At 39.7% G+C, this 137,979-nt stretch overlaps 4 protein-coding genes across 5 annotated transcripts; 1 reads left to right on the top strand and 3 right to left on the bottom strand.

Annotated features, from left to right (window-relative positions):
• Window positions 1-16,367: 16,367 nt before the first annotated feature.
• LOC113098990 (cadherin EGF LAG seven-pass G-type receptor 1-like) lies at window positions 16,368-106,478 on the bottom strand. The gene is made up of 5 exons (XM_026264041.1): window positions 106,475-106,478; window positions 102,913-106,083; window positions 18,789-19,427; window positions 17,424-17,646; window positions 16,368-16,629 (listed from the first exon to the last, which is right to left on the bottom strand). The coding sequence occupies exons 1-5, from the start codon at window positions 106,476-106,478 to the stop codon at window positions 16,467-16,469; spliced, it is 4,200 nt and encodes a 1,399-aa protein (XP_026119826.1). The 3' UTR covers window positions 16,368-16,466.
• A 7,256-nt stretch (window positions 106,479-113,734) lies between these two features.
• LOC113098989 (mitochondrial tRNA-specific 2-thiouridylase 1) lies at window positions 113,735-119,908 on the bottom strand. Of its 2 annotated transcripts, none has more exons than XM_026264039.1 (11): window positions 119,695-119,908; window positions 118,967-119,132; window positions 118,761-118,867; window positions 118,466-118,588; window positions 117,906-118,078; window positions 117,675-117,728; window positions 117,030-117,096; window positions 116,843-116,943; window positions 116,606-116,750; window positions 114,465-114,547; window positions 113,735-114,177 (listed from the first exon to the last, which is right to left on the bottom strand). In XM_026264039.1, the coding sequence occupies exons 1-11, from the start codon at window positions 119,774-119,776 to the stop codon at window positions 114,025-114,027; spliced, it is 1,254 nt and encodes a 417-aa protein (XP_026119824.1). In that variant the 5' UTR covers window positions 119,777-119,908; the 3' UTR covers window positions 113,735-114,024. The 2 variants fall into 2 exon arrangements, with proteins under 2 accessions (XP_026119824.1, XP_026119825.1); XM_026264040.1 differs by having other exon boundaries at window positions 118,967-119,164; window positions 119,695-119,849.
• A 1,997-nt stretch (window positions 119,909-121,905) lies between these two features.
• LOC113098991 (EKC/KEOPS complex subunit TPRKB) lies at window positions 121,906-123,135 on the bottom strand. The gene is made up of 4 exons (XM_026264042.1): window positions 122,892-123,135; window positions 122,409-122,531; window positions 122,152-122,328; window positions 121,906-122,046 (listed from the first exon to the last, which is right to left on the bottom strand). Exons 1-4 carry the CDS (start codon window positions 123,030-123,032, stop codon window positions 121,960-121,962), a joined length of 528 nt encoding a protein of 175 aa, XP_026119827.1. The 5' UTR covers window positions 123,033-123,135; the 3' UTR covers window positions 121,906-121,959.
• Window positions 123,136-123,677: 542 nt separating this feature from the next.
• Window positions 123,678-127,692, top strand: LOC113098992 (dol-P-Glc:Glc(2)Man(9)GlcNAc(2)-PP-Dol alpha-1,2-glucosyltransferase-like). Its single transcript, XM_026264044.1, has 3 exons — window positions 123,678-124,065; window positions 124,145-124,342; window positions 125,532-127,692. The coding sequence occupies exons 1-3, from the start codon at window positions 123,901-123,903 to the stop codon at window positions 126,588-126,590; spliced, it is 1,422 nt and encodes a 473-aa protein (XP_026119829.1). The 5' UTR covers window positions 123,678-123,900; the 3' UTR covers window positions 126,591-127,692.
• The last annotated feature ends 10,287 nt before the right edge of the window (window positions 127,693-137,979 follow it).

The raw sequence follows: 137,979 nt of genomic DNA, 5'->3' as shown, positions 1-137,979 counted from the left end.
AGGCTCAGTCCACCATTTTTTTTTATTGTCATCAAAGTGCCCCATACATATGCGTGTTCAATTTTTGGTGGAAAATATATCTCAATTCACTTCAGAGTTATAGACATTTACATGAAAAAACACATAAAAATTGACTGACTCTTGACTTTGATTGAATATTACTACCCTTACTATCAATATTTTTGCATTAGAGCATTGGTGTATAGCTATCGACCTATGTTTCCTTCTTCTGACGGTGGTTTCGTCTCGATCAGACAAGCGGTTTCGAAGATATAGCCAAATGTTTTTTAAGCGCTAAATCACAACGCTACACAAACCGTAAGGCGAAACCTAGCATGTTTGGTATCGTAGGACTCGGTAGGTTTCAAGAGTCTAATTTGATGAGTCTCGTGAAAATAAGTCGACCACACCCAGAGTTATAAGCATTTAAAAAAGAAGATCACCACTAGGTGGCGCTGTTTCGAAACTTCTCACACTCCTTCAGGACATTGTGCTGATGACCCATACCAAGTTTCGTAACAATCCGTTGATGCGTTCTTAAAATACAGCATTTTAGCACAAAATTCAAATATGGCCGACAGTCAAAATGGCCGAGATGGTAAAATTGGATATCAGTCGACTCGGCATGTTGCCCTGAATCTAACAAGACCAATTTTATGATTTTTGGACAAAACTGTTTAGAAGTTATGAGCAAAATAGCAATTTTTCATATCTCCGGACCAGTAGGTGGCACTGGGCCGAAACGCCAAGCAAGTAGCCTCAGGTCATGCTTGTTATGACATGTACCAAGTTTGTCTGAATACGATAAATCGTTGCAGAGATACAGCCTTACGACTGTTTTTGTAAGCTTACGTAAAATTTGTTTGAGCGTTTATCGAAAACAGTTTGACGAATCAATTTGATTTGCATAACTTTTGGTCAGCACTGCCTGAAGATGATCTGGTTCAATTTTCGTGTGAATCGGACAAACCGTCTAGGACGAGTTCGAAAAAGTAGGTTTTTTAAAAAATTCAAAATGGCGGCCATAATTTCTATGACAGAAAATGACGTCAATAGGATGCAATCGAATCGGCATGAGCTTCAGAAATCAGAGGAAAAAAGATTTTTGTTGATTGGCCTTAGGGTTAAAAAGTTATTAACAAAATAAAAGTGAAAGTTTGGACAGTTGGTGGCGCTAGAGGCAATGTATTAGACCCACCAAAATTGGTGTACTTAATGTTGGCACTGTCCTCTATCAGAATGTCAAACCATTACAACTTTCCCGCATTTGGTTCTATGGGCTGCCATAGACTCCCAGTCGGAAGAATAATAATAATAATAATAAATATAGCTGCAAGCAGCAATAACGGGGCCAAGCACTACAGAAGCAAGCTTCAGACGAACCGGCAGGGAATGAGTAATTAAGACAGTTTTAAGATTATTTTAGGCAAAATGGCTTGAAAACAATAAACACAACAACTAGTAATAGGATTTATTGGCTTATCACGTGTAACCAATAGGTGGCGCTGTTACCCAAATTAGTTTGAAATGGTCAGTGTGAGGTGACGATGACACATACAAGTTTTTTGCAATATGTCAAAGCTTTGCAGAGATACAGCCTCAAATGCATTTTGGAACCCTTCCAGCTGATTCGTTGATTGCGCTAAATGAGAACCGTTTCGTATATTGACACGAAATCCATAAACATTTTGCCAGAATGGTCTGAAGATGATCCATGTCAAATTTGGTGAAAATCGGACTAACGGTCTAGGAGGAGTTCGAAAAAGTAGGTTTTCAACATTAATCAAAATGGCGGACAGGAAGTTCAGCCAAATAAGGAAAACTTGGTATCTATGTTCTCGGCCTGACCCAAGGAATCTATTAAGATCAGCGTCATGTCAATAGCCAGATCTTTTCAAAAGTTATTAGCCTTTATGTAAATTGAGTTATAACTTGACCACTAGGTGTTTCAAAATATTTTGAGTACCTTCAGGGGATGTTGTTGTTGGCACATTCTGAGTTTCGTAATATTACACAAATGCATTTGTTTAGTATAGCATTTTATTTCACAAAACTGTATTGAAGTCAATGGGAATTTCATGTTTTGTTCTATTATAGCGCCACCAAGAGGCTCAGTCCAACCATTTGTTTTATGTGTCCTCAGAGTGAGCCCATACATATGTGTGTCAATTTTGGTGAAAATATCTCAATTTCACTTCAGAGTTATAGACATTTACATGAAAAAGCATGTAAAAAATGACTGACTCTTGACTTTGATTGAATATTACTACCCCTTACTATCAATATTTTGGCATTTGGGCATTGGCGTATAGCTATCGACCTATGTTTCCGAACTTCTGATGGTGGTTTCGTCTCGATCAGACAAGCGGTTTCGAAGATATAGCCAAATGTTTTTTAAGCGCTAAATCACAACGCTACACAAACCGTAAGGCGAAACCTAGCATGTTTGGTATCGTAGGACTCGGTAAGGTTTCAGGAGTCCAATTTAATGAGTCTGGTGAAAATAAGTCGACCACACCCAAAGTTATAAGCATTTAAAAAAAGAAGATCACCACTAGGTGGCGCTGTTTCGAAACTTCTCACGCTCCTTCAGGACATTGTGCTGATGACCCATACCAAGTTTCGTAACAATCCGTTGATGTGTTCTTAAAATACAGCATTTTAGCACAAAATTCAAAATGGCCGACAGTCAAAATGGCCAAAATGGTAAAATTGGATATCAGTCGACTTGGCATGTAGCCCTGAATCTAACAAGACAAATGTTATGATTTTTGGACAAACTGTTCAAAAGTTATAAGCAAAAATAGCAATTTTTCATATCTCTGGACCAGTAGGTGGCGCTGCGCCGAAACACAGCATGTAGCCTCAGGTCATGCTTGTTATGACATGTACCAAGTTTGGTCAGAATAGAATAAATCGTTGCATAGATACAGCCTTACGACTGTTTTTGCAAGCGTTACGTAAAATTTGTTTGAGCGTTTATCGAAAACGGTTTGACGAATCAATTTGATTTGCATAACTTTTGGTCAGCACTGACTGAAGATGATCTGGTTCAATTTTCGTGTGAATCGGACAAACCGTCTAGGACGAGTTCGAAAAAGTAGGTTTTTAAAAAAATTCAAAATGGCGGCCACATTTCTATGACGGAAAATGATTTGCTATGGTGCAATCGAATCGGCATGAGCTCAGAAATCAGATGAAAAAAGAATTTTGATGATTGGCCTTACGGTCAAAAAGTTATTAACAAAATTAAAGTGAAATTTTGGACAGTTGGTGGCGCTAGAGGGAATGTCTTAGACACACCAAAATTGGTGTACTTAATGTTGGCACTGTCCTCTATAAGAATGTCAAACCATTACAACTTTCCCGCATTCGGTTCTATGGGCTGCCATAGACCCCCAGTCGGAAGAATAATAATAAGAACGCCAACAAAAACAGGAGGGTCCTACGCACCTTCGGTGCTTGGCCCCTAATAATAAGAACGCCAACAAAAACAATAGGTGCCTCGCACCTTCGGTGCTTGGCCCCTAATAACGCCAACGAAAACAATAGGTGCCTACGCACCTTCGGTGCTTGGCCCCTAAATATAGCTGCAAGCAGCAATTACGGGGCCAAGCACTCCAACGGCAAATGTAGGAGCTAAACATCACATGAAGCATCACACCAAATACATTAATGAGCAATAACAGCAATTTTGGAATTATTGTAATTGAAATGGTTAAACAAAAATCATAATACCACCTCTAGTAGCATGATTAGTTGGCTTATCAAGTTTGACCAATAGGTGGCACTGTTATAAAATCAATTTGGTGTACTCTGTGTGACTTTTCAATGACACACACAAAGTTTGGTGTCAATATGCCAAAGCATTCCAGGGATACAGCCTCAAGTGTCATTTTCTCATTGTGCCTCAAATTCGTCGATGTGGTACGCGAAAACGGTTTTTTCTATCGACTCAAAATCCATAACTTTGAGTCAGCATAGTCTGAAGATCATTTGATTCGAATTTGGTGAAAATCGGACATACGGTTGATGAGGAGTTCGAAAAAGTATGTTTTCAACATAAATCAAAATGGCGGACCGTAAGTTCAGTTTACTATGGCATATTTGGTATCTATGTTATCGGAATAAGCCAGGGAATATTTTGAGCCCAGTTCCATTCAAATAGGCTAATGCAATAAAAAGTTATTAGCATTTTTATAAGTGCAATTATTCATGGTTAATGAATGGTTTATTACTCTTGACCAATAGGTGGCGCTGTTACCAAGTTTCTGTGGCATGGTCAGTGTGAGGTGTTGTTGACACATACAAAGTTTGGTGCAAATATGTCAAAGCGTTGCAGAGATACAGCCTCAAATGCATTTTGGCACCCTTCCAGCAAATCCGTTGATGTGCTAAATGAGAATCGTTTCGTATATCGACACCAAATCCATAACTTTTTGCCAGCATGGTCTGAAGATGATTCACGTCAAATTTGGTGAAAATCGGACTAACGGTCTAGGAGGAGTTCGAAAAAGTAGGTTTTCAACATTAATCAAAATGGCGGACAGGAAGTATGGCCAATTTTCGCATAATCGGTATCTATGTTCTCGGCATGACCCATAGAATACGGGGAGACCATTTGCATTTCAATTGTCTAATTTACTCAAAAGTTATTAGCATTTATGTGATATTTCATTATAACTATTGACCACAAGGTGGCGCTGCCACCCAACTTTTTGAGTACCTTCAGGGCATGGAGCCGAATATTTTTGTAATTATTTGCGAAACGATACGATGCTGCGTTCAAAAAATACAGCATTTTAAAACATAATTCAAAATGGCCGACGCCTAAAATGGCCGACACTGGAAAATTGGATATCATTCGACTCGCCATGACGCACTGAATCTAAAGAGACCAGTTTTGTGATTTTTGACCAAACCATTCAGAAGTTATAAGCCAAAATATGTATTTTTCATATCTCCTGACCACTAGGTGGCGCTGTTTCGAAACACTGCAGGTAGTCTCAGGTCATGGTTATTATAAAACACACCAAGTTTGGTCTCAATATGCCAAACCGTTGCCGAGATATAGCCTCACGTGCATTTTTGCGTGCTTTTCGTCAAATTTGTTCACATGTCATTCGACAACGGTTGGACGAATCAACTTGAATTCCATAACTTTTAGCCAACATGGTCTGACGATGATCTGAGCCAATTTTCGTGAAAATCGGACAAACCGTCTAGGACGAGTTCGAAAAAGTAGGTTTTTCGAAAAATTGAAAATAGCGAAAAAACTAAACCTTGCGATTTTTGAATTTCGGGATTCATTCGACTTGGCTTGAGCCAAGGATTCAAAGGAAAAAAGAATTTCCATTTTCTTGCTTACGGTTCAAAAGTTATTAGCATACAAACATTGAAAGTTTGGACAAGTGGTGGCGCTAGAGAGTTGGAGTTAGAGACTTAAAATTTGCTATAGTTAATGTTGGGACTGTCCTCTATCAGTGTGCCAAATTATACAACTTTCCCGCAATCGGTTCTATGGGCTGCCATAGACTTGCGGCGGAAGAAGAAGAAGAAGAAGAAGAAGAAGCAGAATAATAATAACGCCAACGATTACAATAGGTGCCTACGCACCTTCGGTGCTTGGCCCCTAATAATAATAATAATAACGCCAACGAACACAATAGGTGCCTTCGCACCTTCGGTGCTTGGCCCCTAATAATAAATATAGCTGCAAGCAGCAATCACGGGGCCAAGCATTCCAGCGGCAACATCAGGAGCTAAGCATATGTAGCATCAGACCAAATGCAACAATGAATAATGAAATTAATAATTGCATGATTGTAATTGAAATGGCTGAAAATCGTTAATAAAAGTTCCACAGCGAGGAGCTAAGCATGGCATGGAGCATCAGACCAAATGCAACGAGTAAGAAAAGCAATTATTGGAAGAGTGTAATTGAAACAGCCAGTAAAACTCCAGTAAAATGATGCATTATCATTTTTGGAAAATAGTTGGCGCTGTAATCAAATTGCTTTGTTGTGTTCTGTGGGAGGTGACAATGTTGTGGGCAATTTCTTTCAACATACTTACAGACCTTTAGGGCAATGAGTCGAACATGCCCACCGAGTTTCGTTCCGATCGACTTCCATTAACCTTGTCAAATAGGTGCTTAAAGTTGTTTGGCCAATGGCGGCCATATTTTTTAAGATAAGTGAAATTCCTCATAGACACTTATGCCACATTGGGCCATACCAATTTTCAAGTTGATTGGATCAGCGGTTGCTTAGTTATAGCCATTTTAGTTTTTTTTTCATCCTGTAGTGCCACCAAGTGGCAGATATGGAAAAAAATAATAATTTGACTAAAGTTTTTGTTCATGCATATGAGTTCTGAGTTTGGTGAAGATATCTCATTTTGTTCCCGAGTTATAGCCTTTTTCATAAAATTGGTCCACGAATTTGAATCTTTTGGGTCACATGGTTTTTTGTTCAGTCTTGATCAAACCACTGCAATAATATTCTCAGGACTCTCTAGATCAATAACTTTGAAAAAATATGTTGTATTTTGTCCTTTGGTTAGATAACATTTAAACAGGCCTAAAAAACAAAAGATTTCTGTTGTGAATGGCATTAAACTGCAAAAAAAAAAGGGGTAATATAATCACACATGCATTAGATCTGTATTTTTTCTAAACAATCATGCAAAATTTAACAGAGATTAGGTAAAAAAGAACACTGTAATATTTATAAAGCTTCAAAACCCAGTGTTGAATAAAAAATTGCAATTATAACCACTAGATGTCACCGGAAGACCACTAATGAGCTCAGTAAAGACTAAAACATTACAGTTTATGGGCTTGTTGAGGGATTCATCTAGAAAAAATTTATATTACTATTATTTAATATTACTGTTCAAGCATTTCAGATCACATTGAGTCAAAGTTTACCAATTTATTCATACAGATATATCTAATGTTTATAATTATGCCAGATTATGATTGCAATGAAACCTGAAAAATGACATAGAAGCCCATAAAAACAGAAGACTTGCAATAGGTTTTATCACCCATCATTTATTTTAATTATCTATATATATAACAAAATGTGTGCATCTGTGTGTGGGTTTAAGCATGGTTATTGAGTATTAATATAGTAGTTTAAACATTTCATGTTTGTGTGTGTCTGTAATTCTGTTCTATTCTTTTACTGTCAGCCATATCTAGGTTATTTAAAATCAGTGCAGTACTATTATCTAGACTGTGAAATTATACATAAATTGCGTATGCTTCTTTGGAATTAAATTAAGACAACATATAACAGTTATAAAGGTTAAAGAGACAGTGTTGTATGATAAATTGCATTTACGACCACTAGATGTCACTGGAAGACCACTAATGGGCTCACTAAAGACTAAAACATTACAGTTCATTGTCTCGATGATTGATTCATCTAGAAAAATATATATTACTATTATTTAATATTACTGTCCAAGCATTTAAGATCACATTGAGTGAAAGTTCAACAATTTATTCATACATGTATATCAAATGTTTACTATTATGTCAGAATATGAATGCAATGAAACCTGACATAGAAATGTAAGAAAAGAAGTCTTTCTGTGAGTTGTGTGTCACCTATAATTTATTTCAAATATCTACATACAACAAAATGTGTGGGCATGTACTTCTCTCTGTGTCTGTGTGTGTGTGTGTGTGTGTGTGTGTGTGTGTGTAATCATGCTTATTGATTATTCATATAATAGTTGAACCATTTCATTTCTGTGTGTGAGTGTCTGTGAGCCTATTCTCCATGTTAGACAATGGCACACACAAGTTTGGCTTAATTACAACAAAGCTTTGCAGAGATATAGCCTCAGACTCATTTTGTGAAGATGCCTGACATCTGAAGCAGCGCTGTACAAAAACGGTTTCGTCTATTGACACGAAATCCATAACTTTTTGTCAGCACGGTCTGAAGATGATCTGATTCAATTTTGGTGAAAATCAGACAAACGGTTGAGGATGAGTTTAAAAAAAAAGGTTTTCAACATGAATCAAAATGGCGGACAGGAAGTTTTGCTTAATATGACATAATTGGTATGTATGTTGTCGGCATGTCCCAAGGAACATTTTGAGACATGTTTCATGATAATAGGCTAATGCAATCAAAAGTTATTAGCATTATTGGAAATGTAATAATTAGCGGTTATTGATTGGTTTATTACTCTTGACCAATAGGTGGCGCTGTGACCAAAATGATGTGGCGTGGTCAATGTGATGTGACAATGTCACATATTAAGTTTTGTGTAAATATCTCCAACCTTTGCAGAGATACAGCCTCAGATGCAGTTTGGCATCTTTCCAGCAAATTCGTTGGTACGCGAATTGAAAACGGTTACGTGTATCGACACAAATTCCATAACTTTTTGCCAGCATGGTCTGAAGATGATCCAAATCAAATTTGGTGAAAATCTGAGCAACGGTCTAGGAGGAGTTCGAAAAAGTAGGTATTCAACATGAATCAAAATGGCGGACAGGAAATTTTGCCAAAATTGACAAATGGGGTATCGGTGTTCTCGGCATGACCCAAGGAATCTATCAAAATCAGTTTTGTTACAATAGGCTAATGTATGCAAAAGTTATTAGCATTTTTCGAAAAACCGTTATAACTATTGACCACAAGGTGGCGCTGCCCCCAATTTTTTTGTGTACATTCAGGGCATGGAGCCGGACATTTTTGTAATTATTTGCGAAACGATACGGAACTTCATTCTTAAGATACAGCAATTTACAACTAAATTCAAAATGGCCGACGCCCAAAATGGCCGAATTGGGAAAATTCGGTATCATTCGACTCGGAATGATGCACTGAATCTAAAGACACCACTTTTGTGATTTTTGGCAAAACCGTTCAGAAGTTATGAGCAAAAACATGCATTTTTCATATCTCCTGACCACTAGGGGGCACAGCGCCGAAACACTGCAGGTAGTCCCAGGGAATGGTTGTTATAAGACCCACCAAGATTGGTCTCAATAGGCCAAACCGTTGCGGAGATATAGCCTCACGTTCACGTTTGCGTGCTTTTCGAAGAATTCGTTCATGAGCTATTCGGAAACGGTTTGAGAAATCAACTTGAATTCCATAACTTTTGCCAGCATGGTCTGAAGATTATCTGATTCAATTTTCGTGACAATCGGTGCAACGGCCTAGGACGAGTTCGAAAAAGTAGGTTTTACGAACAATTGACGATAGCGAAAAAACTAAGCCTTGCGATTTTTGAATTTCGGCGTCCATTCGACTCGGCATGAGCCAAGGAATCACAGGAAAAAAGAATTTTCATTTTGTGGCTTACGGTTCAAGAGTTATTAGCATCAAGTTTTTGAAAGTTTAGACAATTGGTGGCGCTAGAGAGTTTGAGTTAGAGACTTCAAATTTGCTACGGTTAATGATCAGACAGTCCTCTATTAGTGTGCCAAATTATACAACTTTCCCGCAATCGGTTCTATGGGCTACCATAGACTTGGGGTGGAAGAAGAAGAGGAAGAATAATAACGCCAACAAACACAATAGGTGCCTTCGCACCTTCGGTGCTTGGCCCCTAAATATAGCTGCAAGCAGCAATCACGGGGCCAAGCATTCCAGCGGCAACATCAGGAGCTAAGCATATGTAGCATCAGACCAAATGCAACAATGAATAATGAAATTAATAATTGCATGATTGTAATTGAAATGGCTGAAATCGTTAATAAAAGTTCCACAGCGAGGAGCTAAGCATGGCATGGAGCATCAGACCAAATGCAACGAGTAAGAAAAGCAATTATTGGAAGAGTGTAATTGAAACAGCCAGTAAAACTCCAGTAAAATGATGCATTATCATTTTTGGAAAATAGTTGACGCTGTAATCAAATCGCTTTGTTGTGTTCTGTGGGAGGTGACAATGTTGTGGGCAATTTCTTTCAAAATACTTACAGACCTTTAGGGCAATGAGTCGAACATGCCCACCGAGTTTCGTTCCGATCGACTTCCATTAACCTTGTCAAATAGGTGCTTAAAGTTGTTTGGCCAATGGCGGCCATGTTTTTTAAGATAAGTGAAATTCCTCATAGAGCACTTGTGCCACATTGGGCCATATCAATTTTCAAGTTGATTGGATCAACGGTTGCTTAGTTATAGCCATTTGATTTTTTTTCATCCTGTAGCGCCACTAAGTGGCAGATATGGAAAAAAAATAATAATTTGACTAAAGTTTTTGTTCATGCATATGAGTTCTGAGTTTGGTGAAGATATCTCATTTTGTTCCCGAGTTATAGCCTTTTTCATAAAATTGGTCCACGAATTTGAATGTTTTGGGTCACCTGGTTTTTTGTTCAGTCTTGATCAAACCACTGCAGTAATATTTTCAGGACTCTCTAGATCAATAACTTTGAAAAAATATGTTGTATTTTGTCCTTTGGTTAGATATCATTTAAACAGGCCTAAAAAACAAAAGATTTCTGTTGTGAATGGCATTAAACTGCAAAAAAAAAGGGGGTAATATAATCACACATGCATTAGATCTGTATTTTTTCTAAACAATCATGCAAAATTTAACAGAGATTAGGTAAAAAAGAACACTGTAATATTTATAAAGCTTCAAAACCCAGTGTTGAATAAAAAATTGCAATTATTACCACTAGATGTCACCGGAAGACCACTAATGAGCTCACTAAAGACTAAAACATTACAGTTTATGGGCTTGTTGAGGGATTCATCTAGAAAAAAATTATATTACTATTATTTAATATTACTGTTCAAGCATTTCAGATCACACTGAGTCAAAGTTTACCAATTTATTCATACAGATATATCTAATGTTTATAATTATGCCAGATTATGATTGCAATGAAACCTGAAAAATGACATAGAAGCCCATAAAAACAGAAGACTTGCAATAGGTTTTATCACCCATCATTTATTTTAATTATCTATATATATAACAAAATGTGTGCATCTGTGTGTGGGTTTAAGCATGCTTATTGAGTATTAATATAGTAGTTTAAACATTTCATGTTTGTGTGTGTCTGTAATTCTGTTCTATTCTTTTACTGTCAGCCATATCTAGGTTATTTAAAATCAGTGCAGTACTATTATCTAGACTGTGAAATTATACATAAATTGCGTATGCTTCTTTGGAATGAAATTAAGACAACATATAACAGTTATAAAGGTTAAAGAGACAGTGTTGTATGATAAATTGCATTTACGACCACTAGATGTCACCGGAAGACCACTAATGGGCTCACTAAAGACTAAAACATTACAGTTCATTGTCTCGATGATTGATTCATCTAGAAAAATATATATTACTATTATTTAATATTACTGTTCAAGCATTTAAGATCACATTGACTGAAAGTTCAACAATTTATTCATACATGTATATCAAATGTTTACTATTATGTCAGAATATGAATGCAATGAAACCTGACATAGAAATGTAAGAAAAGAAGTCTTTCTGTGAGTTGTGTGTCACCTATAATTTATTTCAAATATCTACATACAACAAAATGTATGGGCATGTACTTCTCTGTGTGTGTGTGTGTGTGTGTGTGTGTGTGTGTGTACTCATGCTTATTGATTATTCATATAATAGTTGAACCATTTCATTTCTGTGTGTGAGTGTCTGTGAGCCTATTCTCCATGTTAGACAATGGCACACACAAGTTTGGCTTAATTACAACAAAGCTTTGCAGAGATATAGCCTCAGACTCATTTTGTGAAGATGCCTGACATCTGAAGCAGCGCTGTACAAAAACGGTTTCGTCTATTGACACGAAATCCATAACTTTTTGTCAGCACGGTCTGAAGATGATCTGATTCAATTTTGGTGAAAATCAGACAAACGGTTGAGGATGAGTTAAAAAAAAAAGGTTTTCAACATGAATCAAAATGGCGGACAGGAAGTTTTGCTTAATATGACATAATTGGTATGTATGTTGTCGGCATGTCCCAAGGAACATTTTGAGACATGTTTCATGATAATAGGCTAATGCAATCAAAAGTTATTAGCATTATTGGAAATGTAATAATTAGCGGTTATTGATTGGTTTATTACTCTTGACCAATAGGTGGCGCTGTGACCAAAATGATGTGGCGTGGTCAATGTGATGTGACAATGTCACATATTAAGTTTTGTGTAAATATCTCCAACCTTTGCAGAGATACAGCCTCAGATGCAGTTTGGCATCTTTCCAGCAAATTCGTTGGTACGCTAATTGAAAACGGTTACGTGTATCGACACAAATTCCATAACTTTTTGCCAGCATGGTCTGAAGATGATCCAAATCAAATTTGGTGAAAATCTGAGCAACGGTCTAGGAGGAGTTCGAAAAAGTAGGTTTTCAACATGAATCAAAATGGCGGACAGGAAATTTTGCCAAAATTGACAAATGGGGTATCGGTGTTCTCGGCATGACCCAAGGAATCTATCAACATCAGTTTTGTTACAATAGGCTAATGTATGCAAAAGTTATTAGCATTTTTCGAAAAATCGTTATAACTATTGACCACAAGGTGGCGCTGCCCCCAATTTTTTTGTGTACATTCAGGGCATGGAGCCGGACATTTTTGTAATTATTTGCGAAACGATACAGAACTTCATTCTTAAGATACAGCAATTTACAACTAAATTCAAAATGGCCGACGCCCAAAATGGCCGAATTGGGAAAATTCGGTATCATTCGACTCGGAATGATGCACTGAATCTAAAGACACCACTTTTGTGATTTTTGGCAAAACCGTTCAGAAGTTATGAGCAAAAACATGCATTTTTCATATCTCCTGACCACTAGGGGGCACAGCGCCGAAACACTGCAGGTAGTCCCAGGGAATGGTTGTTATAAGACCCACCAAGATTGGTCTCAATAGGCCAAACCGTTGCGGAGATATAGCCTCACGTTCACGTTTGCGTGCTTTTCGAAGAATTCGTTCATGAGCTATTCGGAAACGGTTTGAGAAATCAACTTGAATTCCATAACTTTTGCCAGCATGGTCTGAAGATTATCTGATTCAATTTTCGTGACAATCGGTGCAACGGCCTAGGACGAGTTCGAAAAAGTAGGTTTTAGGAACAATTGACGATAGCGAAAAAACTAAACCTTGCGATTTTTGAATTTCGGTGTCCATTCGACTCGGCATGAGCCAAGGAATCACAGGAAAAAAGAATTTTCATTTTGTGGCTTATGGTTCAAGAGTTATTAGCATCAAGTTTTTGAAAGTTTAGACAATTGGTGGCGCTAGAGAGTTTGAGTTAGAGACTTCAAATTTGCTACGGTTAATGTTCAGACAGTCCTCTATTAGTGTGCCAAATTATACAACTTTCCCGCAATCGGTTCTATGGGCTACCATAGACTTGGGGTGGAAGAAGAAGAATAATAACGCCAACAAACACAATAGGTGCCTTCGCACCTTCGGTGCTTGGCCCCTAATAACGCCAACGGAAACAATAGGTGCCTACGCACCTTCGGTGCTTGGCCCCTAATAATAGGAGTTCAAATTAATCTGTAATTTTTTTCAAGCTAATTTTCTGACTGAACAAATTTACTACAATACATTTAGTTTGTTTCTTACACTGCATGTTAATTATGTATAAGTTGCAAAAGTTGGTAGACACATGCAAATGTTACAAATTAAAATTAGGAGTATAACATAAAAAAAAAAAAAAACAGATATAGTTCAAAGAGTGCGTTTTGGTATCCGATGAGGGTGTTTCTTGTATAAATTGTGGCTTTGTCACCTCTGGTCCATCATAAAGTCCAGTGCAAAAGATCCGGTGAACCGTTTTCTTCAACCGGTTTATTGAATCGAACTGTCCGAAAGAAGTACTGGTGATCTGAAAAAACTGATGCAACCGGTTCTTGACTCGTAAACGAGTCAGTCTATTGATCATTATATGGCTCAACTCGGTGTTCATCTTCAGTTCTCTCTTCACAGCTGTTCAGTCAGTGTACTGTTTGAGTGCATGAATTACTCCGGGATATTGGTTTGTTTGAACTCAGAGGGAGTGTCAGCCACATTAAAAAACTTAACAGCTTTTACATTTGTGGATTAATGCGTATTGGAGACGCGTACCTTTTAAAACGATTCAGTTCGATTTGGTGAACTGGTTCAAAAAAATCCGGTTACATCGAATGATTCGTTCGCGAACCGGATATCACAAATTGCTATGTTTTGAACTCTCTCTCACAACAGACACGGAAGAGAAGACAATGCTGAATAAAGTCGTAGTTTGTGCTATTTTTGGACCAAAATGTATTTTCGTTCCTTAAAAAAATTCTAACTGACCCTCTGATGTCACATGGACTACTGTGATGATGTTTTCTTACCTTTCTGGACATGGACAGTATTACTGTTCACAAAGCTTAATGGAGGGACTGAGAGCTCTCAGACTAAATCTAAAATATCTTAAACTGTGTTTCAAAGATAAACGGAGGTCTTATGGGTTAGGAACAACATGAGGGTGAGTTATTAATGAAATAATTTTGCTATTTGGGTGAACTAACCCTTTAAGTGTGTGTGTGTGCATACGTGCATGCGTGCGTGTATGCGTGCGTGTGTGTGTGTCTTCCATGCACATGCAGGGAAATGTTGAAAAGACCATCTGGGTCACTGCATAGTCTCTAGAGCCCGACCGATATATCGGCCGGCCGATATGAGCTAATTGCATTTAAATCGGCATCGGCGTTTATAACGGCCGATGAAACATGAGAAACAGAGTCTCATGCTTCACTCATTTTATGAGTGTTGCATAGTTTGCCCACCAGAGAGCTTGCCGCTGGGTTCAGTGTTGCCCTTCAGATACAACGCGATTTGCGCTGCGCTATGGCGTAGGCTGAGTTTTAAAAACTTTTAGCGGGAGCTCTTTCATAGTCTGTTGTTCCTCCTTTCGGTCAGCAGCAAACATGTATCTGTCCCGTTGTAAGAAGCAAGCGATAGCGCTAGTCCTGCTGATGAGAATTAAGAGAGAAGCAAGGAAGAAGAGGCTACCCTCAGGTCCAGAGAACAATTTGGTGAATTCAGTATTCCGTAATCTTCCGGTAACAGTAGGCAAGACGATGTTTTGATTCAGACTGCACAAAGAAAAGAAGAGAAGATATACGGGTCCGTTGTGAATGTGTCTGTGAGAGCAAATATAGTGTAGTTACAGTAACTACAGTGGGTGCATCAGAAATGATTAAACCAGAGGGGACATGTAAATAAATGTGAGCTGAACAAACGCTTTTTTTCTTTTTTACATATTGTTTCAAAGCAGCTTTACAGACATAACAGGAAAATGTTGTAATAATATTGTTAAATATAAGTAGGTAATACCTATTGCTTGACAAATGCAAAACCAGCTTCAACTGGAAGAAAGTAAAAGTGTTAAATGTTTAAAACCAGACTGTTTTTTGATCATTAAAAATATAAATACTTTTGATGTGCAATTGTTTAGTCATTGAGACTGTAATCTAAGGCTTTTTTACATAATCCCTTCTGGAAAATGGTTTATACAGCCCACATACATAGAACAGGCAGATATTTTGCTATTGAAAGTTGTGTAAGTGCAGTTTATAGGAAATGGATCTAATATCCAGATTATTTTCAAAATCAAAATATCGGCTTATAAATGGGCTCTTTTCGAGTTAATATCGGCATCGGCCCCAAAAAATCCATATCGGTCAGGCTCTAATAGTCTGATTAAAGTTTGGAAACTTTAGAACATATAAATCCTTTGTCATAAACACATTCACCTAGAGCAATTCTCTCTCTAAGTGACACAAGGCTACAAAAACAAGCTGTTTAATGTAGCATGATGTTACCTCTGATTGTCAACACTACTGTCTGCTGTCCCAGGACTGAATCTGACATTCAGACAGAAACAAACTCTATATGAAGGCACAAGCGCATATTTGACCGCTTGACTAACGGTACTGTAAGTGCATGGTCATTTTGTACATGCTAAAATTGTGTTAGTATTGTTGTAATAAACTCCAGTACTCTAGGGGACGATAGAATTACCTTCAAACGTAAATTTAACTGACTATTATCATTCACTTAGCTAGCTGTAAAAATGTTGACAATTTAGCTAACTTTATCTAACGTGCTCTGCTAAACTCTCCTCAAATGGTTGCTCTTGCCATAACAGTAGTTGAACTGAAAAAAAAAAAAAAAAAAAAAAAAAAAACTGGCCACAGAATACATTATTGTTTGTTGTTTACATTCATGCTATAGCATTAGAATGCTGAGAATAATTTGATTTCACATATTTAAATAAAGTTCAAGTTCAAACTTGAACTTGAAATAAAGTATATTTTGGTAAGGGATTAATAAAATATCGGCACCATATTGGTTAATGGCAAAGTAATTATTGAATAGTTATTTGTTCATGCTCATTTCCCATATTTTTACGTAAAGATTATTAGTTTATCTGCCCTATGATAAAAAAATATTCAATGGCTCATCATATCAGTGACCTGGTCTTCTCAATTGTAACAGTGGCAGGAGTGTTGTACCTGCTGAGAAGGTGAGTTGAATCTGTTCCTCAATGATCTCCACAGCAATGAAGTCGTGTTTCTCATTAAATCGACCATTGTAGAGTAGGAGTGCGTTTCTCTCTCTTGTTGCAAACCTGGACAGAAAAGACACCGATTAAAACAACAAGAATAACAGGTTTTATTGAATGTTTGCACTACCCTTTCATAAATCTTTACATCTATCAAAGGCTGATTGCACTTCTCATATGTTAGAACTCAAGACTTCAATTCATTGAGATACAAGAAGTAATACAATTTTTTTAAATCAAGGAAACAGTAAAAAAATAAAATAGAAATCAGAGAGGAAGTTAATGTAAGGCTAGTGGTCCAGAAACAAGAAGTGGTTCCTCTGCCCTGGGAGGCATATCCCACCTCCATCATGCCTGGGCCGTGGCATAGAGGGCAGAGGAGTCAGAAACCAGCTGCTCTACAGGAAGAAGATACAAATAAAGAAAAACACTGATAGTGCTCTCTCAACACATAGCCCTTCCTGTGTCTACACAGAACAGGAGTCCAAATATTTCTCTAGTGACGCTGTCTCATTAGTTAATTAAATTAACTTTACAACAGTTTAAACAAATTATCCATATGTCTTTCTAGCTTTATAAATCCAACAGATAACAGGCTAAAATAAATTCTACAGAAAGGGCAAAATTGACTTGAGCTTGACATAAAGATTATCCATGTATGACCCAGAATGAGTAGAAGATAAGTACAGGCATGTTACTCAGCCAGACAGAGCTCAAGGTCTCCTTATGCTACCTCTTCAACAAATTACACTTTGAAGCATGACAAGCTTCAGGCAGATGTGTCAGTGTAACAAGAAGGTAAACAGAGGGATGTCATAGAGGTCATAAACAGTTTTCTTTTCACATAACCGAGCACTTACATGAAGGAGACAGTGAAGTGGAATCTCTGTCTCAGGCCTCGAAAGGTAACGAAGGACTGTCCAGGAAAGCTGCGTGTCATCATCTCACAGAAAGGTTTCTCATACTCTCCAGAGGGGCAACTGCATGTGAAGCCACCCACTAGCAAGTTGACACACTCACCTCCATTTTTACATACCCCGGGGACACAGCGACCAGAGCGGGCATCTATTTCACAGTTTTCACCTGTGTAGAATAATCAGAAGTAAAGTAAACTTTTAACTTGACAGGTAGATTACATTGGTACGGAATTCTGCAGGACACTGGCCCACCAGAAGCACTGCTATACTGGCCTTAAATCAAAGTTTCAACCCTGACTTAGTCTCAGCTTTCCATACGGAAGCACTTGACAATCCAAAAGTTCCTCTATGGCACCACCAATTCCCTTGCTGAGAATGGACAAGCAATTCATGCAGTGTTATATATCAGCCATTATCCAGACAAGATCTGAACAAAGGGTGTTTATGTGTGGCAGGGGAATGGGATTGCAGTCCCTCTGCCTGTAATGACCCCTGATTTCCTTCGGATAATCTTTCTCTTGGAGGGAAATGGACAGATCTGTTTCCCTCTAATGTGAGAAAGTCAGAAAGGGTTAGATGATGAGAGGCAGGCTGTCATCACTATTATAATGGATGCAGAATATCAAGTTGAACTGTGACCTTCAAAGCACCTAAGGAGATGATTAGAGGGGGTAATTGGCCTTGATAAAGAAGGGGGAGGTTGTCAACAATAGCAGAATAGCCTCCAAACTGGAGATTGATGAGATATAGTCCTCACTATGCATTTCTTTTTATGTTATACTTTGCCATTTAGTCACAAAGCTTTGTTTGACATGGCATGATCTTTGCTCAAGACTCAATATGTCATAATTCCACTTGTTTGTTCACCTGTGACAAGGACACCCTGACTTTTGCTTCGGAAGGCAGTGGCTCTGGTGGTTTCCCTATTTGTGGTTTACCCCAAATGACTGACAGTTCTACCCTGTGGTTCCTTCAGCATTCATACTGCTCCTGCCAAAACACTGCTCCCTAACCACAAACCTCCAAACCCAAACCATATTCATGCAAGTGTTCAGACTACAGTAAACACACAAATGCTGTATGCCATAAAACAGAAGCACACAATCCTGCCCCGGGAGATCTACCTAGCTGTAGAGTTCCAATTAAACCCTGATCGAACACATCCTTTTGTGATCATCAAATGCTTCTTAAGATCTTAAATGGCTGGTTTGGTTGTGTTTGATCAGGGTTGGAGCTGAACCTTACAGAAAGGTAGATCTCAAGAAACAGGATTGGGCCCCACTGCCATAAAATGTTTTGCAGACTCACCTGTAAAGTCTTCTAGACACTCACAGGTGTACCCTCCTTCTCGACTGCGGCAGCGGCCATTGTTGTGGCATGGACCTGAGTAGCACAGGTCAATCTCTGTCTCGCAGTAGTCACCGGTAAAGCCTGTCGGACAACGGCACCGCAGGCCATTAATCGGATGGATTGGTCTGAATAGAACTGTATCAGAGGCTATGAAAGGTGGAGAACTATCAAACTTTAACACAGAGACGCATTTCATGTAATTCTCGCAAGGTTCCCGCAAGCAGATGTTGTCATCAAATGGAAGGACGCTTTGGCTGGAGATTTTCTGTAACAGAGTTCGGTTCAGGTAGATTTGCTCCTGGAGTTCCTCCGAAGGGAAGTAATGATCCTGAGCTCCTCCAGGAAGCAAGGCGGAGAAGGTGACATTGAGGATGTTGCCGCTGACATCTGTGTCATTTTGGATATTGAAGATGAAAACTCCTTCTCGACTAGTTGATAGAACAGCTGCCACACCTTTGGCGAATAGAGAAAGCAATGAGGATAGGAAGCGTTCCTGGGACATGTTCTCCAGGCGGACAGTGATGCTGTTTGTTAGCATCTCGTCAGTGATGATGGTCACACGGAGAGTGCAGAAGGCCATCACTTGGTGGATACCATCTAAAAATGATCAAAACAACTGCCTGTTAATAATTCAGTTTTACATTCCATGAAAACACAACCTGCCTCCAGTCTTAGAATGCTGAAATTTTGGAATGTTTCAGCTGGAAGTCACTGGCTTCTGGAAAATAACACTGTTCTCTTTTAACACAAAGAAAGTCTACATATGGTTTTGGGTTGGAGAAGAAAGCATGTTAACAAACAGGATTACTACAGAGCTGCACCACAATTAGACAGATCATCTTGGTATCTTGCTTCAGGACACAAACTTATCTTCTCTGTTGGAACTAATGCCCTAACAATTATGATGGAGAATTGACAACCGTAAAACGCTGTAAATGCTTTCATCCTCAAAAGTACAAAAAGGATTGGAATACTTATTATTGGATTATACACAATCATAAGTACAGTTCCATACTCAATTACAATGTTTACAAGTATACACTTTCAGAATATGACAGTTGCTGATTTAATGCATACTGAATGTCACTTATGTCAGGTGGGCCAATTGCTTAGCAACAGACAACAACCCTGTGCATACCTTTGAACAACTTCAGCATAAGAGTGCAAAAAACAAAAACAAAACAAAAAAACAAGTATTTTCTTATTTTACTTACAGACATTAAACTGTACAACTGACAAACTTCCAAATCCTTAAAGGGATAGTAGCCTATTGAACATCATGTTGTTTCAAACCTGTATGACTTTCTTTTGTAAAATATAAAAAATATATTTTTAAGAACATAAAGTTTCCCCAGTGCAGAAATGCATAAATATAATTATTTACAATAATTATTATAATTAATTACAATATTGTGGGGAAGTTGTGGCCTAATGGTAAGGGAGTCAACCCAAAGGTTGCGGGTTTGAGTCTCATAACGGCAGGGTTTGTAGGTGGGGGGAGTGGATGTATAGTGCTCTCTCCAACTTCAATACCACAACTGAGGTGCCCTTGAGCAAGGCAACGAACCCCCAACTGCTCCCCGGGCACTGCAGCAAAAAATGGCTGCCCACTGCCCCCCGTGTTGTGTCTGTCTGTGTGTTCACTGCTGTGTGCGCACTTTGGATGGGATAAATGCAGATCACTAATTCTGAGTATGGGTCACTTTACATGGCCACATGTCACGTCACTTTTCATATGACACAGAATATTGAACTAATAACATTGTATTACATTACAAAGTTATGCCTGGAGCACTGCCTGTGTAGTATAGATAATACAGAAAAGGTCAGATTAAAGCATTCATACATCTGATCTGAATCTCACTATTTTCATGTGGAGAGGATGGATTTGACAGGAAGCTCCCACAAGAACCGCAATGACTGTTCCGTTTTGCTAAGGGAACAACTGCAGAACAGGTGGTATATCCAATTAATACCCCTGGCAAAACAATGTGGCTAAGGCCTTTCACATATGGAGGTGTTGTGTGTCTTTGGTTTGAATTATGTGTCTCTAAATTATATCACAGCCATAAATCACAAGAGAAGGGAGTCACCATTCCCAGTAAATGGAATACATTTCCAACTCTTGTCTGGTATGTAGTGCACTATATTTGGTTCACTGAAGTTGATGACATAAGCACATTGCATTGCATTTTTTTCACTGATAACATGCTGTTTCTAATTCAATCAGATTTGTGGCTTTTATGTTTAAAATGAGAATATGCAAAAGCTTGGTTGTGACATCTTCATTCATTACATATGAATGATAGAGCACAAAAAGCTCTAACAAAACAACTCCTTTCACAGCAACTGTGGTTGCATCCATTATACTTTCATTTGTGGCTGCTTTTCTTGCAAATTAAATCTATTAGCTGACACATAACTGTAGGCACAGATAATGCCATTTTATCAAGAAGGGAGGTTGCTGATGAAAATGTCTGTTGGCACCATGCCTAACAAAACAGGAATATCATATTTACTAGTTTTTGTGCTTTTCTGAGATGAAAGATGAATCTAACAAATAGGTATTTTCTCTCAAAATGTGGAAATGTGTTTTAAGAAAATGTATTATCATAGGTATCACCAGTAGCTCTTGTTCTGATTCCAAACTAGTCAAGTCACCTTTATTTATAAAGCGCTTTAAACAAAATAGATTACATTAAAGCAACTGAACAACATTAATTAGGAAAACAGTGTGTCAACAATATAAAATGACAGTTAAGGCAGTTCATTATTGGATTCAATGATGTCATCTCAATTCAGTTTAAATAGTATGTGTGCAATCATTTGCAATCAAGATATCGCTATAAATGAAGTGTCCCTAACTAAACAAGCCATTGACAACAGCTGCAAGGAACCAAAACACCATCGGTGACAGAATGGAGAAAAAACCTTGGGAGAAACCAGGCTCAGTCGGGGACCAGTTCCCCTCTGACCAGACGAAACCAGCAGTTCAATTCCAGGCTGTAGCAAAGTCAGACTGTGCAGAAGAATCATCTGTTTTTTGTGGTCTTGTCCCGGTGGTCCTCTGAGACAAGGGGCCCTATCATACAACCGGTACTTTTTTGTGCGCCCATGGGCGTGCTGATCTAAAAAAAGAGGTGTGTTCAGGCGCATTGCTATTGCACTTTACACTTTGCATGTAGATTGTTAAAATAGGACCCAAGGTCTTTACAGGGGATCTATATCTGGGTCTCTAGTTGTCCTGGTCTCCACTGTCTTTCAGGGTTGTAGAGGCCCACTGCTGCTTCCACCCCGCCGCCGGCGCAACCTCAGCCTGCTCGTCGCCGAGGGCGCCCCCCTGCGGCCTCCTCCACTCCCGCTCGGCCACAGCAGCAGCCTCCACCCCGGCCGCAGCGAGGAGATGGCACCAGAAGGGTGGCGCAACCCGTCTCTGCCCCTAAACCTGCCAAACGCTAGGCCAAGCGGCGTTCCTGAGACGGGCGACCTGGAGTTGGAGACGTCAGCTCATCAGGAGATGGTATCAGGACCACTCCTTCCCCCGGAGGAGGGCCGGGGGAGAATCCTTTGTTCTCGTTTTCTTTTTGTTCCGCCACTGGCCCCGCGGCCGGTGGCACCCAAACCTTCACTAAAAGAGCTGTTTCCTCTACCTCCGGGTCCCAAAAGGCCACGAAAGACAGCTGGCGACATGCTTCCTCGCCGCTCTCGTTACCCTCTCCCCTTGACAGTTTCCGTGCAAAGACGGCTCAAGAACGCTTCGCCTTCTCATGCCCTCTTTGCCACTTGGAGTCAGACGAGTGCCCGCACTCCGCCCCCGCTAAGGGACGCTATGCCTCCCATGCCGGGGCTGTCTGCTCCCACTGTGGGTTCGCCTGTAGTCCCTTTGACCCCGCTGGTTCGGTTCCTGGGAGCCTGGCTAGAGCTCCCCAGGCCTTCCCGCTGGCTCATCCAGACGCTCAGGCTCGGCTACGCGATTCAGTTCGCCCGGCGTCCCCCCAGGTTTCGGGGTGTCCACGCGACTATGGTGGGCAAAGATGCCCCTGTCATGCGCGGAGGTCGCGACCCTGCTGGCAAAGGGTGCGATAGAGCCGGTCCCTCCAGCCGACATGAAGTCCGGCTTTTACAGCCCTCACTTCATAGTACCCAAGAAGACAGGTGGGTTACGGCCAATCCTGGACCTGCGTGCCTTGAACCGAGCTCTGCACAGACTCCCGTTCAAGATGCTAACGCCCAAGCACATTTTCGAATGCATTCGTCCGATGGATTGGTTTGCAGTGATCAACCTGAAGGACGCGTACTTTCATGTCTCCATTCTTCCTCGACACAGACCGTTTCTTCGGTTTGCTTTCGAGGGGCAGGCATATCAGTACAAGGTTCTCCCATTCGGGTTGGCCCTCTCTCTCTGTGTCTTTACGAAGGTCGCGGAGGGAGCCCTGGCTCCTCTCAGGGAACAGGGTGTCCGTATCCCAACTACCTCGACGACTGGCTGATCCTAGCTCACTCTCGAGAGTGGTTGTGCGAGCACAGGGATCTGGTGCTCAGACACCTCGCCCGACTGGGACTTCAGGTCAACTGGGAAAAGAGCAAACTCTCCCCTGTGCAGAGGATCTCTTTTCTCGGTATGGAAATAGACTCGGTCGCCATGTTCGCGCAGCTTACAAATGAGCGCGCGCAGTCACTGCTGAATTGCCTGAGACAATTCGAGGGCAAGAGAGCGGTTACACTGAAACTGTTTCAGAGGCTCCTGGGGCATATGGCGTCCGCGGCGGCAGTCATACCGCTCGGGCTACTCCATATGAGACCGCTTCAGCACTGGCTTCACGACCGAGTCCCGAGATGGGCATGGCAACAGGGCACGCTCCGAGTGACCATCACTCCGGCCTGCCGCCGATACTTCACCCCGTGGTTGGACCCCTCGTTTCTACGGGCCGGCGTGCCCATAGAACCGGTGTCCAGACATGTTGTTGTATCAACATATGCCTCTGCCACGGGCTGGGGTGCCATGTGCAACGGGCATGCTGCGTCAGGCTCCTGGACAGGACCCCGACTTCAGTGGCATGTCAATTGCCTCGAGTTGCTAGCAGTACGTCTTGCTCTGCACCGCTTCAGGGCCCTGCTGAAGGACAAGCACGTTCTGGTCTGTACGGACAACACTGCGACCGTAGCGTACATCAACCGTCAGGGTGGTCTACGCTCCCGCCGCATGTCGCAACTCGCTCGCCATCTCCTCCTGTGGAGTCACAAGCATCTGAGGTCGCTTCGTGTCATTCACATTCCAGGCAGGCTCAATCGTGCAGCCGACGAGCTCTCACGACAGCAGTCTCGCCCCGGGGAATGGAGACTCCACCCCCAGTCTGTTCAGCTGATTTGGGAACACTTCGGAGACGCTCAGGGCATCGGAGGACGCTGTTTGCCTCTCCAGAAAATTCCCACTGCCAGTTGTTTTACTCCCTGACCGAGGGCACCCTCGGCACGGACGCTGCTGGCCACAAGTATGCGTTTCCCCCAGTGAGCCTTCTTGCACAGACGTTGTGCAAGATCAGGGAGGACGAGGAGCAGGTCCTCATGGTTGCGCCTTTTTGGCCTGGCCGGCCCTGGTTCCCCGAACTTGTACTCCTCGCGACAGCCCCTCCCTGGCCAATTCCTCTGAGGAGGGACCTTGCCACACCCTCTGGCACCCACGTCCCGATCTGTGGAACCTACATGTGTGGATTCTGGATGGGTCATGGAAGGTTTAGGTACCTTGCCACCACAGGTGGTAGCTACCATCACTTCAGCTAGAGCCATGTCCACCAGACATGCCTATGCTTTGAAGTGGAACCTCTTCGTTACTTGGTGTTCTTCACGGCGTGAGGACCCCTGGAAATGCCCGATTGGGTCAGTGCTTTCCTTTCTTCAGGAGGGGTTGGAACGAAGGCTGTCTCCTTCCACCCTCAAGGTCTATGTGGCTGCCATTTCGGCTCACCATGACCCTGTTGAAGGTAAGTCTCTTGGAAGGCACGATCTGATCATCAGGTTCCTGAGAGGAGCAAGGAGGCTCAATCCGCCTCGCCCTCAGCAAGTCCCCTCTTGGGACCTCGTAGTGGTTCTATCAGCACTGCAGAGAGCTCCCTTCAAACCCTTGCTCTCAGTAGAGCTAAAGTTTTTATCTTTGAAAACTGTGCTCCTGACGGCTTTGGCTTCGGTGAAGAGGGTCGGGGACCTGCAGGCATTTTCAGTTGACGAAGCGTGCCTGGAATTCGGGCCGGCTAACTCTCACGTTATCTTGAGACCCCGGCCTGGGTACGTGCCCAAAGTTCCCACCACTCCTTTTAGGGATCAGATGGTGAACTTGCAAGCGCTGCCCCTGGAGGAGGCAGGCCCAGCCCTGGTGCTGCTCTGTCCAGTACGTGCGCTCTGCACCTACGTGGACAGAACTCGGTGCCTTAGGACCTCAGACCAGCTCTTTGTCTGTTACGGAGGCCAGCAGAAGGGAAAGGCTGTCTCCAAGCAGAGGTTATCCCACTGGATAGTGGATGCTATTGTCCTGGCTTATCAGGCTCGAGACCTGCCATGCCCCCTAGGGGTGAGAACTCACTCAACTAGGAGCGTAGCTTTCTCCTGGGCGCTGGCGCATGGCGCCTCACTAGCAGACATCTGTAGAGCTGCGGGCTGGGCGACACCTAATACATTCGCGAGATTTTATAATCTCCGCGTAGAGCCTGTGTCCTCCCGGGTACTCGCCCCTTCGGGCCAGTAAGGACCTGCTCGGTGTCAATCCGCTTGCTGGGCCATTCCACTCCGTGGACTGGATGCGTGCGCTATTTCCCTCAGGTGAGTTCCTCAGTCAGAACCCTGGGTTCCTCCAGCACTGTTGATGTCCAACACTTGTGTACATGCCCTTTGGTCAGCCATGTGTGGGACTAGGTGCCTCCATGTGTCGTGATTCCCCTTCTGGGTAATCCCACGTGTGTATGTCCACAGTAAGTCTCTCCGCAGCGTGTGTCTTTCCCTTGGCAAGCCCTTGCCAGCTCCGTCGTTGAAACTTCCACCCTGCGGGCTGGGTACCTCAGAGTTCTTACGTATCACCACCTTGGTAGATACCTGCTTTCTGTAAGTCCTCCCACGGGCAGGCAGCCTGCTAGCATATGTCCAGCTGGAATATGCTACCCAGTGTATTCTGTGTGAGCTATAGGCCCTCACTCGTGCTGGCCTCACGACAGGGTGCTATCACTCACACGGGTCACTGGAAGACAGCCATGTGGCGTTTTGTAAGGGACCCCATTCGTAACGTCGAACGTGACCGACTGAAAGGGAACGTCTTGGTTACGTATGTAACCCTCGTTCCCTGAAGGAGGGAACGGAGACGTTACGTCCCCTTGCCACATCGCTGTTCCGCTGAACGGCCGGGTCACTGACTCGGCTCCTCAGCGAAGACTTGAATGCGAGTTGCTCGCGTTGCTCCTTATATACCCGCTCTGCGGGGCGGAGCTCGCGATGCAAATTCCGCAGACCAAGGTACTTTGTGTACCATTGGCTCGTTTTGTACCACTCGAAGGTGATTGGGCTCTCGGGCGAGATCCCATTCGTAACGTCTCCGTTCCCTCCTTCAGGGAACGAGGGTTACATACGTAACCAAGACGTTCTGTTTTACTTAATTAATGCAGCCTAAAAATCCTTTAACAGATTTGGATATTAGAAGCGTATTAGTGTGTTATGTGTAAGCCAGTTTTAAGAGATGGGTCTTTAATCTAGATTTAAACTGCAAGATTGTGTGTCTGCCTCCCGAACAATGTTAGGTAGGTTATTCCAGAGTTTTTTGAAATTGCCTGAGTTTTGAGAATGCAGTGGATGTGGAGGATTATAATGTAACAAGAGCTTGCAAACAACACAAAAATAATTAAAAGTCATCAGATATTTTGACTAGATTTCTTCTAAAGAAGGTTTGTCTTCTTATTTAGTTTAACCCACTTACTAAATTAAAATATCCTGTCAGTATTCACAAAATTTGTACAAAATTGTTTTCCAGATTTTTTTTCACCAAACATTGAAGTGTGGTATATATTTATTCTGTCAGCTGTTCGCTTAGTATTAATGTATAGCTCTGTTGCTGTCAATAACCAGGCAAGGCTGCTGTCTCTCAAAATGCTCTCATGTCCTCTTCATGAATAAACAATTTTTGTTATATTGTTTGTCATATAAAAAAAAGAGTACTTATTAAATAAAATGCTTAAGAATACGCTTAAACACAAATTGGATTTAATGTTTTTGGACACTTAATTGCCTGTTGATTGCAATTAGAATAACATATAAATTAAAATGCACTTAAAAGCGCTCTTTCCCCAGTAAAGTAGGACTTAAGTAACTTAAGTAACTTGTTATTTAAGCAGGACTAATATATATATATATATATATAAATATATATATATATATATATATATATATATATATATATATATATATATTGTATAATATAATTGTAGTGTGTGAGTTGGAGGCTAAGCATAAGTTTAGCACAGATATATTTTAGTCTAGATGGAAATAGGGGTCCACGCGCACCCCCCGGCTTTTTTTATGCCACCTGATTTTTTAAAATCCTTAAAGTGTCTATTTTCATAATCTGCCAGGTGCCAAGCTGAAATAATGTCCCAAAGGGTTCTTTTTTAACCCTTTGCTGCACCCGACCGGAACCCGAAAAATCTAAAAGTGAAATAGAAAGTGGCATAACATTAGAAGTAAACAACATACAGAGACAAATGAACACAATTTCCCATACAATTCTGACCCCAGGAATTTAATGGAATGGTTATTTTTGACATTTGACAACATATTGACCTTATTTCTGGACAAAAATAGCAAAAAATGGCCAAAGATTTTTTGTTTTCTCAAGCGCATAGGGTTATTTTTTTTCCACAACATATTATTTCTTTATCATTCAAGTGTCTATTATAAAATTAAATTGGGTACCAAGCTGAAATAATGTCCCAAAGGGTTCTTTTTTAACCCTTTGCACCAAACCCGAAAAATCTAAATATGATTTAAAGTGGAATAACTTTTGATGTAAACAACTCACAGAGACAAATGGACAAATTCTTCAATACAATTCTAACCCCAGAAATTGTTATTTGTCATGTTTTATAACATCTTGACCATCTGTGGTCAAAAAGAGCAAAAAAGTTCATTTGACAGTGTTTTTATTATACTCAACAGCCCAAAATTTATTCGAATTTTTACTTCACCTATCCTGAACCTGAAGATATTTCAAATAGTTTTACTTTTGAAGTTAACAAAACAAAGCAAATTAGCTTAAATAAATAAATAAAATAAATAAATAAATAAATAAATAAATAAATAAAAAACTACAGAAAAAATCCAAAATGGTCCAAAAAGTTGACTGAGCATAAACTGCAAGTTTTTGATTTTTGGGGCTTTGCAGTTGGTGGTCGTCAGTTCATACCTGCAGATCGCCATCTCCCACTGCTCTCTCTTTTGGAAAAATTTCAGTAAGTATTTGAAACTATAATTAAGATATACCTTTGTAGTCATAACTTAAAGTGATTTTTCAACAGTTTTTACTATTATCACAGGCTTTCGGAAATCGAATCTGTATTCTATACTTCATACATACTTACCAAGGGGAAAATTAAACATTGTAACACAGCTGAAGTGCCTCCAAAGAGGATTCGTTCCCTAACACGTATTTTACATGTCTCAACTCTTTCTGAGTATGGTAATGTTACCACACTCAACACATGCAGGTGGGGAGGGCAAGCGAGAAGCTATCATATCTACACAGTATATGAGATATGTACAGTATTGTTCAAAATAATAGCAGTACAATGTGACTAACCAGAATAATCAAGGTTTTTAGTATATTTTTTATTGCTACGTGGCAAACAAGTTACCAGTAGGTTCAGTAGATTGTCAGAAAACAAACAAGACCCAGCATTCATGATATGCACGCTCTTAAGGCTGTGCAATTGGGCAATTAGTTGAAAGGGGTGTGTTCAAAAAAATAGCAGTGTCTACCTTTGACTGTACAAACTCAAAACTATTTTGTACAAAATTTTTTTTTTCTGGGATTTAGCAATCCTGTGAATCAATAAACTAATATTTAGTTGTATGACCACAGTTTTTTTTAAACTGCTTGACATCTGTGTGGCATGGAGTCAACCAACTTGTGGCACCTCTCAGCTGTTATTCCACTCCATGATTCTTTAACAACATTCCACAATTCATTCACATTTCTTGGTTTTGCTTCAGAAACAGCATTTTTGATATCACCCCACAAGTTCTCAATTGGATTAAGGTCTGGAGATTGGGCTGGCCACTCCATAACATTAATTTTGTTGGTTTGGAACCAAGACTTTGTCTGTTTACTAGTTTGTTTTTAGGTCATTGTCTTGTTGAAACAACCATTTCAAGGGCATGTCCTCTTCAGCATAGGGCAACATGACCTCTTCAAGTATTTTAACATATGCAAACTGATCCATGATCCCTGGTATGCGATAAATTGGCCCAACACCATAGTAGGAGAAACATGCCCATATCATGATGCTTGCACCTCCATGCTTCACTGTCTTCAATGTGTACTGTGGCTTGAATTCAGAGTTTGGGGGTCGTCTCACAAACTGCCTGTGGCCCTTGGACCCAAAAAGAACAATTTTACTCTCATCAGTCCACAAAATGTTCCTCCATTTCTCTTTAGGCCAGTTGATGTGTTCTTTGGCAAATTGTAACCTCTTCTGCACATGCCTTTTTTTTAACAGAGGGACTTTGCGGGGGATTCTTGAAAATAGATTAGCTTCACACAGACGTCTTCTAACTGTCACAGTACTTACAGGTAACTCCAGACTGTCTTTGATCATCCTGGAGGTGATCATTGGCTGAGCCTTTGCCATTCTGGTTATTCTTCTATCTATTTTGATGGTTGTCTTCCGTTTTCTTCCACGTCTCTCTGGTTTTGCTCTCCATTTTAAGGCATTGGAGATCATTTTAGCTGAACAGCCTATCATTTTTTGCACCTCTTTATAGGTTTTCCCCTCTCTAATCAACTTTTTAATCAAAGTACGCTGTTCTTCTGAACAATGTCTTGAATGACCCATTTTCCTCAGCTTTCAAATGCATGTTCAACAAGTGTTGGCTTCATCCTTAAATAGGGGCCACCTGATTCACACCTGTTTCTTCACAAAATTGATGACCTCAGTGATTGAATGCCACACTGCTATTTTTTTGAACACACCCCTTTCAACTAATTCAACTAATTGCCCAATTGCACAGCCTTAAGAGCGTGCATATCATGAATGCTGGGTCTCATTTGTTTTCTGAGAATCTACTGAACCTACTGGTAACTTGTTTGCCACGTAGCAATAAAAAAATATACGAAAAACCTTGATTATTCTGGTTAGTCACATTGTACTGCTATTATTTTGAACAATACTGTATATGAGTATATGAGTATGAGTATATGAGACTCTGTAAAGACGTCAGTTCACCATACCACATGAGGGATATTTGTGAACAGGTTCCATTGAAATTTGAGAACTTGTCTTTGGATACAATTGACTATCACCAATACTGCTATAAAAGCTTTACAGGGAAAATACACTCACCTAAAGGATTATTAGGAACACCATACTAACACTGTGTTTGACCCCCTTACGCGTTCAGAACTGCCTTAATTATACGTGGCATTGATTCAACAAGGTGCTGAAAGCATTCTTTAGAGATGTTGGCCCATATTGATAGGATAGCATCTTGCATTTGATGGAGATTTGTGGGATGCACATCCAGGGCACGAAGCTCCCGTTCCACCACATACCAAAGATTGGGTTGAGATCTGGTGACTGTGAGGGCCATTTTAGTACAGTGAACTCATTGTCATGTTCAAGAAACCAATTTGAAATGATTCGAGCTTTGCGACATGGTGCATTATCCTGCTGGGATGGGTACATGGTGGTCATAAAGGGATGGACATGGTCTGAAACAATGCTCGGGTAGGTCGTGGCAATTAGTGTTTTCTGTGACAAAGCAAAATCCAAGTTCAAGGGCAAGACTGAAGAGCTTACAAAGCTTACAGAGTTGGAAACACAAGGAACCAGGCTGGAAAGTTATTGAACCTAGGGCACAGGAATTAAAGAAAGAGGCTCTTTATCGCAAGGTGCAGGGCAAGGACCTTTTTGCAATGGAAGCTAAGTATCATCCATCATGCAGAAACAACTTCAACACAGAGTACCAAACCCATGAGCATGGAAGGGAGAGAGTAGAAAAGGCAGCAGTCAACACTGACATCCTGCAGGCCCAGAAGATAGCAGCACATAACAAGTCATATTGTGTGGTAAAGGACTACATTCTTAGGAATGTGATTGAATGCAAAGAGGTTGTCCAGCTAAGATCCATGTGCAACTTGTACATGAAGACATTGGAAAATCAAGGTTTTCCTAATCCTGAATACCGAAATTGAAATTGGCAAGACGGTTACAGGGAGACAAAGACATCTCTCATTAACTCACATCCTCCAAGGTGCATCAACATGAGTGTATTAAGTTGAACCTCATATACAGCTCAGCATTACTGTAGATGAAGCAGTTGGATGTGCATACAAACTTGGAACAGCTGACCAACTTCAAGATTTATTTTCCCTGTAAAGCTTTTATAGCAATATTGGTGATAGCCAATTGTATCCAAAGACAAGTCCTCTAATTTCAATGGAATCTGTTCACAAATATCCCTCATGTGGTATGGTGAACTGACGTCTTCACAGAGTCTCATATCTCATATCCCCCACCCAACTAAGCTACCAACACTGCTAGTCAAGAATACAGATTCGATTTCTGAAAGCCTGTGATTATAGTAAAAACTGTTGAAAAATCACTTTAAGTTATGACTACAAAGGTATATCTTAATTATAGTTTCAAATACTTACTGAACTTTTTCCAAAAGAGAGAGCAGTGGGAGATGGCGATCTGCAGGTATGAACCGACGACCACCAACTGCAAAGCCCCAAAAATCAAAAACTTGCAGTTTATGCTCAGTCAACTTTTTGGATCTTTTGTAGTTTTTTATTTATTTATTTATTTTATTCATTTATTTAAGCTAATTTGCTTTTTTTGTTAACTTAAAAAGTAAAACTATTTGAAATATCTTCAGGTTCAGGATAGGTGAAGTAAAAGGTTCAAATAAACCCTATTTCAGGCTGTTAAGTATAATAAAAACACTGTCAAATGAACTTTTTTTGCTCTTTTTGATCACAGATGGTCAAGATGTTATAAAACATGACAAATAACAATTTCTGGGGTCAGAATTGTATTGAAAAATGTGTCCATTTGTCTCTGTGAGTTGTTTACATCAAAAGTTATGCCACTTTAAATCATATTTAGATTTTTCGGGTTTGGTGCAAAGGGTTAAAAATCAAGCATTTTGGAGATTATTTCAGCTTGGTACCCAATTTAATCTTAAAATAGACACTTGAATGATGAAGAAATAATATGTTGTGGAAAAAAAATCACCCTATGCGCTTGAGAAAACGAAAAAAGAGTTGATCCTTTACACATCTTTGGCCATTTTTTGCCATTTTTGTCCAGAAATAAGGTCAATATGTTGTCAAATGTCAAATATAACCATTCCATTAAATTCCTGGGGTGAGCAACGAATCGACGAGTCACTATAGAAACGGACGCTAAGAAAAAGCGTGCCAAGCTGTTTCTTTCTTCTTCTTTTGTTCATTAGTTGTTTACCTGCTTAGTGCATATCGCCACCTTACTGATGGCTGTGCAATCATTTAAATTTTTTTCCAATCCTTGAGAATGTAAATTGTATTATTTGTTTTATGCTAATTATACATTAAGTCATATCAAATATGTATTTTGATTTAGAATTCAGACATTATAGAAAATACCACTCCATGTGTGAGATATAACATGTAATAAATAAAATAAATATATATAAGTTAAACATTACCTTGTCATATTGTTTTATAATTTATGCATACCTCTTAATACATAATTTATAGATAACTCTTATATATGCCAATAAAAGAAATAATCATATTAGAATAATATATTACCTTATTTATTATATTAGCGCTTCCTCATTAACATATCATATATATATATATATATATATATATATATATATATATATATATATATATATATATATATAAATAAAATAGGCTATATTACATATTGTAATATTATATAATAATCTGTCACCCCATTGAAGGCTCGCTGTAGTGAACTAACCCTGGAACATAACCTGCTCCAGAGCAGGTTAAGTTTAGAGAGTGAGTTGCTATGACTACTAACATACACCACACACATCATTGTGTGGTGTGCCACCAACAACCTGGAACTAAACACCCAGAAGACAAAGGAGATCATTGTGGACTTCAGGCGGACTAGGAATCATGCACACACACCCATCTACATCAACGGAGCTGTAGTGGAGCGTGTGTCAAGTTTCAAGTTCCTTGGCATCGACATCTCAGATGACCTCACCTGGTCCCTAAACACCTCCACCCTGGTCAAAAAGGCTCAAAAGAGCCTTTACTTCTTATGGAGCCTTAAAAAAGTTCACCTCAGTCCCAGGATCCGTGCTGAATTCTACCGCTGTACCATTGAGAGCATACTCACAAACTGCATCTCAGTGTGGTACAGCAATTGCTCCGCATCTGACGCAAAGCACTCCAGCGGGTGGTGAAAACTGCTCAACGGATCACCGGCACCCAGTTAACATCCATCGAGAACATTTATCAGAAGCGCTGTCTGGGCAGGGCAAGAAACATCATCAAGGATGCCTCTCACCCTAACCATGGACTTTTCACCCTCCTTCCATCCGGCAGGCGTTACAGAAGCCTACGCTCTCGAACTAGTAGGCTCAGGAAGAGCTTCTTTCCTGAGGCTGTGACACTTCTGAATGCCGCACCACCTATCTAACCTGCACCTGCTCTTTTACTGCACTGTACACAGTACAGACTGCACATGGTTAAATCCATTACACTATAAACTGTCTAAGTGGTTACTGTACAAGCACAGTAGACTATTTCTACAAAAAATCATTGCACTACTGTTATTTTGCATATAATAGTTAGTTCAACAATACTTTGCACACTCATTCAACTGTATTTATTACCACTGTTCTCACGTTCCTGCTATTCATAATGTATATATAATCCTTCATTGCTCTGTTCATAATGTACATACAATATCTGCATTGCATTCATATTTATACTCTGTATATACTCTGCTCAATACTGTATATAGCAACTCCACTGTACATTCTGTATATCATAGCTTTACTTACTCTGCACTTTTATGTATATAAAACACTATATTCTTGCACTTCTGGTTAGATGCTAACTGCATTTCATTAGCTCTGTACTTGTACTCTGCATAATGACAATAAAGTTGAATCTAATCTAATCTAATCTAATACCCTGAAAGTTACCTCTGTTTTTGGAACGCAAAGTTGAGGTTATCCGCTTGCTTACTCTTAAACATACCCGGGTATGTCACATAACCTGCTTTCTGGAATACCCCCCTGGGGTCAGAATTGTATGGGAAAATGTGTTCATTTGTCTCTGTATGTTGTTTACTTCTAATGTTATGCCACTTTCTATTTCACTTTTAGATTTTTCGGGTTCCGGTCGGGTGCAGCAAAAGGTTAAAAAGAACCCTTTGGGACATTATTTTAGCTTGGTACCGAATTTAATCGAATTGAATGATAAAGAAATAATATGTTGTGGAAAAAAAAATCACCCTATGCGCTTGAGAAAACGAAAAAATAGTTGATCCTCTACACATCTTTGGCCATTTTTTGCTATTTTTGTCCAGAAATAAGGTCAATATGTTGTATGTTGTCATTATTTCAGCTTGGCACCTGGCAGATTATGAAAATAGACACTTTAAGGATTTTAAAAAGTCAGGTGGCATGTGAAGGTGCACAAATCGCCGTCGCTTTCTCTCACACACAAAGAGACAGAGAGAGAGAGTGATTGAGTGAATTGACTCGCTACATTTAAATAATATTCTTTGTTGTATTTTCCTGTCAAAATAAGGCCGTTCCTATGGAAGTCTTCAGCTTTTCAGAACAGCCGGGTTTTCCGGTAGTGGGTGGAGTTAATGCGGAAAAGGCAATCCCATTGTTTGGTGCTCACCTATTATCGTCCATGTTTTGATTTCAGCAAATCAGTTCAAGCGAACTCACAAAACCTGATTAATATTCATGAATCCAGCAGCTCAAAAATCCTTAGTAATCCTTAGTGTGTTTTATAGTTCTTATTATTATAATCTGTATCAATAATATCCTATTACTATTTTTGTTCGTTTTTTTCCCAATTTTCTATTTTTTTTTATCAGTCTGGCGAGTAAACTAAAATATTTTCTAGCCAATGGCGATTCAACTGCCAAGGTGTCTGTAGAGGGTTGCAACCTAACCAGTAGTCATTATTAGGGTCTGAGCACAAAAATTACACAAACTGAAATGTGTTCTTTATGATGAGAGGAACGTTCCCCTCAAATTTGAATGAAGATAAAAGCAAATTTGTCCGAACCATGGTGTAACGGTGAATGACTCGACTTGGGATCCATTTGCAAGCTTTTATTAGAACACTCGTAGTCGTACAGGCGAAGGGTCAGGATCAGCAAACACAGTGTAACAGGAATATCAGAATCGTAGTCAATACCAAGCAGTGGGTCGGGGTAACAAGCAAGTATCACAGTCCGTATAACAATCAGGGTTCAAAGGTGTGTAGCAAGGGTTCATAGATCGATAAACAACAAAGGTTGGCAACTGGGAGAACAAGACAGGGTAAAACGCTCAGAAAAGTTAGCCGTGGCAGTAACAAGACCTCGCAATGAGGTGATGCAAAGGTCTGGCTTATATGGCAGTCTCTGATAGGGAACACCTGGCCGGTGATCAGTCCAAGGTACGGGGCTATTGGGTAATGTAGTCAGTATCAGTGTACGTGAGTGTTTGGATGCCTGTAAGTGTCAGTATTCGGGTGATGGTGCCCTCTGCTGGCCACTGGAGGGACTCACGGTGTTCGTTTCCGTGACAGAGCCCCCTCCCTGCGAATGCCTCCTGGCGTGAGGTGGAGGACGACGTCGGGGTCTACCTCGAGGTCGAGGGGCCGGTTTCTCTGGATGTTCTCTATGAAAATCTGTGGTTAAGTTGGGGTCAAGAATGTCCTCGGCATTGACCCAGGAACGTTCCTCTGGACCGTACCCCTCCCAGTCAACCAAGTATTGGAGGACTCGTCCCCGACGTCTCGAATCAAGCAGCTCTCGCACCTGATAGGTCTCCTCGCTCTCCACCTGAACCGGTTGGGGACTCTGCTCACGGGACCTCCCCTCGCCCTCCTCCTCAGGGGCAGCAGCGGGCTTGAGCAATGACATGTGGAAAGTGGGAGAAATACGATATGTGTTAGGCAAAGCAAGGCGGAATGAAACAGGTGTGATTTGTTGTGTGATTTTGAATGGACCCACGTACCTTGGACTTAACTTTCGGCATGGCAATTTCATCCGAAGGTCTCTGGTGGACAGCCAGACCCATTGACCAGGTTGGAAAGTGTGTCCAGGGCGTCGACGACGGTCGGCCTGTTCCTTCAGGCGCCGTACAGCTTGTTGTAGGTGTACGTGGGCTTGATTCCATGTGTCCTCGCTTCGTTGAAGCCAATCAGTTACAGCGGGAACATTGGTGGGTTCACCTGACCAGGGAAACATGGGTGGTTGGTACCCTAGAATGCATTTGAAGGGGGTGATCCCAGTGGAAGGCTTGATCAGGGAGTTCTGTGCATATTCGGCCATAGGCGATAGTAGGAGCGGAGGAACCGAGTGAGCTCCTGGTTGAGGCGTTCCACTTGACCGTTGGCCTCGGGGTGATAACCAGACGTGAGACTTACGTTGACCCCTAGAGCTTGAAAGAAATCCTTCCATAAACGAGAGGTGAATTGAGGGCCTCTATCCGAAACGATGTCGTCAGGTATGCCGTAAAACCTAAACACCCAATTACACAGGAGTTCGGCGGTCTGAAGAGCAGTGGGGAGTTTGGGTAGAGGAATGAGGCGACATGCTTTGGAGAATCGATCGATGATTGTGAGTATGACCGTGTTACACTGGGATAGGGGTAAGTCTGTGATGAAGTCTATGGCAAGGTGTGACCAGTGTCGTTGAGGGATAGGAAGAGGTTGAAGGAGTCCAGCTGGTAGTTGACGAGGGGTTTTGTGCATGTTACACGTCTGACAGTTCTGAATGAATTTAATAGTGTCGGGGTTGATTGTTTCCCACCAGAAGCGGTTCTTGAGGAGATGGAGTGTGGCTGTGATGCCGGGGTGACCAGAGGCAGGAAGACAGTGGATATGATCCAGGACTTGATCACGGTAGGGGGCAGGTACGTAGGTTTTATCCGGTGGACAGGCGGCTGGTGGTGCTTCTTGTGAATTGTGTTGTTCTATTAGAGTCATTATATCCCACTGGATGGGAGCAACCACCACATGGAAGGGCAAGATGCGTTCGGGGGTTGAGATGGAGGGGTCGTCATCATGTATACGTGACAAAGCATCGGCTTTAGTATTCTTGGAACCTGGGCGATATGTGACATTGAACTGAAACCGGGAGAAAAACAAGGACCATCTGGCTTGGCGTGGGTTGAGTCTTTTGGCAGAGCGTAGGTATTCCAGATTTTTATGATCCGTAAAGACGGTGAAAGGATGAATAGCCCCTTCGAGCCAATGTCTCCACTCTTCAAACGCTGCTTTCATGGCTAACAGTTCTCTGTCTCCCACATCATAATTCCTCTCCGCCGGGTTGAGCTTGCGGGAGTAGAAAGCACAGGGATGAAGTTTCTCCTGAGGGCCTGGTCGCTGTGAGAGAACGGCCCCAATGCCAGTATTGGATGCGTCAACTTCGACTAAGAAGGGGAGAGAAGGGTCAGGGTGATGCAGGATAGGAGCGGTGACAAAGCGTTCCTTTAATTCCTTAAAGGCTTGACGGAGGGCCTCGGACCAGGTGAGACGATGTGTACCTTTTTTGATCATAGAAGTGAGAGGACTGACGACTGTACTAAAATTTCTGATGAAGCGTCTGTAGAAATTGGCAAACCCCAGGAACCGTTGTAGCTCCTTGAGAGTCTGAGGCTCTGGCCACTTGAGTACAGCAGAGACCTTACTGTCATCCATGGCAACTCCCCCCGGACTGATGACATAACCCAGGAAGGTAGTGGATGTTGTGTGAAACTCACACTTCTCGGCTTTGGCGTACAGTTGATGTTCGATGAGGCGCTGTAGCACAGTTCTGACGTGTTGAATGTGATCCTGTAGGGTATTGGAGTAGATAAGGATATCGTCAATGTAGACCACAACAAACTTGTTCAGCATGTCCCTGAAGACATCATTAATGAAAGCCTGGAAGATGGACGGACTATTGACCAGTCCAAACGGCATAACCCGGTATTCATAGTGCCCGTTGGTTGTAGAAAAGGCCGTCTTCCATTCGTCACCCTCTCTTATGCGAATCAGGTTGTAAGCACAGCATAAGTCAAGTTTGGTGTAGTATTGGGCAGTGCGAAGTTGTTCTAATGCAGCTGGAACCAGGGGAAGGGGATAACGGTACTTCACCGTGATCTCGTTGAGACCACGGTAATCAATGCAGGGTCTCAGACTGCCGTCTTTCTTCTTGACGAAGAAGAAACCAGTGGATGCAGGGGAAGTGGAAGGACGTATGAAGCCTTTTTCCAACTCTTCCTTGATGTATTTAGTCATGGCTTCGGATTCTGGGAGTGACAGTGGAAACACACAACCTTTGGGTGGATTGTGACCTGGTAGGAGATCAACAGCACAGTCATGGGGTCGATGAGGTGGTAATGTGTTTGCTTGGGTTTTGCTGAATGCTGCCTTGAGATCGTGATATTCCGCTGGTAGATTGGGAACCTCGGATGACTCCTCGTTAATCACCAACGAGTGCACTGGGAGAGGAGAAATGGTAGATAGACATTTTGTTTGACATTTAGTGCTCCACTTTAATATCTGACCTTCCCTCCATGATACTAGTGGATCGTGCAGTCTCAGCCATGGTAGTCCCAGAATTATGGGTGTATTAGACGTGGGCAGAACGTAGAACTGAATGACCTCCTGGTGCAGTAAACCGGTTGTCATGGATAGACTTTGAGTAAGATGAGTGATGATACCAGTTCCCAGGGGACGACCATCTATGGTAGCTACAGACAGAGAGTTAGCACAAGGTATTAATGATACTTTGTTTGTTCTTGCAAACTCAGCTGACATGAAGTTCCCAGCCGCTCCAGAATCCAGTAAAGCAAATGTGGTCACTTGAACGTTGTTAATGGTTAGTTTCAGGGGTACAATCACACAGTTTACAGGATGGAGAGAGTGTAAGGATTCACTCACCAATTTGGACGAGACAGATGAGGGACGTGAAGGACAGCTGGCTCGTTGATGACCTGGGGATCCACAATACAGACATAGACGATTTGCCAAGCGACGATTCTTTTCTTCAGATGAGAGATGATAGGAATTAACTTGCATAGGTTCAGGGTCTTCAACAGACTGAGCTGCTTTAATGGCAGTGCTGACACGAGAACGGGGTTTACGTGAACGTTGCAGATTGTCAATTGCTATTGTCAGTTCGATGAAATCGTTCAAACTTTTCCCTTCATCTCGACATGCCAGTTCAGCTTGTAATTCATGACTTAAACCTTTCCGAAACAGAACTTTTAAGGTGTCACTCACCCAGGTCGTTTGTGCTGCCAGTGTGCGGAAGTTCATAGCATACTCAGCAGCTGAAGATTTCCTTTGAGAGAGCTCTAGCAAGCGTTCACCAGCGCTTTTTCCCTCCTTGGGATGATCGAAAACCTCACGGAAGTGTGTGAGGAAATCGTTGAAGGAGGAGAAAGATGACCCATCCGTGCGCCATACAGCGGTAATCCAGTCAAGAGCCCTTCCGGTTAACAAAGAGCAAACAAAGGCAATCTTACCGTTGTCAGTGGAATAGAGCATGGGTTGTTGTTCCACAAACAGCGAACATTGAAGTAAGAAGCCTTTACATTTATTAGGGTCACCGTCGAATTTCTCAGGAAACGCCAGTCGTGGGTTAATCTGAGAGGGCGTGGGAACCGCATGTGTAATGGCGGCCGCTGGTGGCACGGGTGTTGTGACAACAGGACTGTGGAGATTCTGAATAGCTTTCACCAATTCCTCCGTGACGGCGGTAAGACGATTTAACTGTTGCTGATTAGAAGCGATCTGACTTGCCTGAGCTGCCAGGTTGGTGCAGAGATGTTCATATGCTGCTGGATCTTGTCCTGGCGAGGTCTTCTGTAACGCTGAATGACTCGACTTGGGATCCATTTGCAAGCTTTTATTAGAACACTCGTAGTCGTACAGGCGAAGGGTCAGGATCAGCAAACACAGTGTAACAGGAATATCAGAATCGTAGTCAATACCAAGCAGTGGGTCGGGGTAACAAGCAAGTATCACAGTCCGTATAACAATCAGGGTTCAAAGGTAGGCAGCAAAGGTTCATAGATCGATAAACAACAAAGGTTGGCAACTGGGAAAACAAGACAGGGTAAAACGCTCAGAAAAGTTAGCCGTGGCAGTAACAAGACCTCGCAATGAGGTGATGCAAAGGTCTGGCTTATATGGCAGTCTCTGATAGGGAACACCTGGCCGGTGATCAGTCCAAGGTACGGGGCTATTGGGTAATGTAGTCAGTATCAGTGTACGTGAGTGTTTGGATGCCTGTAAGTGTCAGTATTCGGGTGATGGTGCCCTCTGCTGGCCACTGGAGGGACTCACGGGGTTCGTATCCGTGACACATGGCATGCATGTTTCGACTCACCTACTTTCCATTGCAACTTGTAACAAAGAATTTCCCAGTGTGGTTCAATAAATTAATTCTGAGTCTGATTCTGATATTTAAATAGACAGTGCATGCTAAATATTTTTTTTTTCAGTTTTTCTTTTTATTTTTTTTAGATATTTTTATTAATCTTCTACATCCATGCACCACATTTATTATACAATAAGAAGGTACTTTTTATGTCTTTATCTTAATACATGGTTTTATTTAAAAAAGGAGCTTTACACACAACCTTATTAGAGCTAATGAAAATGACCTTTATTGTTATACATTTATGTAGTCTTGATTTGGGTGTGTACAGTGGTTTTACACTTAAAAGGGTTGTAAAAATAGTTCAAGTAAATATTAGCACGCCATAGTCAACTTTTATAAGGTAATTTCAAAATGACGGCCAAAGGGGTTCAAAGACAGGGTAAAGTGTGAAATTGGACGTTTGTATGTGTTTGAGAGTGTGAGTTAGAAGGAATTGCCCAAAATGTGTCTAGTAAAAATGCTGTGTGGCTAGTAACTTTGGAAAACCACTAGCCACATTGGCTAGTGAGCAAAACAATTAATGTCAAGCCCTGTGTGTGTGTGTGTATATATATATATATATATATATATATATATAATTTTGATTCTGTTGTCTTTGAAATATGATTAATGTGTACTGACAAATATACTGACAAAGCAATTGTGATGCATTAAAATGAAATCTACTGAAACTTGTGCATCATATTTAAATAAAAATGGAACACATTTGTAATGATGAAGCTGTAATTTAGCACTTTAAATGTTATATTGAATAACACACTAGATAAACTTAAAATATAATCAAGTACTTTACATGTGTTTTTAAGTTGGTCAAAGCATAAAAATAAGTCTACTTCTTTGCAGCCTGACAATGTATATGTCTGTCAACTGCTGTCACAGTCTAATGAATACATTAGCACATCATTAATCAAGATAACACAAATTGAAAATAAACACTGATTAGTTTATGAACTAACAGTATTAACCTTATGAGGCTGCAACAAACTGCCTCTAAATGATAAACTTTATTACTATACACAAATCCATAAAAATTCAGATAAAGAAAATAAATTTAATTTGTATGTGTTGTAGTATGTTGATGTTTAACTTGAAGTTGTTAAGTGTGCGATATGCCTCAAACTTCACCATATCACAGGTATTGGATAAAAGCCACGAATATCCCTGCATGCCCGCTGCTGTCAAAATGATTGGCAACGGTTCCTTCCTCTTAGACCGGCGTCTTGTGCAACTCAAGCTGACTAATGTCATTACATGGAGCACATGGGATAACAAACTCTGCCATTAGCATTCCCTGTCATTATCCACAACCGTCATAGAGCAGTGATCTGACACACTCAGGACAGAGGGGCAGTCCAGTGTGTTTCAGAGTGTGTCAAGGGTGGGATGGCATGAAATTAGTTTTCCTCTTATTGGCAAAGGATGACTAAACAACTGGTATAAGACAAACCTCAATGCTCATCCTAAACAGTGTTTGATTTGTGTTTAAAATGGTTTAAAATTAGGGATACTTCTTCAGATGTTCCTTTCTTAAATTAGACAAATGAGTAAACATTACAAGATGCTGCCCAGGGCAACAATATTTACAATAAGTCGTTAAATAGGTGGAGATGTGGCTGTTGTAGGAGAGGTACATATCTACAGGATCCAATGAAAATCAGTTTCTGTGCCAATGTAACCATCAGCATTTTGCAGCCCTCCCTCAAGTTCAAATGTTTGAATCATAACAAAAGAAGCAAAGGTGCCGCTCACAGAGCCAATAACACTTGAGACACCCGCCCATGAATCCCTCCCATTTCTACAACTCAGTGACCTGCTTTAGGTACAGTGAGGTAAAACCATGTGGCTTTCTATTGTTTTGCTCTAATAAATACACATTTGTTAAGTTTCTTGGTGTATGTAATTACAATCCTTTTTTAATAGTATTTTTTTTATGTGTAATACAATACACCAGCAAATCAAATATTGCAATTCACTGCCATTCATTCTGCACAATTAAATAAGATTTATATACAACATTATATATGACACTGCTTGTAAACTGAGATGCTTAAACGTGTAGTCATACAACACATTTTACCATGATTTTTGTCCCACTACATATGCAATGAGATCAAAACCTTTACACTTTTATCCAAAGTGATTCACACAAAAGGAACACAACAAGCAATCTTTCCTAGAGAAGCTGTAAAATGAGAAGTGCTACAATGCAAAATTACAAAGTTTTTGCACATCTCTCTTTAATATTTGGCTTTGATTGGTTGAGAAGGAATTCTGTAAATTTTTGTGTTGACCACTGTTGTCCCAAGCAACAATTTCCTACCTAGCTGAGCTTTTCGCAGACAGAATCTTAGATTCTCTTAGTGCTTCACTGAATTTCTACCTTATCGATATTTATCAGTCCATCATTTCCCAGAGCTCATTGTGATTCCCATGCCAGCTGGGCATGTAGACAGATGCAGGTGTTTAGATCAGGTGCCCAAATGGAGATCAACATCAACATTTCACCTGTTCACACCTCCGTCCAGATTGATCTTATATTCTTGATCTTATATACTTAAAGGGTTAGTTCACCCAGATAGCAAATTTATGTAATTAATAACTTACCCTCATGTTGTTTCAAACCTGTAAAACCTCCGTTTATCTTTGGAACACAGTTTAAGATATTTTAGATTTAGTCCGAGAGCTCTCAGTCCCTCCATTGAGGCTGTGTGTATGGTATACTGTCCATGTCCAGAAAGGTAAGAAAAACATCATCAAAGTAGTCCATGTGACATCAGAGGGTTGGTTAGAATTTTTTGAAGCATCGAAAATACATTTTGGTCCAAAAATAGCAAAAACGACGACTTTTTCCAGCATTGTCTTCTCCTCCGTGTCTGTTGTGAGAGAGAGTTCAAAAAAAGCAGCTGGATATCCGGTTCACGAACAAATCATTCAGTTCACCAAATCGAACTGAATTGTTTTAAACGGTTCGCATCTCTAATACGCATTAATCCACAAATGACTTAAGCTGTTAACTTTTTTAATGTGGCTGACCCTCACTCTGAGTTCAAACAAACCACTATCCCGGAGTAATTCATGCACTCAAACAGTACACTGACTGAACTGCTGTGAAGAGAGAACTGAAGATGAACACCGAGCCGGGCCAGATAACGAACAATAGACTGACTCGTTCACGAGTGAAGAACCGGTTGCATCGGTTTTCGGATCACCAGTAGTTCTTTCGGACAGTGCGAGTCAATAAACCGGTTGAAGAAAACGGTTCACCGGTTCTTTTGCGCTCGACGTAATGGCGTCATTTGCGATGATTGCCCTTGATTCAAGCCTTCGGTTTACCCGCGCTCATAACACTAGCACAGAATCAGTTCAGAATCTATCAACAAAAGAATCAATTCAGTTCAGACGCCCTGTGTGTTGGTCTGCTTCACGCTGAATCACACATGCGCAGTATCATCAGCTCCTCGGTTCACGAATCGGACGCGTCTGACAGAAACGGTTCCCAGAAACCCCCAGAAATGGGGCTGTAATCTTCTCTGTCAAGCGAAACTAATCTGTTTTTGTGATAAGGACTTCACTTGTATTTTGCCAGGCTTCTGTCGACAATGGGGTTAGAAAGATTAGGTCCCTTTTATGCAAGGTTTTGAGGGCCATGTTCAAACATGCTTGTGGTTAGAGTTGTTCCGATTCCGATACTAGTATCGGAAATATCTCCGATACCACAACAAATTCTGGCATCGGCATCGGCGAGTACATGAACCCATATACCGATCCGATACCATTTTCTTAAAAAAGACCTAGTTATGACCGCAAGCTTTGCCTAACCGCTGCACGGTTCTTCTTCGCTGCTCAAAATGCATTGAAAACACAGGAAGTTGTGCTGTGTTGCCACAAGCAACCCCTGTTTAGAGCAGCGAAGAAGAAATGAAAACGCGTTAGCAGCCCTTATCTATATATGACTGGATCACTCATCACATTCTAAACTGCCAAAAGACAGTGAAGCCGCTACTATATTATAGATCAGTGGTTAGCAGTATGTCTCTGTAGTACCGGTAGTTACAGACTCTCGAGTATATTCAGTACCGGCAACTGCGTTCAGTCGCTTCCGTGTAAGTCAAAACGCAGGGCTCCAGACAGTAGCCGAATATATACTAGTGTCTGTGAATATTAAACTGCAAAATACTATTTAAATATTACTCCCGCAAAATCTACATCTCTGTGGGTGACTGGCACAGATGCGCGAGAGCTCGCTGTTTTGTAGTCTCTGCTGTGTGTCATGAGGACACGAACGCATAAACCGTCACTTCATGAGAATTTACCGTTTCATTTGAGAATACTGTCATATCATAAACACAGACACTCAAAGATCTTCATGGCAGCCCATTAAAATAAATGTTTGGTTTACATGAGTAAATTGACAATATATAAAGCTACTGTTGTAGCCTACAGTAATAATAATACATCTCTATAATAATAATAATTATGCCTAGATGGTTGCTTGTTTTTTACTTGTTTTTTACTTGTTAGAGATTATCTGATTAATAGATCTTTTTTTATATTCCTAGACTTATTTGTTGCAGTTTTTTTATACAGTTATATTGTAAAACTTAAATACCTTTTTTAGTTTGCGGTGTTAGATTTTTGGCTGCATTTGAAGTTCTTTTTTGCATAAGAAAATAAATAATACTGTCAAATTCATGTTAGATAATAAAAATACTGTAATAAATACAGTAGTTCACCATGTATTTGTTCATGTTTTATTGAGGGATCTGTCTGAAGCACACCATAAAAAAATTCTAGCAATTTACACAGGGCTAGTAGTATATACAGCTGTATATACAGATATACACCCAGGTATCGGATCAGTACTCGGTATCGGCCGATACCCTGAGCCCAGGTATCGGAATCGGTATCGGGAAGAGAAAAAGGGTATCGGAACATCTCTACTTGTGGTTATTGTGTTTAGGGCAATTCCTTCTAACTCACACTCTCAAATACATACAAACGTCCAATTTCACACTTTACCCTGTCTTTGAACCCCTTTAGCCGTCATTGCGGGGAATATGAAGGCGAGACATTGTTAGTTGCACTCTGTGTTTCCATCACCTGCTCCTCTGGTTTCAAAACTAACATATGGAGCAGAAGGGAGGACAGCATTAACTTTGTAATGCATTGACAATCATAACGTTATTGATTGTTGGTGGAGACGCGTCTGGAAGGTACAGAGCAATTAAAGAAATGCACACCTATCAAATGTTCTACAGGCAGTTGTCGGAGATGATTGAAGGAATTAAATTCAATTGAATTCATGATTCAAAGGAACACGAGGCTTTGAGTGACAGAAGTACAGTCTGTTTATTGGGCAGTTTATTTGGGAAACAAAAAAGGTAAAATTTTCATAGTGAATTCTTCATAAAGCCATTGTTTAATTAACAATATGTGCAGAAAACATTTTGTATTAATTCTGTGATAATTTATGTAAGTATGGATTCACAGTTTATTCAGAAATTTGTTTTGCATATATTCTGAAACAATATCCATTCTGAATTTTTTCACAATAATTGGTTTACAGTTGTCACAGCTGCATTCTGCACTTATTCTAAAACAATTTACGAAATAACTGTTTTACGAACAATGCATTGTAAAATTTGACATGATAGGTTTACAAACTATTTATACATAAATTGATTTTGTATTTTGCATTTAGTCAGAAAAAGGTTTGTAAATGATTAATGATAAATTTCTGTAAAAAAAATTTTTGCAAGGGATTTACACAGTATTCATTCTGCATTCTTAAACAATTTTACATAATAACTATTTAAGAAGATATTTAGGCTAGTCTTTATCATCTTTCCTGCACTGAGAAACAATATGGATAAATAATAATAATAATAATAATAATAATAATAAAAGTTTTACAACAACTGCTTGTGTAAGAAAGAAAGCTATGGTGTAATGTTGTGTACCAATGTGGTGTAAGTTGTTCAACGTGGGGAAACACTGAAACATCTTCCAAACAAATCCAGTGGCGGAAAAAATCCAGAAATCCATTGAACAACTTAATTTGCATCAAATTAAATAGAGTATCTATCTAGTCTTAATAAAGTCTATTACTGTCAGTCTGCCTAGACATTTAAGAACCGCTGCCAGTTACCATATCAAGTTAATCCAGCAGTGATAAGGGTGTCTGGGTGTAGATGTCTGCTAAGACAGCTCTAAGGAGAGAGGGATGAAAGATAGATAGTTGAGGAAAGAGATGATGAGCCAGAATAAAGTGCTGGCACAAACAGTAGTCACGAGCAGGCTCAGTTCCCAGAGAGCGCACTTGAGTTTTGAGAGAGAGTTTCATGTTGACTTTGAAAAGTCTCTTGTTTGTAGAGAGTGAATGACAATAGGAACCACTGCTGCCAAAGGTAGTCTTGTCCAACTCAACTCAATGCATGCCTCTGCTTGGCTTGCTGGGATTAATCTGCTCTTACATGGATGCTCTTTAGAGAAGGACCGCATGCACACAAAATACTTTATTCAGCTTGGGGAAGAGGAAGGAGGTGGGCAGACTGCAGGAGTACATCTCTCCAGCCTGTAACAGGTGCGATTACAATACAGACCTGGATGCAGTGGGACCAGTCCTGGAATGCAGGGGCGGGTTGATTTCACAGTAGACTCCATGTCTACTAAGTCTCCTAAACATATACTAAAATGGATATTCAGCAGTGGCAGCACAGTTTGCTGCCATTTTACTGAATGGATTTTCAGTAATTAACAGTGTTCAGACTACTAAACAAAATTTTAGTAGCCAGTTATGTGTTCAGGTGTTCAATGTGTTCAGGTGTTCAAAACTTTTCATAATTAAACTAGGTGTAGTGAAATTTACATTTAGTCATCAATTTAGATCACTAAATTGATTTTTAGTTGGAAATTCTGAGTTCCAGTAGGAACTTTAATTGGAACACACTCCTAAATTGGAGTTCTGTCTCGAAATCTCGGAAGAATCTCAGCAACAGCAGAATCCAATATGGCTGCTCAGTGCATCAATAGAAGAGAAATAGGAGTGCACAGTACTATCCAAACACTATTTGTGGACATTATACTATGACATTATCTGTGTAAAATTATGCTATTTATGTGTTTTTAATCAACTGGTATTGCTAACAATTGAGTTAAAAAGTTAAATGGAACACAGCATTAGCTTAGTAGCCAATTATGTGTTTATACCACTTAAACCTGTTCGGCATTAAATTTCCCATTCAGAATATTTACATTAATTTCTGAAAACTAAATTACTGAATCAATTTTAGTAGTCTGTAAGCAAATCTAACTACTGAAAACTTCTTATGGTCTAGCCTAAACATTAGATAAACTACTGAAAATCCATTTAGTAGTATGAATAGCAGACTAACTTTAAAAAAAAAAAACAGACTTTCTGTAGTCCGAAAGCTAAATTGACTACAGTTAGTTAGTTACAATTAGTTTGATTGCTTCTAGATTCTTCATCTGTACTTGTGTCATTGTTAACAGACTGTGCTTACTGAGATAGAGGCACACAGTCCTGCTCTTTGTGCATTAGTGGAAAGGTTTGGGAGGACTGGGAGTGGGAAATGCCATTTTTATTGAGTTAAGAGAAAGTGTCTTGTTCATTTTCTATTACATTAGTCCAGGTTTGATGGTGAGTGACATACAGTCTTCATCTAATGAAGGTTAAACAACAGTCCCAATCCATTCTACACACATACTTCGACTCATCCTCCAGATGCATTTTTTTTTTAACAAAATCGGATGGAGAGAAAAAAAATAAAAAAATCCAAATGTTCATCAAGCGACAAATGCATGAAAAACTTGCTTTGCTGATTTGCTTATAATGTCCACTGAAACCCCCTGCAGGTTAAATTTTGACATTGTCTGTTAATCCAGTAATATAGTGCTGTCTGTGTCAGGTAATTGTATTCTATCCTTTAACATCTTGTCACTTCTAAGACAGAGGTATCTACAAACCAGGTGTTTTCACCTGACCATGCAGAACAAACTCGGATTAAAAATGGCCAGAGATCAATGACCAGCAACATGAGAATTGTCACCGGACACTCATTCCAGTGAGAACCATTCACAACAGCTCCAGAGATTTAATTAAAACAGATTTTTATAGATGCCATCTTATTCAGCTGTTAAGTATCTAGAACTATCCTTACTCATTTTACTGATAAAACATTATCTCCAAATCCTGCCAACATAGTCATCTAACATGAACTAATTGCTCCTGCAGGTTTCCTGTTATAATCGGCTGGCCTCTGCTCAGGCAAAGAGCCCATCAGAATGCTGACTGTGATTTGAAATCAGACATTGAAAAAATTTAATACGCAGCTGGCCTGTTGAAATGCTTAGCAGGTGATACAGTAGTGTGGCATGTGGTGAAACAAACATGCCCTCAGGCAATAAACTCATCGATGTGACACTGAGGTTAAAGCACCAGACTGAATCAAAACAATGAAACACATATTTCAACAGTCAGTGTTGAGTCAGTGAGGCCTCAGTATTGCAGTAAGGGAAATTAGCTTTCTAGATATAAGATAATATATAAACTAAATAAAGTGATGAAAGTTGGCAGAAGAAGAACACTGTGCTAAAACAATTATGTTTTTTTTTCCTTTTAACCTTGTAAACATTCCCAAGAAATGTAGTGAAGCCAAGTGCACACTAAGACCAAAGAATAACACCTTTTGATGCTATTTATGACTAGTTCATAGATAGTTCAGACTCAATTCTGTCTGGACAAGTTGAATATATATATAGGGGAAAATGTGAGACAGAGGGTATTCTAATATCCAAAGGTAACTTAGCAGCCAGGTACTTGTGTTAATCCGAATGTCCGTCTATCGAGTGCTCAGATACTGACAGGGCTCTGGCTCTGTTTGCAGTGGACATGAACACGCTCCTTTGTTCCTGTGAGCTATGTGGGCAGGTAAGCGATGATAACCCATGTATCATGGGATACCTAAAAGTGTTTGAGTAAAGAATATACAAAAGATGAAAATGACATTGTCAGATTGTCTTAAAAAAAATTATATAATTATATATAGAGAGAGAGATTTCTTGTCATTCTAGTTCACACCCCACGTCTTCAGCAATTCAATCTCTCCAATCTGAAGAAACATCTCACACAGGTAGAAAACTACATGTGGCAACAAGGCCCAACTTCAAGAGCATTTAACAATGAACAGAGGCAATAATTCACCTCAAAAGAAAACCGTCCTTTTGTCTTTCAGTGCTTTACTATGAAGTGAGAGAGCAAAAGTCTTCAAACCTTAACTAGACCAAACACTTGAGTGATTTATAACCCTACTCAATGAATAACCTATTACAGAAAAGGTTGAACAGAGCAGCGAGGAGTGTATTAGAAGTATAAGGAATGCTCTCATCTTTCTGGTCCTCAACAGAGCGGTGACCCTAATAAGAACAAAAGTCAGATAGAGCTCATAAATGAGTCAATGATGGCGTAAGTTACTGATGGATTTTTGTGAGACTACCCGAGTTCTTTCTTCAGTTAAGAATACAAAAGTTCTCCTGCCTTGGGGAAGAGAGGTACCGGAGCCCTGGATATCTGTGCTCCTGGTGGGCTCAACTCATTCACTTTCACACAGGAGTAAAGTATTTTACGAGCTTCATCTCATCAAGTTTGTTTGTGAATTTAAGTGCTGCTTTAAAACTAAAATTGCAGTTGTAATTTTAAAGCCTAAACCTAAAAAAAGGTCTTTGCCGACTAGCAATAACAAGAAAGACATTTTTTTAAATTCCTGTTTCCATCTGGTAATAAGGTGCATATGCTAGAGCCGCCTTCCTCAAATCTTACTAGAGTTTAGCTCCAACCCTGGTCAAAGTCACCTGCCTGTGATTTTCTAATGATCCCAAAGACATTGATTAGCATGCTCAGGTGTGTCTAATTAGGGTTAGATCTAAATTCTGCTGGAAAGTGGATCTCGAGGTCCAGATTTGAAGATCCCTGTGCTAGAGTATGCATACAGTGAGCATAACACAAGGTAGCAACACCGCCAAGGCCTGTTGCTTCTTAGTCGAAAAAGAAACCAATGAGAACAACAACAACAGATTACTGGCAACAACAAAAGATGACCGTGTGATCCTTGTGTTTGAGTTGCTAATATCTCTTAATCTGTGTGAGGGAATTAAAAGATACCAGAAACTCTAGTTTAAACAAGTACAAATACATTTTTATCAGTAATAACCTTTGGAGGGAAACAGTGCAGGCTTTGAACAGGGACGAAACTTTCTAGTACACTGTGTGTGCACACACTATCAAATGGAGAATACTTTGAAAGCCTGAGCATTCTGCATTTACATCCAAACTGAAGTATAATTTTGGCTTTATTTCATAGCAATCTACATCACTTTCACAAGAGTGTCATGATTAGCAGACGAATAGTGTTGACAAATGTTCACTGACCACATGATGATCTATATGAAAGTAATGGTGCTTAGAGTAGCTCTGGAAGCGGACAAATGTGGACAAATTTACACCTCTATTTAGCGTAGACATCTTGCATTTGGAATGATGAAAATGCATCTTAATTCCAGGTGTAAACAGGGCCCAAATGGTCTTGAAAGAACTAGTTAGAAGCTTATTTTGAAAAAACAACTCACAATTATGGAAATGGGGTGTTACATTTCCGGTGCGTTCTTGTGGTCAGTTGGCCAATCAGAGCAGACTGCACTTGTCGGAAAGGGGGACTTTGAGAGAGCAAGGGCATAGAGGACCTACAATAATGTACAGTATTTGAATAATGTGTTTTTTATTATTAAAGCATCTCAACATATTCTGTTTAACCAAATACACAAATTAATGATCTTTAAAAAAGCATCACATGACCCCTTTAAACAAACCTAAGGATTAAACTTTGACTGCTAACTTGTCCCAAAACATGATAAACTTCAAATTGTGTGGCTTTATGAGGGGAGATGGCCTATTCATTTTTTAAGTAATTATATGGGGCTAAGTATTGGTACAGGTTTCATTTGGTCTCGTACTCTATCGAATACGTTGTCAGTGTTGTGCGCTTGCTTAGACCTTTGTTGTGATAAACAGTAAAGTGCGTTCAAGTGCCAGCCAAGAGAGTGTAAAGAAATACCCTTTGTGAGAAGCAGTTAAAACAGCGGGAGTTAAAAGCAGATCGTAAGTGTATTTATTTCTTGTCTCATTAGTATTTAGCAGCAGTTGTCATTGCTAGGAAACACTTGTTTGTTTATTGTGTTGAGACATGCTGCGTTTGGTCTCATACTCTATCGCATACGTTGTTAGTGTTGTGCGCTTGCTTAGACCTTTGTTGTGATAAACAGTAAAGTCCGTTCAGCTGAATTCAATTTCCAAAAGATTAGTATACCGCGGCAGCCCTCCAAGTTAAGCCCTCCTCTTGTGAAGACCGAAGAGTGTAAAGACCATCGACTCTACCGTGCGACTCCACCGGGCAGGGAATTAATCTCTTTTTCCTTCTCCTTGTTTCCTTTCTGTTTCAGTCGTTTTTTTTTTGTTTATTACCAAATCTTACTATGTGTTTCCAGATCCCTACTATCACTACCACTCGCAAACCACACATCACACAATGTAGACAGTGCAATCTTAACAACCTGCACACTTTGCCTATATCTGCTAATACAATACTTTCTTTTTCTATTGGTCTCTGGAATTGCCAGTCTGCTGTAAACAAAGCCGATTTCATTACTTCTATTATTAATCATTCAAAGCATAATCTCATGGCCCTAACAGAGACCTGGATCAAACCAGAGGACACTTCTACACCTGCAGCACTCTCCAATAATTTCTCATTTTCCCACTCCCCCCGTTTGACGGGAAGAGGTGGAGGTACTGGTCTGCTCATTTCTAATGATTGGAAATTTAATCATTTACCATCTTTGGGTATCAACAGCTCCTTTGAATCTCATTCAGTTACTGTTACCTACCCTTTTAAAATACATTTTGTAGTTGTGTATCGACACCCAGGACCACTGGGTAACTTTTTGGATGAATTAGATGTGTTGCTCTCATCCTTTTCTGAGGATGGTACTCCTCTAGTTATACTTGGATATTTCAACATTCATCTAGATAAACCTCTGTTTGCTGACTTCCACACTCTGCTTGCCTCTTTTGATCTCAATCGAGTGACAACTACTGTTACTCACAAATCAGGCAACCAACTGGACCTTATTTATACACGACACTGCTCCACTGATCATGTTCTAGTTACTCCACTGCACATGTCGGATCACTTCCTCCTCATTCTTAACCTCAACATGGACACATCACTTACTCCTCCACATGTCATCTTTCGACGTAACCTATGCACACTTTCACCCTCCCGGCTATCTGCAATGTTTTCATCGTCTCTTCCTTCCCTTAAACTGTTGGATGCTAACGGTGCTACTGATACTTTCTGCTCCACTCTTACATCTTGTTTAGACACTGTTTGCCCCTTATCTTCCAAGCCAGCCTGTAACACCCCTTCTGCCGCTTGGTTATCTGATGTTCTACGCGAACACCGTTCTAAGCTTAGAGCTGCTGAAATGGTGTGGCGCAAGTCCAAAAATACTACTGACCTTAATGTGTATCAGTCACTCATATCTTCTTTGCTAATGTCTCCACTGCTAAAATGACATACTACCATAACAAAATAAAATCGTCTAACATTTATTTGTCCTCATCCTCCCCCTCCTGCTTCATCTTTAATAGCTGACGACTTTGCAACATTTTTCATTAATAAAATTAAACACATTAGTGCACAATTTTCCACACCACAATCAGTCAAGCTCATATCACCAGCAAACTTACACTCATTTACATCTTTCTCTTTACTCTTTGAGGCAGAAATCTCAGAACTCATCCTTTCTAATCACCCTACTAGTTGCCCGCTTGATCCTATTCCATCTCATCTCGTTCAAGCCATTTCTCCTGCAGTTGTACCTGCACTCACTCACATCATCAACACATCCCTCCACACTGGTGTTTTTCCCTCATCATTTAGAGAGGCACATATAACTCCACTACTTAAGAAACCCAACCTAAACCCATCTCTTTAAGAGAACTACAGACCAGTGTCCCTTCTTCCTTTCATTGCAAAAACACTTGAACAAGCTGTGTTCAACCAAGTGTCTACATTTCTCACACACAACAACCTCGTTGACAGCAACCAATCTGGCTTCAGAAGTGGACATTCAACTGAGACGGCCTTGCTCTCAGTTGTTGAAGCTCTAAGACTGGCAAGAGCAGAATCCAAATCTTCAGTACTTACCCTGCTTGATCTGTCTGCTGCTTTTGACACGGTTAACCAACAGATCCTCCTATCAACCCTACTGGCAAAAGGCATCTCTGGAACCACACTTCAATGGTTTGAGTCTTACCTATCAGATAGGTCCTTCAAAGTATATTGGAGAGGTGAGGTGTCCAAGTCACAACATCTAACTACTGGGGTGCCTTAGGGCTCAGTTCTTGGACCACTTCTCTTCTATGTCTACATGGCATCATTAGGTTCTGTCATTCAGAAACATGGCTTTTCATACCAATGCTATGCTGATGACACTCAACACTACCTCTCATTCCATCCTGATGATGCTGCACATAGGGGTGTGACGGTTAGTATATAACCGTGAGACCGGCGGTTATAGTTGAACACCGTCATTAGAACTAGAATATTTTTTACAAACATTTTTTATCAAAAATTATTTTCATTTTTTTAGATAGGATCATAAGATGCGCAATATATCGGGAGACATGGTTTTTACCACTTAATGAAGTTTTGTAAATCGTCAGACATGATATTTTCCACTTCATAAAATTTTGCTTTGTAGAAAACCTTTCTTAAAAACGAATTTCGTTTTGTACAAATTTTATCTTAATTTTAAGAAATGTTTCATCAACCAATTGCATGTATTTTAATAAATAAAAAGCAAATATAGCAGACAATGATAACAGTGACATGGAAGCACCAGCGCGCCGCGTTCACTTGCACTGCACTGTGAACTAGAGCGCATCTCATCGTAAATGAAACTCAGCTTAGGCCTATGCCTCAGACATTAGCATTAAATATCTTTGCTGCATCCTTTCTAGAACAGACAATGGCTTTTTTTGCGGCTCGCATCAGCAAAGCATTGCATCGCCATAGACCTCAAAACAATTTGCCCTCCCCCCACAACGGTTATGTTATGAACCGTCACATTTGACTCACGTCATAACCGTCATCACCAATTCTGAAACCGGCACACCCCTAGCTGCACAACTTCTTGTTCAAGCTCTTGTTCTGTCCAGACTGGACAATTGCAATGCCCTCTTGGCAGGTCTTCCAGCCAATTCTATCATACCTTTACAATTAATCCAGAACGCGGCAGCAAGATTAATTTTTAATGAGCCAAAAAGAATACACGTCACACCTCTGTTTATCAATTTGCACTGGCTTCCAGTAGCTGCTCACATAATATTCAAGGCATTGATGTTTGCCTACAAAACTACCACTGGCTCTGCACCCATTTACCTAAATTTGTTACTTCAGACTTATGTGCCCTCTAGAAGCTTGCGTTCTGCAAGTGAATGTCGCTTGATTGTGCCATCCCAAAGAAGCACAAAGTAAATTTTACAGACTTTTAAATTAAATCTTCCTTCCTGGTGGAATATGGAGCCAAAAGAGTCTCGCTTAAGATAAACGCACTTATTACGCCCTGGGCCTAAGGGTAGTAGAAAACTCTAAATAGGGCGTAATAAGACTGGGTTGTGGTGATGGAATCCCAAGAACGAGTCACTCCGGTCGATAATCAAACAGGTACAAGATGTTAATCAGTATAAGTTATTAGATTTATTAAAAGTTAACAAGTGAAACAGAGCATCTCTCCAGGGTGTCCCAAAGGCCAAAATAACAAACAAAACAAATCTAGAAACGAAAAGAGTAATAACTAACCTCAAATAATAAAAGTAAAATACATCTTACTTCCCTAACTTCCTAACACAAATCAGAACCCAAACAGATAGCCAAAACAAATCGGCAGGACACCCCTTTGCTCCACGTTCTAAACACACAAGGTCGAAAAGGCAAGAACGTGATCACTAGCATTTACTTGCTACTCGAAAGTGACAAATTTGATCATCGGCCGGAGAAGGGATCCAGGAGCTCTCAACCCAACCGCGTCCGAACCAATAATGAGCTCCCCGTTGAATGCCGGCAGCGTCCTTTTTAAAGTCCCCGCCTTGTCTCCACCACCAATGGCGATCGTACATCCAATCAGTAGGCATCCTATCAGAAACCAGATAGAGTAAGAGGGAGGAAAAAGTACACACACACACAGCAGGAAAAATCAGGTCGTAACACCCCCGGACACAAAGAATCTACTTCTAGTAGATTTACTCAAAACTAAACGACCGTGAAAGGGCGTCAGCAAGTACATTATCTTTTCCTTTTTTATAACGAATTTCCAGGTTAAAATCCTGGACAAAAAGTGACCAGCGCATGATCCGTTGATTCGAGTTCTTCATACGAGACAGGAAGACTAATGGGTTGTGATCAGTAAATACGATCACCGGAAGGGAGCTAGAACCAATGTACACCTCGAAGTGTTGCAACGCCATTAATAAGGCTAATGCCTCCTTCTCAATAGTGCTATAATTTAGTTGGTGTTTCAATAATTTTTTTGAGAAGTACGCAACAGGATGCTCAACTCCATTCTCATCATCCTGCAACAGGACAGCGCCAGCACCGGTAGCACTTGCATCAACATCCATTTTGAAGGCACACTCATACCTTGGAGCAACCAAGACTGGAGCGCTACACAGAAGCGTTTTAACAGAATCAAATGCAGTTTGACACTTAGCGGTCCATTCAAAATTTTGCGAAGCACGAAGCATATTGGTCAAAGGCAACACAACATCTGAGAAGTTTTTACAAAAACCCCGATAATAACCAGTCATGCCCAAAAATCTTCTGAGGTCACGTTTCGTACGGGGCACTGCAAACTCCACAATAGCTTGCACTTTTAGGGCAACAGGTCGAACTTGACCCTGTCCCACCCGTTTCCCCAGATAGGTAACAGTCGCCTTACCAAACTCGCATTTCACTAAATTAAGTGTAAGAGATGACTTTAGCAAGCGATCAAACACAATACTCAAAGTTTTTAGGTGTTCATCCCAGGTATTCGAATAAATCACGATGTCATCCAAGTAAGCCTTACAGCTATGAACCCCCTTTAGCACTTTATTCATCAAGCGCTGAAATGTAGCTGGGGCGTTGCGCAAACCAAACGCCATCACCCTGTAATTCAGAAAATCATCCGGTGTCACAAAGGCAGATATTTCGGCCGCACGCTCCGTCAAGGGAACTTGCCAGTATCCCTTAAGCAGATCTAATTTAGTGACGAAGCGCGCAGAGCCTACCTTATCAATGCAATCCTCCATAAGCGGGAGGGGGAACGAATCTGGTTTTGTCACGGCATTTACTTTCCGGTAATCCGTACAAAATCGTTGTGTGCCGTCAGATTTAGGAACCAATAAGCACGGTGAACTCCAGGCGCTAGAACTCTGTACTGCGAGACCATTCTCAACAAGATACTTTACCTCAGCTTCCATGATTTTACGTTTAACGGGGTTCACTCTGTAAGCACTTTGCTTTATGGGTGAATGGTCACCTACATCAATATCGTGTTCCAAAACTTGAGTACGAGTAGGGATATCTGAAAACAGTCCCAAAGAAGAATTAATTATCCTAATAATATCATTTCGCTGAGGTTCAGATAAATGTACCAGATGAGAATTTAAACTCTCCAGGACCATAGAATTATTCAGTTTATCACCCGAGACTAGGGTATTATGCAAGCTCAACCCATCTTCGTCAACATCGCGGTTAGAAACGGATGTAGCCGAAGCTACAGGAACAATAACGGAGCTTTTTGACTCCACATCTTCCCCACGACCAACATACAACTTCAGCATATTTACGTGACACACACGGGTTTTTCTCCGTCGCTCGGGAGTTCGAATAACATAATTCGTGTCACTTAGCTTCTGATCAACGACGTACGGACCAGAGAATTTAGCTTGTAGTGCAGCACCCTGAACTGGCAGTAAAACTAATACTTTATCCCCCTCAGAGAATGAACGAACCACAGCAGTCTTATCAAAACGTCTTTTCATTTTTGTCTGCGTACTCGCCAAAGCAGACTGAGCCAGTTTACAAGCATCATGCAGTCGCTCCCGAAAGCAACCGACATAATTAAGCAGATTACACTCAGATGGCTGTTCAGAGAGCCAGTTCTCTTTCAGCATCTTCAGTGGGCCCCTCACTGTGTGCCCAAAAACCAATTCCGCCGGGCTAAACCCCAGCGACTCCTGAACGGTCTCACGGACAGCAAACATAAGTAAAGGCAGCCCTTCATCCCAATCCTTTCCTGACTCGACACAGTATTTACTCAACATGGACTTTAAGGTTTGATGAAACCTTTCGAGCGCTCCCTGCGTCTCAGGTCGGTACGGGCTAGATGTAACATGCGCAATCTTCAGCTGAGACAATACCTGTTTGAACAGTCGAGACATAAAATTAGTTCCCTGGTCCGTTTGGATCACTTTAGGAAAACCAAAAGTAGAAAAAAACGTAACCAGAGCTTTCACAACAGCTTTCGCTTTTAAAGAGCGTAACGGTACCGCCTCTGGATAGCGAGTAGTCGTGCACATGAGCGTAAGCAGATAGACATGCCCCGATTTAGTTCGCGGTAACGGCCCAACACAATCCAAGATTATCCGAGCAAAAGGCTCTCCCAAAACAGGAATAGGTTGAAGAGGTGCAGGACGGATGATTTGATTAGGCTTTCCTACAACCTGGCACACGTGACACGAACGACAATACTGAACCACATCAGATTTAATACCAGGCCAGAAAAAATAACGTAAGATTCGATAATAGGTTTTATTAATTCCCAAATGGCCAGCAACATTATCATGAGCTATGCTCAAAACCTGGTTGCGTAAACATTTCGGTACTACGAGCTGGTAAACCGTATCCCAACTTAAACCATCCGACCTTGCTGGACTCCACTTTCTCTTCAACACATCACTGTCCCAAAAATATCCCACTGATTTACCTTCAATGTCTGTAAGAGTAAGCGCCCTTTTCCTGCAGCACAATAAAGAAGGGTCTTTCTGCTGTTCAGCAGAGATCAGAACCTTGTCAGCGGACAGCGACAACTCAGCCGACTCCATTTCAGCACCATTGCTCCTAGACAGCGCCTCAAAGTTGGGCAGCTCAGCTGTTACCACAGAACACTCAGTTTTCGCTCTACCCTCTGCGGCCATGAAGGTATCCGAAAGACAAATCGAATCATCAAACTTACGCGCTTGAGCGCGTGTAACTACACACGCCGTAAAAACCGAAGGAAATTCTGATGCTAACTCACCGGAAATAACAGGATCCAACACAGGATTTTCAATAACTTCGGGGATTGGGAGTACCTTTTCCCCGGCTAAACCGTTACCTACAATTAATGCAACACCACTTACAGGTAACTCATGACGTACTGCCAACTTTACAAAGCCTGTTACTAACCCGGATCGAATGTACACGTTATGCAACGGTACCTTCAACACACCCAATTCAATTCCTTGAATAAGAACATCAGAACCACAGTAACTTTTCTCAGAAAATGGCAGCGCCCTAGCTAACACGAACGATTGATTAGACCCTGTATCACGCAACATGGTTGCAGGAACCAAATCTTCTTCAGATCCACTAAGAGAAATCATTCCCTCACACACAAAAGGATCAAACGCTGCATCAATATACGAATTAAGTTGGCCACCGATCTTATGGACAAAACCGACACTTTTAGTTGACTTCCCCTTGTTTTTCTTTTTCAATGATGGACACGTCGCAATCAAGTGGTTAGGCTCATGGCAGTAAAAGCATTCACGAGTTTCGACAGGTAAAACTGGCTTAGGGAATTTCGAAACTTTAACGCTCTTCTCCAAAGGCATAACAGAATATGTCTCACGACGTGCAGCAAACAGATTTTTGTGAGTCAACGAAAATTCGTCTGCACAAACGGCAGCTTCAGCAAGGGTACAAACTTTCTTTTCGTTCAAATAAACAACAATTTTGTCCGGCAAAGAGGTTTTAAAATCCTCAATCAACATCAACTCACGAAGTTGTTCTAAGTTAGCGACTCTGCTAGAACTACACCATCTATCAAAAAGCACGCTCTTCTCCCGAGCGTACTCCACGTAAGTTTGACTGGCAATTTTAACATGTGAGCGAAACTTTTGCCTATAGGCTTCTGGCACTAGTTCATAAGCCTTTAACACAGCATCCTTCAACTTATCATAATCCAAGCTGTCACTAACAGACAGAGTGGAGCAAATCTCCTGGGCTTTTCCGCTTAATTTGCACTGTATCATGAGAGGCCAAGCCTCTCTCGGCCAGCGCAACGCAGCAGCTATACACTCAAATGCGCCAAAGTACGAGTCCACCTCATTATCCCGAAATGCGGGCACCAAAGTGAGATGACGACTAACATCAAAATCATCTAAGTTAGAAGCCCCAAACAAAGGCGCCGAAGGTGGAGAATTCCCAACATTGGGAGGAGTAGAAAGTGGCATCGGAGTTTTCACTAGCCCCAACGAACGACTGCCAGCCTGCGTCTCTAATTCGCATTGCCTGAAACGTAGAAGCTGAGTAGTATGTTCCTGACGTTTAATCTCTAGATCTAATTGCTTTAACTGAATAGCCAGCCTCAAATCCTCCGAGTTTACGCCGCTAAGTGAACGCAGCATTGGATCGGACTCTGGAGCTTCAGTATTAACTTCATCCCCTGTCGCTGCATTCATTCCTACCTCAACGTTCGGTCTAGGCTGTAAAATACCCTGCTGTATTAACGCCGCCTCAGTTACGTCTCGTACAACTTTCTTCCTAGCAGTTTTTATAACCGGAACACTATAAAAGTCAGCGACCAAATACAAGTCAGTCTTTCGACAGGACTCCAAGAGCTCACGCGAAGGATCCTGCTTAAATGCTTCTATACTAAACTCCATATAAACCAGCCTTACACTTCCCCACCACCCACAAAAAAACTGCCAGTCAAAATATAGAATATAGATTGTACTTACCAGCAGAGCCGCAAACCCCTTAATTCGCATCGAACGAATAACAAACAAAAACAAGTCAATAGAATTGGACGAGCCCCCAATTATTACGCCCTGGGCCTAAGGGTAGTAGAAAACTCTAAATAGGGCGTAATAAGACTGGGTTGTGGTGATGGAATCCCAAGAACGAGTCACTCCGGTCGATAATCAAACAGGTACAAGATGTTAATCAGTATAAGTTATTAGATTTATTAAAAGTTAACAAGTGAAACAGAGCACCTCTCCAGGGTGTCCCAAAGGCCAAAATAACAAACAAAACAAATCTAGAAACGAAAAGAGTAATAACTAACCTCAAATAATAAAAGTAAAATACATCTTACTTCCCTAACTTCCTAACACAAAACAGAACCCAAACAGATAGCCAAAACAAATCGGCAGGACACCCCTTTGCTCCACGTTCTAAACACACAAGGTCGAAAAGGCAAGAACGTGATCACTAGCATTTACTTGCTACTCGAAAGTGACAAATTTGATCATCGGCCGGAGAAGGGATCCAGGAGCTCTCAACCCAACCGCGTCCGAACCAATAATGAGCTCCCCGTTGAATGCCGGCAGCGTCCTTTTTAAAGTCCCCGCCTTGTCTCCACCACCAATGGCGATCGTACATCCAATCAGTAGGCATCCTATCAGAAACCAGATAGAGTAAGAGGGAGGAAAAAGTACACACACACACAGCAGGAAAAATCAGGTTGTAACAGCACTACATTCACATATGCACACATAGGATTCATACAAGCACACACAGGATACACAAATGCGCACAAAATTCACAAATGCACACACAAAATTTTAAAAGCACAGAAGATTCAGAAATGCATACACAATTCAGAAATGCAAACAACATTTACAAATGCACTCAAGATTCACAAATGCACAGGACAAGATTCAAAAATGTATTTCTGATGCACACACACATATATCTTGATTTACAAACTGCTTGCGGTCTGTGAACATTCACTGCATCCCTTTTTTTTAACAGGGAATGATCAGCAACCAATCAGATATCTCCCTTGTTTTAGCCAATCACAAGAATGCACCCCACGTGGGGGATTGTTTACTTATAAGCCAATCACATGAACGCGTTCACACAGCACAATATGCCTGTGGTGCGACATATTATAGCCTACTTATTTATGAAATTGTATGAAAATACAGATGTTTAGATTACAATTCAGGTTTATTTCAGTGTTCGTTAAAGTAGCAGAATAGACTAGTAGGCTCGACCAGGCCTCCCTGTTAGGCGAGTCCCCAGCAGCAGTCACATCCAGCTGATTAGACTGTTTCAGGTAGTAGGCCGCTTCAGGCCTCCCTGAAGGTGGGCTCCCACATTTTGTGTTGGTCAGGTACTAGGCTTTACTAAGCCTCCCTGAGGGTTAAATCCCACATACTGTGGTTACTAGGTGGCAGACCCCACAGGCCCCCCCTGAAGTTGAATTCCCACTTTTTTGAACTATCAGGTAGTAGGGCTTATTAGGCCTCCCTGAAGGCAAAGCCCCAAAGACAGTCAACTGGACTGCCAGTTTGGCTCACTATCAGCTATGGTTTTCAGGTAGTAGGCCTCTCCAGGCCTCCCTGAAAGTAAGCTTTCCACTTAGGGTGGTTTTCTGGTAACAGGTAGTAGGCCTCTCTAGGCCTCTCTGTAAGTGAACTCCCATGCACTGTGTTTATCAGGTAGTACGCCTCACTAGGCCTCCCTGAAGTTGAGCTCCCACATACTGTGTTTGTCAGCTAGTAGGCCTCACCAGGCCTCCCTGGAGGTTTAGCTCCCACATACTGTGTGTTTCCACTAAATAGCATGGTTTTTCAGGTAATAGGCCCCTCCAGGCCTCTCTGTAAGCGAGCTCCCATGTTTGGTGGTTGTCAGGTATTAGGCCTCACCAGGCTCCAAATTACTTTCGGTTTCCACTTAAGGTGGTTATCTGGTAACAGGTAGTAGGCCTCTCTGTAGGTGAACTCCCACATATTGGGGTTATCAGGCAGTAGGCTTCACCAGGCCTCTCTGAAGGTGAGCTCCCACATACTGTGGTTGTCAGGTATTAGGCCTCTCCAGGTCTCCCTGAGAGTAGTTTCACAGTGGTTCTGAGTTTTGTAAGCTAGTGGCCTCTAGTTATTTTCAATTTATCAGTCCTTATCAGGCAGCTAGCGAAGGTGAGCTTGCGCCCTGGCTCGGCTCAAGTTTTTATTCTCTGCTATGGGTTCCCTCCTGGACCTTCTTTATCCTGCTACAGCCTGGCTGCCTACCAGGTAGATCTTATGCTGCCCTCACTGAGGGTCAATATGAGTATGTGGTCTCCCTCAGTGGTCTGGCCAGTCGGTCGTAGGCCTCTCATGAGGCCTCCCAGTTAGATCAGTCCTTAGGCCCTCACAGGCCTCCTCAGTGTTTTGAAACATAAAAACTGGGTAGATCCGTAGATCTAGTAGAGAAACTCACCTCGCTGGCGAGGGTTGTAAAGTACTATGCTGAGTCATACTCTCCAGGATATCCTGTCTCTGAGATCCGGGCCGAGTGGTTCACTGCCTGCTCCGCAGTTCCTCAGGTCAGGCCTGCCTGGTGGCATTTCAGGTGGCACGTTCCCCTGAATAGTGACTGACTGGGGTTCCCTCGGGTTCCCTAGCCACATTCCCTAGATGGGACCCCTTCTAAGAAGCTGAAGTTGTGGTCCTAGGCCCTTGAGCAGGCCCAAGTAGACCTTTCAATAAACTATGTTTATGGAGGTTTTCTGTGGTATCATATAGCTTGGGCTATGACCGTAGGGAGTGCGGTCACTGACAGCCCAGTGTGACCTGAGGTTGAGTGGTTCTAGCGTTCATTGAATTGCTGGCTCTGACAGTTGTCACTGCCATTGGGCATGCACTCCCTTTAGCATGGCGGCGTGGGTATTTCGTTCCCCATAATGTCGATGACGTATTGTCGAAGTTCCCTTCGAAAGGGAACATCTCAGGTTACAAATGTAACCTTTGTTCCCTGAGAACAGGGAACGAGACAATACGTCTCCCAGCCATGCTTCGGGGTCTGCCTGCCAAACAGTCCCTTCAGACAAAAGGATATTGTCATGGTTTCAAGGCGCCCTTTTTATATATCCAGGTCGCACGCTCATCATTCAAGCTGATGATTCACGGCTGTCGCCGGTCAGCATGATTGCTGTGAACTGATATTTGATTTCAGACACCTGTCATGCCCGAGGCTTTCCCCATAACGTCGATGACGTATTGTCTCGTTCCCTGTTCTCAGGGAACAAAGGTTACATTTGTAACCTGAGACGTTTTCTCAAAATTGTGAAATATAAACTTGCAGTGCAAGTTATAAAGTTATTAATGATATAAGTAACAATTACCTTGTTTATTTTTTATTCAGTGGTGGAAACAAGCTTCCATAGGAAGTGGATGTGGATTTTAGAGTTCTCATCGATGTTAGTTTAGGGATCACTGGCTAAAAAGTTTGAGAACCACTGCATTATACTATACTCTTAAAAATTAAGATACACAGGAATGTACAAGAGGCTAATGTGCAAACAGGTTGTGACACTGTCAATGTCAATAATATCTTTCTGATTAAGTGATTTTTTTTTTTTAAACATTTGTTTATTGATTTTCAAGTGACATAACAAAATCAAGAGGTAACAAATCGGGTGTCAAGACAGTGTCAAGTACAACTGACAAGAAAAAATAAAATAAAATAAAATAAAATATAAGGAATAATAGTAATAGTTTAAATGGCATAATTTTCTTTATAAAAAAAAAAAAAAACACCAACAACAAATGAACAGAACAAACCAAAAACCCAAAATGGTCACCACCCACTAAATAAAAGTCCAATATGTTCACTTACACATAGGTTAATAAAAACATCACAGCATTCTATAAATTCACACAAGAAGAAACTCACAATTAATAGACAATCAGGGTGACTACTCTGGAATAGCCGTAAAAGAACCATGTATCGAGCACCTAACTTTCTCCAACTTCACAAACTGAAGTATGTCCCTGATCCAAGACAAATGAGAAGGCGGTGCAGGAGACTTCCACCTTAATAAAATCAAACGTCTAGCCAAAAGGGAGACAAAGGCTACAAAGTCAGCTTTATATTTAGGAAGTTGCAAAGTAGGAGGTAAAACTCCAAACAAAGCCGTACATGCTGTTGGATCAAATTGAACCCCTATACAAACAGTAATAGAATCAAATATCTGCATCCAAAAATTAAATAGTGAAGGACAAGACCAAAACATATGGACATGGGTAGCTGGAGCCTGATGACATCTACTGCACGTGGGATCGACATCATTATAGATTTTGGAAAGCCTCACTCGAGTGAAATGGGTACGATGTAGAATCTTGCACTGGATCAGACCATGTCTAGCACAAATAGATGAGGAATGAACCCGATGCAAAATGGCAACCCACAGCTCCTCCGAGATTCCCTCCCCTAGATCCTCCTCCCATTGGGTTTTAATTTTATGCTGCAGGGTAAGCTGCAAAGAATAGATGAGATTGTATAAACGTGAAATCACACCCTTAAGGGTAGGCAATGGGGTTAAAAAGGAATCGATTAGAGAGGCCACTGGGAGATTTGGGAAATTGGGGCTAAGATTGCGAATGAAACTACGAACTTGAAGATATCAAAAAAAATGCTGTTTAGGCAAATGGAATTACTCTGAGAGTTGCTGGAAGGATGCAAATGTACCAGCAATATACAAGTCCCTAAATGCCTTGATGCCATAATCAGACCAAAAAGAAAAAGCCCCATCAATTAAGGAAGGATGAAAAACAGGGTTAGCTGATAAAGGTGCTAGGAAAGAGAAGGTCTGTAAACCAAAATGGCGTCGAAATTGCTTCCAAATTTTAATAATGGATTTAACTAAAATATTGTTGCGATTAAGTGATTATTAAGTGGAGACATGTAGATGTTAAGAGGCTGGCTAAGTCTCTCAGTTTTTGCCATCAGGCTACGGAAGTGCTGACCAGATGGCAGCAAAGTGAAAAGACAGTTACTAGGGTGTTTGGAGTCCTTTATGATTTTAAGCGCTCTGCTTTTGCAGCGTTTGAGGTAGATGTCATGCAGCGAGGGATGAGCAGACCCTGAGATGCGCTCAGCTAAGCTCACAACTCTCTGCAGGGCTTTGCAGTCTTTACTGGAGCTGTTCCCATACCACACTGATATACACTGGCCCTTGAATAGAACGTTTTCCAGCTGATCAAAAGAGGAGTATAGGGCTGCTGCTGTCTCTTCCTGAATTCAACAATCACTTCTTTAGTTTTCCTCACATTCAGAGAGATACGATTGTCCTGGCACCATGATGTAATTTTATCTACTGAGGCCCAGAACCATAGTATCATCAGCAAATTTGATAATAGATATGGAGCTGTAGGAAGACACACAGTCATGTGTGTACAGAGAGAAGAGCAGGGGACTCAGGACACAGCTCTGTTTGGCTCCTACATTCAGGGTGATGGAGTTGGAGGTGAACTGGCCTACTTTCACCACTTGAGGTCTCCCAGTGAGTAAGTCTTGAATCCAGTTACAGGGTGAAGAGTTTAGACTAAGGTCTATAATTTTAAATGCAAGCTTGATGGGGACTATAGTACTGAAATCTGAGCTATATTCGATAAATAGCTCCCATTGCTCCTATCAGTGTGCATGAGAGAAGAGTGCAGGACATGAGAGATGGCATCTTCAGTGGATCTGGGGCGATAAGCAAACTGAAGAGGATCTAAAGTATCAGGGATGGAGGAGCAAATATGGTTCTATACCAGACCTTCATGACTATTGATTTGAGGGCAACTGGGCTTTATTATTCTTAGGCCCAGGGATGATGACAGATTTTTTTAAAGGAGGTGGGAGCCTGCGAGGTAGCAAGGGGACTGAAATTTCAGCACAGCTGATCAGCGCAGGACCTGAATCCCATCAGGTCTGCCTGCTTTCCTGTCATTCACTCGCTTTAGGGCCCTTCGAACCTCATCCTTCAACACTGTGATCACATGCTTATCGCTACTCTGACTGCTGCTTCCTGATGCGCTGATTGGCAGACACTCGCTGCTTAGATTGTTTTCAAAGCGGCTGTAGAAAGTGTTTAACCCGTCAGCCAGCAATGGATCTGCTCTAACCTCTGCTGAGGATTTATTTACAAAGGCACAGATGGTTCTTAGTCTGTGCCACATGCGTCGGGAGTCATTGAGCTAGAAATTAGACTCCAATCGTTCCCTGTCTCGGGCTTTGGCGGATCTTACTGCACATTGGAGAGCATAACACAAAGCTTTGTACTTGTTCATGTTCCCCGACAAAAGGGCGGGTGAGGCATGGTTCAGTGAAATCTGCGACGGGAGAGAGAGTGAACAGACGAGCGGCGGTAAGTGGGTCTAGTGCAAAAAGGAATTTTACATTGCTGAAATGATACTCAGTTACAAGTAAAAGTACTGCTGTCAAAAACTACTCAGAGTACTAATTAATAGTTACTTTTTAGCTAAATAAACTTTACTTTATATAAAGTCTTGATTTCATTTTGGCAGGTGTACTAGAACATGCTCTGTTGCTTGGTGGTTCGAAAAATCCATTATTTTCACATAATTTACATTATTACAACACCTTTCTCCCCAGCCTTGCACAAATGGTATGATTAGTTCCAGGTTTGATGAAGACCTGTCTTCTGAAAAACTAAATGTGTTGTGATTGGTTAGCTGTCCCAGCACGTAGTGATTGGAGAACAGCTCAGACAGTGTTTCAGTACTGCCCCGCCCCTTCCCAAAGCAGCAACTTCCCTCTGCTCCGGTATAGTTAAGATGGCATCAATATTGTCATATCAGTTTGAGCCGGATTCAGACCCTGGGAATATTAAACAAGAGGATCATGCTTAACCTTTGCACGCACGGATATTGCAAGACATATTAGAGTGGTAACATTATTGTTATTTTTTTTGGCTAAATCACGTTTTAGATAGGATGTCAAAAACTGCTTAAAAACAACTGCATTTAATATCGCGCAACAGTAATATGTATTACATCACAGAAATGGCATTCAACTTATACTTTGAAACCTAAATAACACACAACAACAAATAAAGCAGCACACTTACAGGCTGTGATGCAGATACAGCAGATTTTCCTGACAAAAGGGGAACTGCTCCATCTTTCAGCAAAAGCCTTTTGGTGAAACCAGCACTGTACTCCCTCATGACTGCCCTCAAAACTTGACGCTACAGCATCACTTTTCTGTCATCGTCTTGTCTGATCCACTCAGCCTAGTGTTCAATCCATGACCTCAGCCCTTCCCACCAACCAACCTTTCCATAGGCGGGATTTATTTTAATTTTATTCTAATGGGCTGCTTCGCGACATCACAAACCCTGGAAAACAACGCTGTAGTTCAAACTAGCCGTTTTTTTTTAAATAATTCTTGAAAGGGATTTTATTTTCCTTCCTTTGGATTCAACTTTGAGATTTATAACTTAGTAGATCTTTTTTATGCCCAAACAAACACAGTGAAGTTTTAAATGCTTAGCTTAAATATGTAATTTAATTAAAAAGTGCTCACAAATGCTGCTGAGATAGTATTTTCAAGTGAAATGAGTAGAGACTTGGACCCGGAAACAGCAGTCCTAACATCATGACTTGGCAAGAGGATTCTCCCAAGCCATCAAACTGACTTCATCAGAGCAAGAACGCCACTCCAGAGCCGGAAGCAACAGCAGACAGTTTTTTCTCAGTGTATTGACTTGCATGGTTCTATCTTCTAGTACTGTGCACTAAAAAAAGCTAGTAGGATTATTTTTAATTTCATTAAAGTACAATCATTTTCAATACCATTGGCAAAACTATCACATACATTTTAAGATTTTTTGTCCATCCATTTTTTCAAGGCACTCATTATTTCAAGATTTAATATTGGTTTAATCCAAGTCTTCTAAAAAGATGAACATTTATGATATATGATGAACAGATTTCATATAGGCTGTTATTTACAAATCTTTTACAGACTATTTATTTTTATCAATTACCTTTACAAAAATCTCAATCTTAAACATTTGCTCATTCTGTGTATCCTTGTCTTTAAAATAGGGTAACTTACAGCACGAGGAAGCTTAATTTCAAACTGAATTGAATTTACAAAAAAAACAAAAACAAAAAAAACAGATAACAGGCCTACACCGTCAGTAATACAATTTTAAAACAAATGACCTCAATTCAGTTGAGGTTTTCAAAATATGACAACAATGAATTTTTATAAGCAGTGATTTGAGAGCTATATAATATATATATATATATATATATTTAGGCCTATTTATTTAGATAAATGAACATCAGATGGCTTTGAGCTGTAATGACTAAATGTAGTGATGCAGTTAGGCAGACTAGGATATTTATATGTACTATTCAGATTAATATCCCATTCCAAAACATTTAAATTTAAAAGTAAAGAAAATTAAAGTTCCATCTTTGTTGAAAGACTTTCTGGTGCATTTCACTTACAACCAATAAAACTTCTAGAAGCATATTCAGCAGTCAGGTCTAAATCTATTCTGAATGTTTGATAACTTTTTACAAAATTTAATCCAGGAGCAAAGAGAAACAATTTATACTTTAAAAGCACAGAGAGATTGCCATTGCACACAGTCTGTGCAAAAGCAGTTCATCTGTATAAGTAAGGCCTATATTTGATAGCTCGCATCCAGTTTTCTGCGATTACATGACAGTGATCTCATGTTAAAATATAGCGCTCACCACATTTGTGCAGGAATAATTATAATAAAGCAGAATACCTGCAATCCCGCGCAGACATTCAGACTGTAATTGACAGGAGACAGGTGATTGTCAAATTCACTCGGAGACGAGAGAGAGAGAGACGCAGATTGTATCTGTCTATATTCAGACACTGTGGAAAATGAGTAATGGAACCGTGTCAGATATTTCAGTATCAGTAACAAAATATAGATATTTATGATAACACACTACCATGTAGTTTGTTTCTCCAAGCTCTGAGTCCATAAATGACGCTGACCTCCCTCTCTGTCTGTTCAGCTCTTCACCTGCTGCAGTGGCGCTTTTCCCGGTTCAGATATCAGCGCTGTTATTGGACCGTTCAGATATCTTTATTGGCTGCTGAAGTGCCTTCAAAAATTTGAATATCAATTCAAATTGTGGCGTACTCATTAACGAACTGTGATTTAAAAGTAACAAAGTTGATTATTTTGCTTAATTTGTACTTTAAGTACAAGTAAAAGAACAGCTTTAAAAATATACTCAAAAAAGTACAAGTACCCAAAAAAACTACTTAATTACAGTAACGTGAGTAGTTGTAATTCATTACTTCCCACCACTGCAGAGAAGTTATCAGACGGCATTACAGCAGTGTCCGGGACCAAGGTCGTGAGCCATGTTTCAGACATACAAAGGACATTACAGTCCCGTTGGAAACTTATCCTGACTCTAAGGTCGTCCATCTTATTCTCCAGAGATTGCATCCCTTTTAGCACCAGGACTTCATATGAATTAGCCACCTAGTAAAAAATGTACGACTTGCCAGTCCACACATTGCATATAAACGCTCATTTTGATTGGTAATGACAGTCATGTGTCATTTCATGATGACAGATGCAACACAACACTAATGGTGTTGCAGAGCATTACCTCTGTTAAAAAAAAAAAGTTCAGTAGTGGACAAAGAACATCATTAAACAATTAATGGGTGATGTTTTTCACAACAGGCTAAGGGCAACAGAATAACAAAATTGCAAATAATGATTGTGTGCTCGCAACAGCTATGGAAATTTCTACGAATTGCCTCCTGATTCGGCTGTGTTTTTTCAAATGTACACAAGTTCCTGCTTTCTACGTTCTGCAACTTTTTTATTCTGCTTTTGAAAAGAGCCAACCATCCGGGGGCTGGAAACTAAGCACCCTGTTTATCAGTAACCAGGCTTAACAATGTCCGTAACTAAACACCGCTGTGGCAAGAGAGAGAATTAGAGTGAGACAAGGAGAGAGAGAGAGAGAGAGAGAGAGATCTTATGACATTGTAACTGATACACTTGGCAATAAGAGTCATGAGGAGGTACATGGGTGGGTACATGACTTTGAAGACGAAAGTTTGAAACTTAACTATCTACCAGGCAGGAAATGTTCTTTATGTACATTACATATCAACATATTGTCAGCACAATCCCAAAGTACACACTCTCACATTTTTGAGCTACCGTGGTTGTAATAAACTTAAATACTCAAGGGGGAGATTTAACTTCAATATCTAATATTTGTGCCATTATTATGTTATTATTATTCCGGTATCTAGTTTAGTATTTAGCTAACTAGTTATAAACGTGTTTCTTAACTTTAACTAAATTGTTCAGAAAAGATTATCCTAAAACTGTGAACTGTAGTTGACTTCATGCACTTTAGCACCCCTTATGGTAATTCCGAGAATGCAACACATGCTTGTGTTGCATTAATTGCAATCTGACACATTTCAGAAAGTTTGACAGTTTCTGGTATGAACACTGTCAAACCAGACAGCATTTTGTGCCATTTGATCACTCAAATTGTACATATAAGACTAAAATTCAATGCAAAAAAATTACTATAGTTGTACTCAGGTTTTGAAACACAGCAATGCTCAGAGTGAGTGCTTTAAACATTTGGGCCGTGTGACGGTAGCGTCATAGTGGCCATGTGGTCACAGTCCACCGACGCTAACCTCTACTGAATTAGCAGGTTAACTCCTGTCCTGCTTCCCTTTCCTCCTTAGGAATCTAATATCTCTCCATACTCTCATTCACTGCTCACCCTCATCCCATTTCTTTCTATTTTTATCCCATATGACAGGAATGAGCCTAACTTACTATTATTTGTTGTATTTCAGCTTTCCTGAAAGACACTTCTGCATGACAGAGTTAATTAATGTAAAAATGCATTTATATTGGTTCAAACAAGATACATTTAATACATTTGCACTAATATAATATATTATAAATATAATTTATTTAACTTCAATGAAAACAGTGATAAACAGACAGATCTAACCACACGTTCATGGAAACCTTTGCAAACTTTTTAGAAGTGACAGATAATACAAAGTTTAGCAGTTTAGATAGTGCATACACAGAACCTGAACACAGGTTCACATAAATCCTGATGAGTCAAAGTAACATTTTCTCACAATGGATAGTGAGCTAATCGTTAAATTTTTTGGTTAATTAAAGGATAATTACACATGCTACTTTTAGTTTAGGGAAGAACAACAAAGACAGAGAGAGGCTTGCTTATGGTATGCGGTATGTAGTGCTGTTATCACAGTAATAATAGTGAATTCATACTTGCAGTCAATGAGTACGACAATTAAACCTTGTGCCATGATGAACTAGCTATGTAGTTTTATTATTATTATTATTATTTAAAATAAGGAGAACCTGCAGACAGAAAACAAAACTTCAAACCCCCCCAAAGATCATGGCCAACCGACAGGGAAATCGTTGCCTAATGGTAAGAGAGTCGGACTGGCAATCAAAAGGTTGTGAGTTTGAGTCTCAAGCCGGCAGGAATTGTGGGTGGGGGGAGTGCATGTACAGTTCTCTCTCCACCTTCAATACCATGACTTAGGTTAACTGTTCCACGGGCGACGCAGCATAAATGGCTGCCCACTGCTCCGGGTGTGTGTTCACAGTGTGTGTGTGTGTGTGTGTGTTCACTGCTCTGTGTGTGTGCGTGCACTTCGGACGGGTTAAATGCACAACACAAATTCTGAGTATGGGTCACCATACTTGGCTGAATGTCACGTCACTTTTCAATTGAAATGTACCAGGACCATAGGCTGATGCATTGTTTGTGAGTCCATTAACAACTTTGTGAACTGAGACACCCTGTCGAGTCTGCAACACCTAGGAACAGTTTGGACAATGGGCTGCACCCTTACACTAGCCCTGACGACCCACGTTCATTCAAGAAAAGCCTTTTGACAAGGAAACCCCCCTTGTACATACCCTCCTTTTTATAAGAGTATTTGCATTGAAGAGAAGCCCAAGGGATACTTCCGTAATGTGAACACAGAACTGTAAATAAATTGATCAGCAAAGGTAAAACAGCACAAACATCAATGAGTTAAACTGGACAGAATGAAGATGGTAATAAAAAAGCATTCTGTCTAAATGTAATTTGGTACTACAAATAATACTATGATGTATAAATACTTCACAATTCAAATAATGTAATAATAGCTTTCCAAATATCTTTTGTATTACTGTAATTATTTTTACTGACATTTACTTTTTTACATTAAAGTAATGCAAATTGTGATAAATACAAAACAATTTAATGTCTCAGGGTTTATTTTCTTTATGCATAATTATGTTTTCATATTTTATATTAATGTTGATTTTAGGATTTAATATGACCTGGATATATATATTAATATTGTTCAGGATATATATATATATATATATATATATATATATATATATATATATATATATATATATATATATATATATATATATATATATATATATATATATATATATCCTGAACAATATTAATTATTACTTTGAAAGATTATTATTATTATTATTTTTTTTTTGTGAAATGTTTTTATATATATATATATATATATATATATATATATATATATATATATATATATATATATATATATTTTATGTTTTAAGTGATAATTTGCTCCTCTCCTAAAATTCTTTTTCGGATACACTTTATTTAATGGTGTCCTTGTTACAATGTAATTATACATTTAAGTACTGAGCAATAATACATTAATAGCATGCATACTGTATAGATATGGTTAGGATTTGTTTTAGGGTTAGTTGCATGTAATTATGCATCAGCTGTAGTCATAGCTATAGTAAGCTCATGTAATGTGTAACAAGGACACTAAAATAAAGTGATATAGATTTTTCTTTATTGCTGAAATAAGAGATAGCACTTTGGCTAGATAAAAGAATATTAACTAGAAATATTACAACCTAACATGCATGAGCCCAGCTTTTTATCTCAAGAAATACTGTATGTCACAATATAGTTTCCATGAGAAACAGAAAAGCATAGGGTCTGGTATATATATATATATATATATATATATATATATATATATATATGTGTGTGTGTATGTGTGTGTGTGTGTGTGTGTGTGTGTGTATATATATATATACAGTTTTTTTTTTTTTGAAGGGAAAACATTTATCATTTGTCTTGTAGTCCCCACTAAAACTTCAAGCTTATAAATCGGATTATCAATAGGGATATATAATATCAATTTCTTACATACATTTATTTCTTACAATAACAAATACTTTATCCATATTCTTATAATTTTTTTTTAACTATTAAAATTATTATTATTTTTGAAAATGTACTCTAACTGTTTTTAATTTCTGACTTATTCATAAAACACAAGCAGAACTAATTTTTGTAGCTTTGTAATTCGTAAAGCCCTTCTTACCCAAATTATCGCACCGAGATCAACAACTTCTGCTTGTATTTTATGAACACAGGGCATACATTAGGTGATTTTTTTTTTTTTACAAAAAGTGTTTATCAAAGTGATATAATATTACCCACATTGCACAGCTTTAAAACATGTTGGATATTACATTTCTCAAAGTCTTTCTTTGCCCACAGAATGACCAAACCATCCCAACAGCAAGCTCCAACTACTTAGCAAGAACAGCCAAGATGTAAGTATCTGTTATCAAATACATGCTTCTGTTAAATAGTGGCACTGTCATGCATCAGTATTGATAATACTATTGAATTACAGGCCAGCCATTATATAAAAGGTCATTCATACAAGCTGAGTGAAAAACAGGGAAGTCTTTAAAAAGGATTTTAATTTCCCATATAATCCCTAAATGCTGCACATGGATTGCCTTTGGAGTATATTTCTCTAAACATAGAGCTGGTCACTGCTGGACACATGTAATGTCACACTTTTTGGCCATTGGCTGAAAGAGATGCTTTTAGGACAAATACATCTTTTATGTGCAGCAGAAAAGGGTCTGGATAGAGCAGAAAGTGTGTCGTGTTACACACGAACAGTTCCTCTTCCGACTTTCAACCAAGGGAATCGCAGATCTGGATTATGTCTGAACGTCTGGAATGAATCTAGCCCCCAAGAATGGGACCTCCACTTCACCCGAGCTCACAGGTCAGACCTAGTCGGTTAAAAAACGCAACTTGATGACTACCCAACCTGTCCAGACTGCCCAACCAGAGATGTGTCTGAACAAATAGTGATTTAATCCTGGCCGAGAGTATTCTTCATGGTATTCTTAAAGACACTTAGAAAACCTAAAAAGAGGCAGAAATTTTATATAGCATTCTTTACTGAATACCACCATTCAGTGATTTTATGCTTTGTAGGATTTCCTGTCACTTCAGGAGCGCTTCATATATCTGGGGAGTTAGAGGAAGTAGCTATTAATTTTCTGAATAGGCAAACTTCATCTTCACTGAAAGTATACAATGCAAAAGGGCTGTAGAACATCATCAGACATCTCTGACATTTCTGGAGTTAACTATGGTTATGATCTCAGTAGTATTGCCTAAGGGGCATGCCATTTTCTGACAAGGCAGTTCTTGAGAAAAAAGGCCTGTAATTTGTTTTCCAAGTTGTCACCACTGCACAGATCAAGCTGGATGTGAGTTGTAACTCCACGCGCTACAGGAAAATCCACTCAATTAAAGGAATATTTAAAGTTCAAAACAAGTAAACTCTATAAACAATATCTACAGCATTCAGAAATGTCATAAAGCCCTGACAAGCATAGCAATATGTAAATATTATATGTTTTAACAAGTCTATAACAGTTTCAACCTTCTCTGTGAAAAGTTATATGAAATATTTCAACTACTGCCATGCTCACGTGATACTGGTTAAAGGCAGGAATGATTTGTATGCACAATATGTTTAAGAATACCAAAAATGGGCATAACTATCCACAAAGTACTGTTTACATTGAGCAGACTCCACCCAGAAGAATTAAGTTGGTAAAACACGAGAAAATATTTCCAGCCCAGAACAGTATAGTCCCACTGCTACAAGGATGACTTAGTCAACTTCATTGATGAAATAACAATAATACATTTCATACATTAATTTAAGCTCTTCAGAAACAATAGGGCCTGCAGATTTCTGCATTAAGCCCATTGAATGACTTTAGACTTCCATTGTAAACTTCCATTGTAAGTAACTGTAAACATGATTTTGTTTTGAAAATCAGAGTGAGCAAAAAATGTTTTCTGTGGCATTGTTTAATCCAGAATATTCCTTTAAAATTTGCTCCCCCACCCCCCTTTTTTTGTAAGTAAAGGAAAAAAACGTTCATTATCATAAAGAGATTACTTCCCAGCACTTAAGGGCAAATGAGGCCAGAAAACTTTATATCTCAAACAAAATCATATAATTATCTTACAAAGACTCCTCTTAAACCACAATGCTGACCCATATTTTCGTGTAAACTACCCTCGAATGACCCAAACCTTGAGCGGTTATTGTTTGCTCCTTTTGGCCCTGGTTGGAGACCACATCACTGTCTCTGTCTTCTCTCTCCACCGTCAAATGAGTTTGCAAGATTAAACATGAATCAAATTCCTTTCCTGCTCATTTAACAGATGCAGACAGCTTGCACTATTATTTTAGCGTAATTAGTGTTGAGGTTTCCCAGTCTCGGGCTGTATTACGTTATGAGAGCACAGGTATGTGAGGAGGATTTCTGATCTTCATCCTTTTGATAATAAAGTTGTAGATGTCACCTTTAGACATTTTAAAGAAACCTGCGGTAAACCAAAGTAGCTAGTATCAAATACAGTAGAGGCCATTTGTTTGTCTGTTTATAAAGGACAATGTTTAAGAGGTACTGCACCAAATAAAGAGGGGGAAGAGAACAGTGCTGACACAGTTTGCCTCAAGTAATCTAATAATAGTTTCAACCGACCTTAGGGAAAGATATAGCAATGCAAGTAAAGTGAAAAGTTTCAATAAAACGGAGCTTGTTTAAAGTACACAGACCTTGAGTCTTTTTTGTTATGTCTACCGAACTTCAGCAATGAAACAGTGCTTGTATCTAGAGACCAGAACACTCTCTCATGGCAATTTAACTTTTTAAGCAAATTAGTGAACGTGAAAGTCGTGACATTTGCCAAGTATGGTAACCCATACTCAGAATTTGTGCACTGCATTTATCCCATCCAAGTGCACACACACAGCAGTAACACACTTTAAAAAAAATCTGCAAACACCCAACTGAGGGTTAGGTTTAGGGGTGGACATTCAAGCTTATTTCTAAAAACTACGTTTTCATCAAGCAGCAACCTTCAGGTTAGGGCTGGGGGATATATCTAATGATATGATCATGTGCATCTAGTCAGTAAATCTGGTTCTGTAATTACCGCTAAATCTGCATCACCTGCTTTTAAATGGAGAGGTTTTATATACGGGAACTCGTGGCCTAGTGGTTAGAGAGTTTGACCCCTAACCCTAGGGTTGTGGGTTTGAATCTTGGGCCGGCAATACCACGACTTAGGCGCCCTTGAGCAAGGCATCGAACCCCAACTGCTCCCTGGGCACTGCAGCATAAATGGCTGCACACTGCTCCGGGTGTGTGTTCACTGCTGTGTGTGCACTTTGGATGGGTTAAATGCAGAGCACGAATTCTGGGTATTGGTGACCATACTTGGCTGAATGTCACTTCACTTCATATAGACAGAGCTGATGATCACTGACAAGCTACGCAATATTGCGTTCATTATCGAAGGTGATACATCTGGGATAATGAACGCGATATTGCATAGCTCGTCAGTGATCTACGGATCTACGGCAGTGATATTACTGACTAGGTGCGCATGATCATATCGTTTGATAAAGCCCAGCCCTACTTTAGGTCACCCTCGTGAAACCAACACGGAAGATACTAAAACTGCAATTCATTGGCTGGCTGGCTCCAAAAGAGAGTCAGGCCCATAGACTCCCCATGTTAAAGTGGCCAACTTTACAGCAAAAAAAAAAAAAAAAAGTTTACGGCCTGGTACAAAAAGTGGTTTTGGTCTATATAGTTAATTTTGCCACTCAGGACAACTGTGATTATAAATTTGTTTTTATAACTCATTCATTTAAATTATATTAAGCCTTAAAGTTCTGCATAATTAAGGACGTGGCCACTTGACAGGTGGATTGCTATTACGGTCACCACCATCGAGCTAGGAGGGTGTGGTTTCAGCAAACAAATAGTCTTAGTGTAATGCTGTGTTCACACCAAACGCGAATAGAGCGTCTGGCGCGAATTATTTCAATGTTATGTCAATGCAAAGGTGCATTTACGCACGTCTGGAGTAGAGGTCTTCACGGGTCCAAAAATTCTTACCCGAACCCGACAGAGACCCGTAATGTACTACACCGAACCGACCCGGACCCATCTATTATTTCAAAAGCTGGACCCGGACCCGGACCCGGACCCGTGTAGATCCGAGAAATGCCTACCCAGACCCGACCCGGACCCGTATATTACTTGAAATCTGGACCCGAACCCGCCGGGAAGACACAGACCCGACTGGACCCGACGTTGACATATTCCACCTTAAATTGCTATTACAAGTCAATAAACCTGTTGCGAAGAATACAGATTTTTGTCTTACCTAATTTAAAGAGCCGTGGTCTCTCTTCCTTGTACCTGACTGCCTGTGATGCATTACAATCCTCCGTCAAGAAAGTTATTCATGTTATTCCTCTCGTTATTCCAAGTCCAAGCTGAATCCACTCATTATTTCAGCTTCAAAAGTCCACTTGATGTCACGGTGACGGATGACAAATGCTACTGTGCACATGTACATTCTGACTCAAGTTAATTCGCATAATAACTTACAATGTTTGCCTTTTGAACTATAATAACGATCGCTCGTGCAATGCCATGGCCGCTGACATTATTTATTTACTATCATCTGATCTCTGTCTGTGCTCTCTGCTCTGCATCGAGTCTGAATCTGAACCACTAAAACTTTAAGATTAAACGGTTCATTTATAATATTATAAAAATGGGAGAAAATGTAAAACGTGGTTTGGCGGTCGAAGTGTCCCTCACTGCTTGCCATAGAAACATGACTGCACATGCGTGCTAGCTTTAAAATGCCTTAACGCAATTTGAGCGTAATAGAAAACATTCAAGTGACAGTTCACCTCAGATTGTGTTGCTGATTTGAAATATATTAAACATGAGTGTGTCAAGTCTGCAAGCATTACCGTGTGTGCACTTGTATTAACTCTTGAGTCTGCTAGCGAGAGAGAGAGAGAGAGAGAGAGAGAGAGAGAGATCACTTTTTTTGGCTCACTCTTTTTTTGTTTCGCGGTGCGAATGGGGTGTTAAGCGCGGTGCGGAAGACGCAAATTCGCCTCATTCGCGCGAATGACGCGCGAATAGAGCCTAACCCTAACTCTAAGTGCCGCGTTAACCAATCAGGAGCCTGCTAGGAGTCACTCTCATTCAACAGTATGTCCCTGCAGCCTCCGGTTGTGCAGGAATACCCTTCTCCACTCATTCAACAAGGAGGAACGACTGATGTTGTCAGTGAGCAGTCAACCGGAGCTATATGACAAAAGTTCATATTTCTATAGAGACAGGAATAAAAAGGACCTATATATATATATAAAACATATTAATAGATAAATTGAATAAAGGCCAAAGATAAGAAATGTTTCATTTTACCCCAAACAAATTATATTTTACCTTGAACCACTAAAGAGACATCAGAGCCAGGGGCAAATGTCAGAAGATCTAGCCGAGGTGAGGCTGCTCTCTGCGGATATATGATGACGGAGCTCCCGCTGGTCGCATGGAGCTCATCTCCGAGATCGGCGAAACACATTTTTTAAATAGACGCTGTCATTATAAATAAACCCCATATTTGAGTTTAAAACAACTACATTCTCGCCTGAAATACTTTTAAAACTACATTTCATGACACAATAACAGTAATATTTTGAAAATTATCAGAATAAAAATGGCGGTTGAAAATGCTGCGTGAACTCAGCTGGCAGAAGCCCCCCATGACGCAAATTCGCGTCTGTTGTGAAGTTAATTTCACGCGCGAATAAAGCAAATTACTCGCGCGAATGATCTCAAAATGGTCAAGCGGCAAACTAGACGCGGTAGACGCGAATTTGACGCTCTATTCGCGTTTGGTGTGAACACAGCATTAGTGTTTATACTTGACTAACTGGGGCCCAGGTCAGGAAGCAGACTTGGCTAAACCGACCGTCTGCTAGCTGCCTCCTGTCACAGAGGTCAGTTAATTCTCAGCACATAGAGACTTTTTCACCTAGATATCACACTATAGAGACTGTGTCTGTTCCCCGAACTAGAAAATACAAAAAGCGTCCAAACCAAGTTCAGATTAACAATTTAATTGAGGTTCAACAAATAAAAAACAGAAGCAATATGGATAAACAAATGATAAAGCTTGGCTTATTGAATATCAGATCCCTTTCTACAAAAACACTTTTTGTAAATAATATGATCACTGATCATAATATAGATGTACTCTGTTTGACAGAAACCTGGCTAAAACCTGATGATTACATTATTTTAAATGAGTCCACCCCCCAAGATCACTGTTATAAACATGAGCCTTGTCTAAAAGGCAAAGGTGGAGGTGTTGCTTCAATTTATAACAAAGTTTTCAGGATTTCTCAGAGGGCAGGCTTCAAGTATAACTCGTTTGATGTAATGGTGCTTAATTTAACATTATCCAGAGAAACAAATGTTAATGATAAATCCCCTGTTATGTTTGTACTGGCTACTGTATACAGGCCACTAGGGCACCATACAGACTTTATTAAAGAGTTAGTTCTGGCTGCAGATAAAGTTTTAATAGTTGGTGATTTTAATATCCATGTTGATAATGAAAAAGATGCATTGGGATCAGCATTTATAGACATTCTGAACTCTGTTGGTGTTAGAAAACACATTTCAGGACCTACTCATTGTCGAAATCATACTCTAGATTTAATACTGTCACATGGAATTGATGTTGATAGTGTTGAAATTATTCAGCCAAGTGATGATATCTCAGATCATTATTTAGTTCTGTGAAACTTCATATAGCCAAAATTGTAAATTCTACTTCTTGTTACAAGTATGGAAGAACCATCACTTCTAACACAAAAGACTGCTTTTTAAGTTATCTTCCTGATGTATCCAAATTCCTTAGCATATCCAAAACCTCAGAACAACTTGATGATGTAACAGAAACTATGGACTCTCTCTTTTTTAGCACTTTAAATAAAGTTGCTCCTTTATGCTCAAGGAAGGTTATTCAATACAGTGGCTAAATTAACGAAAAATAAAGCCTCAACAAGTGTTGACATTTCCCAACACCACAGCAGTAATGACTTTATGAACTACTTTACTTCTAAAATCGATATTATTAGAGATAAAATTGCAACCATTCAGCCGTCAGCTACAGTATCACATCAGACAGTGCACTATAGACCCCCTGAGGAACAGTTCCACTCATTCTCTACTATAGGAGAGGAAGAATTGTATAAACTTGTTAAATCATCTAAACCAACAACATGTATGTTAGACCCTATACCATCTAAGCTCCTAAAAGAGGTGCTTCCAGAAGTCATAGATCCTCTTCTGACTATTATTAATTCCTCATTGTCATTAGGATATGTCCCCAAAACCTTCAAACTGGCTGTTATTAAGCCTCTCATCAAAAAACCAAAACTTGACCCCAAAGAAATAGTTAATTATGGACCAATCTCGAATCTCCCGTTTTTGTCCAAGATACTAGAAAAGGTTGTATCCTCACAATTATATTCCTTCTTACATAAAAATGGTATATGTGAGGATTTCCAGTCAGGATTTAGACCGTATCATAGTACTGAGACTGCTCTCCTTAAGAGTTACAAACGATCTGCTCTTATCATCTGATCGTGGGTGTATCTCTCTATTAGTTTTATTGGATCTTAGTGCTGCTTTGACACAATTGACCACAACATTCTTTTGCATAGACTTGAACACTTTGTTGGCATCAGTGGAAGTGCATTAGCATGGTTTAAATCGTACTTATATGACCGCCATCAGTTCGTAGCAGTGAATGAAGATGTATCATATCGATCACAAGTACATGTATGGAGTACCTCAAGGCTCAGTACTAGGGCCGCTACTCTTCACGCTTTATATGTTACCCTTGGGAGATATCATCAGGAAACATGGTGTTAGCTTTCACTGTTATGCTGATGATACTCAGCTCTATATTTCTTCACCGCCGGGTGAAACACACCAATTTGAAAAACGAATGGAATGCATAGTCGATATAAAAAACTGGATGACGAGTAATTTCTTACTGCTAAATTCTGAAAAAACAGAGGTGTTAATTATAGGACCTAAAAACTCTGCTTGTAATAACCTAGAACACTGTCTAAGACTTGTGGTTGCTCTGTCAATTCTTCGTCATCAGTTAGGAACCTAGGTGTGCTATTTGATCGCAATCTTTCCTTAGAAAGCCACGTTTCTAGCATTTGTAAAACTGCATTTTTCCATCTCAAAAATATATCTTAATTACGGCCTATGCTCTCAATGTCATATGCAGAAATGTTAATTCCATGCATTTATGACCTCAAGGTTAGATTATTGTAATGCTTTATTGGGTGGTTGTTCTGCACGCTTAGTAAACAAACTACAGCTAGTCCAAAATGCAGCAGCAAGAGTTCTTACTAGAACCAGGAAGTATGACCATATCAGCCCGGTCCTGTCAACGCTGCACTGGCTCCCTATCAAACATTGTATAGATTTTAAAATATTGCTTATTACTTATAAAGCCCTGAATGGTTTAGCACCTCAGTATTTGAATGAGCTCCTTTTACATTATAATCCTCTACGTCCGCTACGTTCTCAAAACTCAGGCAATTTGATAATACCTAGAATATCAAAATCAAATGCGGGCGGCAGATCCATTTCCTTTTTGGTGCCTAAACTCTGGAATAACCTACCTAACATTGTTCGGGGGGCAGACATACTCTTGCAGTTTAAATCTAGATTAAAGACCCATCTCTTTAACCTGGCATACACATACTAATATGCTTTTAATATCCAAATCCGTTAAAGGATCTTTAGGCTGCATTAATTAGGTAAACCAGAACCGGAAACACTTCCCATAACACCCCATGAACTTGCTACATCATTAGAAGAATGGCATCTACGCTAATATTTGTCTGTTTCTCTCTTGTTCTGAGGTCACCGTGGCCACCATATCCAGTCTGTGTCCAGATCAGAGGGTCACTGCAGTCACCCGGATCCAGTACGTATCCTGACCATATGGTGGATCAGCACCTAGAAAAGGACCTCTATTGCCCTGAAAGACAGCGGAGACCAGGACAACTAGAGCCCCAGATACAGATCCCCTGTAAAGACCTTGACTCAGAGGACCACCAGGACAAGACCACAGGAAACAGATGATTCTTCTGCACTGACTTTGCTGCAGCCTGGAATTGAACTACTGGTTTCGTCTGGTCAGAGGAGAACTGGCCCCCCAACTGAGCCTGGTTTCTCCCAAGGTTTTTTTCTCCATTCTGTCACCGATGGAGTTTCGGTTCCTTGCCGCTGTCGCCTCTGGCTAGCTTAGTTGGGGTCACTTCATCTACAGTGATTTCGTTGACTTGATTGCAAATAAATGTACAGACACTATTTAACTGAACAGAGATGACATCACTGAATTCAATGATGAACTGCCTTTAACTTTATCATTTTGCATTATTGACACACTGTTTTCCTAATGAATGCTGTTTAGTTGCTTTAACGCAATGTATTTTGTTTAAAGCGCTATATAAATAAAGGTGACTTTGACTTTGACTTTGACCAGCTCCCGCCTCTTTGCCAATTGTCAATTATCCGGGACTGATGCGCAGTGACGTGCTGCCAAGATGGCGACGGTCAGCTCTGCCCACAATGAGCTTCAAAAACGCTCTTCAGAAACCTTTGAGTGACATCACGGACACTATGTCCAGGTTTTTATTCAGTCTATGGTTTTCACTCAACTCTAAATATAAAAATTCATATAAACTCTCCACCAATTCACCAAACATTTATTTTTCCTCATGACATTGGGTTGGAACATCAAATATGTTGGGTGGTGGGCTCAGCACTCAGGGCACTGAATAACTTAATTAATTAATTAATTAAAACAAATATACATGGAAAAAAACGAAACCAAAATACACATCCATGACTCTAAAACTAATTAAAATACAACAAAGTGGCGAAAAACTCATTTTTGTTTTTGGTACTCTTTATTTATAAAACCAAAACCTGGTGACGAGCCCAGTGGCTAAATTATTATAAGAAGCATGCAAATACTCACAGGTTCGCGGGCAGTATAAAATGCATGGGCGTGAAAATTACGTCAAAATCATGACTGAACGCTAGCACAGCTGATCAAACAGCGACCACGGCGGCTAACGTAATGACTTGTTCCCGCCTCTCAGGGAACCGAGGTTACGATAGTAACCGGAGACGTTCCCTCTCGAGGCGGTAACTCAACATTACGTCAGCTAAAACCCCCTGTGAGAGCAGTGAAGATAAGCCCTGAATGGAGTCAATCACCCCCACACATAAGCAGGACAGTTCTAGCCAATGGCTGTGTCGATAAGAGTGCTTGCATCTGATAGGCGGAACTAGACCAATGAGACATCTGCTCCGACCCTAACAAAATTTGCATAACTTCAAGCAATAAAATTAAGTCTGCACTAACCAGACACAACGCAATAAGCACTCAAGCATGAAAGTTAAACAGAGTCGACAGTGTTTGCGGTGATAACTGCATAAACCATATAAACCATAACACAGAGTTAGCAGCCATGGTAACAACTGTATAGCTGGTTAAAACAGAATGAATAAAACTTAACTCATCGAAAGCACACGTGACGCTACAGAGGGTACATCCAGCTTGTAAAACCTGGCAATTGTGTTCTGGGAAGACCAGCCAGCAGCAAAACATAAATACTGGATAGACATAACTCTAGACCAGGCCCATCAGGAAGCATTTATATTGTCCTCGCAGAATGAGCTCAGATGTTGAGGGGATAATCCTTGCCCTGGCATTCGATAGCGTCCACGATCCACTGAGAAAGTCTCTGCTTAAAAACAGCACGTCCCTTATTACATCCACAAAGCACACGAACAGCTGGTCCGACTGACGAAAGGCGGCCGAGCGATACATATACATCCATAAAACCCTAACAGGGTCCCGGCACACTGAGCATCAGCGTCACGGGAGGCTGACGGCTCAACAGATAAGGCGGGCAGGGAAACAAAACGGTGTATTGAGTAACTTCGGAACGACACCCGGTCTTGGCCGGAGAGTAACATTACAGTCGCCAGGTCCGAAACCGATGCAATATCGTTCACCAAAAACTCATGAAAGTCTCAAAGGCGCTCCGCCAAGGCGAGAGCAAGAAGCAAAGCAGACTTCAGGGAAGCTCCTTAAAGGCCGTGTTGCAAGGTTAATTTTTTTAACGAATATGTGCAATTTGCTTGTCGGTAATAAGCATTTAAACTGGTATCCATTGTATTTTATGTTGTTGGGTATCACAAAACGGAATATAATACGAAAAAATAGGTACTATCTTACAGCGGTCTCCTTTCCCCCACAATGCATTGCATCACGTCACATTGGGGAGAGAATTTACCAAAGTCGCCTTGACAGCATTGAGAGTGACTAGAGAGACGAGAGTATTCAGATAGCGCAGAACGCAGATTATAGATAAATAGATAAATTATATATAGATAGATAGATAAACTAGATACAGTATATAGATAGATAGACAGACAGATAGATAGAGAGATAGCGACCAACAGCGACCCAAACACACTCACTTCCCTACAGAACAAGCTTTCTAACTAAACATAATATATCTAACTAAATATATATATATATATATATATATATTTATATATATATATATATATATATATATATATGTGTGTGTGTGTGTGTGTGTGTGTGTGCGTGTGTCGTTATTGCGCACTGCTGCTCGTAAACTAGCTCCAGTGCTCATTGCTGCGATGCTAAATGATAGCAACTCACCAGGACACTTCACCAACTCTCCACTCATTCTCCTCGGACCATCCATAGGCTTTGACGGACATCAGTTCTTGGCAATTCCTCATTTGCCCTCTCACGGCTGGTTCGATCGAAATTACACAGCTGCGGGCCATCATACATGTTTGCTCTCGCCACCTTTTCCTCATCCCAGTCATTCGCTATAGTTCTGATGCTGCGTTCCAGGCAGGTTTTTGAGCTCGTAATCACTATTTCATACCACTACTAACGACTTTGTACCATTCCAGGCAAGTTACGACAAACTTTCAGAATGCGAGGAATTGTAACTAGATTATTTATTTTATTGACCTAAAATTGTTTTTTCAACGTGTACTACTTGTATAAACACTGCATCCGCAGGCAGTATTATTCGTATGGGCTGTCATCGTTGTTTCACGTGCTGTGTGACCTCGGAACTCGGAGTGCATCAATCTAGTATGAGACATGAGTTCACGGGTGGGAAGTCACGGATTTGATTGCCGTTCCAGTACACTTTCACGGGTTTAAGGTTGGAAAAACACGGGTTACGGGTTGCCTGGAACGCTGCATCATACTAGACTGAGGCTACCTTTCCTCGACTTCTCCCCAACATGACGTCATCACGGAGTTGCATAAAAAAAACGTTAATACCAAAAACTAAAAAAAAAATGTTTTGAGACATTTTAAAAATTATATACATATCTTGAGTGATTTATGTACCCATTAATCGAAAGTGGTGTTTAACCTGCAACATGGCCTTTAACCCCAATCGAAGCTAAGGGCTCAAACGGTAGTAAGAGATCAATGTTGTTTTCGTCAACGATGACGACAACGAAATGATTTCACCTTTTTTTATGACGATAACGCGACGATGACTAGCTAAAAATGGCTCTAATGTGACTAAAACATGACGAGACATTTTCGAGTTTTCGTTGACGAGACAAGAGGTAACGAAAATTATTATAAGTCTGACGTTCACAATGCATGTCATTTCTGCCTGTTTTGGAGAAGCACCCGGCTGCAGCCTGCAGATCGAGGCGGGGCTGCACGTACTTTTAAATGCGCAGTTGATCAACGCAGCACACTGTGACTCCATGTTGCTTTAAGCACATCATTCTGCACCCGCGATGTGCATATGCGCTTTGTGCGCTCTGTTTTGAAGCGTTTCATATTATCACGGGTTTGCGCACTGAAAGATTATTAAAAGTCTATATTTTTATACCTAGCCACACACTACATTTAAAATGAGCATAATTTAATTGTATATTATTTATGTGTAGTGTAGGCTATATAAATACATACACTTCTTAGCTCTTGACATTCATATATAAATATAAAATTGTGATATTTGCTGTGGACTGAGGGCTTCGATAACTCTCTCTTTTTTGACCATACATGTGTTTGCATCCCTGAATGTTTGTGTCACTTTTATTAGACAGGGTTGTATGATGTTTGTGTTTGCAAATAATATGCATCTTGTTGTTGCACTGGCAGACAAGTTGAAGCACAAGTTGTAGACAATAAGTATGTGTTCCTCAATAGCTTATATTTTGGGCACGTTGTTCATTGCACTTAAGCAATTTCTCAAATAAAGCCACAATTGCCAAAGTAAGAATGTTTTTATTCCTAGCTTTTTAGGAGTAAAACAGTGATTCCACTGTTACCACTTTATCTGTGTGTAATGTTGTAGTAGCTCAAAGTTTTTTGCTGTTTAAACTTTAAACCATTCCTTTATTACTGTGATTACTGGTGAAAATAGGCAATGTGCTGAAATTTTAGAAGAGCATCAATTCATGGAAAAAATATAACTTGAGATATGTGGATAAAAGGTTTCTGCCCAATGCGACCATGAAGTACAGCTTGGCAGCACTGCATCTCCATCAATGAGAAAGTCTAGTTTATTATGCAAAGCTTTTAAGGTTAACTGTTGTTTTATGAATTGCAACACTCGTTACAACCTGTCAAACCTAAGTCCATTTCCAATACTTTTTAATCTAAATTAATTTGTTAAAGACTACTTTTTAGTTTTTTACTAAAATTGACCAAAAACTTTTTGCATTTTCGTCGACTAAAACTTGGTTAAAACTATCAAGTTTGTAAGTGACTAAAATGTGACTAAAACTAAAAAGCATTTTCGTCCAAAAGACTAAAACTAAGACTAAAATTAAATGGACTGCCAAAAACAACACTTTAAGAGATAGAGCCCTCAAAACTAGAGCTAAATCCCACAGCGGCACGGAGGGTGGCCATAAAGTACACAATCTCTTTGCTCCCCTGAGATAACTGATTACCAGAGAGTGCTTACCGATCGTTTGCCCGGCACCCGCGGAACGAAAAGCGGCAATAGCGGTCACATACACTTTCAGCGTGGATGGTTTCCAACCTCCGCTATCCATACTGTGCTGTAGAAAGCGCAAAACATCTGACGCGGAACAGGTCCCCGGGGTCAATATAAATGTCATCGCACCTTTTTGTGAAAACTCCCCACTTCAGCGCGTAGCAGCAACTGTTTGATGGTGCGCGTGTCTCTGTAAGTGTGTTTAGCACTTGTGAGTGCAGAGCGTCACGCTCATTAGGGTCCCTTCAGCGGGCACACATGAAGGTTCCACAGCTCGGGGCTGGGGTGCCATATTGTGCCGTTCGCCTGAGACAGCAGGTCCTGCCTGAGGGGGATTCGCCATGGGGGAGCCATCACTAACTCTCTCAGGTCCGCGAACCAGGGCTGATTCGGCCAGTTCGGGGGCCACGAGTATAGTTGACGCTCTCTCCTCCCTGATTTGCACAACACAGGCAGAATCTTCACCGGAGGGAACGTGTAAGCCTGGCTTCCGATCAACGCAATGTCAGAGCATCTCCCGGCAGGGGGGAGTGAGATAGCAAGAAGAACATCTTACAGTGCGTGTTCTCGTCGTGGCAAACAAATCCTCCCTCCCAAATCATTAGATCTGATCCTGGGTGAGGCCTCCATCTCCTTGAGGAATCCTGTTCCTCGAAAGCATGCTCACTCCACGGTTCAGAGTACCGGGTATGTGCGACGCTCTTTTGGAGATTAAGTGTCGGTCAGCCCACAACAGGAGATTTCTCGCTGCCTGTTTGAATAGAGCTCTGGAGCGCACGCCGCCCAGGCAATTTATGTCCGAGACCACAGACGTGTTGTCGGTTTGAATCAGTACATGTTGCCGCTCCAATCTCGACCGAAAGGCTTGCAGGGCTAAGGAAACCACTTCCAATTCCAAACGGTTTATGTACCACCTTCTCTGTGACTCCGACCACAGGCCTGAGGCAGGTACGCCCAGACGCACTGCTCCTCAGCCTGAAATAGATGCCTTCGTAGAGAAAAGAACTCCTGGGCTGAACATATCCGGGCTGTTCCACGGTCTCAGAGTGCTGATGCAACTGTGAATGACGGTATGTGCTTGTAGGCCGAAGACCACGCCCTCGGCGGAACTCGAGTTACAGCCAAAACTGTAGTTGCCGCAATGTAGCAGACCCAGATGGCACACTGAAGAAGCCACCGCCATCAGTCCCAGAAGCCTCGGAAATTCCCTCAGTGGAAATGACCTGCCCGGTCTGAAACAGCGCAGAGTCAATGAAATGCTCTAGAGAGAGATGGGCTTGCATCGCCATCAAGTCCAAACATATTCCCAGATATGTTACAGTCCAACTCGTAAAAACACGCTCTTCTACATATTCACACGCAGTCCCAGCGTATCCAAACGGCGAAGCATTGTTTCCAAGTGACTGATAGAACATCTCTTGAGAGTGGGCTAAAATCAGCCAATCGTCCAGATAATTCAACATGCACATTCCGCCCGATCTGAGGGGAGATTTCGCTCTATCGCTCCCTCTCGAGCAGACTGAGAACTTCCTGTCGCAGAACAGGACGGTTTTGGGGCAAAGTAAGTGACGGGACCACGCCATTGAAGCGGGGAGGTCTGCGTTTGAATTGGAGAGAATATCCGTCGTGAATTATTCCCAGTAATCACGGTGAAACACCCGGGATAGCCCTCCTACCGTCCATGAAATGACACCGTGGATGCGTCAGGTCTACAGCCACTGATGACTTGTTTTGACCAGGGCCCCGCCCCCGCGAGGCTAGAAGCACTGGCGGGGGGGTGGTTCGTGTCGGCTATATAATGATGTGGCACTCTTGCACCTTCGAGAGCCCATTATAATCATGGGTTGTGGCTCTGCGCTGTTTGAGACAGGGCGAGTGACACAGTGTCTATAGTAAAATTTTACTCACACAAACAGCATTTAAACACATATAGCAATCATCACCCATAGTGACAAAGGGGACATGATGCGTGATGCATGTGTTTTTGTGGTGTTGGCACTCTCGCTCCCTCGCGAGACCATTATAATCATGGGTTGTGGCTCTGCACTGTTCTGAGGCAGGGCAAATGACACACTGTAAGAGAAAGTAAAGCTCTTTTGTTTTGATTGTATACACGCTTTTATTGTGGAACTCACACAAACAGCATTTAAACAGACATGGCAATCGTCGCCCGTAGTAAAATGGGGGACATGATGCATCTGAACAGGGAGAATGACACCGTGTTTATGCGGTGTTGGCACTCTCGCGCCCTCGCGAGGCCATTATAATCATGGGTTGTGGCTCAGCGCTGCTATGAGACAGGGCGACTGACACAGTGTTGAGTGTAAGAGAAAGAAAAAGCTCTTTTGTTGATTGTGTACATGCTTCTATTGTGAAAATCAAATCAAAACAGCATTTAAACACACATAGCAATCGTCGCCCGAAGGAACATGGGGGGCATGATGCATTTGAACATGACGCTTGGGGGCGGGGCCTCCCACGCACTCACTCTTTCACTTTATCGGTCCGTCAAGGAGACGGCTCGGTGGCCAAGGATGACGCGCTGGCATCCTACAGTCCAGGTCAGCTAGGGTAAGCCATAGGTGCCTGTAAGGACAACCATGAGCCCCATGAAACACCTGAGCATAGCGCTAGGTAGCCATCAGCGCGAGATCAGTTGCCGCGCGCAGATCCCTGATGACTTCAGCGCTACTGTGCCGCCGTCTGCCTGAAACACCTTAAGTATTGCCCTGGCATGAAGAGCAAAGCGTGAAGAAAGAGATTCTGACATAATTTTCGCACCCATGCATTTTATACTGCAAGAACCTGTCAGTATTTGCATGCTTCACGTCAATTGACCAGCTGTCCCCAGCTGGCGTTAGCCAATAAGATTTCAGCAAAAGTGGAGAAGGGAGGAGTTCCCATATACGTCTTAGCTGACGTAATGTTGAGTCAAAAGGGAACAGACCGTTACAAAACTGTAAATATGTTGTAGCCTATTCAAATCGATGCTGACCATGCTTATCATAAGTGTAACAAGTCATCTGCATGTGAAAGTCAAACACGTGCAATTCAGACAAACTTCTGGCTAAAACGTGCATGTTAACTTTCCTCAAACTTTCCACAATGTCATTATCGCTCTTAAGCAGTTATGAGCAGCAGGCTGTGTAATATGATAGAAATCTTGTTGTATCTATGTTATGTTATGTTATGCTGCTGGGTGCTACTGTGTGTGACACTACTCTTGTTTATTTTATTTATTCATATTATTTTTTATTTCAATTACATAAGTGCGCTGACTGGAGAGGCTTGTGTTGTTCAAAAAATGTTTAATTTAACCAATTCTCTGTATCACTTCTTATTATGAGTATGGGTCAAAATTCTTGGCTGTATGTCCTTTCACTTTATTACTTAGCTATTAGATTTTATTAGATGAATGGGGGGTGGGGATAAATATCGGCATCGACCAGAGAAAAACCCATATCGGTTGACCTCTACTAAAAATCACTCAAAATGCAACTGAATAGCAACACAAACAGGTTTTGGTGGTTAATTTTTTATGTGGAAGCATCATGCACACCTTCATAAAATATGTAAAAATAATACTACTTAAATATCTAAACAACTAATAACACTCTATTTTACCATTTAAATCTTATTTATGACTAATAATCGGTTGATTGGGATTCTTCCATTTAAACGGAGTATGTAACAGGGTGACACCCACAGCATGTCTGTGATGTCAGAGGTCAGAGGGTCATGTATAGACAAGGTGGAAGGACAGTCACACCTGGACTGAAGATCTCCTCTATTTGATGACATGCAGTTGACGGGACAAGCCTGTCTCTATAACAGCTGCTGTGTGCATGTCAGAAAGCAGATCTCAGTAGCCCTAGTCTGACCCTATCTGCTCATACAACACATACAATACATGCATGAAAAACACACAGAAACTGTTTTTACAACTAAAGACAATTCACATTCACTCTATAGTGAAGAGGATATCCTTTTGCAAAACAATTTTAGCTTTTAACCTACATATTAAAGCATTACATTCATTACATACAAATTATTCAGCTCATTACACCATTTACTCATAGGTAGGCCTGAAGGGAATCAACAGCTCCAAAAATTCATAGAAATCCATGCCGATTTCCATTGTTCATTGAAAGATTTTGAGATCTAAACTTCCACTGCCTCTCATTTTTTTTCGAAAGATTGAGTCATCTCATCGAATTTAATACAAACGTCAGAATGTTACAGCTGCCTCCTTTATAGAGCAGATGTAGCATTATGATATTATTAAACTATATCTCAAACTAGAGCACATCTCAAAATAGCAAATAATTATATTGTTTATTTTATTTTACTTATTAATGTTGTATTGAACAGTATAACCTTTAAATGCAACATATTGAGCCCTATCATACACCCGGCGCAATGCGACAAAAGGTACAGCGCAAGTGTGTTTGCTAGTTCCAGTCCCGTAGAGTTCACATTTTCCTGTCGACACCACCTCGTTTAATTAGCAACTGCATTTGCACTAATTTTTGCGCCCATGGGCGTGCTGGTCTAAAAAAAGAGGTGTGTTCTGGCGCAATGCTATTTTAATGAGCTGAAAATAGAATGCGCTATAGACCAGCTCAAACCTGGTCTAAAGTCTGGCACAAGACTTTTCTTAGTTATTTCACTAGTTCACGCTTACATATAATTAGCTGAGGTATGGTATGCGTATTTGGCGTGCTGTCCGGGGAAGGGCTCCGAGCTCGGGAATTGCCCGAAACTAGAGTACCCCCCCTTCCCCGTATATTGTAAAGTGAACTTGAAGTGAGGAGATGGGGTGGAGGAGGGATGCTGATAAACCGTCAATGGATAGAGGTAAGTCAGCGATATTTATACTGTGGGATTGATTACTTGATTGTGGTCCACCTGTGATGATTAGGCTAAGTATCTGACGCGCTCCTCCCGAATCTTCATTGATAATTACATTTCACTAGTTCACGCTTACATATAATTAGCTGAGGTATGGTATGCGTATTTGGCGTGCTGTCCGGGGAAGGGCTCCGAGCTCGGGAATTGCCCGAAACTAGAGTACCCCCCAAAAAGGCAAATGTACAGGAGGACAGCCGCCAGTTTAAAGAATGCCCCCCAAAAAGCAGAGTACTGGCGGGGGCTGTTTTGGTTTCTGAGAAGTTATCTCGTTGGCAGGCTGGAAGGGCCTACGTACTCCGGAGGGAGCGACTTGGGCGTTGAGAGAGTAGGCCCTACCAGCTGCAGCTAGTGAACTACGTGGTTGTTGGCGCCCGGTCGGTAGGGCTCGGGCCGATGCTCAACTGGAGTTTTTTGGCGTTGGATCGGTGAGCCCTACCGGCCGATGAGGAGGAGCGGCATGGTTGTGGTGCCCGACCGGGAGGACCCGAGTTGCCTCGACCGGAATAGGTCACGGTGTCGGCGTACGGGCCCTACTGGCTGATAGCCCCTGCTATTCAGTGGGTGAAGGGCCTAACGCTGACCGAGAGGGCCCATGAAGCCTCCGACAGGAGATTGAGACTCAGGATGACGGACGTCTGGGTCCTCTCGGTTAGGCAGATAAAAAGCTTTTGGGCCAGCCGACAAGGAGGACTCTGGCGACATCCGAAGGGAGATCCCGACTCACGGCATCGGCTGGATGAGATTCACTTGCGGCTGGCAAGCATAGGCCCGTCCGGGAGACTCTCGCCAGACGTCTGAAGGGAGCGCACGCGACAGACGGGTAAGCCTCGGCGGACGGGGAGGGTTGGAAAGGAAAACCCGACTGGGAGGACTCTCGCAGCATCCGATGGGGCCTCAAACTCAGAACATCGAACGGGTAAGCCTCGCCAGACGGGGTTAAAAGATGTGAGAGTAGCTGAGGGTAGCTTTTTTTTTTTTTATTTTATTTTTTTTTTTTTTTGCAGGATTTGGCGAGAGGACGAGACTCGTGGCGTCGGACGGTTAAGCCTCGCCTACCGTCAAATGGAAAGGTAAGTTGTGTGGCCGAGAGACTGTTGCCGACGTTCGAAGGGAGCACACACATCGAACGGGTAAGCCTCGCCGACCGTAGGGTGGAAACGTAAAGCAAGTCTGACCAGGAGGCTCTCGCCAGCGTCCGAAGGGAGCACACACATCGAACGGGTAAGCCTCGCTGACCATAGAAAAGGAAAAGGTAAGGTTGTCTAACCGGGAGGCTCTCGCCGGCGTCCGAGGGGAGCACGCGCATCGAACGGGTAAGCCTCTCCGGATGGCGGACAGAAAAGGTAACGATAGGTGGCCAGGAGGCTCTTGCCAGCGTCCGGCGGGGACAAACTGGGTGAGCCTCGCAGGCCGTAGGTTGGAAAAGGTAAGTTTGCGTGGTCGTTAGGCTGTCGTCGGCGTTTAAGGGAGTTTGCTACTCCTGGCAAGAGACGGTTTAGCCTTGGTGACCATAGGAAGGAAGGAGAGTTTATGTGTGTTAGGTACTTGCAGCATTTAAGCAGCTTGCTTGTAGGTTAGTAACCTGAAACACACAGTAGGGTCGTGGTTGGCTGGCCAGGAGGCTGTCGCCGGCGTCCGATGGGAGCACTCACATCGGACGGGTAAGCCTCGCTGGCCAAGGGTGGAAAAGGTCAGGTTGTCTAGCCAGGAGGCTCGGACCGACGTCCGATAGGAGCTTAGCTCCAGGAATCGAACGGGTAAACCTCTCTGGCTGAAGGACGGAAAAGGTTGTCCGGCCGGGAGGCTCTTACCTTCGTCCGACAGGAGCTTAGCTCCCGGATAGAACGGTTAAGCCTCGCTGGCCAAAGGACGGAAAAGGTAAGGTTGTCTAGCCGGGAAGCTCTCGCCTACGTTCAATGGGAGCCTTGACTCCATGCGTTGGGCGGGTAAACTTCTCCGTACGAAAGACAGAAATGGAAAAGCAGGTAGCCGGGGGCTTTCACCTACGTCCGAAGGGAGTGTGAGCTCCTGGCAACGAACGGGTAAGCCTTGCTGGCCGCAGAATGGAAAAGGTGAGGTTGTCTGGCCAGGAGGCTCTCGTCAGCATCCGATGGGAGCTCAAGCTCTTGGCATCGAAGAGAGAAGCCTTGCCGGCCATAGGATTGAAAAAGGTAAGGTTATCTGGTCGGGAGGCTATGGCCAGCATCCGGTGTCTTTTTATTTATCATTTATTTATTTATTTTCTATATTTATTTTTATTTTTATTTATTATATTTATTAAAAGTGCGACACCAGATGGGTAGTCTCTCCAGCCATCGGAGGGAAAATTGAGATTGTTTATCTGCGAAGAGCTCGTTAGTGTTCGGCGAAAGCGTAACTTGCGGTATTGGATGGGTACATCTTGCCATCGAAGGGAAAATTTGTTTGGGCTGCAATGTACTCATTGGTGTTCGATAGGTAAATGTCGTTTTTTTTTTTTTTTTTTTTTTTTTTTTTTGGTTAATCGGCCTATTTTAATCGGGTAAGCTTCGCTGGTGGTCGGATGGAAAGTCCAAGATTGATTAAGTGGGAAAGCATCTGGCAGGATTGTAATACTTGCGATGTCAAACGAGTAAGCTTTGCTGATAGTTGAATGGAGAAGGCAAAGGTTGGTTCAACCGGGAGCCCTCTTGCAGGGCCTGGCAGGGAGTTCGATACTAAAGATTTATTTGTCTACGAGGGTAGACGCTGTGAGGCTTACTTGAATGATTGTTTAGCAAATCCAATGAGCTGCTTCCGATAATGAGTCCGAAAAAATCTTGGTGCAGTCATAGTATCCGAAATTAAGAGTGCAAAAATAAATTGGATTTCCTGTGCCAGTGTACCCCAAATAGGTGCCATGTATCGGCAATGTGGTCATTGTCAGCACGTGAGATCGATGGTACATATCGACGATGTAATCGTGCATGGGTGGAGTAAGAGAAAGATTCTTTATACTTTCTGAGCTTACTATTTACCATTTTGACCATGCAGGTGCACGAAAAGAGCCTATGGAATCACCAATAATAAAAAAATATATACTTTCGGACGTACTGATACACTGGTATTAAGTATAAGTACTATATTTAAATACTGCTAGGTCATGTAGTCGGCACTACGGTCATCTCGCTTGTCCAGTGAATTTTTTTTTTTTTTTTTAACCTACGGGCTCACATCATCCTTTGAGAGCACGGGCGAGCGGGAAATGCAGTGCTGAGATGGGATAACGGAGCAGTTTGATAGCCGATTTAAGGTAGGCCGCCTAATGATTATTATAAAAACGTTGGTTGGAAAATGGGCCTAATATCGTCTTGGCTATTGTCGATACATGATGCTATCACCGCAAGCTCGGATGCATTGCATGCCTTTAGGCAGAGGTGATGTGTGGTATTTATTTATTTATTTTTATTTATTTATTTATTTATTTATTTTTTATATATATTTAGGTGTAGGGAAGGCTCCTGCGGGAGCAGACGCTGCTACAGCAGTGGGGCTGCTACGGCAGTGTGGAGGTATAGGAAAGGCTCCTGCGGGAGCAGACACTGCGTGGCAGTGAGGAGGTGTAGGAAAGGCTCCTGCGGGAGCAGACACTGTGCGGCAGTGAGGAGGTATAGGAAAGGCTCCTGCGGGAGCAGATACTGCGCGGCAGTGAGGAGGTGTAGGAAGGCTCCTGCGGGGGCAGACACTGCGCGGCAGTGAGGAGGTATAGGAAAGGCTCCTGCGGGGGCAGACACTGCTGCGGCAGTGGGGAGAACGGGAAAGGCTCCTGCGGGAGCAGATACTGTTGCGGCAGTGGGGAGATATGGGAAAGGCTCCTGCGGGAGCAGACACTGCAGCGGCAGTGGGGAGATACAGGAAAGGCTCCTGCGGGAGCAGACACTGCAGCGGCGGTGGGGAGATACAGGAAAGGCTCCTGCGGGAGCAGACACTGCAGTGGCGGTGGGGAGGTACAGGAAAGGCTCCTGCGGGAGCAGACACTGCAGCGGCGGTGGGGAGATACAGGAAAGGCTCCTGCGGGAGCAGACACTGCAGCGGCGGTGGGGAGATGCAGGAAAGGCTCCTGCGGGAGCAGACACTGCAGTGGTGGTGGGGAGGTACAGGAAAGGCTTCTGCGGAAGCAGACACTGCTGCGGCAGTGAGGAGGTACATAAAAGGCTACTTGCTTCGGCTGCTGTAGATGTTGGCTGTGGGAAGAGTAAAAAGTGTTAGTAATATTTGATGGGGCAAGCTAAAAATGGATGGGTAGCCTACTGTGTTACCAGCTTAGCAATTTGTTGCCTGATTTGACAATTCCTCAGGCCTTGTCCACCTTATTATGTTCCTGTTGGAAAAGCATCTTTCCTCTCATTTGGCCTCCGGGCTCTTTAGACGGACTCCCGAGCGGATACGTTTGGAACGCTGTTTTCACGTTGTATTATGGACTGTGGAAACAGAGGCTTTTGGAAACGATTGAGCATGTTTAGTCTTTTTAAGGCGTTGTACCGAAAGACATGATTATAGCAGTAACGTTAACCCCTTACCAGACACCCCCCATTTTTGGCATGGAGGCAGAAATTATATACCCAAAATAAAGATGTTTCTGTTCATGATTCTTTCTGACTAGATCCATGATCAACATTTGTCCATGAGCTAACACTTTGACGTTTACCGTTCAGGAATAGGAATAGTTTTCCTGACATGATGGAAAATTAATCACTGGAATTATGTTTTATCGAAATATTGGTCAAATATAAAAGCCAAAGTCTTTGGACTTCAATTGATGCGCGGTTTATCCAGATCAAGTAAGAGAGTGATGTTTAACATGCTGTAAAAATGAAACGTAGACTGGGGGCGTTGGCGATGCTTGCAGCAAATGGGTTAACAGCAGTTATGTGCTATTCGCTTCCAAGTGGTTTCTAAAGAGATTTACTTTCCGGTTTTTTCGTATTACGGTCCTTAAAAGGCGATGGTAATTTTACTCACACTTGCTATCCTGCATCTAAACACGAGGGCAGATGCGTTTTAGATTAATTTTGAGTGATCACGCCAGTGAATGGTAAAATAGGTCCCTAAATGATTTGGTCCTACCAGGAGACTTGCATGGAAATTAAAATTTTAAAATTAAATTAAGCATTTAGCAGGCGCTTTTATCCAGAGACTTAAGTTTTTTTTTTTTTTGAACTTATGTCTGTATCATTTCGGCGAGGTTTAAACGTGCGCGGTAAGGCGAATGTAACAATAAAAATAAATAATAATAAGAATGCATTTTATTTGTAGAAACAAACGCCAAAAGCAATACAACAATTCATTAAAGACAGACAGTCTTGAATAAATGTGACTTGTGACCCAACATAGGTGCATATCTGACGTGCAGAAGAAGTACATTCCATAGCTTAGGGGCTTCATATGAAAAGGCTCTTTGCCCCATGGTCTTTAGCTCGCATTATGGCTGGTGAAGTGAAAGAGTTAGTAGAGCGAAGAGAGCGTGATGGAATATAAGGACTGATGAGTTCACAAAGATGCTCAGGTGCAGTCCCATGAAGTGCCTAGTATGTTAAGATAGAAATTTTAAAATCAATTCTCACGTTTACGGGAAGCCCGTGTAATTGTGAAAGAACTGGTAATGTGTTCGCGAGGAGAAGTACAAGCGTGCGGCAGAATACTGAAGCTTGCTCAACGATTTAGCTGGAAGGCCTGAGAACAAGGCATTACGATAATCTAACCTAATGCCTTTGGCTTCGTGGTTAAAAGTGGCATCATCATCCGACGGAACGGTGGATCTGTAGTCCAAATCTATGCGGGATCCACACCCCGGATCAGCGGGTGGCGGTAATGCACCTTTACGTTGGTTTGCCAAAACCGCCATAAAACGCTACTAGAAGAAGACAGAACTACGTCAAGACGTAGTTTAACAAAACTTTAGCCGCAAAACTGCTTTTAGATGCAACACTTTGAATGCGAACTGCCGTAAAAATCCAATGAAGAAAAAGAAGAACCTGTTTTTTAGCGTCTTCGCCTGGAAATGTATTAGTCTGCGCCGCTAGAGGAAGCGGCCTCACCCTGCCACTCGGCCGGAACGCCGTGGTGAAACACTGAGCCGTGGTTGGATTCTTTCTGCTGCAATCCAGCGCTCTACGAGAGCTCGGTCTCGGGCGGCACGATCGTGTATCGAGCAAGACGAGCTCGGAGTTGCACGGTCTATTGGCCACGATGTGTGGCTTGGCAAGGATAGCAGCTGTCGCGATGACGCTTAATGCTGCTCAACGGCCGTGTTTGGCTGGGTAGAAATGGTCTCGGGTCCGGCAAAAGCAACGGGTCTTATAAATCCCCTGTTTAGCGCTCTTCGTTGGTACGAAAATTGGGTCTGTGATAAGGTGACTGACGAAGCGAACCAGCATGCTGATAAACCGTCAATGGATAGAGGTAAGTCAGCGATATTTATACTGTGGGATTGATTACTTGATTGTGGTCCACCTGTGATGATTAGGCTAAGTATCTGACGCGCTCCTCCCGAATCTTCATTGATAATTACATTTAAAGAGCGTACACACTGCTTTTTAAACACAGGGATAAACAGCAGCACACAAACATACTAAGGCCAAATCCCAATTCATTTCACATCCAGGAGAAAATAAACTTGTAAACGCTGCCCCACAACTTTTATTAAATACAGTTTAAATACTGTTATATTTTCCGAGAGGATACAATCACTGTTTTTAAGTAAACTCACTACTTTAATAATTACATGAAATGTTATTTCATAACCTTTTTATTAACATACTTTGATCCATTAATTCATAGTAGTCTTTAACTACATTTTTTTATAATTTGACACATAAAAAAAAAAAGAAAATTCACAATTTTCATTTTAAATTTGCCATTTCAGCTGCCCTCAGTCTCCCTTACTCAACTTAATTGATTTTACTGTTTATATCAGTTTTGCAGAATTTCATTGAAATACTTTTTTCAAAGAAAATACAATTTCTTTAATTCAAATTTAATTTAAATTTCTGTAACTTGTAGTTTCTTTGTAATTATTTATTAAAAACTTACAAACAATTTCTGTGAGAAAATTCCTTCAAAGTGAATTACTTTAAGTGCAAATTCCATTGGGAATCATTTATCTATAAACCTCAACTATCTGACCATTAAAAGACCATTAAAAGATATATTTCTTCGAGTCCCAACTGAAATACAAGTTCAGAGAGTTTGGTAATGAAATGTATAATAGTTCAGGTATGCAAGACCTGAAGCACTGAGTGGGATACAGTCAACTATACAAGAGACACAGATGCAGTGGCCCACAGGCAGAAGCTCAACCTGCTGAAAAATCTGCATGTATTAGCAGACTCATTTGCAGACAGCAGGGGTAAAAGAGGAAGAAAATGGTTAGAAGTGATAAATCACCTCCCCTCTTTCTTTAGATGTGACATGGATCAAAACTGAAAGATGGAAACATCAAAAACACACAATTTCACCAGTATGAATGATGCCTGGCTCCATCTTTCTTGAGGCCTTGACAGATGGCTTATTACCCGTATTGATCCAGGAAAATTAAAGCACCATCATTTTGAAGAGGACACCCCTCAAATTGGGAAAAGGCTTATTGAATGTCAACAGACAAAGATAAAAGAGATTAGGTTATTGTTGAAACAAGCAGCCCTCACTCCATTGTGTTTGCTGTTCAGACTGGTGTTGTTTTAGGCTAGAATTTGCCTTGTTTTGACTAGAATGTTAACTTGCTTTTATCAGGGACATATCTGGTACCTCTTGTATGTCCCCAAGTACTTGAATAAATAATTCAAGTCAGTAGGAAAAACACCTGTTGAGGAATGAAAGATAACAATGTCTTCATATTGTTCCCTTTGTGGGGTAAGACCAAAACTGTGAGTCATGTGGTAACAATTAAAGAAACTGTTTTTTATATCAGTCTAAAATATTGTTTAACATGATTGCCTTTAGATGACTACATTAAGTTACCCTCCCCCCCCCCCCCCCCAAAAAAAAAAAAAAACACTTTTGAGGGTCGGATCAGGTAAAAAATAAATAAATAAATAAATAAATAAAGCACATAAGTTCACTTTTCTAAATCGTTTTGCATTCAAGTGTGGAGTATGGTACATTTAAATATGAATGACAGGGAATGATCCTTAAAAACGTTTCAGAAAAAAAAAAAATTTTTACATTTTGTAAAAACACAAACAAACAAAACAAACAATGTAAAATGCGCTTGTCCATGCAAAACTCAAAACCATGATTCTAGTGGGTCTCCCAGTGGGTGGTTGCTAGCGCGCTGCGATGCATTTATATTGACTGGCTTTTAACATGTTGCTATGCGGTTTCTAAGGTGTTCTGTGTGGCTGCTTTCAGCCCCAAATCAAAAGAGCCCATTCCCAAGTCTCTATGATATATTGGTCTCTAGATGTGTCTCAGGCCTCTCGGGTATGTTGAATATTTCTTCATTCATTCATTCATTTTTCAGAATTGTTTTGCCTGTATTATTGTTTGTCGGGACAAAATAATAAGTCAGATTTGCTACATTTCTGAGTATGGCTGAATTTAGAGACACATCTTTATCAGCTAAATGTTTTAAACACACTCACAGACCAGTTTAGACATTGAAATTTAGAACTCTGTCACATGTTTTCCCTTAAGTATCCTTTTCAGTTGGCTGGAGGTGGAGAGGTCACATACACAGTGTTAATGGTTACCTAACATCTGAAATGTGGATATGTCCAGGAATAAAATGCATTCGATTAGCAGACCAAAAAGAAGGAGAGCTGTGTGAAATAAGAGGGGGTTGAAGAGGAAGGAACCTGCTATGGCGCTGGAAAATGATGTGTCTATGTCAGGAATGAGAGAGCATGGCTTGAATGTGGCTCATTACAACCCAAACAATGACCACTAGCATGCACATTCAGATGAGGACCAGCCATCAGACCAACAAAGACACAACCGTAAAGCCACAAAGCACAGACAAGAGAGCTGTGTTCAGTGAGATGTATTTTAATTGCAAGTTGCAAATTAACAAGAAGAGCGCTATGTGGGAGGAAAAGATAGATAGAAAAGGAGGACAGAAAAAGAAGGAAGAGTGTGAGAAATGCGAAGCTGGTGCCATTTGAAGAGGCTGGCTGTATATAATCTAACATGATATGATAAAGCACTGAAACAACACACTAACACGTCACAGAATCAGAATGAATAATGTTAAGAAGTAAAATCATTCAAATGAAACAACTCACATAAAATAATAAAAAACTTGACTGTGATTTGTGTGATAAATTATCACAGAGAATGAAAGGATAAACTGAGTATAATACTAAGAGGCACTACATTAAACAATATGTTGCTCACCTCTAACATTTCTGAAGGGAATACTGGCGGGGATTTTGGATTTAACAAAAGTTAAATAATCCTCTAAAAGTAACTGAGACTTCATCCCCATGCACAAACGGTTCTTGCTTTCTTCTCGCAAACACCTCATAAGCAGAAAAACAGGATTGTGGTTCAGCCTGCAGCAAACACAACCTGAAATCATGCAGTCCTTTCGGAGCAGCAGATCCATCACATCAACCCAACATACTGAAATTATATATTGAACATTAGTTTATCTTTATCAAAAAATTTTTTGTTGTTGTTGTTGTTGTTTTACCCTGCTCAAACTTAAGGAGTGTTTCAAGCAAAGACAGTTGATTCAAAAGATACAAAGAAAATTTGACTGACCTGTGACAGAAACTTTCATGGTGGCCTCCAGTGGTCTGTTGTTATCCAGATCTTTGCTGAGTTTGAGCTCACCTGTATTTGTGTTTAGAATCAGCAAACTCAGCTCATTTCCTTCAGTGAAACTATACTTGAGTTTATCTGACACATCTGGGTCATAGGCAGGTACCTTTCCTATAATCCCAGATGGAAAACTGTTGGATTTATTGGTGACGTAGTTATTGAAGATAATCTGGAAATTCTGCAGGACGGGATCATTGTCGTTGACATCAATCAGACGAATGTGGATGGTTGCTCTGCTGACCAAAGGAGCGGATGTGGCCTGTACGATTATGACATACTCCAATTTGGTTTCGTAGTCCAAATCCACAAGTGCTTTTAAGTCTCCAGTGAATATATCCAAATCAAAGACCTCTGGGATATTTCCTTCCACAATCTGATACAATATCTGAGCATTGGTTCCTTCATCTGGATCCATGGCGTTGATCCGGGCAACCACTGAATCGACAGGACTGTTTTCTTTGATGTAGATACACAGTTCATCCTTCTCAAAAACAGGAGCATTGTCATTGATGTCTAACACAGAAATCTGGATCTCCACTGCTGCTTTGAGAGGAGGAACACCTCTATCAACAGCATAGGCCTTCAGGTTATACACTGGAACGTTCTCTCTGTCCAGCATCCTTTGTGTTCTTATAATTCCAGAGTACTGCTCAATCATGAAATCACCTTCCCCGTCATCGCCACCTTGAAAGGTGTAGCTCACGCGCCCATTAGACCCCGAGTCCCTGTCTGAAGCAGATATCTGGAGCACACTGGTGAACACAGGTGAGTTTTCAAACACGGTACCCTGATATTTATCCCTCCCAAACTGTGGCACATTATCATTTGCATCAAGAACAATGATTTCCACATAGGTGGTATCAGACTTCTGAGGGATTCCATTGTCACGCGCGATGATGGCCAACGTGTAGGAGGCTTGATCTTCATAGTCTATCTCCATCTGCGTGGTGATGGCACCTGTGTCCGGATCAATCTTGAACTGTGGGACGTTGTCCTCCATGATATATGTAATGCGTGCGTTCTCACCCGTGTCTTCATCTGTGGCGCTGATTACCACAACAGTTGATCCAATGGGTCGGTCCTCGCTGAAAGTCTGATGGTAGCTTGCGCTCTGGAACACGGGTCTGTGAGTGTTAGCATCAGTTACATTGATGAACACCTGTGTTGTGTCGAAGCGTGTACCATCAGAGGCAGTGACAGTCAGAACATACTGGCGTTCCTGTTTGTAATCCAACGGCAAAGCCAGCGTGATGAGTCCACCTCCGCTTTGACTAGTGATGGCAAACCGGTTCCGTGTATTACCACTGGAGATCTGATAGGTGACCACACTGTTTACATCACGGTCCAGAGCTGTAACAGTTAACACACTGGTCCCTACAACAGCATCTTCATTGATTTTTAGAGAGTATACCTTTTCGGTGAATGCAGGGATGTTGTCATTCACATCTAGAATGGTGATGCTAACGCTAGCTGAGGACGACATTACCGGAACACCATTGTCTCTGGCTTCTGCTCCAAAGGTGTAATACTCAGTGGTTTCTCTGTCCAGCTCAGCACTGACTGTGATCCATCCAGTGCTGTTATTGATGGTGAAGGGAAAGCCTGGAGTGGTGTCTGTGAGGCTGTAATCCAAACGAGCATTTTCTCCAGAATCAGAATCAATGGCCTGAATGTGAATAACAGAATATCCAATGGGCACATTCTCTAAAACGGTGGCTTGGAAAGGAGTGCTTACAAACATAGGAGCGTTGTCATTCACATCCACAACTTGGATGACAACAATGCCTGTTCCATTAATGAGAGGAGGCCTGCCTCCATCCTGGGCCTTTATGCGTAAATTATATTCTCTGATAATTTCGTAGTCCAGAGGGTTTATGACATCAATGGCTCCAGTTGGGGTGTGAATGAAGAACTGACCTTTTACATTGCCACTGATTATACTGTAATGAACCTTGGCATTATTGCCCTCATCTCGGTCAGTGGCTTCTACCTGGGCCACTTTAGTGTTAACCACCACATTTTCTGGCACCTGCACTACATATCTTTTCTCACTAAACTGAGGATAGTTATCGTTTTCATCTTCAACTGTGATGTGCAATGTCGCGGTAGCACTGCGAGGCCCAGGGTCCTTTCCCTGGTCATTGGCCTCTACTATCAGCTGATACTGAGACATGGTTTCTCTATCTGGACGCAAGCGAATCTTGACCAGTCCATTTCGAGAATCAATTTCAAACCCAGAATTGACACCCTCGCCATTCACGATCTTATATATCATGTTCGCATTGGATGGTGCATCTCCATCTGTCGCCCTGACTGTAATTACCTCAAAACCAACTTCCACATTCTCTCGTATCCTAACCCTGTATTCATTCTGTTCAAAGACGGGCCCGTGGTCGTTAGTGTCACTAACTGTAACAGTCAGGTATGACGTGATTGTGCGTCGCGGTATGCCATTATCAGTTGCTGTGATTTTAAACACGTGAGTGTCTTTAACTTCTCTGTCTAATGGCTGGACAGTCTCAATGCTGCCTGTTTGAGGATCTATCCTAAAGAAGTCGTTGGAACGGCTGTCGAATAATGCTTCCATGCCATACTCGATCTTCCCCGCCTCTCCATGGTCACTGTCAGTCGCTTTGAGGGTGATGACTCTCGTACCCGCCGGCTCGTTCTCGGGCACTGAAACCTGGTAGTTCGGTAACTGAAACTGAGGCGCTGAATTCACGGCTCGCCTTATTCTCGGTTTCCGTTGATTTGATACGTGTTGCATAGAATGTAATAATGATGTTTGGACTGAGGCGAATCGTAATTTAAGGCACATAGAAAAGATCTCACCGTTTGAATCGTGAAACGAACAGCGAATAGTCTCTTTAAGGCGTCTCAAGTCCGTCTCCAAACAAAACGCGTCCTTCACAAGTAAAGTCCCGTTACGCACAGACACATTCAGATGGTCTGAGGTGCAAGAAGTAGCAAAAACACTTCTTGTGAAGACAGGTAAGTAGTCATTAAAATGTAAGAGTAAATCACCCGGAGAAAAGCAGGAAGTTTGTCCCAAGTTAATAATGCAATCCACGTTAATACCCACACAGCAAAGGAGTCCGTGGCGGACCCGCCCTCAAGCCGCCAGATCCGCCTGACTGTCAGATTCGTTTTCGCTGCGCTAACAGGATCGGCCCCGCCTCCAGGATCGGCCCCGCCTGCGCTTTTAATCAGCGGACCCAGAACAGATCACATACGGATCCGCACTTCGGACGCGCCTTAGATAACCGCCGTGTGGGAATTAGTCGGGATCTCCTTCGCGTGAAGTTCGGCTGCCAAGTAAGTGTAACGTTAAGATATATTTTATTAATGTTATATCTGTCATTGAAATATAATCTATCGGTGTTACCTGCTTTGTCGAAGGTTTTGGTAAAAATTTTCGTGGATTTTGGTTGCCATTTTATTAGCCGTTGCAGTAGGCTTGTGTAGCATAAAGTAGCCCATGCCTGATTGTAATTCCCATTACCCATATTCGAGCTCTATCGCGGCGTCCTATGTTAATTTGTTTTAATTTGGGAAAGTATGTAGTCTAATTCATTGCAGTAACTTGGTGCTAGCTTGGTGCTAATGTTAGTTCTTTTGGACTGACAATCTGAACGTAGCCTATATCGGGATAATATATAGAAGGAAGAATTGCAGTAAGAGCTAGAGCTCATTCGGATCTTTACCACATAACCTTAGGTTATTAATGTTAGTTTGTCAAAATTTTGCACTCTTTCCTGCTTACCAACTACTTCTCTATATGATTTTGCAGCTTCCATGTGTTTTTTCGTGGTTTATTAGTGTACAAACACATATCGTCACCTTCCTAAAATAATTGCCTACGTCATTTTTTGACAAAAATGATTTCTTTTGCATAAGATATCTTCTCGTGATGTAAAATTGCCCACATCCTCAGTTGAACAGATCGTGCAATTCTACCCCTGTAGTATAATCGCCTATGTCAAAAGTGTGACTTTTGTGTGCCTTATTTTGCCTAAGTCAAAAGAAGCAATTTTACAAGCTTTTCAAGATGGGTCCGTGTATCTTTTGGTCATTCGATTTTCTATTTAAAAATAAATAAAGATAAATGAGAAACGGTTTGATTTTCGTTTTTTTCGTTTTGTTTAAGAAACGGAAAACGAAAATTTAGCTGGATTTTTCGTATTTTTGTTTGTGGGTAAAAAATGAGATTATGCTTTAATATTTGTTTGAATGTGTGGGCGGCGCTGAAACGCCCCTTTCATCCCCTCTGTACTGCACCGACAAGCAGCAACCGCTGCTCAGGTTATCTACACCAGGAGAGAAGCGGCAGACAGCAGAGTTTATTAATAATCCTGCGAATTCTTTGCTAGTGGTGCTTGTAAGATAAAATAATAATAATAATAATAATAATAATAATAATAATAATTAATTAAATTAATAATAAAATAATATATTTTTCCGGCTGCTGCATGTTATTGACAAAGCAGACTTGACAACTTTATTCATAAAACACCATTTGAATTTTACTTTAGCCTGTGATCTACAACGACATGGAATAAAATATATTAAAATGTATATTAAAATAAGTTAAGTTTTCCCCGTAATTAGTCTACTTTAAATGTTTTAATTATAGGCTATAGGCTACTTAGAATTATGAACAGAATTCACGCATTGTGTAGTAGATGACCGAATATGGTGTGACATCATTACAGATAATGAGTTCAGACTGGAAACACTGCACCTCTGGTTGGTTTCATTTGAATTACATAGGCCTAAATATAAAATTATTGTTATTATTATACTATTTAAATGGCTTATTTTAAAAGTAGACATGTCCAGCTAGACATGGTTTGTCTGATGCATGAGCCTGGTTCATTTCTGACGTTTCAGAAAGAAGTTAATGTAGACCGAGATGGCAGAAAGCAAATCCTGTTGAGTTTTCATGTTATTCAGGGTGTCTTACGACCCAAACTGACGGAGCATAAGCTCTTTCCTCTTGTTATCGGGATGGAAGCTGTGGATCGGGATCTGCCGATCGGAGAAGTGCAGCAGACTACACTCTACAAGATAAAGCTTCAGTTGCTGTTGTTTGTATAGCAAATGAAAACATGTTAGGCTGTGAGGTTTTTCTTAAACGGGCATAGAATAAAATTAGAAGGCTAAATAAAATCTGCACATTTCATGTCATTGTAGATCTTACAGTAAAATTCAAACGTCATTGAATAAATTAATTTCTGTTCGTCAAAAAAAAATAAAATAAATAAATAAATAAATTATATATATATATGTATATGTGTATAAGCTTGCAAGCACCACTAGCAAAGAATTCGCAGGATTAATAAACTCTGCTGTCTGCAGCTTCTCTCAGTTTGCGGTTGCCGCTTGTCGGTGCAGTACAAAAGGGATGAAACATTTTCAAACAAATATTAAAGCATAATCTCATTTTTTACCCACAAAAATAGGCTTTATACCTTGTCTGTATTTTAAGGTGTTTTGTGACTTACTTTTAGATTTCTTCTTTGGCCACGATTGGTGGAGAGAGTGGAACATCCTCTCTCGGATGTTCACAGAAGAAGTGGCCAAGACCATAAGCTCGAAGGGGGCAAATGGCAAGAGGGCATTCAGTCACATGTCGTCGAAGACACTAATGTACCGTAAGTCACTTTAAGTATTCAGCTGCAGGGAAGGGAAGGGAAGTGTAACGGCTCCCACACACAGCTGCGTGCGGTGCAATGCTGGGGTCGGCTGAAACTGTAAACGGTGTTGCCAGATTGGGTTGAGTGATTTACGCCCAATCATGATCGAAAACCCGTCCCCTTCATCAAAAAATCTGCCCCAACAACGATTCTGTCACAGATAAACAATTTAACTCCAATCTGCCCTACAATTTAACTTTATCTGCCCGCCTAAGCCGGTGTTACAATATATTCGGTTCCTGGAATATCTGATTCCAATGGGTGGAGCTACCATGAATATTCACGACACCATAGCGGCGGGGCGACAAATACAAGCGAGTGGAACATATTATTAGCACTTCAGATGGTGTTTTGTTCTAAACTACTTCTAACTGTTCGTTTCTCACGAATGACTGAGATTAAGCTTTTTAAATGTCTATTATTGCATGTTTAAATAAATATTTACAAATATATTCTTGTGTTTTGATTCTGTCTCCCAAAGTTGTCTGTAGGCTATTATTGAAATAGCTTTTATATAATAACATGATAGCTCAAGACAAATTAAAAAGTATTCTCATTTAAAGAATATAATATATATATAATTTTTATAATGTAAAACAATATGCATGAAGTTATACCTGTCCTAAATATGATCTAGACTGTTTAAAATTGATAAACAAAAACATCTGCCTCAACATATTTCTGTGTAAAAATTTAGTTTTTTTTAAAGCATTCATTCATTAACTCGAAATTACTTTTAAAGTAAGATACAGTGTCTTAAAATTACATATTTTATTCATATTCATCTGTAAAAACGAGAATGTTAGACAAGAGAAAAACATGGGATCAAGGACAAAATTAATACAGCAGGACCAATAAAATATTTACTATATTATTCAAATATGTATTTAGAAATGTACCTTTCCTTAATTTTTGTATACCCATGCCTTCTACACCAGTGTTTTTGTGTTCACTTGTTTACAAAAAGATTACATAAGAATGATAAAATTACTAAACTGATAATATGTAGGCCTAATTTTTATGATTAATGGTTAGTAATTATTATAAATTAATTTGACCAACGTTCTAAAGCATTGCTAGAGAAAACAATTGTTAATGCATCTGAAAGCTTAGCATTTATGACAACCTTTGATAAAGTAAAGGTTGTGTATCAAAAAGATTTTCAGTTGAGTCAGTATAAAGCAACATCCAAAGCATGCAACATGCAACTCCAAGGTCTTATGTTGACTTAAACAATCAGCCTATAATTTAAAGGTTATTTTAATAATATGCAGACAACTTTGGGAGACAGAATAAAGACACAAGAATATAATATTTATTTAAACAGCAATCACACACCTTTTAAAAATACTAATCTGTCATTCATGAGAAATGAACAGTTCTATATCATAGAATGTCAGCAACAACCCCCCCCCCCACCCCCACCCCCCCAAGGAAGGAACTACATCACCTTCTCAGTGAGACTTGAATGGGAGAACTGAGATATATTGGAGCAGCCTTCCCTGCGCTTGGCCTTCCTAACATGTTGTGGTCCCTAAAAGATATAGCATATAAAATTGTATTACTATAAGCTATAGGCCTATGTAATTATTCGTTAATTATGTTTAAATATGTAGATTACTTTTACTATTTACATAATCTGTTTATACAATTTATGTAAACTGCTTTTATTTATTTTCCATTGCAACTTTAAAAAGAGTTTTTTTTTTTTTTTTCATGTAGCCTTGGCAACTAGCCTGAATAATATGCAGATGAAATGAAACTTGTCAACTCACCTCAACATGCCTTTTGCAATCACACACTGACAATTGATTGGTTGATTTGCAGAAACAGGCCAATCAGGATGCTCTCTGTCTGACATGCGCTTCGCACACACGCACATTGGCACACATACGCAAGGTCTCTCGCTCCCTCTACCTCCATGCCATGCGTGCGCTACACGGTTTGAAACAGTATCTGTTTCGCATGCGTGCTTTTGCTCGCTCGGTCTAGATTCCGGGAGATTTTAACTGATTTGCGGGTCTCAGGGAGCCGCTTTCAATATGCGGGAGACTCCCGGAACTTCCGGGAGATTTGGGATGTCTGAGTAGTTAAGCTTAACTTCATTCAACTTTATTACCTGTTTGAAATAAATAATCCATAAAACAAAACGAGGCGCTCACGCTAATAATTTCTGTTCCACTCACTTGTATTTGTCGCCCCGCCCATGCTATGGTCTCGTGAGTATTCATGATAGCTCCACCCATTGGAACCAAATATTTCGGGAACCGAATATATTGTAACACCGGCTTATTTTCCCCAGCCAACGAAGTCAAAAGATGCCCAATCTGGCAACACTGATTAATTCCAGCCAATAACTGGGCAGCCCGGGCTTAAGTCATAAGTAGCCTACCAAATGCATGCTGAATTTAAAACCTCATTTTGTGTCTACAGGTGCTGTACGTGCAAATAGTTTGTGTCGCACAGCCACAGACATTCAACGTTATGCCATACGATGGTTTAACTTGGCTGCAGACCGTGGTGCGGCAAGGAGGCGCCTGACCAACCGGTCTAACCAGGCTGAGGCAGATGATTAGGCTACTTATGGTCATGTTTTCTTTTGTTAAATAAAATTTTTATTTGTTTCAAATTGTTTCAGTTTTAATTTAAATAGTCTGTCGCAGGCTACATGTTGTTTTCCAATTCAGAGACCATGCCCTTTACAAATTCTATTGGCCTGGAGCCCAGTGTGTTTAAACCCCACCACGATCAACTGCAAGATAGAATACAACCAACTTACTGCTCCTTTTCAATAATCCGACTTGCATTCCAATACTAAAAAAACGTATGTTTGCTACTTATGTCTCATGTCAACTGTAAATGGTTACATACAACTTAACAGATATAAAACACATTCCCATTTCCCAGAATTTCATTATAATCAGAAAACATCTCCTCTTGTAGTACTTACAACTAGTCTTGCTGATCCTATCACTTAGAACTGACACTGTTTAAAAACAGCACTCACTGATGGTCTTTTTGTACTCTACATATATATATATATATACGGATACGATGCTCATATGACCGGGTCCAAAACGGACCCGGAGCGGATATGCGGCTCATTCGCGGATCCAAAGCGAAGCCGGGGCGGATGTACCCATTTATGTACGGATACGCAAAGGGACCGCGGCGGTGTCGGACCGGATCCGCGAGCCGCCACCGCGGCGGATCGTGGACGCAGTTTCGGATCCGCTTTCTGGATCCGTTCCGGAGTTCACTGTACCTCCGCGGCGGATGCGTTTCGTAGTCAGTTTGCTGTCTGGGTATCAGGCTTAGTCACTCTCTTCCTTTTATATTTGAACACGCAATTTCGTCCATGTAGAAATACATTGAAATATGCGATAACTTGTCCTTCAGTTGTTAATGACTGGATTTTAAAATAAAGAGGCAGCGCGCTGTGAGGGGCGCGCGCACAACCCACCTCTCCATTTAAACGCACCACTCCATCTCTCCAGTCCACTTGAAGAAACTTCCCAATGTACTTGGAAGTAAAAGTCCTGTCTATTTTATACGTCCAACCTGGCCCCAGTGACAAATTAGCCAAAGCAGTTCCAGAAAGTAAAGTATCCGAGAGGTGCAAGTCGAAACATCCCATGAGAGGAACACAGAGGAGAACCCATAATAAACAAAACATTACTAGATCCATGGTGTAAAACTCCTCAAAACATGAAGAAAAACACGTCAGCTCTCCTTCTGCCGGCACGTTGACATTCTTTTATCCTTCTTTGTAGCTTTTTAACAGGAGAAAACAGTTTATCAGGCTGGTATCCATGGAGCCAAGTGACCCACGTCAAGACAAAATGGCTCCGTGTTTGCGCGTCTCTCCGACACCAAACACACACACACACACTCACAGAGAGACACACAGTCCATTAACCTGCAGCTCCTTTCAGAAAAAACTCTCATGGAAATTCAAAAATTGTTATTCACCTCTGCTTTTATTCTTTGGTCCATTTGGCCCCTTTTACAATGTGAGCGATGCAGCGTGTCAAACCAGAAAGTCATAATAATAATAATAATAATAATAATAATAATAATAATAATAATAATAAAAGGAGTTTACGAGATTAAACCGTTCACGCAACTGTCCGAATACAGATTTACGGACTTAAATGCTAAATGCGTTTACAATTTAAGCCCGTTCTACTTTTTTTAGGCTATATGGATAAAGTTTTCTACTTTTTGTCTCCTAAAGTGTTGTTTACAGTTTACAAGCAGCTGTAAAGTAATAAAGATTTATCAAAACTGGGTTCTCTGTTATTCGCTATGTAAAATTGAATTGTGAATGAAAAAAAAACTGTACTTTTGTATAGAGAATATTATTTATTGTCAATACAAAAATCTTTATACAAAAAAATAAAATAAAATAAAAAAATACATAATTTAAGTCAAAATTCCATAAGATAGATACTATATTTAGTTTAACGTAACGTAGCTCTATATAAATTATAGCACTGAAAATTAAATATTTATTTGTTTTGTTTGTGGTCTAAATCTTATTCTGTGTTTTATTTATTTATTTTTTATCGTGTTTATAATTACGTGTGTTGTTTTAATTTACCTTAAATTTTTATGTCTTCTCAACAGATAAAAATATGGACCGAATCCCCATGTTCCTAATGAAAGACATTAAAAAAGGAATGAATTTCTTGTTTAAAAAAGTGCAAAGTTAATCTTATACAGTTTGTTGAATTGTGATGCCATTCATATTAGAAAATACAGAAGATAAATAAGGCGAAACCCAAAAACATAAATTTCTTTATAAAAATCTTTATAATAGTACCACAGGTCGATCATTTATTCTCTAAACCCCAATTTAAAACAATGAAATGTCTTAACATATGTAATGTATCTTAACATCAGCAATTTTAAACTATATATAGTTAAAAGACGTTCATTTAGTGTTATCTCTATAGCATAGAAACTGAGGAAGCTGTCCAGACGCACCAGACATACAGTAAGTGATGTACTCACGCCCTCTATTGGCAGAGAAAATAACTCAGTGAAAAAGGTCAAGAACGATGTGAACCTGTACCTTAATATTTGTCTTAAAATTGCATAGATCATAATGTGATGCACAATAAGGGCACTTTAACCAAAACCGAAAGAAAAATACAACAATGAATATGTATATTATACAAATAAATTACAATTACAAAACTCACATTAAGGATTCCCGCTTCCTAAATTTCTGTGAATAGTAAGAGAGTCATTACACAGCAAAAGTCTGCTCTTGTCATTCCTGTTAAGTTCTTGTTAATGTCTTTAATATAAAAAATAAAACGTATTTGTGCTGGTTTGTACAGCATGTGTCTCAGCTGACAGGCTCTGGATGTTGCTGGGTTTTTGTGTCTTTAGGCGGGCAGGTCATGCAGTTTTGACCTTTCTGTAAATTGAATATTGTGGGTCCCAGATGAATGATCTTCCCACTGCCCAAACATTCATCTCCCTTGTATAGGACAGCAAACTGCAGAGCAAAGACAATGGAGTCAGAATTAAATAAAAAATAAAATTAAATGCCCAGTCCTCTTCTATCAGTTATTTTCTGTGTGTATAAAGCAAGAAGTCTCAGAAGGTCATAATTACCATGATGTTAACACTGTTATACAGTTTATTACTCTAACAGTAGGCTGCTTACAGTTGCCAATTAACCTAGCAAGCTTGAATGCGGCTCTAAATGTACAGTCTGAACTTCAAGAATTTACTTCAACATTCAAGATACATTCTGTAGTGGTGTAGATGTTTCTGGATTACCTGTCCAGGTGTCAGTGCTCTTATTGGCTCTTTCAACATTACCCAAACTGACCCATCTAGATTCAAGGTTACAGTGCATGGAGCTGAAAGAAATGAGACCTTGATATTAGGACGTTAAAAACTATTTTGTAGACTTGAAGTCTAATTATTGTTAAGTAAAACTGATAAAAAAAAAATCTCATTTAAACTATTCAAAATGATTTCTCTTAAAATATTACAAAATAAGTATTATGCTTACATCAATAAGTTAAAAACTACATGAAAACAAATAAGTTTAAGTACTAGAACTATTAAACTGAAATAAACAAATTACAGGGCCAAGCACTAAAGAATCAAGCCTCAGACCAACTGCAGGAATGAGTAATTAAAACCATTTTAAGATTATTTTACTCAAAATGGCTGAAAAATCATGGTCATGGTCTGAAGATGATCCGAGTCAAATTTATTGAATGACGATCTAGGAGGAGTTTGAAAAAGTTGGTTTTCAACATAAATCAAGACAATTATGGCAAAAATTGGTATTGAAGGAGTGGATGCCGGGTTGCCATATCCTTCATACTGATATTAATTATATTATTACATGATATGTGATATTAAAGAATGCTGTTCTACCCTGTATTTCTTTTCCTCAAGATTAATGTCCACATATTATGTGTGTGTATCCAACCGTAATGATAAGACACTCGCCAGTGCTAGAAAGCCTTGAATTTTAGATAAGTTCTCTGTGTATGTGTGTTAGTATCTGTCTGTACAGGGAGAAGCTCAGACAGTCCCAGGACAAACGATCAACTGCCAGTGTCCAGCGTATCAGATATACGTCTTTGGAGAGTTTATCTAGGTTTTGGAACCAATCAGAATTTTGTTGAGTATCCTCTGTCAGGGTATAAGTGTGGTTGATTTTGAGTTGTACAGGGGGGTGGCCTACGAACTCCGTCGAGAGTATTGAAGCTGACTTCTGCTGATGAAACTGCAAACTATTTTCTTCAAGTAAAATTATTATTATTAACTGAACTCATCTCTGACTCCTGGTCTTCATTGCCAAATATCTGGTCCTTGGGTTTTAACTGTAAATTCCCCTACAGTATCTATGTTCTCGGCATGATCCGAGGAATCTATCAACATCAGTCCCATTACAATAGGCTAATGTAAACAAAAGTTATTAGCATTTTTATAAATTTCATTAAAAAAATTTAAGTACCATCAGGGCATGGTGTACCGAGTTTCGTAACGATTTCGGTCAATGCGTTCGTAAATAATAGCATTTTATGACAAAATTCAAAATGGCCAATGTCCAAAATGGCTGATATCGGAAAACTGGATCTCATTTGACTTGGCATGATGCACTGAATCTGAAGAGAGTTTAGTTATTTTTGGCCCAACTATTCAGAAGTTTTTTCATATCTCCTGAGCACTAGGTGTCACAGTGCCAAAACGCTGCAGGTAGTCTCAGGTCATGCTTGTTACAACAAACACCAAGCTTGGTTTCAATATTCTAAAGAGATATAGCCTCACATGCATTTTTTCATGCTTTTGTAGAATTCTTTTGCATGTTATTCAAGACCAGTTGGACGAATCAACTTGATTTCCATAACTTTTTGCCAGCATGGTCTGAAGATAATCTGGTAAATTCGGTGCAACGGTCTAGGACAAGTTTAACAAATAATTAAAAATAACAAAAAAACTAAACCTTGTGATTTTTTTATATTTTCATTTTTCTGGCTTACAGTTCAAAAGTTATAAGCATAAACATGAGTGCAACTTTGGACAAGTGGTGGTGCTAGAGAGTTTGAATTAGAGAATCCAAATTTGCTATGGTGACTTTTCTCACCGTTCTCTATCAGTGTGTTAAATTTCACAACTTTCCCACAAGCGGATCATTGGGCTGCAACAGGCAGAAGAAGAAGAAAATTCCGCTAACGAATACAATAGGTGCCAAGGCACCTTCGGTGCTTGGCTGCTAAATATTATATAATTTCATAAAAATGACAAAATAATAATAATTAAACAAAAATTTAAATGAAAGCTTATTTATATGTGTTATAAAATATTATAGTATATAAATAATTCTAAAATAACACTGCTGTAGACAAAACAGCTGGCTGTTTTCTAACAATTTCCAGTTAAAATGGAAAGCAACTCACTTAAAGGCATCCGGTTATTGAAACAGAAAAGACATTCCATCATCTGAGTGTGGACAAGTTTAACAGGTGGCTCTTCGGCTATCCAGTGGAAGCAGTCTGTCTGTAATGTGTCTCGGAACAGCGCTGGATGGTTAGTGGTTGGACCCTGCAAGAGATGCCATATTTTACAAATCTATCGACCTGAAATGTCATTTGTGGGCTTTTTTTTTTTTTAGCAAAATAAATAATGTAACTCACCACAAATACATCACCGGTTGTGGTATCTTTATCAACTACAAACCAAGGGTCTATCTGCCCTCCTATTCTAGCCCTCTGACCCAGTGTTAATGTGAACCAGCCTGTGGCGAAATAATATGTGTAGAAGTCATACAGTATCACAGACACTATGAAGGAGAACATGAGCAATTATTGATTTAATATCCACCTTTATGCTGCCCCATGATCTTCCCATCTTCAATGGAAACTAAATTTCCTGGTTTGGGCTCTATGTACTGTAATTAATTTGACACCGAGATGAAATAGTACTGAATTAAGGGACTGCAGTATATACTGAATAATGACAATGACCAAAATATAGTACTAAGTCTTTCATCAATCTAGGTTTTTAACTTGTAGAAAATGCTGATTGTATGATGTTTGCCATTTCTGCAACCCTGTTACCAAAATGTGGGATATGCTTGAAAAAAGTTTATATACCTGAATATCAAGGTGTCTAGCAAAAAATATTAAATGCAAATTAATTTCAAAATATTTTAAAAATATGAATAAAATGTCAGAATAGGTAACAGGATTTCAAATATAGGTAGGGATAGAAAATTCAGGCACAAATGTTGGTTTGTTATTGATGGAATAATATTTAATATACGTTATATTAAACAAACAAACAAAAAAAACCTTGGTAACAGGGTTCATGTATTGATAAATATTATAAATTCAGTCAACGATTTTTTAAACTTTAAAAAAAAATAGAAAAATATATCTAACATAAAAAAGTTTATAGTTTTCACTAGAAAGAATATGAGGCTTGTGTTTTTATTGCCTTAAATGATACAGGAGACATCAAACATACCTCAAGGATAAAGTTCTCAAAATCTCTCTCTCCAATGAAACAGATCCCCATGCTCTTTCAGAGAAAAGAAAAAAAAAACGTAATTAATTAAATTTCTATTATATTTATTAATTGGGCAGATAATTTAGTGTAGGATATTACATTTAAAATACTAAGCACTACTAAATGTCAAATTTCTCGTGCCAGAAATGTTAGATCTTGTAGAAAAGTGTGATTTATTTAATTTAGTACCTCTTTTTTCTTTAGAACATGTTGGAAGCCAGCCTCAGCAGCTATTTTCTTCACAAATTCTTTGGTTAGCCCAGCTAGGGGAAATATTGTGTGTCGCAGAGCATCCTGGGAAATCTGACTGAGGAAGAATGTCTGGTCCTTCAAGTGATCCGCACCCTGATAGAGCTGCACAGCTAATAAGATTCAGAAGAAGAGTAAAGGTCAATTCAGAAACAAATCACAGTCACAACTGACCTTAAAGGAACATCATATAAAATCTCTTTAAATCTTACAGAAACTGTCAAGATAGGTCCATGTCCATAGTACAACCCAAAAATCAAAAGAACAGAATAAGACATGTTTTGCATAAAGATTTAAGTTTAAAATTTTAAGTATACATTATGGTGGTATTTGTCTGTAAATTTAAATATTTGTCAAATCAATTTGAAACAGAAATTAAGAATGCAATAAAATACAACTTGATTTTCATTGATACTGAAAATAAAATACTGCTCCTGATAAAATACTGCTCCTGTAAACACAACTTCTTCCCCAGTCCTCTACAATGCATGAACACTTACGCCTTCGAGTTTCAAACCGTTCTCTGAAGAGGGTTCTGGGAAATGGAACGTGCTTCTGTTGAAAAACCTCATCGCCCTCCTGGGATGTCCGGGCATAGTGTCCCGTTGCCATGGCATCAGCACCTATTTTCAAATAAGACTGTGATGATGCTAAATATGCAAGACGCCACATATATAAATCTTCTATATATTATTTGCACTTTCTTTCACTTATTCTTTGCTGAAAAACTAAGTATTAGTCAAGTGCTATTTTGCATCTATTTTCCTGGAGAATGCAAAAAATTAATTAGCTTACCTAAAGTATTAACTGCATAATGATAAAAGTGCTTAAACTTGATGTGTTTTTTACACATTATGTCTGGATTTGGTGTCCTGCCCTGCTCATATTCCCAAAGAAGATTACTGCAAATAAAGAGAGAAAGAAAGGAGAATTATGAACAAGCTCTGTACACGATTTTGATTTCAATGAACTTGATAAATATTAATGACTAAAATGTTTACCTAAATACTTCATGCCAGTATTCTTTAACATATGTGACCTGGTGGAAAGGCATATCCAGCATCTTACACACTTTATAAGCATCTTCACAGTCTCTCTCTGATGAACACAGCCCTCTCTCATCCTGAGAGTCCCAGTTCTTCATGAACACACCCGTCACATGATAGCCTGACGGCAGAGATACACGTGTCATATAAAATCTGCAAATAAATCATGCACACCAGAAAGTGTCTTTTAGTCTGCAACTCTGCTTATTAAACTTTTTATATGCCTCGTTTTATCATTTTTAAACAATATTATTTATTTTTATTTTTTTTTTCTTTCATGTTTTGTGGCATATTTCTTTCAGATAAATGTAAAAATGTCAGTGTGACTTAAGTTTCCAAATATTTTATTATTGTTACAATATTATTTAACGCACAATCTAGAATATAATTAGCACATTAGCACAGTATTTAATTAACCATTTGTATTATTTTAAATTCTAAATAATAATATACTAATAGTATAAAACATTACTTTATATATTAGCTTATATTTAAATGTAGCATGTTATATTAATTTATACATCCACACGAAGTACAAGTTTATGGGTGATGATTGAAAACATAAAACTATAGTAACTTACAAAATATTTTGTTGCCCTTTATGTGCCCAGTGAATGGGACTGTTATTTGTAAAAGGTAATTTAGTAAAATTGTAATTAATTTTAAGTTCAGTGATGTCTTACCCATTCTTTTGAGTAACAGTGCGCTGACAGAACTGTCAACCCCTCCAGACATAGCACACACAACATGTCTGAGAACACCCATGACTATTTTTAATATGCGCTCAAATACATTTAATCAGACAAGTAAAGATAAATTAATAGCCTTTTCACGCCTCTGCATCGGAGGTCGCCATAATTTGTCCTTTCCAAAATATTGACCGATCGGAAACGAAAGACCGGTGTTAATGAAACCATGGTTCCGGGCATTGCTCTTGGTGGAAATCCTTAAAAGGTAACACTGCAAAGTCCACATAAATATTATGGTCAGAATTGCTAAATAAATAAATGGACGTGTCTTTGTGGTAAAAAAAGATAATTCCAATTGATCAGTTTACCATGTCATTATTCCTTTTAATTTAAATGAAACATTGAACTTTCTTTATAAAAGTTAATACAGTGGTTCCCAACCTTTTTCAACTCGTTGCCCACACAACCAAACACATATGTTTGCGCGGCCGACTGCTAAAACATTAACTGACCCCGCTATTGTTGGGTTAATAACTTAGTACTCAGTAGCTAGATTGTTAACTGTCTTTTTTTTTTTTTTTTGAATGAACTGGCAATGAACGGAAAATAACTCCGGGTCCCCGGCTGGCACCGCTTGGCACAACTGCTGTTGTTCTGTAGCATATGCAACAAAAAATATCTAAGATTTTTTTTTCTTATTTAATTATATATATATATATATATATATATTATGTTATGACTTAGACATTTTTACATATAAGAACAATATTATTATTTATTTTAATAATAATTGGCAGCCCACCTGCAATATCATTGCGACCCCCTTAGGGGTCCACGGCCAACAGGTTGAAAACCACTGCTCTAATAGATTTAGCATCTACAGATAGCATCACAAACTTCATGTATGCAAGCTGCTGAACTTTGTATTTATTCGATTTGAATTATTAAACTTGAAGTACACACACACACATTGTTAAATTAAGTACCACAAATATATATAAGCATGATATATTAAATGATGAAGTATTATTCATACCACAGTGATATTTGTTGCACATTAACAGGAATCAGTGGAGGCCTTTTTTTCTTTTTCTCGAGTCATCGAGCTCGAAAATACAGAGAAAAAACAATCACCCAATTTCATCTTCATCAACGAGTCTTCAACCGTTGCTTGGCCGTGATGACCACAAATTAAACTTTAATTTGGAAAATCTTTATGAAATCCAGCATTATATTTTTGGATTGAACTTTCGTTTTACGGTAATACTATCAAGCAGTAGTATAGTGCAATTAAAGCATTGGGCTGTAATTTAGAAGTTTTATGTTTGGGATATAACAAAATTAATATTTATTTGGCACCGTTTGTTTCAGAAAACCTCGATAAATGAAAGACAAAATATATTTTTTAATGATTGTTTAAATTATTTAAAATGGTAAATTAATTCATGATAAAGTATAAATTATAAAAATAAATATAATCAAGAATATATTTAATAATACCTATTTTCTTACACTCGTATGTATCTGTTTTATTTTTCATTTTATTTCCTTTTTAACTATAGCCTACATCTAGGAAATTTTCACAGGTTGCTCAAGAATGATGGGAGATGTTTCAGCAGACACTATTATACGAATACTTATATGAAACTCTCATTTATACACTTTGTGATACAGTTACACTTATTTCGTTGTTTAATCTTTAACAAAATGTGTCCAACATTTGTAGAGTTTGGGAGTTGAGGTTGAAAGAGCGCCAACTCCTCGTCTCATACATACTCGTAGTGTTCAAGAGGACAATATTCTGAATTCCCTACATTTCTTTTTTGATCCGGATCTTATGGCTGGACATGCCAGGTTAAATACACGCCTGGGACAGTTCACACAGAGCATGAAAAGCCATTATTAGTTATTCACCCTCATCTATATATATATAAAATTATATATATATATATTATATATATATATATATATATATTTTTTTTTTTTTTTTTTTTTTTTGTCTGTTTTCAGACAACTTTGAGATATATCTTACAATGTCCCCCTTGGAAATTTTGGCCCTAGTTGGAAACTGTATATATGAAAACACTGTACATTTTAAAGTGGCTTACATCTGCATTAAAGAATGTTAACAATGTGTCACAAGATGCGGAAGTGGAATATATACAATATATTGTATACACATTCTCTACTACAGGAGATCTAAAAGTAGATATACAGTGTGGTTTATTTAAAATATAAATATAGCAATGAGTGGATTAGCTAAGCAACATCTTTAGTGGCCATCCTGCAAACAACAGCATCCAAAAGACTTCCACACTTTTCCTCCAGTGGTGCGACTTTGTAGAGCTGCAATGAGAGACACGGATGTGCTTTAAACAAGTGCAAAAAAAACAAACAAAGAAAAACACCTAAAACAAATCCAATTCCAAAATTTCACCAGAGGAGACATACCTTTTTAATTTTGGCAACATCAGTCAAATCAGACACTCGATCAACGGCTATCTGTTGTCCATCCACCTTTAAGATGATGTCATTGATGTTGAGAATCTCGTCTTTATTGTGTACCAACACAATATGAACTGCACTGTCACTGTCTGAGATCCCGAACCTTTTGAATGCTTCCGAAATCTGCCAAACATTAAGCTCTATTAAAACAACACCGTAAACAAATAAAGTTAGTGTCAGCTGTGTACTGAAATATCACTCACGTTGTTTGTGGGTGAAAGATTAAAAATGATTTCCGAGTAAAGGCTCCGGGTTTTCATTTTCCCATTTTTATGCAGGTGAACGGCTTTATTTGCTGCCACCAGGATCTGGAAGGAATCTACAACCTTTACAGAAAACATGAACATAGTAAATATATGGCAAATATATAACAATTCTTACCAACACAGTAATAAATTACATATGAAAATATATTCAAATAGAAACGGGTAACTGTATTTTAAATTGCAACAAAATTTCACAAAATTAATGTTTTTACTGTACGTTGTCGTGAGCATAAGATACTTATTTAAAAATCATTTAAAAACGTATCTTATTTTGAACTTGTGACAGTCTTTTTGTGTATCCAAAAAACAGTATTGCACCATCCAAATCTAGGTATTACCGTAGTACTTTCTGGCGGGAGTTAAGGATACTATAGTGAATTTATGTACAGAATCACTAATAAGTTTGTTACGTGCTCTTACCATTGATGGATTGATCAAGGCGCCTTTTATTTCTCCATTCACTGCCATTTTTCTCAACTCCGTCGTATTTTTTACATCTTTGAAGAGCAGTTGAGTCACCGTGTATTCAGGAAACAGTTCTAAGACTTGCGTAAGATGCATTATTAATATTTTAATATCTTCAGTACATTATAAACTTTACCTAAACAGTATGCAGTTAGCCAGTGTTGCAACATACGGAACAATAATAATGTGACACCGGCGTAGCTGACGGGAATGTTCCGACTTTCAGACGATGTAATTGTGTAGGTTATATTACTTTTTTTTTTTTTTTTTTTTTTTTTGCAAAAACCTATGTTAAATAATATACAATAAAGTTTTATTGAATGAAATATAAGACAAATATCGACGTATAATAATGCCTGCATTTTAACTCTTTATTGTGTATTTTTAATTCATTGTTTTGTTTTTCGATGTCACTACGCAGTGACGAGTTTAGTAAATTAATGCATATACTTTTAAAGTAGAACGTAGATTATATGTGCAAACTGCTTCAGTTTTATTTATTTATTTAATAATTTATTGTGATTGCAGAGGCGGATTTGTATGCAAGGCACTTGGCACATCTTATTCTTACGAGAGAAGAAGACATTATATATATATTTTTTTAAATAAAGAATTTAATAAGGAACATTTATTATAGGCGATGTACATATTTAAATATGACTACATTATTATTTACAACAGATCTTATTTTCATAATCCGTGACAACATCGGCATGGAACCGTTTGTTTACGCTTCCGGTTTCAACACGGACTTAAGTATGTGACGTACCAGTAAGCTGTCAAAAATCTAAACTTAAAAATGCAATTCTTGCATAATTTTGTACATTTGTGACACACTAGAGGAAGATCGATTACCAGGAATAAATGTTTCGCATACTCCCTTCAATCATCCTCGTATATCACTCATTTCCAAAAGTGTATTATTAAAAATCGCTTGTTTTTGTTTGTGGTTGATTGAGTAAGGATGGAGAAATTTGAGGTTTACGTCTTCACAGCTCTGTGCAGCATTAACTTTCTCATATCCTGTCTTCTGTTTTCCAAAATCACACGGGAACAGAGAGATCCTTACATGGATGAGATATTTCATGTTCCTCAAGCCCAGAAGTACTGTGAGGGGAAGTTTAATGAGGTATGATTGTTAATAATGTTTGAATTTCTCAGTGTGTGTATGTGTTTGGTCAATAATGACCATGTGTCGATTTCCACAGTGGGATCCTATGATCACCACTCTTCCTGGGTTGTATCTGGCATCAGTGGGTCTGATCAGGCCGGTGGTGTGGCTAGCGGATCTGAAGGGCAGTGTGGTCTGCTCCACTGCCATGCTGAGATTCATCAATCTACTCTTTAATAGTGGGAATCTCTACATAATCTATCTGATCATCTGCAGACTGCACATGAAAGATAAGGTGCCTTATTTTATTTATTTTATTAATTATATTATTATTTATTTGTAAAAATATGTGACGTATATATCAAATATTAATACAAAAAAATTATTAAACTCTCTTGTATAACCAACATAATAACCGTAACTAAATATAAACATTATTGGAAAACTCATCTGTTTTTTTTTTTATTATAAATTATTGGTAGCATGGTAATTACAGCAGATTTTATTAAATTTCTAACAATAATAAAAAATAAAATAAATAAAAATTTGTTGATTTTAAGCCTCTTCATAATAAATTATTGGTTAGGTGGCAAGCAAGCAACAACAACAACAACAAAAAAAACGGATAAATTTATAATGATTATTTTATCTTTTTTTATCACACTAGTGGGCATAGCACATCATTTCTATAAATATAATAATTAAATATTTAGTAAAATTTTATTACATTTATTATTATAATAATTTAATTCAATTATTTTCCCATTATCTTAAGAAACTTTAACTGGTACTTGCACTTTCAAAACTCACAATTGTTGCTGGTTGCTAAGGTGTGATGTTATATATATATATATATATATATATATATATATATATATATATATATATATATATATATATATATATATATATATATATATACATATAAACCATAACCAAATCAGTTGTAACAATTAGTTACATATATAAACATTATAGTTTATTATATATTATTTTGGAGGGGGGCAAGCTAAAAATAAATAAATACCCTTTGATACACTCTGATAAAGATATTATATTTGATACCTAAAATAAATAAATTAATAAATTAATTTGCTATTCTTTTCTTTAAAATTACCCTACAGGACAGAATGTTGCATAAATATAATAGTATTTTCATTAATAGTAAAAATGCACATTAACTCGTTTTGTCCTTATACAAAGAAACTGACTGGTACTTGCACATTCAAAACAAGTGTTGCTAAGATGTGACATGTTTTTCATAAGTCTGTTGGGTTGCAGCCTATTTTTAGTTTTATGGCCTACCAGGTGAAAACTGTAAATTTTATAGTAAAAAAGTATAGTAAAAAACTGTAAAATGTCTAGTTTCAAAAAAGGCACCTAGCAACTACCCAGAACTTAGCAATCACATAGCTTTAAAATTAAGCCCAAAATCAACTGTAAAGTGTAATACTATGCTGTTATATTTCATTTTCTCTCTCTAGTCCCGTTCTGCCACTCGTAGAATATTCTCAGCCCTGGTTCTGTCCACGTTCCCAGTGCTGTACTTCTTCACGTTCCTGTATTACACTGATGCTGGCTCCACATTCTTCACCCTCTTCATGTACCTCATGACACTGTATGGAAGCCACAAAGCAGCCATGCTTCTTGGTGTCTGTGCTGTCCTCTTCCGCCAGACCAATATCATCTGGGTAGTGTTCTGTGCTGGCACTGTGGTGGCTCAAAAAATGGACGAGAGCTGGCGGACTGAACAGTCAAAGAAGCGTGATGACAAGTCACCCTTTCACGTCCCTCTAACCATCAATGGGACAATGAGAGTGATGCGTTTCCTGTTGGAATTCTTCAAAACGCCCAACAATATAAAAGCTGTAGTCTTGTCAACGTGGCCATATATTGCTGCAGCTGTTCTTTTCACAGTGTTCGTTGTGTTGAACGATGGAATTGTGGTTGGAGATCGTAGTAGTCATGAAGCATGTCTGAACTTTCCTCAGATTTTCTACTTCCTGTCATTTACTCTTCTATTGTCTCTTCCTACCTCGCTGAGTTACCAAAGGGGAGTCAGGTTTCTACAATCTTTAAGAAAGCAGCCCTTAATTTATGCTCTATTGATGACGTTCTTCCTGTTTTTGGTCTGGAAATTCACATTTGTTCACAAATACCTGCTTGCGGACAATAGACACTTTCCATTTTACGTTTGGAAAAGGATTTTCCAGAGACATGAGTTTGTCCGTTTCCTGTTGGTCCCTGGATATGTGTTTGCAGCATGGAACTTCCTAGATACTTTGAGGTCCAAATCGTTGTTCTGGTTTCTGTTTTTCTCTTTGTGTTTGGTGGCAGCCACTGTCCCGCAGAAACTCCTGGAGTTCCGATATTTTATCCTTCCATATCTGTTATATCGCGTCCACATCCCTGTTCCGTCTTTACCCAGACTGCTGCTTGAGTTTGGCCTCTACACCGCAGTTAATGCTGCCACAGTTTATATATTCATCAATAAAACATTTCAGTGGCCTGACAGTATGGCTGCACAGAGATTCATGTGGTGACTTGACTGATTTGTTATTTTCACATTTCTTACACTTAAAGGAGATTTAACTCATTTGCTATTATTTTCACAAGAGTTGAGTATAGATTTAGGCTGATTATACTTGTGACTGTTGTTCATTGTGTCATTTTATGCGTTCCCTTTTCCAGTGGCTTATTGTCTTTGTTTTTTGTTTTTTTTGGTAAACATTTGAATGTAAATTTCTCATTGTAATTTGTTTGTATCAGTGTTTTTCAGATTCTTATTGATCTTTTACATTTTTATTGGTCTTTCCTCTCATTATTTCTTTGTGATAGCACATTTGTTTTGATACATGGACGAGACTGAATACATTCATGAATTATCTCCATAATGTCAAGTGTTTAATAAGAATTTCTAGTTTCCCAGAACGGTGTAATTCAGTAAAAGCTGCAGTTGACTTGAACATTCTAAATTTCAAGCCTGTTTTTTTTTTCTTTCCTGGAAATGAGTGCTAGAGAGTATTTATGCATATTCTCACCCTCAGATCATGTTGAGAAGCTGCTCATGAGCCAACAAATCATGGTCATTGTCTTCATGTTCACCTGAAAACTGCAGGAGTAGCACAGCTGGATTAAAAAAGACAACAAGAATGCTGAAATTAATATTTCAAACTTTGACTGCATTTCAAGAACTTCTGACATGCAAATAAATCGAAACTCTTTGTTTCCTTTTCTTTGAAATGAAAACTGGAGATGCAGGACTAGTTCAAATATTTGTTATGAGAGGTAAACAAGTTAGAACTGAAGTTCCTTATAAGGTTGTCACTATTAACCTATGAGTTGAACACAACTGTAAATTTAACTTGTAAATTCACTATCGATGCCCTTCATCCAGATGTGTCTCATACTCATGAAAACATGGAGAGATGTTTTACTTCCATAAAACCAGATGAACGTTTAGTGCTAGTTTACCAACATCAAAGAAAAAATAAAACAAAGCATAGCTTTTTAGATACACAGTTTTATGGTTCACTAGCTTATACAGTTCGCTGAGTACTGGTTCATCAATTCATGTTTGTCTAAAATTATCATTCAGAATTTAAGGTATTTGTTGAATAAACAATCAAATGGGACTGAAACAGATACACATTGTAGTTATTATTATTATTATTATTATTTTTTACAAAACATTTGCCACATTTGAAATACACTGTGATCCTTGCAGAATATATATATATATATATATATATATATATATATATATATATATATATATATATATATATATATATATATATATATATATATATATTATTTTTGAAGTGTTTGTTTTAGTGTAATGATTGGAGGACACTGGGAAACCTAAAAAAAGGAGGTAACAATATTATGTGTGGTTGAAGGACTCTGAATTAAATTTCAAGCATTTTAGTCACGTTAGAGGAGGAGCAACTCTGTTTTATATAAAAAAAAATTAAAAAAATCTACCGCTTCATCTGTATCCTAAGAACACAAGGTTAGGATAAAGTAAAATATTTATTTCCTTTTTTCTTCCTCATATGAAATTAATTACATTAATTACGTTTTTTCAGTGGAATGCAAAAAGAAATGGCTGAAGACTTTTCATGCTCTCACAATAAACACTACATAACACTGAAAAAAAAAACAATAATAAATCAGTGTTGTGTAAATTGTTGTAGGACATTTCACAAATAATTTACAAAGAAACTGAAAAAAATACAAATTATATATATATATATATATATATTCAAATAAACACAATTATAAAGTTGAAAAACTGAAATACTATTCTTTTGAAAGGTACTCCAATAATACATTTTATTTAATCAAATTTTATTTGCATTGAAAACTTTTACAGTGTACTAGATTAGATGTATTATAAAAACTCTATTCAACTATCTATACAACTCACTTCATTTAAAAGTTTTCTGGAACAGTTTTTTTTTTTTTTTTTTTTTTTTTATAGAGAGAACTCTTTAAGAAACATTGATCAATGTAAAAAAATAAAAAAAAATGTAAAGCATTACCTGATGAGAGTACACAAAATGACAGAAATAACACCACGGTCAGATTTGTGAAGTCCCAGTGGCACCTGAAATGAATAAAAATCCTGAATCACTTTGTCAGAAGTTTCTTGATTTTCTTAAGAGCACCGCTTTCATGAAAGAAGTTCTGCTATGAGGAATGAGGAAACCAAGAAATTAGAAATAGACTTGTAAAAAATAGAATGTTAAAATCTTTTTCTGCTTTTTTGATGTAGACACAATTGATTTAAATCACGTGTTGAGCTCTTAAATATGATGTAATCATAGAAGATATATATCCAACAGCGATTTCAACTGGTTATTTGTTTCCTGAAGACAGTAAACTCAGAATAAAGAGCAAACATTACCATCAGATGTGCATAACCGCTAAAGACTTTTCTCAGGGCACTTACTACCCAGAGCCCAACGTCTGTGTGCTACCTGATGGAGATGATACTCTTCCTAATAGTTTTACTAATACAAAATCTAAACAAATGAGCATGGAATCTCATTTTTTGATAAGACAAGTAAAACAACATAACGGTCTCTTGGCTACAGTATGTACTCTATGCAGACAAAACCCTAATTATAACTCCTGTTCCAGAAAACAGACAGAACCACACCGTATGAAAGAAAGAAAGTCAGACTGGTTTGTAATAAGTGATGACAAGATCATCATTATGTAAACAACTTCATCTGACTAGAAGTTTCCTCACAGGTTTTGCTATAACAAATATGCTTTAGAAAAGCACATTTAAAGCAGCAGGAAAAAAAATATGTTAAAAAGTCAGGCGTCAGAAGCATACCTAAAGCAAATGCTTATTTCCCCAATGGTGACTTCAAACTTTTATTAATTTCAACAAAACATCAACAAAACCTTAAAAATAAGTTTTATGTAAAATAAATAAAGTTAGACTGGTTTGTAAGCCAGAAGGGTTTGAAGAGCTAAGAGTCTGAAGAGCCAGAAGAGCCTGACGAGTCAGAAGAGTTAGAAGAGCTAAGAGTCATAAGAGCTAGAAGAGTTTGAAGAGCTAAGAGTCATAAGAGCTAGAAGAGTTTGAAGAGCTAAGAGTCATAAGAGCTAGAAGAGTTTGAAGAGCTAAGAGTCAGAAGAGCCTGACGAGTCAGAAGAGTTAGAAAAGCCAGAAGAGTTAGAAGACCACCACAACTATAATGATAAAGGCACAGAGAAACGATATAACTGGAATCACTTTCAGAACCATTTTTTTTTTCTGATGAATGATAAAAACATTGACAGGCAATCAGAATCAATCCTGCTGTAATGAGCTCAAGAATTTAAAGCAGCAGACGCACGTGCACTTAGAATAAACACAATATTGTTCGCTGGTGTGGACGCTAATATCGTTTTCTTTAAATTATTTTTATAGTTATCGTTATTAGTGTGAACAGGCCTTAAGAAGCATTATGCTAGAAGGTTGGGATATATATATATATATATATATATATAGCTCTTATATATATATATATATATATATATATATATATAGCTCTTATATATATATATATATATATATATATATATATATATATATATATATATATATATATATATATATATATATATATATATATAGAGCTCTTCATTCATACTGTAATTTTCTAATTATTACTATTTAATTAGTTTATATCATGTGTTTTATCCTACATGAAGTACAAAACCTATCAAATACAGTTAGTCCTTCCCTAGTGACTAACCTACACTGTCGAGTCAAAAAGAAAGTCAAAGAAAAATATGAGGAGAAAGAATATGTCAGGCAGACATAATATATTAGCAATTCATTTGTTGCTTGAAAAATATGTTTGATATTATCCAAATGTCTTCTGAATGGCCAGCATTGGAGAAAAGTGTGAGCAGTGTACACAAAAAGTGTCTGAAATCTTTTCCATTTCCCCTTTAGTTATTTCAGGTGTCGGACATCTTGGTGAGTATTAAAGATTATCTAGTGTACTTATGTCTTCCATTATGCAACACAATCACAAGTATATATCCACAGCTTTCTTAGACACAATATTTAGTAGCATCTTAATGTATTTTTTTTTTTTTTTTTTTGATGTAGTGGATGATTATACATTCTGCATAAAGGGAATATATCTTCCTCCACTAGGTGGCAGTATCTCCTTTATTTTTGTTGTACTGCACAATATTACCCTAAATAACTATGGATGGCTTTTTTTCTGGCACCTTTTAATTAGTTTTGCATTTTTTTTTTTCAAAGAAATTGTTTTGCAACTAACGCAGAGCCGCAAATCTCAACTAATGCAAGTGTGCAAAAATGATGAATACCTACTATTCTAATACGCACTCATGTTTTATCCATTTACTTCTGTTATTTTTATACTGAACTAATGAGCTGCAAATTAAATGCAATAGTCTATTAGGTTAAAGTTTTGTGAGTATTTGTGTGTGTTTTATATGTCCGAGATAAATCATTACCATTATATGACAATTTAAACGGTTCAAATTATATATAATCAGTTTGTCATGTCAGAAAAACAGTTGAATTATGCATAGTTAGTACTAAAGGGCTTAAAGTGTGAAATCAGCATTTTAGAATGACAATGTGACACTGTGGAGCAATGGCTGTTTTTTTTTGCTTTGCCATCATAGTAATACGTTATATATTAAAATATATTCAAACAGAAAGTGGTCTTTTCAAATTATAATAATATATCAATATTTCTGTTGTATATATTGTGATATAAGATGAATCAGATGCATAAATGGAACAAGTCTGTGCATTATTCGCAATGCCTTCACCACTGCTTGTGACAACTTAATGTCTGTGAATGTAGGGACACGCAGCCTACTGTATCCGACAATGATACTTTCACCACATCATCTGTCTAATTTCTTACTGTACATGATTACTATCATCACAAGGGCGTGGAGATACAGATCGTAATTGTCCTTTCTATGACGCACATATTTCTCATGGAACTCACACAGAGTAAAAACATTTGCAAATGACTCAATTTGTTGATACAGAAAATGTGTCTCTGATTACAGTCCATGCCGGGACTTTGAAAAAAAGGTCTAATGTCCAGAAATGTGTATAGTTCAAATCTATGCTATTGGAGGATGTTGAAGACAAGAAAATACAACCAGGATGAAGCTCTGAGAATATAAAAACTAATAAACATTCAGACCTGGTGAATTTCACTTCTCTGTACAATGGTCAGTGGACACATAAAATGTATGTTTATGTAAAACAAACATTTGTTTATCTGTATGGATTGCGTACATATAATTACTATACACTAAGTTTGCTAATTGAAAATGAGACATCAAGTGTTCTACTTTACACATCTTTCTTGATATTACATAATTTGGATCCTAATCAACAATCAGCATGTTGACAAGAATCAACTTACTTCATTGCCTGAGAGATTTAAAGAACTTTCTTTGTCTAAATAAAAATGAGACTGAGATTGTTGTGTTTGGTCGTCCTGGGGATTTAAGTGCTTGTGTAGATGTCCTTTTACCGAGAATCTCTGTGATTCTTGACAGTGCTTTTAAATTTGAAAAACAGATTAGTACTGTCGTAAAAGTCAGTTTTTTTCAACTGAGACTTGGCTAAAGTCAAGCCCTACCTGCCACGTAAGGAGTTTAAAAGTGTAATTCATGCTTTTATTACATATAGACTCTAGACTACTGTAGCTCTTTATGTGTGGGTTTGGATCAGTCATCTCTTCAATGCTTACAGTTAGTCCAAAATGCAGCAGCTCGGCTTTTAACTTAGACTAAAAAGTACGAGCACATTACCCCTGTCTTAGCTTCACTACACTGGCTTCCTGTCTGCTTCAGGATTGATTTCAAGATTTTATTGTTTGTTTTTAAGATTTAAAATGGGTTGGCGTCTGCGTATTTATCAGAGATTTTACATGTCCAAGCTCCTGTTAAAGCACTGCGGTAGTCCAATCAGGTGCTCCTCGATGTTCCGAGAACTAGATAAAAAAAATAAAGGTGACTTGGCTTTTTCTGTGGTGGCACCTAATTTGTGGAATATTTTACCTGTACACATAAGAACTGCTCAGCCTGTTTGAATTCCTTGGCTTTTATTTCGAGCTAAGCTAAGATGCTGCTAAAAATTACACAAAATCATGATAAATGGTAGACTCCAAACTATCTTACCTGCTCCTTCAACTACTGCACACAATACATAGAAATATCATCAGACATTGCCATAAGTTAAACCAGAAAGTCTTCTATTTATATCATTTCCTTTCGTAGCCTATACTAAGACAACAATTTGGGAATCATAACTACAGGGCTATTGGGAACATTTTAAAAGCTAAAATGGCAAGTTTTTAGAGCAATTTAAATAATAAGGCTATTGTTGTCTGGATTGTTTCTTGTCAGAAGTGCTGCTGGGAAAAGAACATAACACCAAACGAACACCAAATATTGTCGTTCACAACATGATGTTCCTGCTATATCAGTTTTGGTTTTCTTATTTGTAACAATTTTTTTGTTTTTAATACAAAATCTAAAAGTACACCTAGATTTAGGGTGCTTTCACACCTGCCTCATTTAGTTTGGTTGAATCGTACAAGGGTTCGTTTCCCCCTTTGGTGCGGTTCATTTGGGCAGGTGTGAAAGCAGCAATTGCACTCAGGTACGGACCAAACAAGCGTACAGAGACCTGCTTGAAGAAGTGGTCTCTGTATGCTTTCAAACGAACTCTTGAGCGGTTCGTTTGTGGTGAGAACATGATCCGACCTCGAACAGACCCAACTGCAAAAAGTACTGATCATTTTTGGACTAAACCAGCTGCCGTAGTCAGCTGCGCTGTGCATTATGGGATGAGGAAGTGTTTGTTGACAGTTTGCACTTTAGCACGGCAGCTCGTGGACAAACTTGGAGTAGTGAGGAGGTGTGGGAGCTTCATAGAAATTTGGTCTGACAACCATGAGCACGTCAGAGTTAAGAAGAAAAAATGCCCGCCTCCGCTTGAAGTTACGAGCGATTCCCGCTTTCTGTTTGTAGTGGATTAGAACGTTGTTTTCAAGCCGCATCCGCGCTGCATTGTAGAAATGTATGGTTTGCAATATATGTATTGTTTGCAGGGACAAAACCAGCCGGCGCAGTCGTCTCTCCATAGTTGTGTCTCCGTGTTGTTTGCTGGCTTTTCCTCTTATGTTAGAATTATCCCGCATGTAAATTTTGAACAATCGAAAAGCAGTTTAAGAAATACGTCATGGCCAATGAGTGATGTGGATGTTGTCATGTGACTGCGTTTTGGTACGTTTCAACTGGTTCGGACCAAAGCAATCAGTGTGGTGTGAAAAGGAACCAAAATAGCTGAAAATGCTACAATGTATAATTGTTTGCCCTTGTTTCGGACCAAATGAACCGAACTAGAGATGTGAAAGCACCCTTAGTACAAGATACCTAAACTCATAGTTGGTCACCAACAGCAGTGTAGGTCTTTATATTTCAATATACTTGTGAATTTCTTTGCTCGGCCAATGGAACTGTAAGTTCCAAACAAAGTATAATCAATATTTGTGCATCTTTAAAGGCCAGCAGGGTTTTGTATGAATTAGTGTTGTTAAACTTAATGATTGAGCGAAAGATTCAAAGACTCACTCATAGAGGCTGCATTTACTCTTGGCATTAACATGCAATCACCGTGATCCAATCAAGCAAATCGGATAATCAGTCAATCAGAACAAGGCACGTTTACACTTGGCAACACCAACTTTCTTTTCTTTTTGGACAACCAATCGGATCTGTCTTTTCCACACAATATTTAAATAAGTCTGCAGAGAATGGCCTGGTGCAAAGTCATCCTGAAGTGGTGGGTTTTCTTTTGAAAAGCATTTGCAGTAGAGGGACATTTTACAAATAAAAGAAAAGTGTAGGAGTCTCACTAGCACCCACACGGGTGTTCTCCCGTTTTTTTCTGACAGTTTGCGAGAAATGGGACAGCGTTTTGCATGATGTAGACATGCAAATGCAGACACAATGGCTGGATTGCGTTTACATTACACTGAGATCCGATCACAATGCGACCTTGACTAACTCTAGACTAGGACATCTGGATACAGTTTGCATGTTAATGCCAAGTGTAGACAGCAAAAATGATAGCAACTTGTCTTTGCCTATTGAAAGTCCCAGGAATACACTTCAACACTTAGCCAATCAAACTAACTGTTTACTTGTGCCTAACAGATTCATAAAAACATTAATGAATTAGTTTATTAAATGCATTTTGTTATTCAAATTTCTAAATGACTCATTATAAATCATACGTCAAATTATCTTAAGCATTTTTGGTGCCACACGGCAGTGATTTTTGTAAAGCCTTTGGTCCATAAATATCCTCATTATGCCACTGAATTCAAGCCAGTCTTTAATTTCACATATTATACACTGATGATCATGATAAATCTACCTTACCTTTTAATAATTACCACCTGTCAATGTTCAAATTGTGTTTTTTATTATATATATATTTTTTCCTTTTGGTACTTTTTATAATTACAGCTATTTGGATGTAGGAATACTTTAACTACTTATACAGACACACGACTGCAATACGCAAAGGGAGTGTGACATTTATGACATTGCACCTCCCAAAAACTTCCCTTGCAAACCAATGATTAAATACAACAACACAAAATAAAGTCAGTGTAAAATATGCATATCTAGTGATGCTAACTGTTTGTTTGTTGATTTGACAGGTTAATTATTCATCCTGTGTTGCTGTGCAAGTTTCACACAAAGACGGCTTGCTGATATGGCTCCCTTTTGCTAAATGAAATGACCGTTGTATTATAGTCGTAGCCACAATATTTATATGTACACAATAAATATATTAAAATAAAAAGATATTTACATCTAATTGAAATGTTGTGATCTTAGAAACCTCCCACCATAAGCATCTCCTTGTTTTTTAATGATTAGAAGTGTGAAAAGTATGTTTTCAAATGTGGACATGTATTCATGTGTGCTGGAGGGCTTGAAGAGAGAGGTTGCTGTAGGTGACCATGTTCATGTTATAGGTGTCTCTGTATGTGAGGTAGATTTGTTTGCTTGGGATCAGTATTAGCCCAGTGAATATATGGGCTTTGAGATGATCACAGCTTTTATGTCTGATTTAATAAAGGCGAAACGCATCAAAATAGGCAGTTTAAAATGAAAATTGTACCGAAGCTGCTCACTGACAAATTCCGACATGATGCATGAGATGAACAAGTCTGTAAAATCTAAGTGAAGTGAAGTGAAGTGACATTCAGCCAAGTATGGTGACCCATACTCAGAATTTGTGCTCTGATGTCTGATTTAATAAAGGCGAAACGCATCAAAATAGGCAGTTTAAAATGAAAATTGTACCGAAGCTGCTCACTGACAAATTCCGACATGATGCATGAGATGAACAAGTCTGTAAAATCTAAGTGAAGTGAAGTGAAGTGACATTCAGCCAAGTATGGTGACCCATACTCAGAATTTGTGCTCTGCATTTAACCCATCCGAAATGCACACACACAGAGCAGTGAACACACACACACACACTGTGAGCACACACCCGGAGCAGTGGGCAGCCATTTATGCTGCGGCGCCCGGGGAGCAGTTGGGGGTTCGATGCCTTGCTCAAGGGCACCTAAGTCGTGGTATTGAAGGTGGAGAGAGAGCTGTTCGTGCACTACCGCCACCCACAATTCCGTCCGGCCCGAGACTAGAACCCACAACCCTTCGATTGGGAGTCCAACCCTCTAACCATTAGGCCACGACTTCCCTTCTTTTTTTTTTTTTTTAAAAGTAATGCATATCTAGTGATGCAAACTATTTGTCATTTTTAATTGCAAATAGCCTACATCATTTATGTAATTCATGTTATGTAATATATAACTGTAGTATCTCCTTATCTCCCACATATGTATGTGTGTGTGTGTATGTGTTGTGAATTGGAATCACAAGGGTAGCTGATAGTAAGTTTATTAAAACAGGTATATATGCAGGCGGGCAAGTGATGCAGGTGAGTATATCCGTATGAAGGGTTGATTATGGTAGCGATAGCAAGATGTGAAACTTGTATTCTCCTTACAGGCAGTGGGGTGACCAGAATGTTTGAATCGTTGCACAGATCTTGGGAGAGAAGGACTTGGAAGAGGAATTGCTGGAGGAACACTGGAGGAATGCTGAAGGAACTCAGGAGTATAGGAGCTTTGTGCTGACAAAGAGTTAAGTTTGAGGAGTCAATGCAGGTAACTTATGACAGGGAAAGTTCCACTGTAAAGCTATGAGATTGAACAAGGAGTTGACTGAGGGATGTGCTTTTATGGTGGTGAAATGGTGACTGACTGAGATCAGGTGCTGGTGATTAATACTCGAGTGAGGGAGTGTGCTGTGGGTGATGAGCCTGACTGACTTGTGACATTACTACCCTGGAGGTTTGGGGCAGGACCGGAGTTGAGGAGGACCTCCAGGGTGGATCTGGAGACTTCATTTATATAGTGCTTTCAACAGACCACATGGCCATCCAAAGCGCTTTTACAATTTGCCTCACATTCACACACTCATTCACACACCGACTGCGGTGTCAGCCATTCAAGGCTCCATCCAGCTCATCGGGAGCAGCTGGGGTTAGGTGTCTTGCTCAAGGACACCTCAACACTTGGTCAGGTGGAGCCAGGGATTGAACCACCAACCTTCCGGTTTGTAGACAACCTACATGAACAACTGAGCCACTGCCGCTCCTTGTGGTGTGGTGGCTGCATCCGTTGAAGAGGGCCTTACTTCAGGGTCAGGGACCGGGATGGCTGGAGGTAGCGGAAGGGTAGCAACCTTTAGTGCTGACAGATCGTAATGGTGGGTCATATACGTTTAAGGTCCCTCTCTGTCTAAAGGAAGGCACATGAGACAAGGGGTGGCCAGAACCATTGGCATGGGTAGGATCCCGGCACAGTGTGAAACTGGAGAGGCTGGAGCAGAAGATTCAGGGTTTAGGGCCAGGGAGGGGATCTGGAGGTCTCGGGGAAGGAATGGAGGGAGTGGTCTCTTTGGAGTGGTATGTGGAGGGTGCCACATACCACTCCAAGCTGGGTGAGCTGGAGCACCCACATGCTTCCGGATGGAAGGAGGATAAGGATCCTACACATCAACGAAGAACCTAGAACCACTTAAATCGAGAACATAATTAATCAAATCTGCTACGGGTCTGCAGCAATCCTCAGGAGTCAAAAAAAGAAACAGATTGTCATCTGTTAGTCCCACCCGGAAGCATGAATTAATCACAGAATCGCTCCCACTCACCAGAAGTATCAAGCTCAAGAACTTTTATGTGCTGGTGAAATGGTGACTGAATGTGATCAGGTTTTGGTGATTAAATGACTGAATTGTGAATATTGTGTTATTCTTTGG

Source organism: Carassius auratus, unplaced genomic scaffold (assembly GCF_003368295.1).
Source record: "Carassius auratus strain Wakin unplaced genomic scaffold, ASM336829v1 scaf_tig00216805, whole genome shotgun sequence".
NCBI lineage: Eukaryota > Metazoa > Chordata > Actinopteri > Cypriniformes > Cyprinidae > Carassius > Carassius auratus.
Note: the sequence above shows the minus strand (reverse complement) of the source record. Positions and strands in the feature narration are given on the sequence as shown.

Coding starts and splice junctions, on each gene's coding strand:
- LOC113098990 (XM_026264041.1), bottom strand. Junction 17,647..18,788: donor GTGTCTAGAAGACTTTACAG/GTGAGTCTGCAA, acceptor TATTCTACACAG/GTGAAAACTGTGAAATAGAT. Junction 16,630..17,423: donor CACTTCACTGTCTCCTTCAT/GTAAGTGCTCGG, acceptor TTTTCTGTCCAG/GTTTGCAACAAGAGAGAGAA.
- LOC113098989 (XM_026264039.1), bottom strand. CDS start 119,776: ATGGGTGTTCTCAGACATGTTGTGTGTGCTATGTCTGGAGGGGTTGAC. Junction 118,079..118,465: donor ACGGTTTGAAACTCGAAGGC/GTAAGTGTTCAT, acceptor GAATCTTATTAG/CTGTGCAGCTCTATCAGGGT. Junction 114,548..116,605: donor CAATAACCGGATGCCTTTAA/GTGAGTTGCTTT, acceptor CATTTCTTTCAG/CTCCATGCACTGTAACCTTG.
- LOC113098991 (XM_026264042.1), bottom strand. CDS start 123,032: ATGCATCTTACGCAAGTCTTAGAACTGTTTCCTGAATACACGGTGACT. Junction 122,532..122,891: donor CCTTGATCAATCCATCAATG/GTAAGAGCACGT, acceptor TTTTCTGTAAAG/GTTGTAGATTCCTTCCAGAT. Junction 122,329..122,408: donor ATCTTTCACCCACAAACAAC/GTGAGTGATATT, acceptor AATGTTTGGCAG/ATTTCGGAAGCATTCAAAAG.
- LOC113098992 (XM_026264044.1), top strand. CDS start 123,901: ATGGAGAAATTTGAGGTTTACGTCTTCACAGCTCTGTGCAGCATTAAC. Junction 124,066..124,144: donor GTGAGGGGAAGTTTAATGAG/GTATGATTGTTA, acceptor CGATTTCCACAG/TGGGATCCTATGATCACCAC. Junction 124,343..125,531: donor GACTGCACATGAAAGATAAG/GTGCCTTATTTT, acceptor TTCTCTCTCTAG/TCCCGTTCTGCCACTCGTAG.